At 40.3% G+C, this 144,179-nt stretch overlaps 2 long non-coding RNA genes across 2 annotated transcripts; one reads left to right on the top strand and one right to left on the bottom strand.

The window, feature by feature from the left end:
• Positions 1–47,573: 47,573 nt before the first annotated feature.
• On the bottom strand, positions 47,574–75,384 carry LOC122864213. Its single transcript, XR_006375168.1, has 3 exons — positions 75,246–75,384; positions 67,763–67,851; positions 47,574–47,792 (listed from the first exon to the last, which is right to left on the bottom strand). It is a non-coding gene; the product is annotated as an uncharacterized LOC122864213 (long non-coding RNA).
• LOC122864214 lies at positions 51,081–75,356 on the top strand. The gene is made up of 3 exons (XR_006375169.1): positions 51,081–52,391; positions 74,923–75,048; positions 75,141–75,356. It is a non-coding gene; the product is annotated as an uncharacterized LOC122864214 (long non-coding RNA).
• Positions 75,385–144,179: the final 68,795 nt, after the last annotated feature.

Raw genomic sequence — 144,179 nt, 5'->3', positions numbered from 1 at the left:
CAACATATGCACTTATATTTTTACAGTGCCTTCTATCATTGCTTCTGTTAGCATCTGACAAACAGATAAAAGCTCATAAAACGAGCCACACAAATGAGGCACATGTTTGGAATAGGGTTGCATGTTTTTGTGAATGTGTTTTTGTGTCCATAATGTGTGTGTGTGTGCGGTATAATGGTTAAAGGGATGTAAGAGGAGCAGGGAGGGACAGCAGGAGCTGCGTGAACTGGGACGCAGCTCCCAGACAGAGCAACAGCCGGCATCACAGACAGGAGCCTTGCCACTCATCAGGCAGCCAAGCATGTACGCAGCAGGTTTTCTGTTACTAATCATTTTAAATAGTCACATTTGAGAGCCAAACTTGGGCAGAGCTGTACTACTTGAGTGCAGCATGGTTCTTACCTTTAATGAAATCATCTTGATTGGTTAAGAGTGGACTTGACTTGCTAGAGGAAAGCTCTGTCTGCTCTAAAATGCAATATCTTAAACATGGAACAGGTTATATGTACTCATGTATAAACTTGATACCTAAAGCGTTTTTAATTTTAGTAATTTATGGGTCTATCTTTCTCTTTGCTCTGCTAACACATAAGTATATTATGTAGCTATAAAGATGGTGTTGTCTAGTCACAGGAATGAATGGGCACATTGGGCAAGTGGGCCCAGCTGTGTACCTGAATGGAAGGTCATGAAGGCAGCTCCATGAATCACCTCAGCAGGCTTAGCCTGCCACAGATCCCCATGATTTATCCCCAGCAGGAGAGACCAGCCATGAGAGGAGGTCAGATGCATATAGTATGCAGCCGAGTACACACATGCAGAGTAGTCACCTGTACCTGCCTGTGCAGCAAGCACACACAAACACAGAGTCATGTGCCCTCAAGCATGCCTAACCACACACGCGCACAAACATACAAATAAATACACACAAGTATCGTTCCTACCTCCAAGGTTATTAGTGGCACAGCTATCCCCTTGTTTGCTTATAACCAAGACAAACTGCCAACAAAAGGCTGATAAGCAAAGCTATCGATCTTTAGGGGCATTTGGCAGTGTTGGTTGATTTAAATGGGTGCTAAGCAGTAACAGAGGACAAGGTGGGGGTGAGGTGACTGTAAGCCAAGAACCGGTGTAAAAAAGGTAATAATGTGATTCCATGGGAATTCCCTTGCGTTGAAACAATTGAATTCGATGCCAAACTGGAGAGAGGGAAGCATACCATTTTTCCAATTTACTCAATGAATTAGAAACACTTATTTTGTACTCTATTGACTTCCACAAGCTCCAACCCCATATTTGACTATATGGGCACAAATCAAGTATACAAGTTTAGGCATATTATACAGTATATTTATCTGTTTATCTATTTATTTTTTCCCCTTTAATCTACATTTCCAATTTCTATCACAGTTCCTTTTTCCACAGGCTATTTACCAGGGGCACTGCATTTACTCAGTTTTTACAGTATGCTTTTGTACTTTTAAAGACAATTAAGACTTAAATAAATCCAAAAAGCACTGGGAAGAGTCCAAAGTACACTGGGAGAAGAACACTAGGAAAAACGCTGAAACGGAAAGGCTTGAAAACTCTTACCAAAATAAAACAGGAAATGACAGAACACAAACCCAAAACCATGACAGAAGCAATATTAGCATTTATTTGGAGTCGTGTTTCATAAGTAACATAAGTCCAATATTCACTCTCCACTCAGCTCTGTTTTGGAGGGTTTTCGAGCATGAACTGCCTTTTTAAGGTCATGCCACAGCATCTCAATAGGATTTAGGTCAGGACTTTGACTAGGCCAATCCAAAGGCTTCATTTTGTTCTTCTTCAGCCATTTAGAGGTGGACTTGCTGGTGTGTTTTGGATCATTGTCCTGCTGCAGAACCCAAGTTCGCTTCAGCTTGAGGTTACGAACAGATGGCCGGACATTCTCCTTCAGGAGTTTTTTTGGTAGACAGCAGAATTCATGGTTCCATTTATCACAGCAAGTCTTCCAGGTCCTGAAGCAGCAAAACAGCCCCAGACCATCACACTACCACCATCATATTTTACTGTTGGTCTGATGTTCTTTTTCTGAAATGTGGTGTTACTTTTATGCCAGATGTAATGGGACTCACACCTTCCAAAAAGTTCAACTTTTGTCTCGTCAGTCCACAGAGTATTTTTCCAAAAGTCTTGGGGATCATCAAGATGTTTTCTGGCAAAAATGAGACGAGCCTTAATGTTCTTTTTGCTCAGCAGTGGTTTTCGTCTTTGAACTCTGCCATGCAGGCCATTTGTGCCCAGTCTCTTTCTTATGGTGGAGTCATGAACACTGACCTTAACTGAGGCAAGTGAGGCCTGCAGTTCTTTGGATGTTGTTGTGGGGTCTTTTGTGACCTTTTGGATGAGTCGTTGCTGCACTCTTGGGGTAATTTTGGTCGGCTGGCCACTCCTGGGAAGGTTCACCACTGTTCCATGTTTTCACCATTTGTGGATAATGGCTCTCACTGTGGTTCGCTGGAGTCCCAAAGCTTTAGAAATGGCTATATAACCTTTTCCAGACTGATAGATCTCAATTACTTTCTTTCTCATTTGTTCCTGAATTTCTTTGGATCTCACCATGATGTCTAGCTTTTGAAGATCTTTTGGTTTACTTCACTTTGTCAGGCAGGTCCTATTTAAGTGATTTCTTGATTGAGAACAGGTGTGACAGTAATCAGGCCTGGGTGTGGCTAAAGAAATTGAACTCAGGTGTGATAAACCACAGTTAAGTTATGTTTTAACAGGTGGGGCAATCACTTTTTCACAAGAGCCATGTAGGTTTGGATTTTGTTTTCCCTTAAAAATAACAACCTTCTTTTAAAAACTGCATTTTGTCTTGACTTGTGTTATCTTTGACTAATATTTAAATTTGTTTGATAATCTGAAACATTTAAGTATGACAAACATGCAAAAAATAAGAAATCAGGAAGGGGACAAACACTTTTTCACACCACTGTATGTGAAAAATGATATGCTTCAAACTGTGGTGTAGGTATACAGCCTATTTTTAAATCCCTTCTGATGCGCATCATTCAGTACTGCAAGACAATTTTTTTTCCTATGGCGAAGGCATGACCCACCCTACTCTGCCTCTGACTGGCAAGTACTTGTTGCCTTCGTTGGTTGGGTTGGTTAGGTTTAATCATGAGGAGGCAGAGCTGGGCGGCCCTGTTCATTCACTACGCAAGTTGCGTATGGCTCCGCAAATTACGCAAGGGCCCCGCCTCCCACTTGTGTCAAAGCGGACCAATATTTACAACTATCCTTCTGGTCACGAAAAGAATAAAAAAAACAATGAGAGTGAATTGGGGGAACAGCAATCAGGTAAACTTGTGTTCCCTCCTGTCTGTCTGTCTGTCTGTCTTGGTCTGTGTCTCGCTTGCTTGTCAGCCACTTCCAGGGCTGTGTTCTGTGACTTTGTGCCTGAAGTGAGAGTGAAATACTAAACTATTTATTATATTAGATAAACGCCAATGGGCAACGGTGTTTATAAAGTGCAGCTTGGAAAAGATAAAGATAACTGGACATACTCTGCAATATGGATGCACATATGTCAGTAAATAATAACCATCAAGTATTCAGCCAAGCCATAGTATAAAAAGTATTTTATATTTGAAAATTTGAAAAGGAAATCCGGGGTCGAGACAGATGGCCACCCAACCTGAGCCGAGGTTCTGCTTGAGATTTCTGCCTGTTAAAGGGAAGTTTTTCCTCGTCACTGTCACCAAGTGCTTGCTTATGGTGGGAATTGTTGGGTCTCTGTAAATAATATTATAGAGTACAGTCTAAACCTGCTCTATGTGAAAAGTGCCCTGATATAACTTCTGTTATGATTTGGTGTTATATAAATAAAATTTAATTAAATTAAATTGAAGTTAAGTAACAATGTGCAAATACTATTGGCCCATTTTTGGGTGAAGTAAATATGCAAGAGTAGTCTTACATGTCCTTCATAATGCAAGGCATTTATCCTTTGCTGAACGGGCCGCTTTAAAAAAAAAGTTGGGGGCATAAATTAAGAGTATACCCACTTCTCCAGGCACCACTACACCACTGGCTTCAAGGTTAACAGCATGGGAATATACAGTATGCTAAGTTTATGACAACCTAGGAACATGGGGGCAGTGAAGATAGATAAGAGTTTATTGATACATAGAATTTGCACAATATATTCCTGGTTACTTGACGTAAATCACAACTGAAAAAATAATGGAAGAAATTATATATCTTAAAAAAACTCAAATCAAGTCCTGAAAAAAAGCTAGTGAGTGGGCCTTTCATCAAACTGCTCTTTCCAAGGTCAAGAATGAACCTTCATGCTCAACATTATCAGTTCCTTTATGCAAATATTTGAATGCAGACATAAACAGGTGGTGAACCATGTCACTCAAAAGAATTAGCATTGTGTTGTGATGACACTATTTACAGAAAGCACATTTGCGACAACACTCTGAAATAGAAGAGGATTTAAAGGATAGGACAGCTCAGCACAGCATGTAATGAGCTTTACATATTAATTGGTTAAATCCAGTCACAGTTCGCCTGTGCAGTTACCTTCTCCATCGTGTCTCTTCTTGTGGTTTTCACAGTAACCGTTAACATTTCTCCAGCGTATTATGAAGTTTGTCAGTCCTTTTGACACCATGTGGGCATGTAACTAAACAAAATGTAACTAGGGAAAAATATTAAACATGTCATTACGTGTCTGTCACTGTACTGCTTACGTGCTATAAAACCTACGGCTGAATTTCTGTGCGTTTTATGTAAACCACCGGCTGAATCTTAATCTCCTATATTGTTTGCTTTGTCACCGCTTTGAAATGACTCATATACACACCAAAATAAAAACACTGGTATTTTACATGCTAATGGAATGTTACAATGTTTGTGTGTCAGACTGAACATTTGAAACGGAAGAACAGTATTCTTTCACAGCTTCCATCTCCCCATTTCTCTGAGACAGTGGAGAACCTTCCACAGTAGTGTCTTGACAAGTGGGCTAGCCAGTGTCTCAGTTAGTGAATGTGGAGGTGCTGTTGTTAGAGCAGATGGCCCTGGGCTCTCTGTAGAGGCCGATCCATGCCAGCGTGACCCCTGATGCCTACAAAGGGAGCTGGATGTTGTTATTAGGTGTGCATGTGCTTCCACAGAAATATGAGCCCAATCGGCCACATGGTGGTGCTGTAATTAAGGCCCAAATAGCCACGCCCCTCACACTGTGAGTTTGAATGATTTGTAATTTGTCACACAAGTCCATCTCAATGTGTTCTACAAAAAAGGATTTTGGATCACTAAAGTCCACCTAACTAGATTTTCCGCCATTCTGAATTTTTTGCAAAACACATTTTTGACATCTCCTCCTTAATAATAATAATAATAAAACTTTATTTATAGAGCACTTATCAAAACAAAGTACAAAGTGCTTCACAACAAGAGAAATAAAATACCACAGTGAATGACGAAATATAAAGAAATAAAATACATAAAATACACAAAAGCAATAAAATAAACAGTAAAATAAACAGCCAGTTCAGGTAAAATCAGGATATGTTTTCAGATAAAAATGTGTTTTGAGACGAGACTTAAACGATGACACTGACTCTAATGACCTAATTTTCACTGACCTAATTTTTTTGGGCAAGTTGTTCCAGAGCCTCTGGGCCCTGATAGCAAAAGCTCTGTCCCCCTTAGTTTTCATCAAATGAACTTCAAAACAGGCGTGGCTCAGCACATAAATAGACCAAAGTCAGCAACCGTTGAGCCAATCATCACAAAACTTCCAGGATATGTCCACATAAGAACCTGAAACGTACCCTGAAAGTTTCCTTCGACTCGACCGCTAGGGGGCGCTACAAGGGCAAAAAAATGTGCATTGCATAACACAAATCAGACTATGAATGAGAAATTCTTTGTTTTCTTCATTCTATTTGTGAAAATCCAAAAAAGGGAGATTTCACTGCTTTTGTCACGTCTAGGCCACATTTGAGCAGGTCCAGATCAAAAGCTTTAAACTTCTAGCAGTCTGTGTTGGCTTGAACACTCGGAATTGCTGCTTGCAGCTATGTTTCTCCTCTTGGATTCTTATGCTGGCCAGGTCTCTGCGGTGCTCCCTGCAGTGTTGGCTTTGAAAGGTTTAAGAGAGGAGTGAGTGTCAAAACAGGTGCATAATGATGAATTAAAATCTCTTTAAAAAATGTAGGGATAACTAAGAAAAGTAATTTATTCATAACATACGAAAGGATAACGTTCACAGGGTAGATCATTCAATTGTGTTTTGTTATCGTACACTACACAGTTTTGATTTGCTTCAAAACTGTTTGGTTGGCCTTTTAAGCAGGTGGTAAAGTCAGTGTCCGTGTCAACATATATGTTCTTGTTCTCCATGGGCCCCTTCCAACTGTTGTTAACCTAAAGATCTGTCCATGTCCATTCGTCATCACTCTCATGACTGTTTGGTGCAGTAACTGAGCTTCAGTCCAGTTCATTCTCAGCTTCAGTTAGTGGTATTCTGACCAAAAAACTTTGACTAGATGATTGTGCTAGACAAAAGGTTAGGAGATCAAAGTTAAAGCTACATTTCATCCTCTGGGGACCATGAATCTGTGTACCAAATTTCACAGCAATCCATGCAATAGTTGTTGAGATATTTTAATAAAAAACAATAATGTCAGGCTTGTGGTGGCACTAGAGGAAAAGTCAGGGGATCAACAAAGTCAAAAGGATTCATTCACTGGTGACCATGAATGTCAATCCATCCAACAGTTGTCGAGATCTCAAGTGATCACATGTTTAATCATGTATGCTCTGAGCAGATATAACCAATCAGAGGCAACTATTTACCTCACATCTGCCTTATTGTCCATTCTTATATTATCACAATGACATGCTATTCTGCAAAAGCCTATTAAAATTATTTGAATTTTTAGTTAATTTTACTTGCGTAAAATCTTCAATATCTCCAGCAGTAATTGACACATAAAATACGAACAATCTACATATTTATGATGGATACATACATTATATTAATAGGGATGAAATATTAGGTAAATTGGCTGAAATTAAAACAAAAGAAAGCCAAACTGGAACAAGAAGGAAATTTGGCTGCGATGAACAAGGTACTGTAGAGAAAACCTAGAATAAGCTGAATATACACCACAATGTAAAGTGCCAACCATGACGATGCATGCAAACAAAGTCAATGCCAGCTTTATTCTTGTTGTTTGCACCCCTCAGGAATGCATGAAAGTTTCAATAAGGCAAATGAAGTGAATGATGTAAAACTTACCTGACTTTGTTAATTCACTGCATTTAATGTTTGTAAGGTTTTTTATCCACATATTTTTATTGTGTTGGGATATCATGGGATATTCCAACTTGCTCTTTAATAAATGCAGCCCAATGTGAAAAGTGGAATTAGAGTCTTGTTCAAATCTGAAACTGAATACAATAGACACAGGACTTTTTCATGAACAGTGAAAGTGACACAGTGTACAGAAAGAGGGAAAATGGTTTAATAATAAGGAATAAATTCACAAATTAAAGCATTCCATAACATTACATTATAGTCGTAACAAATAGAGAGACAGAACCAACAAATGGGATCAATTCAGCTGGAAAGAAAGACAATATGTGAATAATCTTTCATGTTCGTTGGCTCTTCTTTACAGCTAGCTTTTCCTATACCTATTGTCTTCCTCTTGTTTTTCCATTTGGTTATATCCACATGTTTGAAGTACTCCTGCATGCAGTTGTCTTTCATTTTCATCTTGAGTAATCTCCCTTTTCTAGCTCTTTTTCCCCACATCATATCTGTCATCACCGTGGTTGAAAAGCATTTTGAATTCCAGAAAATTAAGGCCATTTTGGAGTTGACATCTGTTTAGAGTGGCCACCCAAACACAGAGCTACAGGTGGCAGTGGGGAAATTCTTCCAAAAGGCTGTGACATCATAACACTACATCCAACAGAGGAATGCTGTATAATAATGCATCACATTTTAGAAGTGATCATCATCATTTGTTAGTAAAAATTTTTTTTAATGTACATTTTTAAAGCTCCTACACGCAGTCCACCCACACAGGTGTTTTCACTTGTGTTGCCTAATCAGACCTCTTCTCAGGATTGTGTCGGCGTGTACAAACTACACTTGACTGATGTAATCCTTCTGTTGGTTTTGTTGCACCTATTAGTGTGGGACAACGTACCTGGTTATCATTCTCATTAGTATATAGAGTTTAGTGACATTATGTAATGCCCAGCATTGCTCCAGCCAACTTACACCTGACTAGATGTATAATCATCAGAGTCAGTCAGAGGGATTGAAAACACCTGTGTGGGTGTGCTCTAAATTGTAGTAAATTGTAGTATTAAGTTGCATAACATGGAAATACTTAGGTACAATTTTGAGGTACTTGTACTGATCAGGAGCAAGCTGTTTTAAGCTGTTTAGCTTAAAAGACAGGTTTTAATAAAAATCCCCTTTAATGTTTAACATTTCTAATATTCTGTGCATATTTGAGCAAACCAACAGGAGTGCTTTCACCTGTAAGGTCATTCCCTGCATCATGGGATCATTTAGATCCCCAGAACCTCCAAGAATCACCTGCAACACTTTTCAACGGACTCAGAGGGTTGGTATTAACTTGCTGTTATTCTGTTCAGACACTGCTATATCAGCTGTGTCCATAGTGTACTGTACTCATCTCCTTGCTGCGTAGTGCTGATGAAGATGTGAGATATGTCTGTGAAGCATCACCCTGATGAAAGCAATATTGGAAAGTAAACATCTTTATGATTTTGATGTTTGTTTAGCATATTACAGTTGGATAAAATATAGATATATTGCCAGATAAGGAGTTGTGAGCCAATCTATGCTGGTATTGTGTGTTTAATAAGGACGCTGCAGACTTCCTTGGTTCCTAATGATGTTGTGTATACATCTCAACATTTCTGTCAAACATACCAGCTAATATGACTCCTCCGGTTTATGTCTTTCTCATTAGTGTCTAGCAGAACAGAAATCAAACACACTGATAAAAGCAGAGTTTGATATATACTTTTTAAAGCATGCAGGTGTAAGGCAGAGAATATGGTTATATTAGGGTAAACAGTGGAGTGAGCTTCAGTGCATAACAACAATTAAATTAATTGTTCCTTGAGGCCTGTGTTTCAGGTACTGAGGTCACTCTAGTGTAATACTAAGTGAATTACACAAAAAAGATGAGAATCCAGGGGAAAAGGGCCCAGTGGCAAATTCCAGCAGTTTAAAGAATAAATCAGTTTTAAAGAGCATTTAAATAAAGGGATTTACTATGAAACAACTACCACCCAATACTGTACTGACAGAAATTTGTCAAATCAAATTAACACCAAGTAATTAATTGCCTACTTCAGTTCAGATTCCATTTCAGATGCAAACAAATAAGCAAGTGCACTCATGCATGATCGAGCTAGTAAAAAAAAACATAAACATCATTTTGGGAGAGATTAATTTGATTTTGTTCTTATTAACACTTGGCTTGGATGAAGCCAAGACGGAGAGAAATCAAATAAAGCACACACATGCACACACTGCAAAACAAAGACAAACCCCCCGCTGACACTGAGAGCAAGCGTGCAGGCAGGAATAAATCAGAGCTCCAGCCAGGCAGATGAGGTGTATTTCACACTCAAGGAGTGGCCTACTCTACACAGCACCAGGGATCATTAATCTCTAGGAGACAAGCCCTCTGGCCTGAAGCTGGCACAGGTAGACCTGAGCTGGCTGGGCCCAGGCTACGAATCTACAACACTAATGGTCTCATTGTGTTATCAGTTGTCAGATAGTACAGAGCTGGTGCTGTTGACCTAAATGGAAGTGTACCCCTGCCAAGAGCCACAGGCCCTCGTGGAGCAACATCAGCGGTGTTTGAGCTGGATCTGGAGCTACACTGACGCTGGCTGGATCTGGACAGCGAGATAAGACTGCTAGGGCAAAAGTTTGGGCTGTAGCATGGAACTGCTACCCAAGGCAGCAGTGTTGGGCTCATTATTCAAAAGAAGTCACATTTATTATTTATTAGTCATTACTCATTTAAAAAGTAATTTCTGGATTTCACTTATTATTCCACAGGAGCAGTAACTGTTCTGATTCCTCTCCAAAGCTGTCAACTTCATTCTCTCCTCTCTATAACATAGCTGTGTGCTCAATCTAATGATCAACAGAGAATCAATGGCATTGATTTGTAATGCTCTGGATTAGTAAAATCTACTTAATGGAAACAGTTCCACCCACAGAGAATAAACTTCACTGTCTTTTAACTCTTAGCTCATTGAGGTTGAGCTATCCAATGGCAAGCCTTTGTCCAATGAAAGCTAATTATGATGAAACTGAATTAAGCGCGCAGAGTAAAGGCAATGCTTCAGCTGAATGACATGATGTTTAAAGATACCAGCAAGAAGAACAAGGTAAGTAAGGCTTAGGAGAAGCATTGGCCTCAGCAAAGCCATCATTTCTAAAATCGAAACAGTTATACGTAAAACTAGTTTTGATCAGTCTAAATTAGAACCTAAACCAGCAATGCCTGAAGTTAAAAGCAGTTTAAAATCAAATGCAATTAAATGTTCACACTTAACTAATCTTACTGAAGGTGACACCATAAAGAAGAAAGTTTGAGATATTGGATGTTTGTGCTGCAGAGTGGTCAGCCCTGCATTTTCAACCTCAGCGGTGAGATCCTCCACTATAGTTCAGTTAGAGAACCAGTGTTAGCAGGTGTACGACAAGTACACAATTATCAGTTTGTACGATCATTTGCCTCTTTGAACGAAAGACAATCAATAAGTCTAAAAAACCCTAAATGTACGTAAATTTAGACATGTCTTTTTCCATGTTTTTTTCCGTAACAATTAAATGGTATGGAACTGCTTTGGAACCTGCTTGATTCATCATACAATAACTATGTCAATGATATATTATGGACAACTGACTCTAAATTTACTATAAATGATCCAATCATATTTCTGCTAAGATCTTGTAAGAAAGCCACTGTTGCCACTAAAATGTCAATGTAAACATGACAACTGGATCTCAGCAAGCCAACAATACCAAAGCATCAGTCACATAAAGAGGAGTTCGGGGAGGTGGAGGAAGTTGTAGCAGCAAACATTGTTGGTATGAGTGTATTAGTGAGAACTGACATTTTATCAAAGCCAACTAATACACCAGTATGAATGTGGTTGGATGATAAATGTAGCCAAACAGATGATGCGGTGATGAGCAAATGAGGTGTAAATGTAAATGCGCAGGTTCTGTGCTTGATTTGATTGACGAATGATGGGCAAATATACAGTAGATTGCCTTCAGCATCAATAAACTTTGAGCAGCACAGTGCCTGTGTTAAACTGTGTTCTACATGAGATGAAGTGGCAAGGCAAATTATGATGGCAGGTTAACAAAATCACACTGGCATGTTTTCAGATGCTGTTGAATTCAGCACTGCAGGCAAATACCGTTATACTCACTCCAGCTCCAGGTGTGTTTGTTCAGTGGTGTCTACGCCAGATGCCAGAGGAGCTCACCAGTAACAGCTGGAGCAGACATGACTCAAGAGTTCCTCAAAGTGAGAAATAAACACTAAATTTACTATTGAAAGTGAAAACAACTAGCCTGAATTCAGTCAGATGACAGTGTTGACCAATTGCAGCTTGTTCACCTAGCCAGCTTGCACTCAATTGTCAACATTTATTTTTGACACTGCCAATCAGGTTGGTGCTCAGTGATGGGTGACCTCACAATTCAACCCTTTCATTTTGCTGGCTGATTACTTCCTGACAAAACCATCAGTTTAAATGAACCAAGTCAGCATTTGTCCAAACAATAGTACAACTCTCCTATTTGCTTTCTTTCTGAGAGTTCGACGACGCTCATGTCTCTCCTGTGCTTTAAGTATTTGGCAAGAGTTGAGGCGATTAGCCTAGCTTAGCATAAAGACTGGAAATAGGGGGAAACAGCTAACTTGGCTCTCCCCAAGGTTCAAAAATATGCATACCCACACTTCCAGTGGTTACTGATGAACATTTTTATACCATGGCCACTGAGAATTCTAAATTCTGATTGGCTGGAAGGTGTGGATTATCTTTTAGTAACTGGACAGTATAACTGGACACCTATACACATGCAGTATATGTTTGTCAATTCTAAATGAATGTGCCGGTATTAAACTGTTGGTAAAGACAGTAATGCTGGTGCTTAGCTATAGAGCTTGGTGCTAGGGTTTTGTTGTCTAGTCACCAATAACAACCAAAATAATAAATAGCTTCTCAGTAACAACCACACAAATTTGATTTCAAATGCGCTTGATCCTCCAAGTTTGCCTGGGTTGTGGCAAACCACCTTCCACTTCGCGTTGGGTGGTTCTTACCCCACTGTCATCCATTACAATCATGGAACGTACAACTTGTCAGGTATTATCCCTTTTATATCTTGTTTAATCTGTCCACAAACAGAAATGTAAAAATGACCATTTGTGGTTTTACATGGAGTCACATGCTGGAACAATTTTTTGCCGACCAACAGCTGGGCTTAAGATAGAGGGGTGTATTTGAGGTTGGGCCCAGTGTGTGCACACCAGCCTGGTGCCTGTTGTGACCGAATTACACACACAAACGTGAATGTGAAATTATCTAGACTATCTATTTATCTAACAGGTTGAATTGTTGGGCACAACAGTAAATTAAGACTGGAGAGGGGTTTAGTACAAACTGGGAGAGTGGCACTAAGCAGTAATGAGGATGGGGATTATTCTTTGGGGTGACAATGTTGTACCTGTGTTCTCTACAGGCAGAAATACAGGAAAAACACATTGTACAAAGACCTCAAGATGCTTAAATCTCTGGGATATCTTTAGTGTCTTCATCATCAAAGGTAACTGGAACTTTGTCCTTGCATCCTGGTGTTATTTATGACCCAGCTTAATAATCTACCAAAACAACAACTGACAGTGCCTATATCAGGTGCACTTCCAAAAGCCAGCTCATTGTAAATCCTTTCGCTAAACTTTTGAGTCAATGTGCAGTGTGCATTAGAAAGTGTGTGCTGTGTATACAGTAAGTGTGAGTGATGAATGGTGACTCACAGTCAGAGTCCAGCCAGTGGAATACAGTTACCCCTTAACAGCTCTCAGACAGGTTGGAAAATTATCTCTAAATGAAAATGTTCCCTGCTTGCATTAATAAAAACCAGAGCACACATGATTTTCATCGAGGTGTAATTCACACGGCACACACCACCCCTGAGAAAATATGTATGACACTGTCACACCAATTTGCCCATTCTCTCCTCCCCTCCCTCTCTCTCTTCTTCTGCTTCATCCACACACTCCCTCCTTCCTCCCTCTCACTAAACAGATGGAGGTGTCAGTGGATTTCCACCTAAACACAAGCCAGGGTGGAGCTACTGAGCTCATTTGCATGTTCTGGAGAGAGGAGTTGTCTGTTTGGGTCACAGAGGTTTCTCGGCTGACCCAGCTGCGTGGTCTGTCGGCACGGAGAGGTCAAGGGTAGGTGAGCGGTGACAGGGGAAGAAGCTCTGTGCAGCTTTTCTATGACTGCAACCTCTGGACGCACATTTTCTCCTTGGTCTTCTCTTCTGAAGCTGATAAAAATAAAACACTGTTTGCAGCTTAAAGGAACAGTTCACTCCAAAAATAAAATCCTGCCCTTATTTACTCAGCCTGCAGTGCTGCTACAGAACTGTATCTGTAAACAGTGCTGGTTGTTTACAGTTGTGAATGGTCAGGATTTTTCTCAGCGGATACTGACTAATCAGCACAATTCGCAGAAGTTGCCACGGTCACTCCCCCACTGAGTGGTAAATGCGCAACAGTTAGCATCTGCCATTGTGCATTCACATGGAAAAATAACATGGTAAATGCTGCTAAAATGGTAAAGAGCTATTGTACAAAATACTCAAAGGGATTTAGAAAGAATTCAGGCAAAGGTTTATACAGACTACAGAAAACTAGAGAGAAACAATGTGACAAGAGAGTGGGGTGATTTGAGCCAGGGGGGACGTAGTTCCATCCATTGTTTCTGGAAAACCACAGAAGAAATGAGTTATGTGACCACATAATTTTGAAAAGCCATCCATTTTACTCATCCTCCAAAGAACATGGCATGAGAGGTAAACACATTTTTCCCTTTCAAAGTAAAATTTCTATGATCAAGGTTTTTTGATTGTAGTGTCTAAACAATTATAGACAAGTTTGAAAACATTTCACACATGTTTTAGTGCTTTAGCAGGCTACAAAATGAGTCTATAGAGTTAGCATGATGTTAGCTCTTAACTGCTGGATCATGCTAGTTTTTCAAACTTGTGGGTCTGGGGTGATTTGTGCCAAAGGGCCTGGGTTAAGTTGTGCCAGTGGCACAACTCACCCCCACTTATGATTATTTTAAACATATTATGTGTAATTGTACATTGTACTCTTACATTTTAGCACTTAAACTATGTGACATTCTTAATTTTAGACCAAAGCCCATCATGCCACGCACTTATAAAAGGAAGACAGACAGGGCTTCAACTGCTCTTGTGGAGTTGGACAGAGCAGTGAAAGAGGTGCAACATGGAAAGACCATACGTCAGGTGGCAAGGGAGATGAAGATCTGCAGGATGACCTTGAAAAGATTCATGGAGAAGAAAAAGATAGGAGAAGTAACAAAGACAGGGTATAAGAGAACAGGACTTGCCAACCAAGTCTTCAAAGAAAACTTTGAGACAGAGCTGGCAGACCATATAAAGGCACTAACAGCAATGTTTCATGGCATAAGGTAGGACCTGATTGGTTCACAGCCTTTAAAGCGCGCCACCACTTATCATGCCGCACTCCTGAAGCAACCTCTCTTGGAAGAGCTACTGCCTTTAATAGACACAATGTGGGGGAGTTCTTTGATAACCTCTCTAAAGTGATGGACAAGTAATCATCAATCATGAATCATAGGATCACATATCTCTCTCTCTCTCTCTCTCTCTCTCTCTCTCTCTCACACACACACACACACACACACACACACTAATATACACACACACACACACACACACACAGAAGGCAGCCAGGGAAAGAAAAAGGGCACATCTCTATAAGGTCTTCTGCCCTGAGCAGCAGAATTGACATTTACACACATAACCACCTCCATAATCTCATTGCAGGTATAATTTCCCTCCACACATAATGCACAACATGGACGAAACTGGTGTGACTACAGTGCAGACACCCAAGCAGATTGTCACAGAGAAAGGGAAGAAACAAGTGGCTTCAGTTACATCAGCTGAAAGAGGAGAGCTCGTCACTGTGGCCTGTGCAGTAAACGCCACTGGAAATACAATCCCACCCAGGTTTATTTTCCCTCGTGTTCGTTTCAAAGAATGCTTCATGAATGGATCACCTGCAGGGTCCATAGGTCATTCTACAAAGTCTGGATGGATGAATGAAGAAGTCTTCACCATCTTCCTGGAGCACTTCATCCGCCACACCAACTGCTCCATCGATCACCCAGTCCTGCTCATTCTGGACAACCATGAATCTCACATCTCACTGAAGACAGTGACAACTGCTAAAGAAAATGGTGTTGTTATGCTCACCCAGCCACCTCACACCGATTGCAACCATTGGACAAAACAGTCTATGGACCACTGAAAACCTACTTCTTCAGAGTAATGGACGGTTGGATGCGCACACATCTTGGTCGAACCGTATCGATTTACGAGGTTGCAGAACTTGTGAAGCAAGCATTTATGTCTGCAATGACCCCCACAAACATCACATCAGGTTTCAGAGCTACGGGCATATACCCATACAACAGGGATATCTGCCCAGAAGAAAGCACCATGGGCCTTCCACTTGACGACACCACTGACGATGAAGCAGAAGATGACCTGGAAAAAACACACAACAGAGAAAATAAAAGGGCTGAAAAACAGAAAATGAATGAAAATAAGAAGAGAGGGGCTCTAAAAGTGTCCAAACCAACCAAACCCAAAAAGAAAGTGACTGTCTACAGTAGCTCAGAAGAGAGTGACATCTCCATTCCACTTAACAACACCACTGATTATGAGAGTTCAGATGTCTAGAATGATGAAGGATCTGTCTGCTGGTGACTTTGTCACTGTGAGATTTGCTGGTAAAACCAAATCCTATAACTACGTTGGATTGGTGGAGAAGGTTGAGGGTGAAGACATCAGCGCAAAGTTTCTAAGGCAACGTTGTAAGAAGTCTGTGGATGGAAAGCCCATCTTTACATTTAAAGAAAATGTCGAAGGAGTCATCCCTAGAGGTGATGTGCTCAAGAAACTACCCAGACCCCAAAAACTTAGCAGTAGTACAGCCAGAAGGGAGCAGAAGTTTATATTCCCCTGCAGCATTGACAAGTGGGATGTTAAGTAGTAGGCCAGATCCAGACCACCTAGACCTACATACCCGCAGGGGATAGTCTGGAGAAGTGAGGAGATGGGCATGCCTCATCAGTGTTTGACTTACCTGCCATTTGTTTAATTTAGCTAACACTGATTTCAGTTTTGAGTTTGCACTATGTTATTAAAGAGAAGTTTTATTAATTTTTTTAAGTGGCCTAAGTCACAATAGGATGTTTAGAAATTAGCCTAGTCACTTTATTCTTATATGTTACATCATTGACAGACAGCGTTCTATGTAAGTCAACAGGCATCGATCGCCTGAAATGATTCACAAATATCATATACTGTGTATTTAAGTTTTTTGTGTTTTCCCAAAAACTACAAAATATGACTTATTCCAACAGTTTAATAGGGTGACAATATCCAAATAAACCTTAAATGAGTCATTTTGTATTGAATTTGTCTTGCTTTCATATAGCATTACAGTTCATAACATTAAAATGTTCTGTTTTACTTCAGAAATCACTGGCACAATTTACCCAAATGTATTCTCCCCAAAGGCACCCCCTGGTTTGGAGCAATACCACTTTTTTCCCAAAAGCTATATTTCTGAAACAATTTATTTCAGATCCAAAGTTATTGTTCTCAGGGATGCACCACATCCTGAAATATATGTACATTCTTAAGTTGAAGGCATTACTGTCATGGTCTCACTTTAAAGTCACTTTGAGTAAAAACTGACACAACTCGCCCCACTTTCCCTACTTGCTAAGCTGCCATGTAAAATTTAACTAACCAAACACTGTTTCTTGGGTAAAATATGAACACCTATCCAAAGACAACCAGAATATTCTGTGAAATCCTTATTTTGATCAGGCTGACAAATGCTGCTTTGAAACAATAGTTCAACATTTTGGGAAAAGATGATGATGATGATTGATATACAATTAGTGAGCTGTAGTGGTGTTGGTAGGCGCGTTTTGTAGCTTTGCAGAGTGCCATGCTAGCAGCTTTATAAGCTATTGCCTCCTACAGTAGTTTTAGCTCTGTTCTTACTCTCTACTGAACACACCAACATGACAGTGGTATCAATCTTCTCGTCTAACTCTCGGACATTGACTAATTGTAATTGTAGCATTACATTCCTAATACACATGTCAGGAAAACCTCAGATTCTTGCAGCATTTAAATGTTCACAGATCCCTGACTGTCTGATATGTCATCTGGATTGTTGATGATTTTAGCGCCTTAACTTTTTTGAAGATTTATTGAAATGAATTCATTTTCATATGTACAGTATGTGTGTATTTATTTATTGTTTTGTTTTCTTCTTGGTATCACGGCTCCTCCCGTGCACTGCAGCCATAGTGGTTCGGTTTCATCATTCAATGTTGATGAGGGTGGTGTTTTTTTATTATTATATCAAAGCATTCCTTCTATAGTGATAACTGACTAATTACAACTAAAAGCAATAGCCAACCTTATAACCTTATAAGAAAAAAGTTACATAAATGTTCTCTGTCAAAATGTTAAAAAAAAAAAAAATCAGAACCACCCACCTACATAATGTAAGACTCTCAGAGGAGATTCTCTGCATGCTCCAGTGAGACACTCTTCTGTTTCTTAGCTGCCCCTACCGGACTGAAAACACTCCAGAGATGGAGTGGAGGCAAAGACATTTTCTTGCAAAAGGGTCAATTAAGTTGGCATGTGCCTCCCTTTGCCTTCAGCACTCAAGTGGGACTGCTGTTCCATCTGTGCTTAAAGTTACTACAGTGCAGTGGTTGAAGTCCTCATAACTGCAGTGATGTAGACATGTAATCAGGGTGTGTTCTGGTGATATTTGAAATATGAAATGATAACTGGAAGAGCTTAGTAAAATAATTATTTTCAGTTTAGTTACTCATTAATAACATCCCCATTCCCTTAATGCTTCTGGTAGCTTTCACAAACACAAATACATCTACGTCTATAGGTCACATTTGACATTTATTGGAAAAGTCTACAACTTTCCTGGGCAGTATTAATATGACACAGTTTTAAAAATGTTGTTTAAAGCCACAATGTATACATTTTTTTAAGTGATTATACCATTGATCAAATTGTTCGTTTTTGTAAAAAAACCCTCAATGGAAAAATCTGCTGAAAAACTGGGCGGTTTACACGATTCATCTCAGTGTCCCTGTGTCAAATCTGTGAGGTTTTGTATACTACATCTGGGTGTGCCAAAGTCAGAAAGGTTCAAATTCTATACCCAGAGGTTTTAAGAAACTAGCTCAAATGTGTGCTGCAGATTTTATAGAAATTGAAACCTGCATGTATCGGGTGCCTGAATTACTAAGGCAGCAGCTCATTATGCAGTCCGCTCCTGGACTGAGCCTGGCACTGAACTTCAAATGCGTTCTGAGAGTGAAGCAGAGTGTTGGAATTTATCTGAGTTTAGAAAAGTTTAGAAAATTAAAACATAAAACGAAACATTTGCTTCAGCGACATTCCCACCTAAAAGTAGTACTCGTTAGATGATAATATTACAATCTTATTTGTTAAAGTTATATATAGGGATAATGTATTGTTATTTTGTTTATTTTCAGATAACTGATACAGTGCAGCTCTTTGGGTATTTTTAGGGTGCATCTATGTTTGCTGCCTTTTCGATTTCTGTAGTAATTAGTATTTAATAAATCCAGTGGAATACGCAATCATCCTCCGTTAACAAGTCTCCACCATTATTTGCACAAATAATAGTTGGAGATGCACCTAAAAACAGGTGCGAAAGCCTTAGTAAATCTGGCTCTTGGTATAATTTTGGCATGAGTTGTCTCTCTTGCACCCTTGGAAGCAACACCATATTTCTCTCTTTTGTAATGCACAGTGCACATATTTGCATCAGAAGTCTTTATCCAGATCATTTTAATTGTTTAGAACTTCCAACTTCCAAGCAAGCGCACGTCCCTGTTCTGCTTCTTCCCCTCATTGTCTCACTTGTTCTGCCTATACAGGAAAATAAAACCATACATATATTCCACACTTTTTGTCACTCTCACTGACACCCAAAAGAAAAAATAAACCTGTGTTAACATAAGGAGATTTTCAGTTTTGTCAGTGTCAAGTTTTTAAAAAACAACAACAACTCTGGGATGTTCAGCCGATGAGACAGATGGTTCATTAGAGAATCACAAGTATCCCGCTAAGTCTTCCACTCACTTCAGGAACAGACCTCAGAGGCTGAACCCAAAGCTGTGACTTTGGATCGGTGTGCGTGCTGCTACCATAACAGCAGCTTGATGTGAGATATTAATAGCAGATTACAGTGAGCAGATATTTGAGTAAAGGTCAGTTTTGGGCTTTGTCTTGCAAAGTCTTGGGCCTTTATGTGATCTTTATTGCTTAATAATATCTGAATGAAATGCTTTGTCTGGCCATGTTTACTCCATTTCCCATCTTAACTCTGCCTCTTCTTTCTCTTTTCTTATCTTTTTTCAGTGACTTTATCCACATCTTCTGTTTTCCCCCTCCATCTGGACAACTGCCAAGTTTTAGTTTCCATGGCAACATACTGCATTCTTTCTTCAGTTAAACTGGTGAAGAGTTTGGATTGCAGCTACTTTGCAGAGCATTTGATCTGGTCAGAGTGCATATTCTTATCTTTCCTCCCACCTTTGATAAATTCATTTCTTAGCTAATAGAGACAGTCATGTTACCAGAGAACATACATGCTAAAGATGCATGTGCACAATGTAAAGATAATCAGGTAATACTGTTTGGAAAAACCCTCCTAAAATCAGGTTACCTATGTTTGTGAAGTTGATTAAAATCAACTTCACAAATTTTTTTCAACCTATTTTTGAAATCATTTTTTCAACCTTTTCTAATTAAAATAAAATAAATAAATAAAATGCATTTATTAATGGGAGACTCAGCTACACCTTCTCCCTCTGTGTGAATGGTACCTTAATACACCTTTTTTTTTAAAGCAGACATGTTGGCAAGTCACAGCAGGAAAGCACAGGTGCAATTGCTGACATTAAAAACAACTGCATTCCATTTAAGTGATCAGGCAATAAGTACAGGCAATCAGAAAGCTGAATAATGCTAGAAACCTATTTAAAGGGGCACTCCACCGAATTTATACATGAACATTACTTCTCATGCAGAGTACTACTAAGTAAGTGAAAACAATTGTATAATGTCCCCTGTGGCCCAGCATGGCGCTTTCTACTGTCTGAGAGTCTGAGATGATGTCATTAGGCTTTGGTTTGAGAAATAAAAAGAAAGCCTGCGTTACAAACTGGGTGCTTGAAGTTTGAAATGTGTGGCCATGTATCAGTCAAGGAGGGACTATTGAAAGACACAATGGAGTTGCATTATTTTGGAATCTCCTGCATCAGTTTTGAACATTCCATTTTTAAATCTGTTTATGGAAGTGCAATACTAAATCCAGCTTAGAGTACCCCATTAATTGTTGGTTAGTTGTTTAACCTGTCCAACTTCATATCAGTGTACTTAAAAAAGTCATGCTGCTCGAAATCATTCAGCCACCTGGAACAGGGGTACTGCAGCACCCTCAGCCATCATTATTCTTTAGCATAACCATACCCCTACTTCTTGCCGGTATAATAAAGAGGTTACATGGAAAAGCTGGTGGCCGCCATTATTAGCTGCTTTTCCACCAAAAGTACCTGGAACTTTTATTCCCAGGAACTACTTTTCAAGGAACTAAAAATTTGCTTCAGCCCATTGTTGTGTGCATTTCCACCGCAGTCTAAAGACCCGGGAAGATTAGGCAAATTACACCCACTCCGTCATCAGAAATGTTCAGCGCAGCAAGCCCCACCCCCGGTCCTGGTACTTCTGAAAAGTACTACCCCCTGAGCAGGGACCTTTTGTGTTCCTCCAAAGGTTCCTAGTCCCTTAGTTTCCTAAGTTTCTGCAGTCGAAACACAGCTATTGTGATCATTAGAGATTTTGCACCTCTATTAAAAATGACCTACTGGTTAGTCTAAAAGAAAGTGGTAACTGGTACCAGAACCTTTTTACACCTTCTTCCTGGTCGGCTGTTCCTTCCTGGTGTAGCTTTGAGTAACATTCTGTTAACTGGTTCATTCATGGCAACATGGAGACTCAATCACAGGTTATCAAAGGTTCGTGTAAACAGATTAACCTCACCAGTGTAAGGCCAACAGCCATGTATTTCTGTAGCGTAAAACGCAGCCAATGAATACATCATGCCATGTCAAACAGGCAGTGAGGGAATGAAAGGTTGTGCAGTGATGACTGTGTGTGACTACTGCATGAAAAGCTGCCTTTTCATACTCACTGTGCCCTTCCCACCAAACTCTGATGGAGCCAACATGTGTGATCGCTTACACATGACAGTTCAAGCCAAGCCATTCATCAAGGAGTCATGGTGAAATATAGATAGCAGAGTCTCCAAAAGTGAATATATAGCTCAGGACCATTTACTCTTTCTAATAAGCATCTTTAATACATGCTTTCCCAAAATGATTGCATGTGTTTGCCAACACTAATTATTAGTAAATCAAACAAGCTATTGCTTTAGTCAGTGTTCATACTGCTTTTAAAAGCCCTGATACTAATTTCCATTTTAAGGAAATAAGCTTACTTCAGTCCATTAATATGATAATATCAGCCACCCTACTGCTGTTACAATGGATCTCATGCATGGAAAGTAATTGTCCATTTATTCAGAATCCTTTCCCTAAGTAATACATTCAAATTGATTGCATTCTGCTGTAGGCAGGCTGGAAACTAATGCTCCTCGGGATTTTGGGGCATTCACTGTCAGTTATTTAATAAAGAAAACTAATCAAAGGGTGTCACAAAATTTAGCCATTAACCCCAAAATAATATAGAGATATTTCATGCCGAGTTGAAAATCTGTGAATATTCCCTCAAGTCGTTACTAAAATCATAATTTAATCAAGCAGCCGGTTATTTCAGCTGCAGGAGAATGAAGGAGGAGAGAGCTGAAAATTATGCTGTGTTGTGGATATGGGAAGGAACAAATTCAACAAAATGATTATGACAAACAGCAATCACTTTTTGTCTGCCAACTGAAACTGTTTGCTCTTGACCTTGGAAACAGCAGTTGACAAAACAATCTCAACTCAAGGTTCACTTACTCTCACTGAACTGTAGGTGCCTTGAGCTGAGATTGTTTTGTCTCCTTAAAATAATCCCTTATCTTAAACACTGTATTCAGAGGTAAAACCAAAAGTGAGTGCACTCGTAAAGTCAATAATAATCCCTCATTGCACAGGAAAACTGTGAGCACACAACTACACCAATTACGGTAGGTCAAAGATGAACCAGGAAGTCGATCTGTAAACTTTGATAGATGTTTCCAATGAACAGTTGGTCATAATTGTACTGTTTCTCTTAGTTTTCTCTTCCAATAACCTTGTTGTTTGTTTAAACCCCATTTGATTGTTGTTGGACTTACCAGATTTCTGGAAATAACTTGGTTAGTACAGTCTTAATATATATTGGTCTAAATTGTAAAAATAAGACCCACGTAGTAATAAAATGACCTTTGGCCTCACTTTATCTCAAACATGCCAAAGCAGAGTATCATAAGCAGAGAAGAAATGAAGCTCAGTTTAGATATCAGCTTCACTCCATCATTAAAAACTGGTTTCTAATAATGAAAAGAGGAATCATTATCATCATAAAGTAGGAGTCACCTTTCCTTCCAACACTTTGATGTTGAAGTCTCTTGAGAGACTGACAAATAACCTCTTTCAAACAGCACATGCCATCTGCTCTTTTTCTATATCTGCCACCTAGTGTGAAGTGACTCGAAGGCTTCAGGCGATGGTGAGGGAAATGAGGAGGGTGGGACTGCGCCGTAGCATCAGTGTTCATCTGTACTGTACCAATAAAGGGGTGGTGAGACTTAACCCCAGACGCTGTGGATCTTGGCAGGTCACCACCCATGAGGCCACAGAGGCTGGCTGCCACGCTGACCTCCTGAACCCTGGATATAAGAGCCGGCAGCAATATTAGCCTCCAGAATGCACTGTGAGCTGCACTGGAGATATCAGCTTTCTGTTTCGGTGGATGGGGGGGAGAGTGATAGATGGCACACTGGCATGTCTCTTGAGGGTTGAGAGAAAGTGAGAAAAAGAGAGAGAGGGAGAGCAAAAGGAGAGGAAGAGAGCTTCATTGTCAGCTGCCGGATCAAAGGAGAGAAAAGGGAGACGGACTTTGGCAATGAAGGCACCTGAAATCCATTCAGATTAAAACACGCTGACACAAAAGTCGGCACATGAATACAAAGAGCGACTTAACGGTGCTTGTTTGTTTGTTGAGCCTGGAGAGAAAGGAAGAAAAAAAAATCCCTTTGTAAGGCACGTTGAATACATGTGAGTGTTTGTCTGGCTGTTTGCCTGCCTGCCCGCGTGGAAGTCCCACCGCTCAACTGCATATGTGTGTGGACATTTACTTGGGTTTGTGTGAGTGTGTGTGTGTGTATGTGTGTGTGTGGCTGGAGGTAGGCGAGCATCAGGGAGCAGGGAGCTGGGGAGTTTTGGGAAAGGTCGCGAGGCACAGTGGCTTGGCATGGTGGCATATTTCATTTATAAGCTCACTGGGGCATGGCTTTGCTACAGGGAAGATTAAGTTGTAACTCTTTAGTTTGTACTAAAATAGCAGGGCATATTCCATTTTGAGAAAAAATAAACCCTCCTTAGACCTACAAGTAAATTACTGATGTTGCTGTGGTTGATTTCACCAGCACAATACATTTTTTGCTGAATATTTATTTATTAATTTATTATATTTATTTATTTCATGTTGTATTGGGTTGATTCAAAGAGAAAAAGAGGCAGGAAAGATATAACAAAAGGGCATTTATGTAGTGTTTAAACCCGTATTTTTGATATTCGTTGCATACAATGGCTTGGCCTAATGGGAACTGGTCACTGGTGGTGAGGAAACCCCTGAGAATCAACCGACTCTGCAGCTTTACGCAGCTTTTAGTTGCTTTTAGCTGTTCCAGTCTTCTGTCTCATAGGGAGTCGTTTCCAGCACACAAGCTCCAACAAGCCGAGTGTACACTACCCATTACCCAAACAGCAGAGAGCCCCACTAAACGACCAGAGCAGGTCTGCCGAAGGAAGATGAGCAACTAGCAAGCTAAAGAGCCAGATATTTTTCTTAAGAGTTGGTAGAAACCTAAGTAGAGCTAAAAGGCCAGTGAATAATATGCTTACAGTAGTCCAGAGTCAAGAAACATGATTTCAGTGGGATGCTTCATGTTGCTCTGTCTCCTGCGTGATATGTCTATTTACGTTACCTTTCTCCCCTCGCTCTTCTTCTTTCTCTTCTCTGCCTGTGCTGTCACTAACTCCCCCTTGTGGATGGATCATAGTGCTGCTATTCCTGTTCTGTCCATATTAGGAGTCCGGATCCCAGAAATCTTGGTGTCCTGTTTGATAGCAATTTATGTTTTGAGCAACATATCACTAAGCTTGTCCAATCATCTTTTTATCACCTCAGAAATACTTCAAAAATACGATCTATTTTAAATTTTAGAGATGCAGAAACTGTTGTACATGCTTTTATCTCCTCACGCCTTGATTATTGCAACAGCTTCTTCTCTTGTCTCAGGCTTTTAACCAGGAACAAGAGGTACGATCACCTCACACCTGATTTAGCCTCTTTACATTGGCTCCCCATTTGTTTTAGGATTGATTTTAAGATCTTACTGACTACTTTTAAGGCTCTTGACCTCATGACCTGGCTCCAGATTATATTTTAGACCTTTATCCCTTATGAACCTTTGTGTAGTTTGAGATCCTCAGGCAGGGGTCTTGTGTCTGTTCCTGAGTCCAGGCTGAAAACTAAAGAGGACAGAGCTTTTGCCATCAGGGCCCCGAGGCTCTGGAATATCTGCCCGAGGAAATAAGGCTGTCTGAGTCAGTGTCTTCTAAAAACGCACTTTTATCGGAAAGCATATCCTGATTTAATTTGAGCTGCCTGTTTTTAATTTCCTGTTTATTATTTTTAATTTTTTATCATTCATCTTGGTATTTTATTTTTCTCTCTGTGAAGCACTATGTACTTTGTTTTGATAAGTGCTATATATAAAGTATATATTATTATTATATAAGGTATTGTTTGCTAACAGGTTAGCCATACCAATAAGCCAGGAGTATATACTGTACCTGTATTCAGTGAGTTTCTTTTTCAAGTCTTTTTGCCCCCTAGTAATCTAACTAATCACTTAATGAAGCTTGAAATAACAAATATATAATTTGTGATCAACTGTGAACTATTAAACCGTGGATTAAGAGCTTTAAGATTTAGATTTAGATTAAGATTTGCTAGCAAACGAGCCAATGTGCCAAAATATGTCCCTGCCCCATGCCTTAAAAAGCAAAGCTAACAGAATTCATACATCAGTATAATCTGCAGTAAATAATATCTTTATCCATACCACTGCACATATGATCCAGCCTGCAAACCTACACTGTATTTACAAGTATGGGTGTTATAATATTTTGAAATGATTAGTGTTGGTTTCCTCTTGTGGTGATTAAAAACTCAGCCAAGCTAAAGGTACGCTACCTGCCCATTGCCAAGTGTGTCACTGTGGATGTGCTGTATTTCTCTGTAATGTGGCTCAGAGTGCACAGCGCAGGAAAATCATCTTTACACCCAGATTTGGACATGTGAGATACTAATTTATAAGGTATACACAAACATTCTAATGCAATTCATTGTATATGAGCTTTGCAGTAAATGCTATCTTTGTGAAGCTTATAATATTCATTGTTTGTTGACAGTGAGTCAGGGAGTTGATTTTTATTTATGTCACTGGTGATGAACAAATCATTTGAAGTACTCAAAAAAAAAAGGAGAAAAAAGCAGTCCAATACAACACCACCACTAATGAAAGGATTTGTGTTGGTTGATTTCTTGCTGAGATGATGAAATACGAGCCATTCACACACACGTGAGAATGTAAACATAAGAGGCAATGTGCAAGAAGGGGCAACAAAGTCTGCATTTTCCTGTGGAGGATATATGTTTTTAATGTTGACAGTAAGCTGATGGTGTTATTGTAAAGCTCCGCCATAGAACCAGTCCTCACCTTCTTGCTGATTTGTTGATGAGTGAATTTAAATGTGTAAAACAGGAATCAGCTGGGAAGGTAGTAAGTAAAATCACTGGTGAGCAGCAGCCTTCTCTGCATGTCATTTTTGGCAGACAAATCACACGGAAAGCTAAATCCAACACAGCAAATCCAGAGCATCCTCTCTTCGAGGAGTTTAACATCCTCCCATCTGGTCAGAGACACAGGTTTCTGAAAATCAAGTTTTCATTTATTCCATGTGCAACTGGCACTCTTAATTCTAATACATCATAAACTGCCTCTTGGTTCCTTAGAGAGCTTAGTACTTTTATCTTATCTGATCCCTATTCTTATTGTTGCTGTGTTTTTATCAAATGGGCCTTTTATTGTAGTCTTTCTTCTATATTGTGTGTATTGTGCCGGCACGTTTAATGTCTTCAATTGTCTTTTTGTCTTTTTATTGTAGCTATGTTTATAGGCTGCCTTGCTGCAAAAATCATTTCTTAATAATACAATACAGATTGGAACTGAACAGAATAAACACACAAAATGTACTTCAGTGCTTGTTAACTTGCTATGAGCTGAACTAATGTCTCAACAGTAGTTAATTTGAGTGTATTCCATTGGTTCCCATACATCACCAGAAAGATCTCATCCCACCCAAACTCCGCTGGGCGGCAGGAGAACAGGATTGTGCTGCTCCATAGTTTATCATTTAACATATTTCACATTTCTTTCACCTTTAGCGCTGCTCAATACCGTCTGACGGCTGACCTTTAGTGGGAGAATGAGAAAGGCCTGTAACTGTAAGCACCCAGTCACACACAAGCGAGGAGAAATAGGCAAGTGCATGCACCCTTCTAAGGTCATAGCCCGAGGCAGTCAATAAGAGTGGTGAGCTTTTGTGTTTGCCAATACTTTCCAGCAAACAGTTGGACATGGCTATAAGCTAGAGATAAATGCGAGGAAGAGCTTCTCTAATACACTGATGGGAATACATACATGTAATACACACACATTCAAATCGGTTGGATCAGTTTTGGTGTTAAAATGAAAATATGACACTTCCTAACCTCTTCTCTATATGTTTATGCAAACCTGATTTAATGGGGCCTGTGACACCCAACCATTGTTGCAGCAGTTAAACATCCAGACACACAGGCAGGAAAGTAAACAAAGGGAGAAACCTTCACATCAGCTGCGCACACACACAAGCACAAAAAACACACTCAGAGCTGTGTGCTCGCTGCTCCAAAATCCTGCAGAGAGGAACATTAAGTCATACAAACACCTTGAGTGTCAGCCTTGGCTGTGAAAGGGGGGAAGATGGATGGTCTTTAGCCTCGGCTGCTCAGGCAGTGATGAATGACCAGATAATTTCCAGGCCACACACACAAACAAGCACATCAGCGCACACACTCGCACACCAACACACACATCTGTATGAACACCAGCACACTTGCAAAAACACACTAAAAAGCACATACATTTCAACATACACAATGTGTCCTAACAAAATAACACACTTGCACAGACACACACAACTGCCTGCATACCCTACCCATCATGGGCCCGGCCGTGATGTATCTATATATCCATCTCCCGCTCTGACAGCACAGATAGGTCCTCTCTCTGGCCGGACTCACCTTCTGTCCTCCCTGCTATGTGTTTCCATACTCTGCCCACTGATGACTGACTGACTGCTCGCAGTAAGGAGATCCCACAAGAATCCATCATTGTTCCACTGACTCAAAACAGACAGATGGAGGCAGAGGATATTGGTTCGATATTAAAAAAAAGATGGACAATTACATAGAGCTGTTTTATGGTCTCTCTGGAGATGTGTGTGTGTGTGTGTGTGTGTGTGTGTGTGTGTGTGTGGTGGTGGTGGTGGTGGTGGTGGTGGGGGGAGTGCACCCTACACTAAGGAAGCATTTTCACTTTATTGTATTAGACTGCAGCAACAATAGTAGCATGACATGCAAGGATAAACAGAAATGACCACGATGATTGTCTTAGCCATCACTATTTTATGTTTTTTCGGCTCCTTTTTTACTACATGTGGCATTTTAACGTAAAAAATCCGTTACCATGTTTGAGAAAATAGTATAGCTATTCAGAACCATCAAGGCCAATTATGTGCTGTGTTTGATTAAATGGGAAATTTGATGTATTGCTTTATGGCACAAAAGAGGAAGACAGTGCTGTTCCTCCACAGTGGTAGAGAAAGTATTCAGATCCTTTACTTAAGTAAAGTAACAATACCACACTTAAAATTGGTTCAATCTAAAAATTGGTTCAATTCTGGGACCAATATTGTTCTCCTTATACATGCTTCCCTTGGGTGATGTAATCCGCAGACATGGTATTTCTTTTCATTGTTATGCAGATGACATTCAGTTGTACCTCCCTGTCAAGCCCACTGACCTTAGTATGCTGAGTTCTCTGCAGGACTGCCTGTCTGACATAAAAAATTGGATGTCGATAAATTTTCTTCAGCTCAACTCAAATAAAACTGAAATCCTTGTTATTGGGCCCCAACACATCACTAAACAAATACTGCCATCCACTGGTAACCTGTCACAACATATCAAGCCTGTTGCACGAAATCTTGGTGTCCTGTTTGATAGCAATTTATGTTTTGAGCAACATATCACTAAGCTTGTCCAATCATGTTTCTATCACCTCAGAAATATTGCAAAAATACGATCTATTTTAAATCTTAGTGATGCAGAAACTGTTGTGCATGCTTTTATCTCCTCACGCCTTGATTATTGTAACAGCTTGTTCACTTGTCTTAATCAAAAAACTCTGACACGAATGCAGACTGTACAAAACTCAGCTGCTAGGCTGTTAACCAGGACCAAGAAGTATGACCACATAGCACCTGTTTTAGCCTCTTTACATCGGCTCCATGTTGGTTTTAGGATTGATTTTAAGATCTTGTTGATTACTTTTAAGACTCTTCATGGCCTGGCCCCAGATTATATTTTAGACCTTGTAATCCCTTATGAACCTTCACGTAGTTTGAGATCTTCGGGCAGGGGTCTCCTGTCTGTTCCTGAGTCCAGGATGAAAACTAAGGGGGACAGAGCTTTTGCTATCAGGGCCCCGAGGCTCTGGAACAACTTGCCCAAAGAAATTAGGTTGTCTGAGTCAGTGTCTTCGTTTAAATCTCGTCTCAAAACACATTTTTATCTGAAAGCATATCCTGATTTTACCTGAACTGGCTGTTTATTTTACTGTTTATTTTATTGCTTTTCTGTATTTCATGTGTTATATTTCTTTATATTTCGTCATTCACTGTGTTAATTTATTTTTCTTGTTGTGAAGCACTTTGTACTTTGTTTTGATAAGTGCTCTATAAATAAAGTTTTATTATTATTATTATTATAAAAATACTCCATTACGAGTTAGACTACTGCATTAAAATTGGCCCCTGTGAGTATTAAATATCATATTATTAGATTATTATAATTGATGAACTAATGTGTAAGTAGCATTTTACTGTTGTAGCTAGTTGAGGTGGAGCTCATTTTAACTATTTTATATACTGTTAGATAGTTTAATCTGTATAAATGTATCATATTTTATATGTATCATGTTTATATGTATTGTGTATTTTCTATGTAAAATCTTAATCTGCAAAGTCACTGGTAATTATAGCTGTGAAATAGATTTTGTAGAGTCAAATTGTACAATATTTCCCTTTGTACTGTAGTGGGGTAGAAGTATAGTAAGTAAGAATGAAATGGAATTACTCAAGTAAAGTACTTTAGTAATTTTACTTAGTCACATTCCACCACACTTCTTCCAGCACAAATAGAGCTAAAGCTTTATATTTCTCGCACAGCCCAGTATCTGTAGGAATTCCATTCATATTCTGCATCTCAACATTCACATCCAGTGCCAATGTCCAGTTCCAATGCAGGAAGTAGTGTGCCCTTTATGAAGTGAAGTGGAATGTAAGGGTGTGGAGGCCTGGGTTGTTGATGTGCATGTAGTGCTTCCAACTTTCATTCAGGAGACTGGAGTTTGCATTCTATCACTGTCACACTCTAACTGTTTATTTGCCATAACTATGATCTTTCCCTAACCTTAGAAAGAAATAAAACATTGTCATTGAATGTAATCTGGTTTTGCAGAATCGTCCATTATCAACATTCTTTTCTGGCAATATGGTTGTTTTGCAATGGCAGATGGTGAACAAAGTGAGAGATGAGGACAAATGCTTTATGGTGGTCTGTGGTCTGGTGGTCTGGTGGTCTGATAAGAAACAATAAGACAGCAGTTGACTGCAGCCACTGGTTTGGTTTGATTTGGTTTCCCACGACGTTGTAGACAGCAGGTCTGTCATCAAGTCTGGACTACCAGTTATAAAGTCACAATGGAGGAAGCTCATTCACTAGCTACTCTTTTCTAACATGTGCTTGGGATGTACACTGTAAAGTATCAGCGACTGTACATTTACAATAGATTACTCACTACAAGCTGCTTTTATTTTTACAGTAAATTACTATATTTTTATTTGTTAATTACATTAAATTGACAGCTGTATACTGGGACTCTACAGTCAAGTACCTCATCAGATTCCTGCAGATGCATCAGTAGGTTGCTGTAGAATAGTGAACTAGTGCATCTATTAAATTACTTTGTTACCACTGCACTGTTGTACAATTACAGTAATCCACTGTTTTGAAAGTACAGGAATCCCCTTGATTTCCAAATATTAACTTGATGGAACTCAGTAGACAGTCATTTGCTGTATTAATAAATACATTAAATACATTAAATACTTAAATACTGTAAATCTTTCAAATCTGACTTTTAAACATTAAAATAAATAATAAATTAATTTGGTTAATTCATTTTAAATGATTTCCACTGTTATTTTTTATTATTAAATGTATTCTTGCATTAAATGCATGAGTACCATAAGTGCATATACTGTATTGCGGAGAAATACATAAAGTGAACCTGCAAAGACTTTACATAGTTTTCATCAATATTTTAAAAATTTTTCGTGATGTTGTTTATCACCTGTCATGGGTGGGAGTTCTGTTCTCTTTGAAAAATGTGAATACACACTTTTTCTTCTGGAATTCCTGGCAATGGAGGGTGAGTATTTGACACATAAAAATACAATTTAAGGGTGAAAAATTCCTTTCACCCAACCTCTTGGCTCAGAACTTAGATTGAGGACAGATCGGCTGAACCTTTGAAGCTGGGTGCACTGCTGAAGGGTTCAGTTATTGCTTTACATTTGCTCTGAATGTAGACTGAAAAAAGAATAAGGTGAGAAGAAAGAATGATTTGGTGCATTGTGACTCACCTGAGGGGGAGGTATTGATTATCACTGCAATACTTTTAATGAAATAATAGTTATTTCTTCTTTCTTCTTGATATGACTTCATGAAAACTGTCACTTTTCGAACTGTTCTTAAGCTGACGTGTGGTTTATCTTTCTTGGGAGAAATCCGACACGTTGTGTTTCAGGTTTGTTTGGAATAAGTAGACAAAGCACTTTTGTGGGTATTTAACACGAGCAGTGACAGCCACGCTGACTGAGGAGACAAAGAAAAGAGCACCGCCTACAGAAACCCAAACGTCATCAACAGAAAGTGAGCACACTGTGTGATTGACAGCTGATCTTTGGGAAGTGCAGCGCAGAAACACCCCAGTAATGAGCACTTAGCACCTCAGATAAAGCCCAAAGAAAAAAAATAGATTTCATGGATTACCACTTTAAAGACAGCCCGTGCTCGCTAAGGCTCCAGTCAGAAAATGTAAAGAAGACAGAATCGATGAAGTGAGAGGAGTGCTAAGATGGCGGTGTGTGGTTAAGAGTATTCACATGGTTGGTCTTGTCACTTTACTGTCTGGCCTCCTAGCCTCTCTCACCCTCCCCTCTGTGTTTTCTCCTCTGCCGGGGGATGATGGAGATGAGGGACTAAAAGTGTGATCGTTCACTCTGTGTGTGTGTGTTTGATTATGTGTATGTATGTTTTTCAGTGAGTCTGTGTGTGTGTATATGGGTGTCTGTCTGTGTATATGTGTGTGCCTCTGAGTGTGCAGTTGTGTGTCACAATGTACTGTATGTGCATTGGTTGCATCTGCATGTGTATAAGTGTGTGTTTGTTTGTATATTCCCCTTTTGTGTGTGTGTGTGTGTGTGTGTGGTTGTTTATCACTAGCCTGTCACCGGTCTCAGGGTGCTGGAGACACGCGATCTGTAACAGGTGGATACACTCCGGCACACACACACCCTGCAGAATGTAAAACAGTTTGGCTTGCAGCCATCACTCTATAGCGCTGATCCCAACACCATTGTCTGTGTGTGTGCGTGCATGATTGCATGTGCATCTGACATGTGCATGCTTTGATCCTAATGAGTAACCATGTACGATTTGTCTGTCATTGCATATATGCAATGTGTGTGTGTGTGTGTTGTGATTTAGCATGCAAATAAATAATAACTGCGCTGTTTCTGAATTCTGCAGTGGTTTTGTCTCAGTGCTGTCAATGTGCAAAGATCTGCACACTCTCATACAGATCTCTCTCACACACACTGTCACACACACACACACACACACACACACACACACACACACACACACACTATACCTAGTTAGTGTAATGACACATTGGAGGGCCATCAACTGTCCAGGAAGATAAACAGTAGTGACTGGAGGGCCCATTACTCCCAGTCATGCCTGAAGGAACACATTTTAGATGCTCCATCATTACCGACCATATTAAGCCACAGTAAAAACCAGGAACAGTGAAGCAATAGGCTGTTTCTGTCCCTACGGAATACTGTAAAGTTTTTTTTAGGATAAACTGCCTAATTTGCTTGTACTTTGGATATTTTCTCCAGTCCTGTGTAGTGTTTTGCTTACTGTTGATTGATGGTGAGTGGTACTGGATGTCAAGATTAGAGATGCAGAAACTACAGTGTCTCATGGTTTGAGGTAAACATTAGGCAGTGCTAAAGTTAGTAGCAAGAGTCCTAGTTGTTTTAAGATTAAAATAATAGTCTGACACTTTGGGAGATACACTTATTTGCAGGAAGCCTGGCTCTGTCCAAAGGTAACTAAGTCCACCTACCAGCACTAAAGCTCACTAATTAATGTAGTATACTGTATCGCATTTGTTTGTTGTTGTTTTTTTTAACCTTTGGACAGAGCCAGGCTAGCTGTTTGCTCCTATTTCCAGTCTTTATGCTACGGTAAGCTAACCAGCTGCTGGCTGTAACTTCATATTTATAGTACAGACATGAGAGTAGTATTGATTTTCTCATCTCTCAGCAGGAAAGCGCTTAATTCAGTGGACATTAAATGCTATTTACCCACCTCTCAAATTCTGAAACAGTGTTTACGTTAGCATTTCCCCCCATGAGCTTGTACACATACTTTACACCTGCTAATGTACTAAAACTGGCCTCCCCCTAGCAGTTTCTGTTGTAAATTCTAGCATCACTAGTTTTGTTCTCTGTTACAATGTTGTATCTTCATGTTAACACCAAACTACCAGCAACCCACAACCCATTTGTGCTACGTGGGATTTAAAACAACAGACCCTGGCGCTAAAGCTAGCAGGCAGAAAGCTGCTGTTGTTTGTTTTAGTTTATCTAGATGCCGCTTTAATGTAGCTTGATAGTTCAAGTTAGCTTGAATGTAAACCCCATAACTCATCAACCTGTAATTAACACCAAGCAAGTTAAAGTAGTGCTTCATGCACTGCCAGATTTTTAAGACTGAGGCTTTTTATATTTCCAGAGAGAGGGGGAGGAAAAAGAGAGAAAGTGATTCAGGAACAGTCCTGGAGTCAGGTGATGGAGAGCCATTAACAGATTCTGAGAAGGTACGTTCCCACCCTTTATATTACCACTACAGTGTTTTTCCAAAAATGTCAAACTATGCTTTTAACAACTTTTCCTCTTACATCTTGCTCTCTGTCTTTGAGACATGATAGAGTAAGTGAATAAATAAATCTGCATTTTTCTGTCGTTTTGGTAGTTTTAGTGTTTTAAAAACACCAGTGTCGAAACATTTTTTGTTATCAAAAGAAGACTATAAAACCGTGTGTTTGTTTCGATATACAGTCGTCTTAACTAAAGTAATACATTATGTTCAATAGCACAAGTTTTCATCCAAAATAAATCATTTTATAATATAATTAATGTCTTACCCTCTCTAGACCCATCCTAGTCTTGTTATGTGCGTGTGTGCTTGCCTTTGTATGTGTTTATATACAGGTGTGAGTTTTTGATGGTGTTGTCTGTAATGTGCAGAAGGGTTGCTTTTATTGATGGAACAGCAGCTGCAGTCTCAGCAGTTCTTCTGGCTCTAAAACCTGGCAGGACAGCTTTTATCCGGGCTGGACACTGGTGCCACTCAGCTACTTTGTCTGCACAGATCCTTGTCCCGATAGCTCGAATGTTTTTTCAGCACAGGAACCAGTGTTTGGGGAATTTATTGGAAAATTAAGTAAGGGTGGTGTATTGTTTGTTTTTGGCAAGAACAGAAGACATAGTATACTAGCATGCCGCAGAGTACACTGAATGTGAGTCTACAGCTACAGTAAAACGTGTGAGAGTTTGAACGCTGTCTACAGTTGTGTCTTTCAGAAGAGGGCATTTAGGAACATCTTTCAACATACCTCTGTCAGAAGCTGCTAAAACAAACAGATTGAGGCTCAACTTTCTAAGAGGATTTGAGGAAGAGTCACGGAGCATTTTCAATTGTCACCAAACTTTTCTCCTTTGTTCAGCTAAACCTCTCTGCCATCTTACTCTCATGGAAATTAATAGTTGGGTTTAAGCAGTGACAGAAGGCAATTATGAATGAGAGTTTGAATTTGTTTTAATGTTGTTTGAGAAGACAGAGGAATTAACTGAATTTTTTTGTGTTATAATGATAATGTGTATAGGTAAAATACTGCAATAGAGAGGGAATAACAAAAAAAAACACACTGCAGCAATATTACTTTAAAGCAGCATTAATTCATTGTTGTGGCCAGAGCGGAACAAGATGGAATCACAGCACTGACACATTTTCACATCATGAAGTTGCATTAGCAACAAACACGCAAACATATCCAGAAGGCAGCAACATTGACCTTTATTTGGGATTTTGTTTGTGTCCACCTACCAAATCACTCTCCTTTTAGCTCTGTTTTGGTCTCCACCAATTTCTGTGATTAATATCTGAATCTTTAGCGGCAAAATGCTCCAATATGTTCACCAGCTTGCTAACTTTATCTGTCTCCCATCTGGTACTGTGCAAGTAGCATACAGAGGGTTTATCAGAAACAGGGTTGATGACAACGGTGAGACTAAACCAAAACAGTAAAGTTGCGGGCCGCAAACTGCATAGTCTTATGATAATTCCCTGTGGATTTGCCACTACAAGCGATCCGTTTCACATTGCACATAATCATTTGATCCATTGTTAATATAAACATTTTGATTAGTGCAGCTTTAAACTAGGAGGATAATGCTGTATTCCAGTATATCCAATGACATCAGCCACACACTCTGGTTTTCTTTAACTTACATTTCAGCTGCTCTGACTCTGATCCATCAAATCAAAAATGTAAAAGCTGAAGTTCATAACTTTCTGCACGCTGTCACCCTCCAGCAGCAAGAGGTAACAGAATTACAACAAAGACGGCGGACATGTTGTAAATGACAGTGCAGCCTACTGTTTATTTCAATCAACTATAGCAAACTGGGAAAACATGCCAGCTAAAGAAATGTGATGCTATTGGCTCTACATGTATGCTAATGCTTTTGAGTCATGATGTGAAATGTGACCCTTTCAGTGCTCTCAGTCTGTTTTGAACAGACTTTATTGGCACCCAAACAAGCTGCAAACATTTCTCAAATGTTTAAAACAACTGGTAGCTCAATTGGTAAAGCATGTAGCATTAAGTCCTTACTGCAGTGGCCCGGGTTCCTTTGCTGCATGTCATCCCCTCTCTCTCTCCTGCCTTTCCTGTCTCTATCTACAGCTGCCACTGTCCACCATTAAAGGCAAAATGCCCCAAAAAATCTTAAACCCCCCCACACACACACACACACACAACTGTTGGAACAGTATCTTTCTGAATACATCTTGTTGATTGATATTCTCATTAGTCAATTTTCTTTATGGGCATCTGACTAAAAAAGACATGCCATGTAGTCATTTCTAGCAAAGCGCCAATGGAGTTTGATTGCACCCAAATTTTCAGCAATCTGAAACATCAACACAATTACAGGGTTTCAGTCTACACTAATTAAAACAGTAAACATGGCAGGTATTGAAAAAAGTGATTACAACAAAACTGGATTCCTCTGAACATCACAGACTGATGATACAGTGTAAGAGTGAGGGCTGTGTTTTCCTTTAAAAGGCAGAGTTAGGCATCTCATCAAAGGAGCCTTCAGCCTCATAATTTTTATTTATTCACCTGATTTTCTCTCTGTCTTGCCTTGTTTGGTTTTCAGCGCATATTTGGATATTGAAATCACATCTGTGCTGTCTGAGGCGCTAAATGATGATCAAGCTGTGAAAAAGAACAAGAGCTGAAGGCACATTGGACAGTTTAATTATATCAACTTAATTATAAGGAATTTTCAGAGTATAATTACTTTGAAATATTACGTTAGCCCTCGCCTTCAGACCTTTATCATCTTGAATCTCAGGATATTAATGCGTTCGTCTGTGAAAACTGGGTCAGTTTGGCTATATTTCCACGGTAACAGAGGTCATAGTTACTTACTTCATCAATATCCATTTTGGCAGGTCTCCCAGAATATATCAGCTTGTGTATGTCAGGTTTGATGTACCAAAATGTTTTCGTCTTTCACCAAAGACATCATTTTAGCCATCAAGTGTACGAGGCACAGAGGAGCAATTAAAAGCTGGAAGCTTCATTTAAAGTGTGCCACACGTACAGATTTTCCTCCCATTAAGTCTACTTCCTGATAAAATGGACTGATAGACTATAATATAAGGCAGGTTTCAATCATGAGGTATTTGAGCAGCATAGCTCTGGATAAGAATAGATGAATTTGTTTACCATCTTCTAAACAATTTATAGCTATGCAGCATAGGCAAAGTGGATGTTGAACAGCACAAATAAGGATATATCTCAGCTCTGACTGTTTATCTCCTTGCAAAGAGGTTGTAATAAACTTTAAACTACATAAACATTGTCAACTCACGTTAGGTTAATTTATCTACAGAGCACATTTGAAAAACAAAGTGCTTTTACAGAGAAACGTTTTTGAAGAGAATTAAAAAATATAATCAGCCAAATAAAATAAAATAAAGTCAAACTCAAGGAGAATCATTGATTAATAAAAAAAAAAAGTCCAATCAAGTAGTCATAACATTATTCATAAATGTGAAGACAAAAAGGATAAGGCTGCATTATTTTTTTTCTCATTATTAACAAATTGTCATAGTTAGCCACATCTCTCTCCCTATCCTTGTGTACTCTAGTGTGCTCTCCTCTCCTGGTGTTCCTTGTCAGTCCTCTGTGTGTGTGTGTGTGTGTGTGTGTGTGTGTGTGTGTGTATGTACCGGCCTGGGCGGGGTTCCCTGGTTTTCCCTCCTGCTGCGGATCACCGGCACACCTGAAGTTCATCATCCAATCGGTCCCCATAGTATATCTACCTGGCTCTACCTCACAACCAGCGCCTGATCGACTCCGCACTACACCTTCGCAGCGGCGCTTTTCGCTACTCAGTTAAGTTTATTGTTCTATCTCGTGCAGCCCTGCCTGTCTCTGCCACAGAGTCACTCCCTGCCGGTGATCGCAGCTACCGTGTGTTCCCTGATCTCTGCGACGCCAGCCAGCCGCGCTACACATGCCATATCCAGAAGCCCCGCTCAGCGCCTACACCCCTGGAACCCAGCCGGTGTCCTCGGACTGTGTCGGTAGACTGCACGCCTGTCCCCAGCTAACTACACCTCTTCCGCCCGCTCAGCGACCAATACTGGTGTACAAATAAAAACCGTTAAAGCCAACTATCCGGCTCTCCACCTCGCTGTGTTCCGCTTTTGGGTCCTTTAGATCGTAACCCATAACACAAATACCATATAACATTTGTAGGGGACTATCTTCGATCGAGGACTAATACGTGATAGTGAGTATTTATGGCAGCAGGACAGTGTATGTTGGAGTCAAAATTAACTACAGTGAAGATGTCCATGGTAATGAAGGAACATCATGGTCCAATAAGGGAGCTCTATGCCAAAGACGAATAAAGATATATATATATATATATATATATATATATATATATATATATATATATATATATATATAATCAGGATTTAGATACAAACGATACTTGTTAGTAGGATCGACTCATTGTTGGTTTTGACCTTTTTCATGGGATTTGTTGATAATAAGAAAAATATACAATACCACCAGCCTGCACCAGGTCTGGTACCTGCAGAATGTGTTTATAACAGGTAAAAGAATATCTATTTTAATTTGCTGGGTGACAATGACATGCAGACAGACCGATGGTGAAATAAACAGGAAAAAGAAATAGAAAAAAGAAATGAAATTCAGTGTTGCAGTATTTTTATTTTCATCTTTATCAACTAAAATGTATTAATCCTAAAAGTCACTGAGGAAAGCAATTTTCTGGACATTTACATCTCAAAAAGGAGGTTTGGGGATTTGCTTTAAAGCAGGGGTCTTCAATGTTTTTCAGGCCAAGGACCCCTTACAGTAGCTGATAGAGAGACGGAGCAGGGACCCCCTACTACATATATTGTATAAAATTGTGTTGCATATTGAACTGGGCCTACAATAATGTGTAGGGTGGCCTGTAGTGTCATGTATAAACATACTTTGTAATTGTGCATACGATACTAAGCTATTATAATAATAATTATTGACAGATTCATATACATGTAGAAGGGATAGTGAATCATTAAGCTTAACTGTATCTGTGCATGGCACATACTCCTACCTTAGTGAGACGTCTGACCCTGGTGAGTGGCACACAGCTTGTCTATGCTAGGGCAGATGGAGGTTGTCAGGCAGAGGGCCATATCAGCCTCAGGGTGCAGTCTTGACCTGTATTTGCTTTTCAGGTAGGTGAAGGAGTAAAATCTACTTTTGCAAAGATACGTTGTTGCAAAAGGCTCTTCACTGCTTTTGCTATCAATTGTGGGAAGTCTTTCTGGCAAGCGATCCAGAACTGGATGAGTGGTCTTGTTTCATAAATGTTTCTGTATGTACTTTAAAGTTTAAAGGAGCCCTGTGGGATTTTCTTATAAACAAAGTTTCTGTTTACATTCCGTATTTCTTACCCAAACTCATTTTGTATATCCTCGAGGCTTAACACACATGTTGATTGCATTTCCTTCCTCATGAAACATTTGCAAAGTCCATTTTTTGAATATTTTATCATGCATTGTTTACATCAGTGTTTGCTAGCTTGCAGTCTTTTGCTTCCTTGCGCATACTGCCGCCAACTGTTGATCAGCATAATAGCATGAACCCAGCAACAGGAGTGTGTATTGTGCTTGTGTCACCTGCGTGCTCGCGTGCGTGCATGTGCACCTCATGCGCGTTTGTGATACAAACAAAATGGGGACCCTCTCGTAAAAACATTACTCCATACACTACTGTTGCTGTTAAAATGAAATGTGTTAAACTGGTCATTCACTGCATTACTACAGCTGATTATCAAAGTCTCAGTTATTTCAGCTATACCGAGATTTCTTCACCTCCAAGAGTTAATTTCAGATAATGCAAACCAACAATTGCTTCCAATCAAGCTTTTTAAATTGACATTTAATATCTATCATATTGAAAAATATATATATTTTCCAAGCACAGTTTGCACTGATTGAGCTAATAAACACGCCAGCTCTATTTTGGATCCCATGTACACGACGAAGCAGCTTGATGAATCGATGAATTTGCAGCAGCTCCAAATAGGTTTAACCTTATTTCACCTGAGAAACTCCAATCTCACCTTTGTCTGACCTGCAATTTAACAAGTCATTCTGCTGCTGCTTTCTCTCCCTTTCTTTCCCAGTCTTTCACTCACACAAACACTCCTCTCTCTCTCTCTCTCTCTCTCTCTCTCTCTCTCTCTCTCTCTCTCTCTCTCTCTCTCTCTCTCTCTCTCTCTCTCTCTAAATGGCTGTCATGAGTCATGCAGAACATTTAAATGTTAAATACTAAGGTGGAGGTCATGAGCCATTTCCCACCACATTACCAGCTAATGGTTCATATCTTAATAACCTTACCAGTTTGGTCATATTCTCTTGGGTGGATATTAAGACCACAGAGTTTGAATGGGAAGCAGTGGAGCTGTATGACTCTAAGTTTTCACTGCGGAGATTGATCGTCAAAGCGCAAGTTGTTTATTGGGGAAGACAGATTAGCGCTGCTGAGATGAGGAAAAGCTTTTCTTTGGAAAAAAATATTCTGACACTGTACAATAGAAGGAACAACATCGCGGAGAAGTTTTACTCGGCTGTGTGGTGGTACACACTCACACACACCACCTGGGGAGATGATGATCTGTGTCCCTGCATGAATTGTCTTGGGACTTTAGACAGCTTAGTTAAAAGAAGATCAGTGTCTATTAAGCTGTAACAGTAAATAACATGACAATCTGAACTCACGTGGAAACATAAAAAAAATAAACAGGTTTCACCAACATGAAAAATGTGCTTTTCTTACATTATAGTATATGTATGCGTGTATGTGTTTGGGCTTGTGTTTGTTTCTGAGTTTATTTGTGTGTATAAATCAGTGAGTGAATATATACTCTACACAGCTGTGCGTGTGTGTGTGCGTGTGTGTTCCAATGGAGACTGTGGAAAAAAAAGAGATTGGAAATGCAGCATTGCCTGTCTCAGACTCACCCACACTGCCTTTAGCAAGCCATCAATTTGCTGGCTTGCACTATGCAAGCTAGAGTGTGACAGCCTGGCTGTTACAGACTGCTCCAGTGCTTACTTAGGCTATTATAGATTAATCAATAGATACATAAAAACCTCACAAAGTGATTCATTCAATTCACAATTCACATTTATTCATTATCTCAATATAAGAAATGCTAATACCTAATTAGGCCGACATGTTGACTTGTCAAGCACAGGTGTAGCTAATAACATTAATGATGGCTGCATTCTCAGTGTTCCAGTGTCACAGGCCTTATTGTTTGTGTTGACTCACTGCCATGGCTTCCTGGCACACCTAAATGAAATTAAGCCATTGTTAATGTTATTAGGTACACCTGTGCTTTCTTGTCATGGCAAGTAAAAATGTCTACTGTGAGAACATCTGACTCATGGCTGCAATCATTTTTTAAAATATACATATATAACAAATATAAATATTTGTGTAAACTAAAGGAAAACATAGCATTATTCTTACAGACTGCTTTAGGGAATGACAGATTAATCAAATATACTATAAAAACTAGGAGTCTACAGCCATGCTAGCAGCTCTGTGAGGCTATAATTAGGGACTGTGGTGCTTTGAGATAAATGCTAACTTTAGCATGCTAACATGCTCACAATGGCAATGCTAACATGCTGAGGTTTAGCTGGTAATGTATACCATGTTCACCATCTTAGTTCAGCCTGTTAGCATGCTAACATTTGCTTATAGTACTGAACAGAAAATACAGCTGAGGCTAATGGGAATGTCATTAGTTTTGCAGGTATTTGGTCTAAAACAACAAATTACCCTTTGACCTGATGATGGCGCTAGATTAAAAAAGTGCTTTCCTTCTATGGCAAGTTAAAATGTCTGCTGTGAGGAAGCTGGTAAGTGTTTACTGTCCGTAACCAAACATGAATCATAATGTTTTTAGCGTAGCTCATAACAGCTAAATATATCAGAGGTTAACATTTATTGTATTTTCTGACTCTTTACAATCATACAAAAAGTATCTTCATTATATAGTATAAAGAGTACAGTGCCCTGAGATAACATCTTTTATGATTTGGTGCTAGATAAATAAGATTTAATTGAATAGCTGTTTTGTCTAACTGGGTCAGTTTTCGACCGTGGTTGCTTCTTACTGGTGGCGCATCATACAAGATAGGTTTATTGATCATTTTACAACACAGGGTTGAAAAATGAGATTTTGATTGTAGTCCCCTTTATGCTACTCAAAAACAAATGTTATGTACAAAAAATATATACAGTAGATTAGTGAATATATAATAAATCATAGAAATAAAAGCTATTTTACATGGTGGAGTGCTGAGGATGAATTATGTAATCTCACAGTCTGAGGGAAGAAGCTGCTCTGTAGTCTGGTGGTCCGGCAGCGGATACGTCTGTATCTCTTTCCAGACGGCAGCAGGGTGAACAGGCTGCGGCTGGGGTGGGTACTGTCCTTTAGAATTCCTTTGGGCTCTGCGCAGACACCTTACCTCACTGTTGCTCGGTAGGCTGGTACCAATGATCTTCTGAGCAGTTTTAATCACCTGATGCAGAGCCCTCCGGTCCTGGGCCGTGCACATCCCATGCCAGTTTGTGATGTTTCCAGTCAGGATGCTTTCTATTGCTCCTCTGTAAAAGTTCATAAAAACTTGGCACGGGAATTTAGCCTTTTCTGAGCTTTCTTAACCAGGATGGAGATGTGAGAGGACCATGTCAGGTTCTCTGTGTTGCAGATTCCCAGGAACCTAAAACTATTCACCTGCTCCACCTCAGCTCCACTGATGTAGACAGGGGTGTGTGTCTTTGCCTTCCTTTTTCCTAAAATCAACGATCAGCTCCTTGGTTTTGTTGATTTCCTCCCGATATGAATCCTCATCGTTGTTTGTAATGATGATGGTGGTGTCATCCACAAACTTCACAACAGAGTTGTCTCCATGTCGGGGGCTGCAATCATGGGTGTACAGCGTGAACAGAAGGGGACTGAGCACACAGCCCTGGGGGGCACCAGTGTTGAGCACTAGAGTGGAAGAGGTGTGACCATCAATCCGAACTGTCTTCTTGCTGCCGCCAGTGTTGATTGGTTGGTGTTCTCACTGTATTTTTGAATCTGTTCGGGTCGGCTGCATTTTGGATGGGATCTAATTATCTATTATTCCCTTTCGGACTTAAAAAAAAAATTCTTTACTTGTGTTTCAGATCGTACCTTTTAATTTGATTAAATTATCTATTAAAATTTAACATGTCTATAATCTATTTAGCCCTTCATACATAATGATAATTACACTGGTTAGCCTAGCTGTTAAAGGTGGCACCAACTGTAGAATTAGAAATGTTTACAGTTTCATTATCTTGTATGTTTGAAGCGATACTGGAGCATTGTGTTAGTTCAGGAAGAGCACTGAAGTTGCGCTTACATTAGTTGATTGGCATCAGCCATTTTATTTATGCTTCACTATCAGTGGCTCATTCATCAGCTGCTCGGCTCCCAGTTGACCAGTAATGTTCAATGATATTCATGCAGGTATGCGAGGCAGCCTTTAAAACCTAAAACCTTATTCCCATCCTCCTCTTTATGATAAGCTTTTGGTATTGTTGACTTTACTAAGATCTAATGTTGATATACAGTATGTTTGTCTTTGTTATGCTGGGGGATTAGTTCTCCCTGCAGAGTAGCAGAGTCTGTCTTATCAAATCTAACTGTATAACCATTTGCTATAAATGTTATAAATTCCATGAAATGTCTCTGGCTAAACTTCCAGGTACTGATGCAATCTTCTAAATATTTCTAAAAGTCTTTATATGGTCAGTGGACATAATTTAAAAAAGAAAAAGAAATTGTGTCCTCGTGGCACTGATATCTTCAGGCACAGGCTAAGTGACTAAATATAGCTGATGGCACATTATATCCTCATTCGTGATTGTTTATCTTTGCAATATAGTGCAACACATATCATACACAATGTGTAATGTGTTAGAAAGCTGTCTTTTAGTGTAATGTCCTCTGTTTACAAAGCTCCAAAAGCTGTCTTTGAACTAGTTTTAAGCTGCTGTCAGAAGGCAGCCTTACCAATGCTCACAGAACTCAAAGCAGGACAGCTTTTTATCTGTGTGTACGTGTGTGTGTGTGTGTGTAAGACTATTAAGATCATTGTGTGTGTGTGTGTATGTGTGTGAGTTTCCCAGCATGCCTTGACAGCCCTGCTCTAATGGATGGTGAACTGAAGTCCTGCTGGAGTTTCACTCAGCAGTTTGTCACTACAAACTGGTGTGGTCTGTGTCCTTGTGTGTGTGAACGTCTGTGTGTATGAATATACAGTTAAGTGTGCTTGTGTGTGTGTGTGCTCAACACAGCTCAGCTTTGCTCAGCTTTACAGGCTGCTGTGTTATTGTATGTGCACGTGCATATACTTTTTGTTTTCTGCATCTGTGCTGAAATCAGAACAGCCAGCTTCATTTCAGCCTCCAGTTGGGTTTGTGGCCTTTGAAGAAATGAAGTGTCTACTTGCTTCAACTCACGCTGCGCCTTTAATCTGTTTTCCCTAAAAATACACATTCACACATACAAACATAAATGCCACACAGCTCCTAAAATCCTTTTAAAGGGGTGTTCAAAATAGCCAAGTGCCCAGATAATCTTTGTGTCCTTATCAACTCATATTTTCAGGGAATAAACTTTTTAAATTAATAACTTACTGAAACTCTCAAAGGTGCCAGTGCCGAATGTCTCAACTTCATAAAGAAAACTTTTTGTGCAACTCCCTTTGGGTGTGCTTGAAAAATGTCAGGGAGCTGAATCTTCTCACTGTAGGCAAAAGGCAAATGTCATAGTAATGAAGATACTGTAAAATATTTTTACACTTTAAAAAAACCAAGTACAAAAAAAAAACGGAATGAAAAAAGCAGAGTGGTTTAAACTGATTTTCACCTGAATTGTACGTCCCTCTGCTTCCAGAAGTTGTGCTGCGTGATGCAGTAAGACAATGTTGACCATAAACAGCCCAGAAAAGTTTCTCAATAATAGAAAATTAAAAACAAAATGAAGAAAAATATATCAATAAACACATTACAGTACAGACTACATAGTGTTTGTACTGCTAAACAGTGCTTTAATGATTCAACGTTCTCCTGGAATTTTGTTTCTCCTGGAGTTTTACAATTTTTTATTCTAAATAGTTACAAACACAATTCATTTCCAAAATAATTTTTTTGCCCTACGCTTTTTTTGAGGGGCCAAATCTATTAGTAAATGTCTAATAATATCAATGTACTGTTCACCCTCTCACTTGCAAAAAAAAACCCCAATCACAGCCTTGATGTTTATACATTCCACTCAAAACATACCAGACATGCCCAAATGATAAAATTTGATAGTGTCAGTAGCCATTCTTTTCTCGTGCAGTACAAAACAAAACAAAATGTTTTTTTGTGGATTAATGTTAGAAATAATTAAATTGGTTACAGCATTACTGTTGTTAATGTGTTCCACTCCGATGCATTAAGTTATATTTATGTTAATAGGTCTACCACAGGAAGACGTGCAAATGCAGATGTTTTGTATTTTTTCTATTTAAAATGCAACACACTTTGGATGCACTAAATAACTTTACTGAAAGACGGTCCTGGACTCAAATCCAGTGTCCAGCTGAGGTCTTTCTTTCTGGAGTTTGCATGTTCTCTCTGTGTATGGGTTTTCTCCCACAGTCCAAAGATAATGCAGGTCGGGTGAAGTGGAAAATTCTTAATTGTGCAGAAGTTAAAATGAAAGAAAATGATCACATTAATTAAAAAAGGACATCCGACCATCCCACATTGAGGACGTTTCTCAGGGCCATCACATTTGCTTCTACAGTAATCAGTGAAACCTATAACACTGCCCTTTATTTCCTTTTCCTCAACCCACCTGCCATCTCATTTGCTTGGTCACAAATAATGATAATGTCATTATCAAGTAGGTAAGACTGGAATTGATGAGTCAGTCCTCTAACAAAATGAAGCCAACTGTATTATCAAATAAATTGCATCCTTAAGTTGAGGCAATTCATGTTATGTACTTTTCACCTGAAATCATCATAAATCAATGAAAACACAATGTTTTGTGTAATGTTTAGGATTATTTAAAGTTGCAGTAATCAACATTTTTATTTTAATAATAGGTCAAATGACTGTATAAAGTGAAAGGGGTCGCTTGTACTGACAAACACACCGTCAATTATCACCTGACTCTTAAGTTCCCTTCAGCTCTACTGAGTGTTTTAGCATCTTTCAGCTAATTGTTTTGGTTTTACAGGCCGCATCTTTAATGTTTTAGTTCAGTCTCGCTAATCAACCTTGTTTTCAGCCAAAGCAGGCAGCACTTTTCAGCAAAAAAAAACTCCAATAAACTCACTGTACACTACCTGCCCAGCACAAAACAGACAAAGTCAGCAACTAGCTTGTGAGCATAGTGGATATTTAGCAAGCTTAAGGTGCAGTTATATTTCTCAGGAATTTCTGAACACCAAAAGAAAAGCAAAGGGAGACTGCATGTTGGACTTGGGTTTACAGTATCAGGTGGTCAGAAACACGATTTGAAATGAATGCTAATGTTGCTCTGTGTCTGCCAGATGTGTAAATTGGCAGCTGTTTGTTAACACGCTAGCCATTATTCTGCTTTAAAAAAACAAGTTTAAGAGTTGGCAAGTGAACCTTTTTTATTGAACATTTGCCATTTATTCCTGAAGATATTAAAATTGGGGTGCACGGTGGCAGAGCGGCTAAAGCTCCTGCCTCCCAATAAGGAGATCGTGGGTTCGATTCCCGGACCAGACCAACATCACACAATCTCTCTGGGTGGAGTCTGCATGTCCTCCCCGTGTTACCGTGGGTTCTCTCCGGGTTCTCCGGCTTCCTCCCACCGTCCAAAGACATGCATGTGTAGGTTAATTGATAACTCTAAATTGCCCGTATTGAATGAATGTGAGAGTGAATGGTTGTCTGTCCTTGTCTGTGTCTGTGTTAGCCCTGCGACGAGTTGGCCACTGTCCAGGGTGTACCCTGCCTAAGGCCCAAAGTCACTGGGATAGGCTCCAGTCACCCGCGACCCCTAACGGGACCAAGCGGTAGAAAATGGATGGATGGATGGATATTAAAATTGATAACCAAGCCCTACATTTCAGTTTAATCTGGTTCTTAGTCTACTCTCAGGCCAAAGGAACCTCCATTACATGAAATTAACCGGAACTATACTTTAATCCCCCTAACAAACCCTAGTAACTGGGACTCGTCACATCCATCTTCAGGCCACATGATGAACGTACTTGATCTTTCTCACTGGTGATGGTGTCGTATGTGCGTCTGGCCTCCACTCCTCTGCATTCAAAAGAAACAGATGGATAGAGTCAGTACACAGTCATGGCTTCAGGTGTGAGCTGCCAACAAATTAGCAGTATTTGACCCATTTAGCAGGAGCACTTTAGACACCTTTTCTCAAGTCTCTCTCTCCATCTTCTAACAGGGCTTAACTTCTTTAGCAGCTGTTGTGCTCACTTTAGAGGTGTTTTGTTGACAGAAATTGCAATTTAAACAGACAATATGCAGGTAACTTTTAATCTGATTTAAATAATGCTGACCCTGTCATTTTACTGATTTATTTCACTGATTAGCATTAATAGGAGTAAACCAACAGAGTAAGACAGAAGAGATGGTTTGTTTTTTCACTATCCTTTATATTTGAGGGAAAAATTATCAATATAATAATTATTTTATAGCATCAGAGCATAAAATGGCCATATTATACTTTATTATGCAGGACTTTTCTAGGCTTGTTGATAAGTAGTACTCCAAATTTTGTTCACTTACCAGGCTGCGGAAATTTCTTTTAAAATACACTTTTGAGTCGTTTTTATTTTATAAATCATTTAGTTGAAAACCATAAATTATGATTTGAGAACAAACCTGTCATAAGTGTTTGTAATCACAATATACATTTTATTTATAATATTCAACCAAATTCTACATACTTAAATCTACACAGGAGGCATTTCAGCCGTGTTTTTCAGTTGTCTGTCTCATGTGTTTAATCAATCCAGCTGTCTACACAGGTCGCACTCTAGTCTCGTACATGATTGCTTTATTGGAACAAAGACTCCCCACCCACCACCACCTCCAACTACTGTCTTCATCAGCCACTCAACGCCATTACGGTGGGGGGACACAGGACGCGGAAGCGCTGCGATGCGCCGCGAAGTGCCCATGTCAACCAAATGGTGTGCCTGTTTGTGTGTGTGTGTGTGCCCCTCCCCGAAGATCATCACAAAAGACCATCCTTTTAACTTGTTGCAGAAGAAGCAACGCCCCGCAGAAACACATACAAAGCTTTAAGTTATAAATTCATGAGGTTATTATAAAGATCAGCTCTTTATTGTGATTAGAAAAGAGCAGAGGAGCAGAATCGCTTGTTGTCCGACGCAGAGAAATGCGCTTATGGTCTGAACACCAGGAGAAATGACCTAGCGTGGCGCTTCGCAGCGCTTCCGCCTCCCGTGTGTCCCCCGCCTTAGAATGACTGACACCACTATACATTTTTGCTATAAAGGGTTGTATGCCTCACTTTCAAGCCCAAAGGACTGATATTAGTGAGTGCTATTCTTAATACATTTAGAATGGTAATATCCAGTATTAACTCAACCTATAAAAACAACCTTGAATAAAAGAACATTGAATAATTACTTAGCCCTTAAATGCAGGGGTGTTTTGCCAATTTGTACATCGCTCATATCTTAAGAGACTTTGCTTTAGTAATGGGTTATAATGCGTGACCCCATTCCTTGAAATGGCAAAGCAAACCACACTTTGGCATGTTTCTTCAATCACTTTCTGGTAGTCTAGTTTTCACCGTGACAGGTGGAGACTCCAGGAAGTCACTGTTCCTGACCAAAAAGTAGTCTACAGTGCATCACCCCCTGTAAAACCACAACTTGTCATTTTTATACTTCATTGTTTTGTACAAATTAAATAAATGAGATATAACATGTTAATTGGTGATCCCAATCTGTCTTTACTACTTTCTACAATACACTCACACAAAGATGGCACACACGACACATCAAATGGTAAACAGTATATACAGAATCAAAATCAGAACTACTTTATTGATCCTCTTTCGTTACAGCTGCTCACTATCATGAGATGCACACTTGAGAATAGAAGGAATAGAAGTACTAAGCAATTCAAAATATAATACACTATAATACAGGTAAGATAAATTAAGTACAAAGTTGATATAAGTATAAAAGCTAAAAAAAGTACCAAGTGGATTTAGAAGTTGATAAGTATGTACGGTATAATACAATGTTATAATATAAATAATAAGTTATGTAATAATAAGTAATAGTGCAATAATGAGTACTGTCAAGTTAAGTGTAGTTTATTAAGATGATTATGAGATGGTGGACATTGCACAGCAGTAATAGAAGTATGAATAAATATCAATAAATTAAACTGAAAACAGAGAATATTGCACAGCAGTATCAAACAGAGAATATTGCACAATATTGCAGTCATGTTAATGATCAATGTCCAGTTTAGTGACTTAGGGTCATATAGACTGACACGTAGAGGGAGGAGTTAAAGAGTTTGATGGCCACAGGCAGGAATGACTTCCTGTGGCGCTCTGTGGTGCATTTTGGGGGCATGAGTCTTTCGCTGAAGGTACTCCTTAGTTTGACCAGCACGTCATGGAGTAGGTGGGAGACACTGTCCAAGATGGCAAGTAGTTTGGCCAGCATTCTCCTCTCTGACACCACTGCCAGAGAGTCCAGCTCCACCCCCACAATGTCACTGGCCTTACGGATCAGTTTGTTGGGCCTGTTAGCGTCCGCTAACAGGCCTGCTGCCCCAGCATGCAGCAGCAACCTGCTGCCCCAGCATGCAACAGCATACAGGATAGCACTGGCCACCACAGACTCATAAAATATCCTCAGCATTGTCCGGCAGATGTTGTAGGACCTCCTCAGAAAATAGAGCTGGCTCTGGCCCGTCCTGTAAAGAGCTTGAGTGTTCTTAGCCCAGTCCAATTTATTGTCCATGTGTACACCCAGGTACTTGTAATCCTGTACAATGTCCACACTGACCCCCTGGATGGAAACCGGGGTCACTGGTGCCTTGGCCCTTCGTAGATCTACAACCAGCTCCTTAGACTTTGTTGCATTGAGCTGCAGATGGTTCTGCTCACACCATGAGACAAAGTTCCCCACCACAGCCCTGTACTCAGTCTCATCACCACAGCAGAGTCATCAGAAAACTTCTGAAGGTGAAGGACCGTGTGTGGTAGCTGAAATCCGTGGTGTAGATGTTGAAGAGGAATTGAGAGAGGACAGTCCCCTAAGGGGCCCCAGTGTTGCTGACCACGCTGTCCGACACACAGTGCTGCAGACGCACATGCTGTGGTCTGCCAGTCAGGTAGTCAACAATCCAGGACATGAGGGGGGCATCCACCTGCATCGCTGCCAGCTTCTCACCCAGCAGGCCGGATGCTGTTGAAAGCACTGGAGCCGCAGCTGTTCCAGCACCAGTCTCTCCAGGATCTTCATTATGTGGGAGGTCAGTGCCACCGGTCTGTAGTCCTTGGAGCCACTGGGATGTGACGTCTTCGGCACAGGAACGAGGCAAGATGTCTTCCACAGAACAGGGACCCTTTGAAGACTCTGGCTCAGGTTGAAGACATGTTGAAGGACTCCACACTTATACAGTAGTTAATTGCACAGCATCACCTGTAAAGCAAATACTACTGGAGCTGGTGGGGGTTAATTGTTTTTTCAAGGTCACACAGCAGTATTATAGCACCCACAGCAGTGACATCAGGTTGTAGGTCCAATTCATGGACTTAACACAATTTTTAATTTGCTGCTTTCGTCAGCCATCCAAATGCCAGTACATACCTACACTCCCTGAGCTGCCACTCCAAGACATCAAACCTGTGACCTTTGTGTAACTGGTCTGTAAGTTTGAGGGTGTGTCCGTGTGCTCATGAACAATGGCTATTCAAACTTAGCAGACAGCATAACGTCAGCAGTATGTCGCTGAATGAAACATTTGGAGCGTGAATGTCTAAGAATAGGCATATCCTGGTAAGATCTTGTGTCTGGTATTTGGGATTCAGCATGTGCACTTTAATATCCCCATGTCATTCAGGTTTAGCTATATCTGCTATTTGAGGATTAACACCTCCTGACAACAGCAAACATTGTGTTTCCTCATCTTTAGCAGATCACACACGGAATACTAATATGCTTTGTTCCAGTAGGAACTAGAGAATCTAGAGAATGGATTCTGTGAGGAGAAGATGTGATGTCCCACTGGCTTAGCCATATCTCTTTACACTTGTTCCTGTCACCTCCCAGAATTTCTGACTGCAAAAGAAAACTAATTTTCATCCTTTTCAGGGGAGGGCCTTGGATCACATGACTTAAGCAGTTAAAAATACTATTTAGTATGCTTTTCCACCAAATAAATAATGGAAAAATAATTAAATAATAATATTGTATATCACTAGTTGAAGGCTTTGTGTGCTGAGAGTGATATCTGCCATGAGTCAGTAGCTTGAGGGAGTTGAGAGATCTTTTTCTTTTTAAAAGCAGTGAATGTTACCTTTGTGCTGCTTCTGTGACTCAAAAGGACAGATAGCTTTGTTGGCCTCTGGATGGGTTTGTTAGATATAGCCAGAATAAAATCGTGTTTTCTCTCTGTCTCTCCAGCACTTAATATTGGCGTTTGTCAGGGAATATTAGAGTGGCTGAACACACAGGGTCATAGCTGACAGAGAATGTGCCTCTGTCTTCTTGTCTCTGTACTGGTTGCCAAAAGAGGCTCTGGACAATGTGTCTGAACAAACTGTCTGCTCTATTCTGTTCACAGGCGAGAGCCCAGCAAAAATAAATGAAAGAGGTCAGAAAAATAACCTTCAAAATCGTAAGTACTCTGTTTGTGTGTGGTGTTTTTCTTCCATCCTAAGAAAGAAAACCAGGTTGTCTGGATCAAAATAAGTTGTTGGTCCTTATTTAAAATGTTCTGACAATTAGCACTTAGTTTGGATTAGAAGAAGCCCAGTCTCAACAGAAAGTCCTCGCGAAATAGGCAGTGCTAAACTCTTGGTGACATAGGGCCTTGGCAAATTGGTGAACTACTATAGCTGGTGAGCTATTAGCTAATGCACTAGCAAGCCTGGAACATACTACTACTACCTTTCCTTTTTGTCTGTACTGGGATGTGAGGTCTCCCTTTGTCCTGACACTTTGTTGTCAGGAATGTACATTCATTCTGTTGATGAAGAGGGAAAAACAGCTATCCAAGCTCGCAAGCTTGTTTGCGCGGTTCAAATGGGACAATAACTTCAGACAGTTTATTCAAAAGATGTTTTGCATTATCGACTCCTGACTCAGGACTAAAAAAACATTCCCCTTTGCGTGTCAGAGTTCACTAAGATTGAACTTGACTTGAAAATCAGTGTGAATTTACTAGGTGGTCTCCAATTTCCTAGCCTCCACCAATTGTGTGCAGGGCCTTTAAAACTACCAAACTACCATACTTCATGTGCTATATTATTTCCTTAACTTGTAACACTGACCTTAACCCTTATACTCAAATCTAAGAATAGAAACTTTGTGGAGGATTGGACTGATGGTCAGATTTTTCATTAAGTACTGAGTGCAGATTTTTTATTTTAATTGACCCCTTTGACGACCCCCCGCACAGAACTTTGAGAGTTCTCTTTGCAGTGGCCTGGAGGGTGGAGACAGGAGGGAGACTCAGCCCTCCTGGACTTGACTGCTAAATTAAACTTTATAAGCTGGCAGTCAGCCAGTGTCGCTCTCTCATTATAAATTCCTGTGGAGACTTAAATTAATTCAGGTGACATTGCTCCACCAGCAAACAAATATCGCTTTATGTTTCATAAGCCAAACGACTTAACATCAGAAAAAAAAAGTAGTCCGTTTTTTGTTTTTTTTTTACACTAATTACTTCTTTGGCTTTGCAGCTGCTGCAGGCTCCTGTTTTGTTCAACATAATGAATGAAGTACCAGTGCCAATGATCTGCTGGGGACACATGGAGGATTTTAGTGTCTCACAGTTATAAGGACCACACAATTGTGGTTGGATGGATGGCTAGGTGGTCTTCTGTTTCTCGTTTAACAAAACTTACCAATGCAGGGCAAAGTGATAAGTTGTTTGTCCTTGAGTCAGAGTTGTATCTTTAATTCTTATTCAACTGTTCAAGTCAGCATATGATTCTGGCTCACTGGGTGAAACTTTGCTGGAAAGGTCAGGACCAGTTTGAAATTGCAGTCCATGACTATGAACTGCATCCAGTATGCAGTTTGACACATAACAAACAACTCCAGTGGTACCCTTGATGGTTCACAACCCAAGGAATCAATGAATAGACCTCGGCTCCATTCATTTTACCGTGGCTTTTGGCATGAAGCCAGCAGTATCTGGTTACTCTCCAACTCCCAGTGCCTGAATGTTTCTCTATTAACCGGACTTTATCTGAGTTGCATGTCTTAGACTTCACTTTTTTTTTATCAGCCTCCATGTGACTCAAAGGCAGTGTTCAAAAGCATCCAAATGTTAAACGCTGGTGTTTTCTCAGCTTCTCTCTTTAGAATAGTGCAAGACTGGAAAAGGAATGCAAAAGATGAAACACTTGACATCTATTCGCTCTCCGCCTGAATAGAGGAGTTCATCAAAAGGCACAAACAAGATTGTGAAAAGTTCTTTCTAGTTTCTCTGTGTGGGTGAGGGATAGAGAATTCTCTGTGTGAGAAGGCGTTAGGGTTTTGTTTTGTGAGGAGGAAAAAGACTCACTGGTCAATTCTGTGGGCTACAATAGTGAGGAGAGCTCTCCAAATTAACCATAGGGCTTCCTAATGCTGTGAGATTACCCCGTATTATCCCCTCTTGCAGGAAAAAAAAAACCACTGGTACAACACTGAGTAGACCACAAAATGAGAATGTACACACACGCACACACAGTCGCACACACACACACTGCAATTGCTAAAGCTATAATTCTTCATATGGGAGACAATAATAAAACATGGCTCTGTAATGCATCAAAGGAAATGATCACTGATGCACATCAATGTGACGTGACATGCATTACAATCAAACACACGTGCTACATGTCCGCGCACATGCAGTAGGAATGCTCGAGCGTGCACACACACACACATAAGTCGTCCACAGCTGCTAATGAGGAGCCAAAGGGGGCTCTCGCTCAGCAGCCAATTATTCTTTCCCTTCGGAGGAATAGTCTACGCATGTGTGTGTGTGTGGTTGCGTGTGTGTGCAGATGTTTAGAGCCACAGCCACTGTTTTTCTCTATGCCAATACGACAACAGTCTTATTTACATAATCTTTCAGCTCTAATTATGTCTATATATACTGCTTATGAAATGTTTCCCACTCTAATGCGAAAAACATGGAGCGTTGAACCTCACTTACCAGAGCTGTGTTGTGAGCAAAGTAAAAAAAAAAAATCTAAAAATGCCTGTTAGCTATGAAGACAGCTCTTTATTTCAGGCCCGGCCCCTTATTTTGCATCAGCGCTGTCATTGTTGTGTTATTCTCACAGTAGATCTGTCTATTTGATGACCACACAACTAGGTTGATCATAAATTATGAACAGTTTGGGGCGTAAATACGCAAACTAATTCAAAAGAGAGCCTGTTATTGCTACAAAAGGCTCAGCATTTCAGTCATGAATGTACGGTTTGCATCAGCTATTTGTCACTATTGTATCATACTGTAGTAATGTGTTGACTTGATACAGTAGCAGTAGATATTGTCCTATTCAGACAGGTGTGTGTTTGTGTGTGTGCTGTTTCCCCACCAATTCTCCAAACCTCTTAAAGGATAATCACACTACAAAAGGATTCCTTCTTTCTCCCCCTCTGTTGCATTTCTCATCCACTTAAGCTCATTTAGCCAAAGTGTTCCATGGTGAGAGCCGTCAATTTGACAGGTCTGAATGGGAATCTGTGTGAATGCAGCTGTCAGTGTATTAGTATGTGTGTGTAAGTTGTGGTGTAAAGGCTGTGTGATAAGTGTAATTGTGTCACTCTCTGCATGGCTGCCTGGTTAGAGGATGAGGTACTTGACATTAATGCTACCCACATATCTGAATTGCTTCCAGCTGAATCATTAGCATATTCAAAGGCCAATTTAGGCCTGACATAGAAACTCCACTTCAACAATGTCAGGGTACAGTAATGTTTCCACTGTGTGTGAGAGTTTAAACATGTACTTCTGATGTAAATGTATGTATATGTCTTTTGTGCGTGTGTGTGTGTGCATGTGTGTATTTTCTGGTGCATGTGTTTGTGTGAGCCCTCTAGGCTCCATGAGCTTGTCAATAAGAGTTAAAGGACTCCAGAAGAATAGATGATTCTCCAGGGTCGACAATGACCCTTTGAGCTGAAATGCAAATTGTGTTGCAGAGAGACTTCACAAGCTATTAGTCAACATGTGTGTGTTCGTGTTTGTGTGTACATCACAAACACGCACTTTGCCCAAATATGCGTGCGTGTGGTTGTGTTATTTTAAATGTGAGAGGCTCCGAGTGCACGCATGTGTGTAAAAGTGTGTGTTAAGACACTGATATTGCATCACCCTGAGCTATCCATGGCCAAACAGATCCCATCATGATGGAATTAGGAGACCAGATAAGCTTCATTCCCTTCAGGCTCACTGCATGCTGATGCTCCTTTCAGCCGGTCTGGATGGACTACAGCATCCACTTCATGCTTTGGACCTGCGTTTGTGGCTCCTGGTGTTTTTGGAGGTTTGTTTGGATGCAGCACCCCAGAATTGCTTCACTGTGAGCTATGTGCATGCCTCAGTGGTTTCAGGGACAACTGGCTTCATTGGATGATGGTGATACAGCATGTCAGCCAGGACTGAAATTGTTTGCTTATTCAGGAAAGATATAATGACTGTTAAATTCTGATGCTAAAAATAGTAGTTTAATAAGTAAATAACAAGTACACAAACAAAGAGAAGCTGCCTCTGCTTCAGCAAACAGGAAAACTGCAAGTGTGCATAACTACAGCAGGGTAGGTCAAAGCTGAACCAGGAAGTCAGTATATGAACTGTGATGGATGTTTACGGCGGACAGTTTGGTTTGTATTCTACCACTCGCCTTCGTTTTCGCTTCCAAATAAGTGTGACTAACCTGGGGGTTATTTTTAACCTGTATGATCATCAGACTGTTGTGCTTGTTGAACTATATGATCTATTTTTTGTGATGTGGCTTGTGGGTTTTTGACCATCAGTAGAGCTATGGAGCAATGTTGCTGTGAGTGGATCCTCATTTTGTTTAAATTGTGCACGTACATCTTTTTGATTCTGGTGATCAAAGGCTGATTTGTGGTAATGTACCAAGAAATGTAGCAAAGAAAAAGGTAGCGAAGTAGAAAACTGCTAGCAATGAAAACAATGCAAGATTTAAAAATATGCTAAAATCAGCTCAGCCTGGCAAATGTTTCGTGAAGAAGAAAATACATTCAATTCTTAGGAGACAAACGTAGATGCTACCAGTCATAAACTATGCTATAGTCTTAATTCTAACAAAATTAAGTTGGCAATGACAAATTGACAAAAGCTACATAGTCCAACAGTCAAGTTGAAGTACACTGACTTTTTAGCGTGACTAAAATGTATTTTTCTATTCTTAGGGTTGGCAAATTGGCACTGCACTGTTAAGAAATGCAGAAGCCAAGTGCTCACTTGCACTAAATTCAGGGAACCTTAGGGTACTCTTGAAGATGAAAAGACTGTTAACCAAGAGGTAAAGTTCTTCCTGCACTCTTGGACAGACTTAAGTTAAAATGTACTTAGTCTGGCATATTAATAGTTAAACTTTTTGCCTTAGAACTAATTCTAAAGTAGTGCAGCTTATTGTGTTATTTCAGAAATAAAGTCATCAATAAATAATATAACAGCATAGTGTATTTTTTTGGTTGAGCAGTAAGAAAATGTGTTCACTTGTGAATTTCCCTTCTGGTGTTTTGGATTTCTCCATACTGTCTTACTGATGAGACAGCTTTCACTTTCTGCAGACACTGGCAGAACCTAGAAGGAGATTATGACCTTTAGACTGTACTTTCTGGGGAAAAGCTATGGGGAAAAAATTACCCTGATATCCCTGTTGTCACTGAGATGTATAACCTGAATATAGGGACCAATTGTGTGGGACGTCAAGTATGTGACTGAGCTTTTCACCAAAATGAGGTTTATTTTATTGGGTTGCTATAAAGTACTAGAGTAGTGCGGTGTCTGCAACAAGAAAAGCAGGTCATATTCCTGGTAAAATATTCAAGCTTTTAGTGATGTATTTACACTATCTTGTGTCAGTATGGAGAGAAGAAGCTGTCACACTGATCGCCTTAAACAATCTTCCTTTGGCCACTGTCATGTCTCATTGCATACTGAAATGTTGCAGTCTGTGTGTTGCTGTGTGTGTGTCAGTGTGTGGTTTGCAGTTTTGCAAAAATAGATGAGCGGTCGAGCATCCCTCAAATGCGTTGTTGACCTTGTTAAGCTCTCTCCTCTGCTCTCTCTTTGACTCTGTCTCTGTCCTTTTGTCTCTCTCTGTTCCACCATGCTGATGCAAAGTGGAAATGACAGTTTCCACTGAGTGTTTTCCTCTAATGGACGTTGTTCTAAGAGTGTCCCTCGCCCAGAAGGTCTACAGATTTACACTGGTCAGCGCCGTCTGCCCTGCAATCCACGTTATATTTTTGGCTCCACCTTTAATCTGAGTCTGAATCTTTTATCTGGCCCTTGACTCCTGCTCAGTAGTTTCTTACAAAGTGCAGCTGTTAGCTCCTTTGTTTGGTTTGCTGTGCACACAGCTAGGGAGGTTGGGATTTCTGTTTAACAAGTGTTTATTTGTGCTCACTGAGGAGTCCAGCTAGGAAAACAGAAGGCAGTGCGCGGGTCTCCTGGGAGAAGCCGAGCTTGCCAGATACAAGAATCACAAATCAGTGATGGAAGGGGGAAATGTTGATGCTATAGATCTTTTCAGACCGTTGCTCCTGGCCAATGGACATCTGGAGTTTGCTTTGTCCTAGAGGATAAAGAATGTGTTTTTAAACTTTCCCTGTGAAAATAAGGTAATGTGTTGGCTGCCCATCTAAGAGATGCTGATTGTCTGTAAATGTATCTACCTTGTAAAGGAATCAAACATCACTTTGGGTGGTAACCACAGAGACCCTGCTGTGTTATTCCGCATATAGTGCTGTGATGCACCATTTCAGTGCTGTTTATTCAATCTATACAGCATCACAGATATGAGATAAGATTCAACTTAAAGGAATAATTTCACATTTAAATTTGGGAAACATGCTTACTCGCTGTCTTGCCAAGAGTTAGACAAGAAGATTGATACCGCTCTCATGTGTCTACATCAAGTATGAAGCTAGAGCCATTAGCTTAGCTTAGCATAAATGTAAAAACGACGGAAAGTTGTGGTTTTTTGGGGAGTTACGTACAGTAACTATTTCCTGGCTAACAGCAGCCCGGCGCTGTACTTCCTGAAGTCTTGTGTTCAACATGAGACTGCAAGATTCCCACTCAGACCTGTCGACAAGATAATAGAGCTTTGACAGAGCCAGGCTAGCAGTTTCCCCCTGCTTCCAGTTTTTATGCTAAGCTAAGCTAATAGGCTTCTGGCTCCAGCTTTATACTGAAGGTACAAGCAAGAGTGTGGTATCGATCTTCTCATCTAACTCTTGCCAAGAAAATGAATAAGCTCAATTCCCAAAATGTAGCTGGATATGTTTGATTTTTTTCTCTCAGCTCATCAAACTAGTAAAGCAGTGTAAATGTAGAACCACGTCCCTGAGCGTATTGAATAAGGTCACATTTGCCTTACAAGGAGCTTTTTTTCCAGAGACTGAAAGAGCTTAAAGTGTCCTTTTATTTTTTAAGAGATATTGCCTGATAAATCAGGTCATTGAAAGGATACTACTGTACATGCTTTTATCTCTAACAGGCTTGTTTACTGCAATGCTCTTCTGAAAGCTATTGATCAGTTACAGCTCATACAGAGCACTGCTGCACATGTTCTGCCAAAGACCAGAGAGCCTACATTACCCTACAATCTTTGCATTGGTTTCTTGTCTGTCACAAGTTCATTTTAAGATTCTTTCATTGTTTTTTAAATCATTGAATGCCTTAGCCCCATCTTACCTATTGGATCTAGCTAGGAGATATGTGCCTGCTAGGTTCCTTATGTCCTCTGGCTCGAGCCTTTTTATTATTTCTGAGGCTAGAACTAAAAGATATGGAGCAGGAGCTACGGAACAGTCTGCCTGAGGTTTGACAGGTCTGGAGACAACAAAATCTAAAGACATATCGTTTCAACATGGCTTCCTCATAAAGTGATTTTACCTCCCAATTATTTTTTCTTGTCTTTTCTTTAGTTTAAATGTATCCTACTTTATTGTATTTATCCTTGTGTTATTTTAAGTGTCAGGATTATTTAGGACTTTCTGTTGCATAAATTGTGCTATAGATTATATAAACAAGTTTATTATGTTGGGACCACTGGCACTCCACAGATAAATTCATTCATTTGTGTAATTTTAACTGAACATTCATTAGGAGACTGCATGCTCTTTTGTATTGTTCACAAGGAAAAGCATTTGAACTCAGCATTCCAAAATCCTGAAAGCATTGAACGCAGCCTTCCAGCAACTTCAAAGCAACTTCTTCCTTTATGGACTGGTAACGTAACCACCGAACATGTAACTGGGGATAACATAGCATGACAGATTACATGGCTAAGCACAGGACTGTGCTACTTTTGTGAATGTATATGTAGTAATTCGGGTCATTGAGTTTTATTGTTGTGATGTGTTAACACGTACACTTCAATTTGGCCTCTTTAACAAAGCCACACTCTTTTCAAACATAGCCTAACCTCCATTTTGACTTTCCTTTCTTTGTTCAACCATGCAGCCACTGCTCAGCCACCATTTTGAGTTAGATTATTTTGTTTGATATCTTTTAATAAATACTTGTGCATAATTATGCTGGTTTCTTTAATGTTGCACAAGAGTGAATAATTTGCCAACCTCTTCTATTTTGAACTCCAAATCCTTCAACCTACTAGCTGCTAGCTATTAATGGTAATTTTGGTTATAGTTATTAATTAAATTATTTATTGGAGTTCCAAAATGATAGTTTTAGTGTATTTTATGAGACTGAATCAATTGATTGGCTATCATGTATCTTCTTTAAGAAGAGTGGTGCCCCTGAGGACTTTATTAATTAAAGTTATTATTTATGATTATCTTTGATCATTTTGATATCCAAAATCTAACTGCACCAGTTAGATTGCACCTACACAGTGTGATGCCCCTTTAACCATTGTAAATCCCAAACATTATTATATTTTTTTTTAAAAATAAAAACATAAAATAACACCAGTCATATCATTAAAATGTCCTGCATACAAAAATATCCTAAACCTATAAAAAACATGCCTGCAGATTATGTCAGGAGAGAGATTCATTCCAAAATGTATGGATATTTAAACTCTTGAAAAGTGGCAATGAAAAAAAGGACGAGTAGTCACACACAATTATAGAAATATATAAAATCAGAATATGTGCGAAGTGTCACTCCCATAGAGGTGGCATGTCTATAACAGACACATTTACTATATTACTATAAGTAGCTATAGCAGCTTAGTCTACAGTACCTTCACTATGCACTGACATATTCTGACATTATTGGATGGTGGAGAAACAACAAGCAGAGTTTGGCTAGGATAAATTTCACTCTGTCATTGGGAAGCCTATGGGAATGTCACTTTTGCTCCATCAGTGGACAGCCAAAGTGAATTCCTTATATACACAGTGGACATTATGGATTACTTAATATGACATGTTGTCAGTGTCACAGAGGATTAGTGTTAGCTATGAATCCACCGATGAAGAAATGCAACAAAAGTTAGGCAGATTCTCAGACTATCACTTTGCTTCCAGGAGCAGCACTGCTAGACTGACCCACCAGGAGCCAACTGGTAGTATCTGTGCTCCAGTTTCCCAACAGTTTGCCAACAGAAAGTGAGTCATTGTGCTGCAGTGAGTTTCACTGTGGACTGTGTTACTGACGCCAACATGGAAGGAGTGCAGATGTGTGTGACTATGGGGCTCCAAACTTTTCTCAAAGATACACTAAAGAAAAACATTCCCAACTGAGAAAAGGCAGCACTATGTTTCAATATATACATACATTATGTAACAATACAATTTGCTGTGGGTTAACATGCTAAACATGGCTAGCATAGCTGGTAATGACAACTGCATAAAAAAGAGCCATTGTGTAGCTGTTTGACGTGATACGCTAATAACCAGGAAACCATGTCTGTCCAATTCATACTGGTACATGTAGATACTGCAGGACAGGCTCTCTGAGCCAGTTTCTCTCTCAATATAGATGGGACTGAGGTTTCTTATTTAGTTTAGTGGACTACATAGACCATCAGAAAAGCTGAACGTCCTCATAACAAGTGGGAAAAGGTTTCCATGGATGTAGTAAAGTAGCTCCAAAGATACTACAGTTGCTGGATCACAGACACTACGCTAAATTATTTAATGTGGTAATGAGGGCTGGAAATCATGAGGACACACTAGGCCAACCGAACACAGATAAACAGCATGAGCAAAGAGAAATGTTGATGCTCTCCAACGGGGATAGACAACCACATTAAACAGGACGGCTGCTAAACACTGCAGCCTCCAAAATTACCCCTGAACACACTGTCAACTGTCTTGAGCTTCACAATGCTGGCTTCAGGAAGTATCTATGGCAACTTCACTAAGTTGTATATGCTGGGCTGTGGAGCACACATCCTGGACACCTGAGCAACAGAAAAACTGGGGTAAGCATATTTTATGGGTCCCATAATTTCAACACAGCTAGATAAAGTAACTGTCTCAGAACCAAATTACATTGTTCTTTCCAGAAAGCTTACTAGGGAATAACTGTCACCTAAACTATATAATTCATTCTTTAAAGAAAGCAAGAAGGTTGCCTTCAACTCATCCTATCAGTATAACTACAGTACTTAACATAGGGCTGTATCTGTAATGTGGCAGACATCTACTGGTCTGGTCATTAGGTCTGATAATTGCCCTATATGGTCGTATAATAAAACAGCAATATGAGGCCATTGTGCAGGCCAAAGGATGCATATCCAATTCCCTCATATATTTCCCCATTTTCCAAGATGATAACTCAATATATATTGTGAAACAAATTCAGCAGTGGTTTCATGAACAGCAGGGGAAGTAAAACACCTTTCTATAGCCTCAATTACCTTAATTGGAAGACGATTTCCACAGCCTTCTACAGAGAAGTGAGGATGTTCCCTTTTCTCATAGTTTCAACTACATGCTGTTCAGTACAAGGAAATGATGATCTTGACTTTCAAGATATGAAAAGACCACCAATGCGGCACCATAACTAATGAGTCTATGAATCACAGAAACATCTAATTTGGTTCAGTGTACATTAGAACAATGGGCTGTTGCATTAAAAACATATTTGTTATGAATAGGGGTGTACGTGCATTACACCCAAACCGCTCAGTGCAGGACGTTCAGTTCGGTACACAAGGTTCTCTGGTTTTGGATGCCCTATGAAGCGTTCTGCTAGTGCTATGTTCTTATGTGAGTGCTCTGCTTAATGATGTATTCTTTGATATTGAAACAGTAGCCTTATGTTGTTGTTATATAGCCTTTCTGAGGCTATTACATGGTTAAATCAATTAATTTCATTTTCTGAAAAAAATTGAGAATCAGTCACTTAATCAGGCCTGTTATTGCATAATGCTCATTTTGTCCAAAACGACGGGTCTTATACCTGCATTACCCTTCAGTATTAGACTTATCTAAAGATACAACATAAAAATGCCCACATACTTGTTTGTGAGAAGAAGTCCTATCCATACTGTTGTCAGGCGTACCATAGCAGCTCTGTCACTCACTCTTAGAATGGGCTTTTGGGGGGTGACTACACACGTCACTAAGCATAATCGGTCCACGTACAGTTAGGGCTGGGCGGTATGGCTTATAAATACAATATCGATATTTTTAGGCTAATATGCCGCGATATACGATATATATCTCGATATACACATTTTCTCCGAATAACATACCGTAAATTCTCAAATACTACATATGATGATCTTGTAGAATATGATGAATTGCTATAGATTAAACTACCCAGCAGTATATAAAGCAGTTAAAATTAGCACAACCTTAAACATCTACAGCAGTAAATGCAACATACACATTAATGCAGCAGTAATATGAATCCAAAAACATCATATATAATAGTAAAACAATGACTGGGACCATTTTACTGCACACTGAGTAGGCTACGTAAATATTGCTATAATACTTACACACTTTTACCTTAGTAAGGTTTAGAATGCAGAACGTTTACATGTTGTGGAGTATTTTCAAAGTTGATATTAGTACTTTTGCTTAAGTAATGGACCTGAATACTTATTCCACCTCTGGTTAGCACACCCACAGTCTAACTGCACCTGTGTGTTACCGGCCGAGCCTTCTCCTTTAAGGAAGGTGGTCTTGTGGGTAACCTGAGTGTAGCTGGTTTGTTGTGGGAAGTGAGTCTTTCAGTGTGTGAGGGGGTAGTTATGTAACTTTAGTCTGCCATAAAGTGTGCAGATAAGCTCAGGTTGCAGTATAATAGTTACTGAAAGGCTGTGTGTTGTGTTTGCTGCCACAGAAAATAAATAAAAAGTCCCTGTTTTTTACTACAGCATCTTCTTGTACTCTTCACAACAGACTTGAAGCTAAGTAGTTACCAGCTATGAGTAAGGCTAATGTCAATTAAAGTAGCCTAAAACCAGTCAATCAGATGACTGGTCGCATTTTCTCTTTTTTTCGCTGTTAGCTTTTCACCATCTGTACAGCTGTGCTGTAAAGGGAAGAAGACCGTAACATTACATAACGCAAAACAGGGAGTTTTTATTTTCATTTTTCGGTCTCAGAGGCGCTCTCACTTTACCCGAAATACTCCGTCTGGTTTAAGCGAGGGGTGCAGTAAAACAGCTTTTATTTTATGCAAAATCACAGGAAGTCCTCTCTCCCACTAGCTTCACAGCAGAGCGTTCAGGCCCAGTCAAATCAATGCAGCTTAGCTGGCTTCCAGCGCCAGCCGCATGTGTAAATGTAGCGGCTCTGTGGATGAGAGGGGAGTTGACAGCTGGAAGTCTTGTCGTGTTTAATGTAGTTAATGTTCTGCTTGTTCAACAGTTGTTTGATAAATTGCTGATTAAATACATTCAGAAAGGATTTGAATTGCTGTTTTTATTCTCAAATCTTATCATTTTGGCGCTGATGATTTTCCTTTGCCGCTGGCTAAAACCTCTTGGGGTGGGCGCCAAAAAATTGCCCTATGCAGGAAAAACCCTGGCTTTCCTGCATGGAAAGGCTGAGGGAGAGCAGGGGAAGAGGGAGAGGACAGAGCAGAAGGGTTTCCTTCTATCTCATACAAATGACTATGTGTTAATACTCTACCCTGTAATAATTCTCTATCATAGACTTGAACTGAATTGATTTTCAAAAATATTCTTGTAAGTTACAGCAACAATGGACAAAGAGTGAAATGGAGGGAAACTGCATGCCAAGCTGTTGAACTGAACTTGGATCTCTTCTCTGTTATAGGGTTTGAGCCCTACTATAATGTTTACTACCGATGGATGGACCAGGGCTACAGAGAGCTACATAACTGTGTAAAACTAATAGAGTGCGTCTTGACCAGTGTTGGGCAACTTCCTTGTTATCATAAACAATTCCTGATAACATGTTACTTATTGAAAAAGTTACATTACTTTACTAATTACTCAACAGCAAAAGTTATTAGCTAAATTACTCACTATTACTTACGTTACAAGCGACTTCAAATCCTCCACACCCACATGTCACATCTTTTGTTTTTAACACATGTAATAATAGAAAATGGCACAGTATGGTTTAACAAGCAGCTAACCATCTGACCATCAACAGCTAGTTCGACATTAGCCCCGGTGACTGAACACAACTCCCCAGACGTCCCGTCATCACAGTAAAGCTGTGGGGTTCACACCCCCTCCAACTTTGAACTAAATCAGGTCATTCCTGAATGTAGGTTTACAAGTGGCCAGTGTTGGGCAGTAGTGGCGCTACTAGTTTAACTACATTTCTCACTAGTGTGTTAGCGTTGCTGTTTTCTGACTAACGTTACATCTCCCCAAGCATTTCGAGTAAACTTGAGCATTTCTGAAGCTCAGACGGTCTGAAATAAAATTGCTAAGGATCAGTAACTGACACCACCGTCATACACAGACGTGTATTTGTATTGCCGACAGAAGCACTACTGTATCACGGTGACATCACGTACCAATCCTTGGGGCTGATGCCTACGACGTCTCTGCTGCCGGGGAATGCAGACATGTGAGATTGAGTTTACACACACAACCATCACCAACCAAGCTAACCATCACTATTCAGTCAGTGCAGTCTTCAAACACCAGCCAGCAACTTGTCAACAGATAACCGCTAGCTAGCTACAATTTGTTCACTTTCTGCAACACAACACAAAAAACTGATATCAGCCCTACATCAAACTCCTGATAAGACAGAAAATCAAGGAGCGTTAATGGGGTAACTGTAATGTAAAACTGAATTTCAAATTGTGATTCCTTACAATACTTAGCCTTGAATGACAATATTGTAAAGCAAAAGTGTTAAATTGCATGTTCCATCCATCCATCCATTTTCTACCGCTTGGTCCCCGTTAGGGGTCGCGGTGACTGGAGCCTATCCCAGTGACTTCGGGCCTTAGGCAGGGCACACCCTGGACAGTGGCCAACCTCGTCGCAGGGCGAACACAGACACAGACAAGGACAGACAACCATTCACTCACACATTCATTCAATACGGGCAATTTAGAGTTATCAATTAACCTACACATGCATGTCTCTGGACGGTGGGAGGAAGCCGGAGAACCCGGAGAGAACCCACGGTAACACGGGGAGGACATGCAGACTCCACCCAGAGAGATTGTGTGATGTTGGTCCGGTCCGGGAATCGAACCCACGAACCCACGATCTCCTTATTGGGAGGCAGGAGCTGTAGCCGCTCTGCCACCGTGCACCCCTAAATTGCATGTTAAAAACCTTAAACTGTACTGCTGGCTTAAACAGTTGATTTAAGTTCATTGTACTGTAAACACACTGCACGTGTCTTAATAGCCGTTTTGCTTTTCATTTACTTTTTATTTGAGAGTATGCAGGTTGGAGTATTTCATTATAATGATGGAGCATTACTGACATAGTGACATTTGTTTACTTTTTTCTAATTGATCACATTCCAACGTCTCAGTGGCTTTCGTTTTACAGTGAAACACACCTCTAGTTATGACAGTACAAGTTGAACACAAAGGTAATGCTTTAATGTAGCACTCGTTAGCCCGCGACTATACTGGTGGTCACAACTACAACAGTGAGATGGATGCAATTTTTTGATGTTGTTTTCTTGTTGTTACAATGAAACGATGAAACTAATGGCTTCCTTACTGCAATGTTCTGTTGTGCTATAGACATTGTATTACTCAATCTCTTCTGTGTTTGATGTCGTTTCCTCGACAAAACCCCACTCACACCCTCCATCCCACACACTTCTGTCTGTCTCTCTTGCAAACTTTGTCGCTAGATGAACATGGACGCCACTACTAATATAACTTTTTGTATTGTACTTTTTCTCTACTCTGTAGCAGTCAGACTTCAGGTACGTCGATCTGTTCTTTGTTCCCCCACACTTACTGTCACATATTATATCTACCTGCTTCTCTGACTTTCTCATTTTTTGATGGAAACAGTTTTCTACCTCTTTTCTTCATTCGTTCCACCAATGAACACACACGTGCTTGTATTTACACACCTCTGGTAGCGGGCACACACACATACACAGCTCTTTTCCTGGCACTCAGTTGATGCAAGGTGTAAAACAAAAGATAATGGCGGCATTTCATAAATAATGCAAAAGAAGGGTCGGGTGCCTTTGTGTTTGTGTGTGTGGTATGTGTTGAGTGTGTGTGTGTCCATACCATGCAAGAGTGAGAGTGCCCTGTCAGCAGTAACGCTCCTCCTCCCCTGACATCAAAATGAGACCCCAAGATACAGGTTTAATCCCCTTTCCCCTCTCTCCTCCTTTCTTTCTTTCTTCCACACAAACATATGCACAACACATACTCACCTCAACACACATGCATTGCTCAGACACCCTCCATCAGGTTTTAATCTCAGCAGCAGTGCTCTTGCAGTGTGTTCCTCCTTCCCCACTGGCTGAGAGAGAGAAAAAATATAGGGGAGACAAATGACTCATTTTATGGTGCAGGAAAATGACTGCCTAAGAGATATTACAAGGTGTATGTATACATTTATTGTAGGAAGAGATGAGATTTAGAGCGCATTTGTCTGAGAGAATAACTAATAATAGGAGGGGAAGAGAAAGTGTGTATGCATGGCTGTTTTGCAAATGAGAGACTCTTGGCTACAAAACAGTTGTTCCGTGTCCGCGTGTACAGATGGCTTGACATACAGTGTACTGTATACGGTCTCACATGCCTCCAGGACACATTCTTGCTCGAATCGATCGAGAACAAGAGGAGGATGATGAAGAAGCAACACTGAAAATCTCTTGCAGCGTGCAGGATATTTGCTCCCTCTATGAGAAAAATGCACTTTAGCATCTTCTTGGTTCATTGGCTTGGCCCAGGAGGGAAGACATTACAGGTGTGATGCAGGACCTTTTTTCGATCACGTCTGTTCAAAGTCCAAAATTGTCCATACAAACCCCAAATGTTGGCCAAATGTGTTTTAGCAGGTGAAACCATAATGCCTGCAAGTCACACTGGCCAAAAACTTTTGAGAGTATTTCTAATTTTTTTTTAAATCCACGTTATGTGCCGGACTATTTCTAAGCTAAGCTAACCGGGTGCTTGCTGTAGCTTAACAGACAGATATGAGAGTGGTATTGATTTTCGTGTCTGGCTGCAAGAAAGCAAACAAGCGTATTTCCCAAAATGTCAAACTATTACTAAGTGTGTACACTAAGTGTTTTAGTGCTCCAACCATACTTTAATCTTAGATCCTAGCTTATTTACCATGGCCGTGATTTTTCCCTAACCTTGTAGAAAGTTAAGAGTTTTGCAGACTTGTCCAATATCAGCGTTCTTGTCTGGCAATAGAGTTGGGATGCAAACCATGTTCTCCAGTGCCGAAATCAGATGCTTTGTACACTCCACCATCCACACCAAACTCCTCCCTGCACAGTTTCACCGCGCTATAACCTTGTCCTGCTATTTCTGCTTTTGCTTCAGAGAGGAAGGACGGCCATTATTATTCGCATCGCAAATGCTGTTGTTTTTGTGGTGAGGGAAGTCTCACTATTTGAATGCAATCTTTATATTTTATCACATTTGTGGGAGTCTCACTCCATATTTGGAATTCAAGAATGTGTTTCCTGTGTCAGCGTAATCCCGGCTTTCTCCAGCAGATTAGTGGGTCAGAGTTAACCTTTGTTCCATTTTGACCACATTATTTGAGGATTTTACATAATACCAAGCTGCTAACCACATCATCACTCTCGTAGACAGTTTACAGTCTGTCAACAATCAGTTCAATAATTATTTATTACCTGCGTTAGACCTGTGACATTACATCCTTTTTCATTGCAGAGTTTGGGCCAAATTCATTGAACTAAGGGCCAATGTGACGATGCCTTTGATTTGTTGTCAAATTTACATTCTCACTCATGGAAGCATTTTGATGAGTTGTAGATAGGCTCCCAATTTTCTCTCTGTTTCATTGATTTTACACAGCAGTTATAACTCCTGCAAACTGAAAAAAAAAGATTAGTAAACAAACAAAAAAGTACCAATCTTTAGCCGTTTCCATTAAATTTGTTTAAGACACTGTGATCATATTGATTTCCTCAAAGGACAATATGATCATATCTGACATTCATGCATAAAGGCTTAATGTTACTGCAGCAGTGGTGGCTGTCACTGGATATCATGTTGCTTCCTCAATATTTTGATGTACTTCTCCATAATACACATCAGTTCCTGTTGTGTGAGCATACAAAACCGCTTTAAATGCCACATTTTGCTCTGCGGTTACCTGATGATTAATTTGACTCAGAAACCACATTATCCTGCCTCAGCAGAAACAGAAAGCAGCTCAAATGAACAGGTCCTGACCTCCTAATCTTCCAGTCGTGGAAAAAGAATTCGCTACAAGGTTCCTTTTGAATTCATTTATCTCCATGACTCTTTCTTTTGCAGAACTAAATGAGAAAAAAAAGGCTGTGAAGAAATATATCTCTGAGCAAAGAATAGCCTTTTGAAAAGTTTATTTCCATCAGCAGGCGAGTTGGTGGTGGTTTCATGTTTGTCTGTTCTTAGTACATACTGGACTCTGCTTGTACAAACAACAGTGTGGTTTGAACTGCTCGTTAGATGGATGTCATGGTTTGTACATCTGAATGACAGGAAGGCTGCTTATCATGTTCCTCATCGTCAGGTTACTGACATCTGTCACCTTCAATCTTTCATCTTCCCTCTCCCCGCCTCTGCCCCCCTAACACACATCTATACACACTCACACACATACACACACTGTTCTGCTAGCGCAGAGTCCCCAGTTCGAAAGCATCTCTGCCACTTATCTCTCTCATCACTCAAACTGTTCGCAGTAGCACTCCTCCTTCCTCTGCAGCGCGGGGGAATGAAAAGAACAAGACGGGCAAAAAGGGAAAGGGAAGACAGAGGGGACAATTAATTCATTTGGGGGGGCTCATATGTTCTGAAAGGTGCTGCTTTGGCAGCAAAAACTTTCCCCTGACACGTGTCCAATTGATACTTTGAAATGGCTGCCCACTCAGCAGAAGTGATGGGACAATTCCCCTCGTCTGCAGATTGGGAGATGAGAGTGTGATGTTAAGAGAGAGAAGAGAGAGCGGCGGAAATGCTGCAGCCGGCTGAAAACTCAAGTTATCACCTGCAGCCGTTGTCTGGGTTGTTTTATCGATTTTCATCTACTTCCCCCTCATCATCGTCAATGTCGCCCACGCTGCCAGCCCCACCACCATCACCATCATCATTATTTACACAAGTGCCACTCATCATCATCATCATTATCTTCTCCATCATCTTCACTTGTAGTGATTTAATGTTCTGTGATTACTATCATAATCGAGGTCAGTTGACAACATTGAGTGATTGCTAGAAATTGGAAACTGAGGTTACTGCATGTTTCAGATCCTGATGTTAAACATTCTTGAAACCAGGGCTGTGTAAGGCCCTGAATGATGGACATATGTGTGCACGAACCACAGTAGAATACACATAAAGAAGAAAAAATTAAATAAATATGGTAGAGAATCATATGCTAGCGTGTTAGACATTCCTCTGCACCACCGTGTTCTATGCATCAAAGAACAACTACAGTACTAAAATGCTAAAAATGCTAAAATGTGTTTCCATTATTTATTATCTGCCTTATTGTGTTATTACTCTAGCAGAGAGGATACGTTCAGTTAGTTATTTGGATATGCTTTCATAACAATAAAGCCTGTGAATATTTTGAGATGTAATTTTAGGGGCAAAATGGAAAATTTGCAGTAATAATCCTCTTGACAAATATTTTGCACCTCCAAATGATTTCACTGTTGAACTGTTAATTTGTCACCCATCTGTAGCCACTCTAGTTCAAGTTGTTTGGCACAGTTTCTTTACAGTGGTTTGAAGTCTTAGAAATAGTGATAAACATTACAGCAAAAGGAATGTTTGTTTCCAGCTTGCAAACACACACTGTGTGCACTGTATGCCCTCAAAAACAGCGTTAAGCACACCCAAAACAGCACTATGAACTTGTTAATCAAGATTATGCATGTCTTATGTGGACTACATGGTCTCAACTCATCACTTGCTGTCTTAGCTGTCTTAACCCTAACTTAGCGCTACTACCTGACCTGTAATATTTTAGTATGGCAGCACTATAGGAAAAGGCTGAAATATTGTAACTCAAACAAATGAGATGAACCACCACACACAGACTAAATTGCATAAAAGTCACGTTGCTTGCTTTTTTTTCATCTGCAAACTCAGCAATAGAAGCAGTGTAATCAAGCATAAATGTAGCATACTTTTCAATGGATATGGTAAACCCACATATTCTGTCCTGAGGCACTAATGTGTGCAAAGATTTTATTATTTTAAACTTCAGTTTTCCTCTTTTCAGTCCCCAACTCATTTCTGTGCAACAGGTCATACTATTGCTGCTGACATTTTTAACAGGGTGACCCTAGCCAGGAAGTAATAGCAAGATGTATATATTTAAATGAATAATTGGATAGACGTTTTCATATGAGCTTATTAAGGTTACAGACTAGAATATAATTTTTTAACCCTGCTGAGTAAAACAAGATGAAGAGTCTACAGCTGCGGTAACTGTATTTAGGCACAGCAGTGCTTTGAGCTAAACATCAGCATGCTAACATGCTCACAATGATAATGATAAAATGCTGATGTTTAGCAGGTATGTTTAGCATGTTCACCTTCTTAGTTGTTAGCACACTAACATCTGCTATTTAGCACTAAACACAAAGTACAGCTGAGGCTGATGGGAATGTCGTCAGTTTCGTAAGTATTAATTCCCAAATACAAAGTATTGGACAAACTGAAATTTTGACCCAATACTGGCACTAGAGACATTTCACCCAACACAAATGTCAACCTCATGGTGGCGCTAGAGGAAAAATTAAGAGATCATTATGTTCATAATTCATTATGATACATCCTTGAATGTCTGTACAAAATGTTTTAGTCTGGACCAAAGTGGAGGACTGATTGACAAACCGTCCGACCGACGTGGTGATCCATAGAGCCATAGTTAGTTATTAGAACAGCTCTGGCTGAAGCCACCAAACAACTAGCAACTAGAAGCACAACTACAGCAAAGTGGCAGCCTGCCATCTTCTGTGACAGTGAGTTTGCAACTCACCAAGCATTTAATAAAAACAATAAGAACACCTAGACAGGTACAAGGAGAGGATCATCGGGGTGTTTTAAACCATGATTGTCCACGTGTGAAATACTGTGTGGCAATATGCTCACCTCCTCTTTAGATAAAATTGAATCACACTTTCATGCCCCAGACTGTAGCCTCACTTCTCACGGGAGAGGGAAATGTGCTGACTTTCATTTACTCACACACACCCACCCAGACAAACACACACACACACAAATAAATACAGTGAACTCAATAAGAAGATTACGATGGCTCATTTTCCGCCTCAACTCAAGGGGAAGATTACTAGATTCCCATAGCAAATTAGCTCAAATGAATGGTTCATCATCAGTGTGAAACATGGTGGTAGAGGGATGTGATCATTATGGCCGCTCTTGGTTGGCTTGATTAATCATGTAATCACTCAGACAAGCGCGAATTGCACTACATACCAAAGTGGCGTGGAGAACAATCTGTGATCTGAATGTAGTTTTCTAACCTGCTTCCAGCCCGGAGATACATTTTTAATGATTTGTTTGTTTCTAACTGTAAATAGCAAACGAGATGCTTTAGCTAAAAAAACCCCTGCAGACATGTTTTTCCATCCCTGCATGGCTGTCAACTGTCTTCATCCGCGTCTTCCTGTCTCCCTTTCTCTCTGTCTCATCTCTCCCAGGTGTTTATTTACAACACAAAGACGGTGCTTTAATGATGCCTCAGGGTTGTCAATATAATCAGAGAGCAATCCTCTTCATCTACACGAGCTGTCAGAAAACAAAGGCCTACAAGTTACAGTTACAGCGCCAGCAACATGAACTGGCACCCACGCCAAAGCTTTCTTTCCACCGCATTATCGGGACAAAGATACGAACAAAAGCTCTGTCAACACAGTCTGACATTGTCTTTGGATAGATCCCTCTGTGTGCAGTGTGTTTACGTCTGCTAACAGCCTTCTCTTTTTCTAAAAGCCTCTCCGAAGCAGCCCTAATGATGGCTGCTGATGACAGATTTCGGTGCATTGTGCGAAGCGGCTCGGAAAGATCAGCCGACTTTGGAGTAAAAATAGATACTTGATCCTTGATGCTATTTTGGGTTTTTTGTTGTGAATAATTAAAGCTTGACGCTCTGACAGTGTGTGCGCACATGCATGGTGTACATCTGTGTGTGTGTGTGTGTGTGTGTAATTACTGGCATTTGTATAGTGGAGCATCTCTCATTACAGTGAAGAGGCTTGCGGAGAGGGCAAGGTCAAGGCTCAGTTTATCATCGTTTGCTAGTCAGGGCACAGTGTGCTAGCAGGCGCTGTAGCGGAAGTGTAGCCACTCGGAATATAAAAATCTCTATGCCTCCTATGAGAGATAAAAACAAGATTTCACACTCCATCATGAGAGACTAACAGATACTTTGAGATTTATTTATTCACTTTTAATTACTGCAATTTGAATTCTCCTCACTTTTTGTGTAAGGAAATAGAAATTAAAATGATATTCCAGCTGTTGTCCATTATTTTCCATTTTTCAAAAGGAGGATAAAACCTTTTTTTGGACATATTGGTGAACATAGCATCTAAGGTTCAGGCCTCTAGGGGGTGGGTGTCTCCCATGATAGTGTTTGACATTTGAGGGCTGGTGTTGCTAGGAGACACGCTATCACAATTTCCATGGTGCGCTACCTAATGGAGCATGTCATAGCCCTAGGCAGATTTTGGACCAATCAACAGTACAGTACCAAAATTTCACATCCCCTGGAAAACACTAACATAGGGGGTGCTATCATGGTAGAAAAACTTAAAGTACCCTTCCACTCAAAATATTTTTATACTTATGTTTATGTCCCCTAAAATGTCAGACCTTGACTTTGAAAGTTTGTCACTGGAGAGGTGTTTTCACATTCCTCTACTAAAGGGGGCAAAGAAACCTGAAACCTCCAGCACAGAGCGGACTTGTCAGTACAGAGCGAGAGTTTGCACTAAGTTAGCGTAGTGAAAGTTTTGACAGCAAACATGGTAGAGTGTGCAATTTCTGGATGTAAACCAGACCCTGGAGATTCCTTCCACTGTCTACTAACTTTATGTAATAACAACGTGAACACACTGTAACATCATAGCAGATATTATTATATGCTTTCACAACCACTAACCTGCCAGCCACTGCCAGTTACAAACTAACAAGCTAACAAACAACATAAACAAATAAAAGTTGCTAACTACACTTACCTGTCATGGTCCAACTGTGCCCCTCTCCTTCTCTGTTTGTTTGTCTGTCTGTCCCCTGTTTGTTCCCCTCCTGTGTGTGTATTCGTGTGTCTGTCCGGGCGTGGTTCTCTGCGACTGCTCTGCTGAAGACCCTACACACCTGTTCTGCTGCACTTCTCCAGCTCACCTGTTTTCCATCCACCAGTCAAGACCCTGCAGTGTATCTACTCGGCTCTTTACTCCAGTCTTTACCCGATCATCCGTTTGCCTCCGTGGTATAGCATCCCGGCCTCAGATCCTCTGTAATAGAGTTTTTCCTGTGTGTGTTTTTGATGTCTCGTCTAATTTTGGGATTTCTTGTGCTCAGGTTCACTGCTCGATTCAGCTCCTGGATCCTCATTACCTCGCCTGTTTCTACAAAAGATTTTCCACTCCGGGACCTGCTCTAGCCAGCTGTCTCTGCTCTACCTACCTGCTCCGCCGGACTCACAGCCAGTCCAGCTTCTTCGTTCTTCGGATAGGTCCATCTCGCCCGGTTAATCCATTCCTCCTGGTTGTTAAATAAACTGAGGTCTTTCCACTACATTAACTTCTGTTGAGTCTTGCTTTTCGGTCCAGATTCCTCCGCGTCTTATAACATTACTATTCTGATATGTCTGCTAGTCGCCGATTGTGGTGCACAATAGACTCCTCATCTGGGTCTGACTGAGGCTCAAACATGTATGGCTGAATCTCTCCGATGTTTCCTCTCTAGCCATCTTGACATGTCACGCACCGCTCTCTCATCATGGATGTATGTCTCTCACCCACATCCGTGCTCTCACCGGCACCGGTCAACCTAACATGCAGAGGTGGTGGGCGGGCCTTCATACCAGAACCAGAATTTCTCAGTGAGGGAGAAAGACTAGATGTGCTTGCTTTTTAAAAACTTTTAATGTGGGATAAATATGTTAAACAAAATATTAATCATATCAGAGAATTTTTACAATACTTAATTACTTTAAAATGTGTCTGGAGGGGAACTTTAAATTTCTTCTTTTTGGTAAATGCAATTTTCAAGGATATAATAAAGGATATATATATATATATATATGCAGGTTTCTTAGCAAAAATACATTTTAATTTCAGTTCGACACCAAAAGCAAGTTTGTGTTAGTAATCAGGTTTGAGGAATAATCAAAAATAACACATCTTTAAAAAGTACACATGAATCAACTGTCATCTCTTTTTTTCAAAAAAATTTAATTAAATAAAAAATGACAAGCTCACCCCACCCCCCTGAAAGTTTTCTCCCCTCCAGTGCCCATATCTTCATTAATGACTAGATGCCTGCTGATGAATCCAGCAGTGCTCTTCTGGGCAATCTCAAGTCTCCAACACATTTCACTCCGTCTTAGTGTCACACGGCTTCTATCAAATCAAAACCTGCAAGTTAAGACAAATATGTGACAGTATGCGATAATTGGAACTAATTGGATAACATTATACATTCAGATTTGCTGTTTACTTTCCACGTCTCGACACATCAACAACTTGTCATCGGCGCGCTTGGCGCTGTCTGATATTGGTGCAAATGAGCAACAAAAGTGAGAGAACAGGAGAGAAGTCAGAATTGTTCCATTTTGCAACTATTCCAGAAAGTTCCCTAATTAGGCCTATCTAGGTGGTTAATAAATCAAAAGAGAGCAAAAGCAAGGAGGCCCCATGTTGGAATTCTCAGATCCTATGAATAAATTATGAAATATGAGACAGACAGAGCAATTATTAGCTTTCTTAAACATCGTTTACACACCCAACAGACTATACATAATGCAATGGGCTGTTTTTAAAGCCGCAGATGAAAGAGAATCAAAGCCCCAGTGGTGCCACTGTTAAACTGACTGCAATTAAATAAATCATAAACAAAGAACAGTCATGTAGCAGTGCAGGGGCCCTCAGAGTGTGTCTCCAATGAAAGACACTGATAGTAACGGTGTGATTGGATCTCGGGGGGCCCACTGGACGGCAACTTGAGAGTTGTAAACATTATGAAAACTCATTTGTAATAAAGAATATCATTTGGTGAATCGATCATGTCTGCATTATTATGCTTACTGCATCCGCACATTATCTGGCCTCAAGACAGGCCTGAATTCAATCACAGCCTGGCAGCCATTTTGTGTCAGTCAATCAAACAAGTAAATTGCTTGTATGGCAATCAGCTCGTTCGCCTGCCCGTAAGCGCTGACAGTGCTGTCATTACTCTCTCTGCTCATTCGTTTCTAATGCCTCGCCGTTTTACTGTCACTGCTCTAACACCAATCACGAGAGATGCCAAAGATCAAGTGCGTGTGAGTGCGTGTGCATGTGTGTGTCGGCTCATGATGAATCCAAGCTTTCTAAATTCAACACCTTTGACCTGTCATTCCGCAACAGAGGTGATGCTGATAACGAAACCAAACACCATCACTAAGCTGTCTTTTTCTGCACTGTGTGTGTGTGTGAGATGACAGTTCAGGGATTTCGGGAACAGTGGGTGAGAGAAAGGAGCCAAGTTGCACGCTTTCAGCTGTGCATGTGTGTGTCGGCATGTGTGTACTGGGCTTCCGATATCAGGACAAGGATTGAGAGTTGATAGGACTCGAGATTACAACAGAGCTTTCAATTTTCTATTTTCTAAAGTGTCCCTCTCCCCCCCACACACACACACACACACACACACACACACACACACACACACACACACACCCAGCCCTCCACCACCACAACACAGCCCTGATTAATTTTTGAACAATGAGAGCCCAGACTGAAACATACAGTAGCACACAGGTCACACCCATAGCCTCCATATCTGAGGCAAAACGTCTCAGATACAACAGCAAGACGTCCTGGAGTAGCAGGATTCCTCCTTTCTGATTCAAAGTTGGCTTATTGTTTTATTTTTTGACATAATTCAAAAAAGAAAAAAAAACAATGTGCATGATGAGCCTCAGCAACATTCTGCCTCTAAACATCATTATATTTTACACTGACTGTGACTGACAAACAAATCACACTGGGCTTCATGGAACAACATGTTGAACAAATGTGGAAACTCGTATGTGTGGTGTACTGGGAGAAAAAACAGCAGTGGAAATACAGTATGACCACATGCAGAACATAGTAAAATACTTACTGTAGACTATTATTATTATACTTTATATAGTATTGATAACTGAAGCTAGAAGTACAAACTGTATATAAGATGATACATACATTAAACATACATACAGTATATCCTGGCTACTTGGGGATCATAGAAAATAGACTGTTCCCATATGGAGCTCCTTGTCTGCATATATATTATATATATCTATATATATAAATTTTAAAAAATCCCCCCTCTCACCCCGTGGGGTGGTATGTGTCATCCTCAAGCTCGGGTCCTCTACCAGATGCCTGGGAGTTTGAGGGTTCTGCGCAGTATCTTGTTGCTGTTCCTAGGACTTCAGATGTTGTAACTGGAATCTGCTAGAGCCACTCTCCCAGTTTGGGGGTCACAGTCCCCAGTGCTCCGATTACCACTGGCACCACTATTGTTTTTACTCTCCGCATCTTTTCTAGCTCCTCTTTCAGCCCTTGTTATTTTTTGAGCTTCTCGTGTTCCTTCTTCTTGATGTTGCTGTTGCTTGGGATTGCTACATCTATCCCCACTGCCTTCTTCTGCTGTTTGCAGATCAACGCGATGTCTGGTTGGTTAGACATCACTAGTTTGTCAGTCTAGATCTGGAAGTCCCACAGGATCTTAGCTCAGTCATTCTCAACTACCTTAGGAGGTGTCTTCCATTTTGACCTTGGGACTTCCAGCCCATACTCATGGCAGATGTTGCTGTGCACTATGCCAGCCACTTGGTTATGGCGTTCCATGTACGCTGTTCCTGCCTGCATCTTACACCCTGCTGTTATGTGCTGAACTGTCTCAGGGGCATCTTTGCACAGTCTGCACCTGGGGTCCTGTCTGGTGTGGTAGACCCCAGCCTCTATTGATCTTGTACTGAGTACCTTGTTTTGTGCTGCCATGATTAGTGTTTTTGTGCTCTCCTTTAGTCCAGCCTTTTCCAGCCACTGGTAGGTTGCTGTAGATCCTGGTAGTTTGGATCAGTGAGTCTTTACTCATTCTCGGAGTGTGGGGATGATGATGATATCTCCCCGCGGAACTGTCGTCCTGGCTCCACCTTGCCGTAGCATGTTTGTTGTACCTCATCAGTCTCCAGTTGCCGCTTGCAGATGTTAGAACACTGAGCTGGGAGTTAATTCTTTGTGTAGATGTTGGGTTTCAAAGCATCCATATATCCCATAGCCTCTGCATATAACCCCTTCTCACTGAAGTTGCTTGTATAGTAGCATTGCAACAGTTCCATATTGTCTGCTCTAGTCCATGAATGTCTTGTTCAAGTACCCCATTTTTCATCATGTTGCCCTGGTTCCCCGGCACCTGACGTGTACCTTGTTGACCCAGGTGACCCAAGCCGGTATGACTCTTATTTCCCCTGATCACCTGTACCAAAGTCAGTGGCATTAACCGCCCCAACTTTTTCCCTGCTGCGTGAACACATGGATTGTACTCCTCCGATCAACACTTTACACCAGGCCTATTCAATTGGGCCTATCCCACGGGCCACATCAGAAGCAACCTCCGAGTGGCCCAGCATACATAAATCTATATGTCATCTATATGACAAAATAAGTAGACTACATATAAAGTGTATGGAAGTTGCATATGCGTAGTACTGATGGGGCAAGATGTTTACGGATGTAACGACACCGCCAATCATAGTGCGGTCTTCGTTTGACGAACAAAGTTAGCAGACAGTGAGCAATGGCCTTCATATGACAATATTCACAACTTTGATTAACTTTTATGAAAAACCGCTTTGATTCATTTGTTTTTTTTTCCGTAAAATGAATTGAACGATTGACTTACGGCCAGTCTCCGGAGCAGTCCGGCTTCTTCGTTCTTCGGATCGGTCCAGCTCGCCCGGTTAATCCATTCCTTCTGGTTGTTAAATAAACTGAGGTCTTTCCACTACATTAACTTCTGTTGAGTCTTGCTTTTGGGTCCAGGTTCCTCCGTATCCTATAACATTACCATTCTGATACGAACTTCTTTTTGGTAAATGCAATTTTCAAGGATATAATAAAGGATATATATATGCAGATTTAAATACATTTTAATTTCAGTTCAACACAAAAAGCAAGTTTGTGTTAGTATTTAGGTTTGAGGAATAATCAGAAATAACACATATTTTAAAAATACACATGGATCAACTGTCATCTCTTTTTAAAAAAAAATAAATAAATAAATAAAAAATAACAAGCTCACCCCACCCCCCTGAAAGTTTTCTCCCCTCCAGTGCCCATATCTTCATTAATGACTAGATGCCTGCTGATGAATCCAGCAGTGCTCTTCTGGGCAATCTCAAGTCTCCAACACATTTCACTCCGTCTTAGTGTCACACGGCTTCTATCAAATCAAAACCTGCAAGTTAAGACAAATATGTGACAGTATGCGATAATTGGAACTAATTGGATAACATTATACATTCAGATTTGCTGTTTACTTTCCACGTCTCGACACATCAACAACTTGTCATCGGCGCGCTTGGCGCTGTCTGATATTGGTGCAAATGAGCAACAAAAGCGAGAGAACAGGAGAGAAGTCAGAATTGTTCCATTTTGCAACTATTCCAGAAAGTTCACTTATAGAACTACGGAAGTTGCACATGCGCAGTACTGATGGGGCAAGATGTTTACAGATGTAATGACACCGCCAAACATAGTGCGGCCTTCGTTAGCAGACAGTGAGCAATGGACTTCACATGACAATATTCGCAAGTTTGCTTAATTTTTATGAAAAACCGTTTTGATTCATTTGATTTTTTTCGTAAAATGAATTGAATGATTGAATTGTGGAGAATCTAACTGATCTAACGTGTAGCATGTCGACGAAAGTTTAAACATTTATATTTGTATGCGCAATCTAAACAGCTTAGAGCTCAAGTGGGCGACCAGGTGGGCTTTAAGAGGTTTTATACGTCCATAGGACTTTTATAAAAACCAGAACCGGCATCTAATTGAGACCTGCATTTATTTGTCAAAACGTGTAGCCTCACCCGGCCAGTAAAAGGGACTCAGCGTTTAATTGGGGATCTGCTTTTAATTGAAATTTTACAGTATGTCTCCATCAACCCTGAAAAGTAAAATTGACAATGAAAGCCATCAGTTTAACCCTGCCTGAACTAGCAAGTACTTATTTTACCGCCATATCCAAATGCCAAACCAATGTGTTAATTTGTGCATTGCGGTAGTTACAGAATATAATATTCTGAGGCACCAGACAGATAAAAAAAGGTTTTAAATAAGCTGCTGAAAATGTCTGGCCCATCTACATTTCCTGGTTTTAATATCTGGCCTAATTGAATTTGTAATTGAATAGCGCTGCCTTACACATACTGTGTCTTTTTCTAAAAGTTTTCTTGTAAAAGTTAGTTACATTACATTCATTTGGCAGACAATTGTCCAAAGTGACTTACAATAAGTGTGATCACCCTCTGTAGGAACAAGAGCTAGATGTCATCAAATATTAGAAGTTACAAATTTGTCAGCATTTTTAAAGAACAAAACATTTGCATGACTTATTAGCTTTTGTAAATTGTACAATTAGTGTCTAAGAGATCCTGCTAAGACTAACAAACAATAAAACATGGTTTCTATTGATGTTTTGTCCACTGTGCAAATTTGTTCATTGGATCCACTGTCAGTAACATAAATTCAAGCTTCAAGCTACCAACTTTTAACAGCTACATTTCAAATTTATTTTCAAAGATTTTGATACGGAACACTGATACACTGTAGTTTCACTTAAAGTGTAACTGCAACACCAAATTTTGCAAGCTCCCTCCCTCCCAGCATATTTAAATAGAGCCTATCTAGAGCATAGAGCCGACTTGTTCACAACTGACATATCACTAGCAGATGGCGTGTTGAGCCATTTTCAACCCATGAAATGCAGATTTTCATGAATTTGGTAAGAATGTCAATATTAACACCAGCACTGATGTGTTTCATCACAGTACAGTCACATAATTTAGTTTACAGCTCAAAAAACACATTTAAGTGTGCAGTACCTCTTTAACAGTTCTGTGTGTTGCACTTAATGACTCGTGTTTTGTGCCTTGATTTACAGAAATTCCACTTTAATTCTAATGTTAGGGAATGCATAACATTTTGGGCCGTATTGCTACTAACCCCCATGGTAGTATCAAAACAACCCACTCCCACCCAGTCCATCTGAGATACAAAAGCAACATAAGGACTGAGCTAATTTTCACCCAGATTGTCACATATTTCTACAAACAAAAACTCCTGCCATTAAAATAATTTGGAAGATGCTGTACTCACCTAAACTTTAAACCCTCTTGGCTTTACATAATAGATCATTAACTAAAAGGCTCCATAATAACACTTAACCATGATAACACTGTCTTAGTGGGCAAAGCATTATTTTAAAGCTGCAATAGTCAATATTTTTAGATTAACTATGGGTCAAATGACTATGTGCAATGTAAAAAGGATAGCTCCTAGTGATGAGCTCACAGAGAATTATCACCCGACTCTGCCTCTCCCCTCAGCTCTATGGAGCATTTTAGCATCTTTTAGCTCATTGTTTTGGTTTTTACTCTAACAGCTCTCAACCTTGTTTCCAGCTGCAGCAGGCAACTGTTTTCAGCAAAAAAGCTCAGATAAATCCACTGTACACTGCCTGACCAGAACCAAATGGCACACTGACGAAGCAAGCGACTATAGGTGGTGAACATAGTGGAGCATTTAGCAGCTGAAGAGCCACATTTTTCTCTCAGGAGTTGATGGAACCCAAAACAAAACTGAAAGGAAAGTGAATATTGGGCTTAAATTTGTAGAGTGACCTGAAACACGACTCCAAATCAGTGCTAATGTTGCTCTGTGTCTGCTGGATGTGTAAATAAGCAACTGTTTTCCATAACAACTTTATGAGGTAATAATATGACCGTGTTACAGCTTGTTCTGCTGCCCCCATGTGGCCAAAAATCATTTAATACTAGTTCAATATGGCCAGATAGATTTATTCAATAGATTTTTTTAAATAAAACTATACTAGCTTGATATTGTTCAGGTGGATTCAGGTGAGAAACTGGGGAAACAGTTCCTGGTAATTCAGAAAAGTATATTTGATATTCATTCATGCCTATTTTATTTCTTACAAATGCTGACAGATTTAAAGACACTTTTTAAAATGACTCACCATTTAGCTTTAGAGCTGCTGCCATTAGGCCATAATTTTCTCTGTACTGAGATAATGCTATTACTCAACATAGTGTTAAGCAAACGGATGATTTTAATGTGTACAGACTGTCCTCCAGAAACTATTTATTGCGTCAACCTTTAACCCTGTGCTAAACCATGTGCAGTTGGAGACAAACTGTTCTTACTTTGGTCATTTTTCCATTCTTATGAGGACACTGGAAAGCTAATAAGGAAAAAAGAAAATGTACACACACCTACTGTAGCCTGCAGCTCTAAAAGAAAGAGCAGTCAGTGGTGATACATTGGCAAATGTCAAACAAGGATTAATGGATTAATAACATTGTTAAGTATCCTCCGAATACCGTCTCTGTTGAAGTTTCCTGTTTTTTCCAGCCTTCCCTCCGTCCTCGCTCTTCTTCACTGCACTAATAGGGAGTGTGAAGGGAGCTGGGGACGTTAAGAACCAATCTCACAGACAAAAAACTCTCGGCAGAATTTAATCTCTCCGTCCTCTTTCTGTCTCTATCTGACAGCACCGCTCTCCAGCTTCTCACTGTGTGTGTGTGTGTTTCTCTGCATGTGTGTATGATTGTGGTGTGTTCTCCAGCCTGGGTTATTGGGGCTTCCATTAAACCACACTGAGTGTAATCAGCAGAGAATTATGGACGCCAGGGGCAAAAATACTCTGTAAGCCTTTTCTAGGTCTGTATATTAATGTGGGTGTGTGTGTGTTCATATGGTATGTGTGTGGATATGTTGTGTTTGCATGCGTGCAGGTTTACAGAGATTCATGCATCTGTGCGGTTGTGTATTGAGGTTAAAAAAGAAAGGTTTCTCTAAATTAAGAATTCGTTTTTACACGTAGTGGACCTAGAGTGGAAGCCACTCTCGAACATACTTTGCCCTGGCCAATTAAAAAATGTAAGGGCTAATAGGGCTGCTGCAGCTGGTCAAGTCATTATCTAGAAAGTGCCTCACTAAGACACTTCCGATGAAATTCATGGGTGGCAATTCAGCCAATGCCAGAGTGTCAGTCGCTTGTTAAAATCTCTCCAGCATCAGATATTGTTTCTAGTGTTTTTTTAATGCACTTCTTCAGTTTCACATTTTATAGCTATTCCCCACACCTCTAGATGCCACTTTACTCACTTACAGTGAAGAAATTTTATCAACTCAGAAAAAACTCTGAGAAGACCTTTCCCAACCTCACGTCTTGCCTTAAATCAGCTGTAATATTGCTGACGGGACATTCTGTGAGTGAATATGTGAGTGAGTTATTCCTCCCCTGAATTCTATTAGCAGCTCCCTACTTAGAAAGGTCAGCCTTAATTTCCACAGGGAGTGATAATTACATGGGATTTCAGCTTCTCCCGTGGCCTCCTCATCGCAAACATCCGGCTCTACAGAGGTTAGCTTCACTATATGCTTTTGACTTCACGCTAATCAGCTCAGTTTTAAGTTTGACTCGATTTTGATCTCTCTTTCACTGGCTGCATTTACTGTTGCCTTGTTTTGATTGTATCCATTGCTATTTGCTCATTAACTTTAAGAGAGAAACCTGACAATGATGATTGGAACTCTGACTGCATGATGATTGCCTGATGATTACAAATATGCTATTTGCATTCAGCAGCTCGCTGCTCAATGGAAAGACGGCTCCACACCTCAATCACTGGAGCCGAATGCCCATAACAAATACACGACAGGCCGTTAAGACAGAAAACCCAAGTCATGTCTTTTGCATACCAAACATGTTGAGGAGATGAAGAACTGTGAGGGAATGATACACTGTAGTTTGGGGAGCTGGTGCTGGTGTATAACTCAACTCTCGCCACTCATCCATGGGGAAATTAACTGTGGCGAAGCAGCATTACATGAATTACCAGGGTAATCCTGTACTGACACTGCCCTAATCTGCACAGGGATATACGGCATCAAATCACAGCCTGCATATTTCACTGTGTACATAACAATACTGGCAGATGGTTCAAGGAAATAGCAAAGTAATATACCCCAGTGTGACAGGGAGGTGAAGAAGTCACAGTTTGGTGAAACAAGACTAGAGTAGACAAGAGTCTACAGCCATGCTAGCAACTGTACTCGCTGTACTTAGGCTAAGCGGTACTTTGAGCTAAATGCTAACATCAGTATGCTAACATGCGCACAATTACAATGCTAACATGCTGATTCTAAGCAGGTGTAATGTTTATCATGATCACAATCCCAAGTGATTTTCTGACTTTTTTTTCTCCACTCAGGCTACATAGAGGCTCTACCCTCTGATTGGTGAAGGTTATATCAGCAGCCTGAAAGGAAGACCTGCAGACCCTACTCAGGGCTGTAATAACAATTCAAATTCCACTGCACGCTTATCTGGTAAAAAAAAAAAATGTAATGTATGTTATTAATTACAGTGAGTATTCTCCTAAAAAGACACTATTCAACATAAGTCAAAGATAAGCCAGTAAAGGACTTAATTATCAGGTAAGGACAACTTTTAAGTGATGCTAGTGTATTGATAATACCACAATTTACATGCGTTTTGTTATTAGACTACTATTCATTTTGAAAGCCCAATAAGTAAGTTCATAATATGTTACTTCTAGATTGATATAAATATATAAACACAGGAAATAGCATTCACATATTTAGTGTTTTTTAAGGACCTCTGACTGACCTCTGAAACCAAACCTAGACCCGCAAAGTATGATCTTTAGCATATATAATGCTTACCATGTTCACCATCTTAGTTTAGCATATTAGCATGCTAATTAGCACAAAACACAAAGTACAAAGTATTTGGTTACAAACCACAGTATGAAAAGTCAGGGGATCACCAAAGTCATTAGGATTCATCCTCTGAGCATCACCAACATTTTTGACGTTGAGATATTTCACAGAATAAGTGAAAACTTTGACCTGCTAGTGTCACTAAAAGAAAGGTCAGGGGATCACCAGTCAATAGAATTCATACTCCTGGCACCCTGAATATCTGTACCAAATTTCAAATTTCATTGCAATCCATGCAATAGTTTTCTAGACATTTCACTAAAAAACAGAAATGTCAACCTCATTGTGATAATAGATGAAAAGTCAGAGGATCACAAAAATGGGTAGGATTCATCCTCTGGGGACCATAAATGTCATGGCAATCCATCCAATATTTGTTGAGATATTACAATCTGGACCAAAGTGCCGGACAGACCAACAGACCGACATTGCCATTCCTAGACTCATGCATGCATGTCTAAAAATCCAAAGAGACTTTGCATTGACAGGCACAGATACATATATAGTATAGAAGCAGCCTCGCCATCACTTTCATGCAGGTAGCGGGGTGATTAGTGGCATGTTGCAAGATGAGGTAATCCAGTGTAACCGTTGCTTTGGGCCTAGAACACAGATGGATGTGTTAACGATCACCCAATCCCATCTCCCTTGCTGCTGAGTCAATAACAAAAAATACTTCTTTCGGAAAGAGGCATTCCTCGGCCTTCTGCCTCTCAGCTGATTGACGTCTAGTACCAACGCTAATAACAAAGTTGGCCTGCGGCAGTGGCAGAAAAAAGAGCAAATGTCGTTGAATGGAATCAAACAAATGCAAAAGTTTAGTCTGCCCCTGCCTACTGCAAAACAAGGAGCTAAAGAGTATGTTTCCATTTTGAAGTAAAAACGCTGATAGAATGGAATCGAGCAAAGACACATGTGGGAGATTATCTCATCTTACCACTGTTGGACTGATGCTGATTCAGACCCAGAGATGGCGAGGAGAGGATTACTGCAGGCTTTTAGAATATCTCTTGAGAAAGCTCTTCAAAGAAGGTATTATACAAAACATCCAGCAATATCTAAGTGTTCTTTGTAAAAGTCTTACCAGTGCCCTCCTCTTTGCAGCAGTTTGTGTCTCACCTCGCTGTCTCCCTCGCTCTCTGTCTGTTCACTGGGGAGGCTCTGAACAAGGATTTGTGAAGGACATTGGCCAATTAGCATTCCCAAACACAAAAGCAAAGCAGAGGTGAGGAAGCCAAAGAGCTTGTGTGAAACAGGTGCCGAGCGGTGCGGAGGGGCGCCGGCGAGCCCTTATCGCTGGCACAGATGTGTTTGTCTCCTCCATGGCTGCGTGGTTAATGATGAATGATTTCCTCTCTGTCTAAAGGCTTGTTGTCACATCCCTGTCAATGAGGCCGCGAGTTACAGTCTTGTAGGAGTAATGGGGTTGGCATGGCTCCAGCCACACAGCAAATAGCAGAGAGCCGCAGAGAGAGATAGGAGAGCCATGGAAATGAAAACTGGCTTAAAATGACATTCCCAAACATGTCAACAACAACCAGCCTCCCTCCATTCTGCAATTTTTTTTTTATCAGCGATGCACAAATTTCAAATGATTTTCTCAACTTGAGCAGCTCCTTTTAATAACCCCTCACTGCTATATGTAAGTGCTCAAGATAATCTTTTAAGAATGCTGATTTAAAGATTATATTTCTATGGGCAGTTACGCATTCTGCTACTTTATATTACACTACATTTCAGAGGGAAATACTGTGCTTTTTAATCCACTACATTTATCTGATATCTATAGTTTTATTTTCTTAAGATTATTTTTTTGGGCCTTTTGCCTTCATATGACAGGAACAGCTGAAAAGAGACAGGAAATGTGGGAGGAGAGAGAGAGAGAGACATGCAGGGCCAGGGCAAACGCTCTACCAGGTGAGCTATTGGGGCACCCCATGACAGCTATAGTTACTAGCTACTTTGCAGATTAAAACTTTACAAACAAAATATATGTTTACATTATAAAATAGAATGCATTGTTATAGATCAAACTGCCTAGACCATCAGCACCGGTTCTCCTCTGCTCTTCTCCCTGTACACCAACAACTGCACCTCCAGTCACCAGTCTTTCAAGCTCCTGAAGTTTGCAGATGACACCACCCTCATTTGACACCACTTATCTTTGATGGGGATGAGTCCGCCTACAGGTGGGAGATTGATCACCTGGTGACCTGGTGCAGTCAGAACAACGTGGAGCTCAACGCTCTTAAAACAGTGGAGATATTTGTGGATTACAGGAGCTGAACATCAACTCCCTCACCAAGAAATCCCAGCAGAAGATGTACTTCCTGCGGCAGCTGAAGAAGTTCAACCTGCTAAATGATGGTGCACTTCTACACCACCATCATTGAGTCCATCCTCACCTCCTCCATCACTATCTGGTACGCTGCTGCCACTGCCAAGGACAAGAGCAGACTGCAGCATATCATTCGCTCTGCTGAGAAGGTGGTGGGCTGCAATCTACCTTCCCTCCAGCACCTGCATGCATCCAGGACCCTGAGGCGAGCAGGAAAGATTGTGGCTGACCCCTCCCACCCTGGACACAAACTGTTTCAGTCACTCCCCTCCGGCAGGAGGCTGCAGTCCATCAGGACCAAAACCTCACGCCACAGAAACAGTTTCTTTCCGTCTGCAGTCGGCCTCATCAACAAGCCCTGGCCCCCCACAGACACTGACTGTCATACAGTAATACTATACACTTTTGCACATTCCCATGTATAGATTTTACACATCGCACAAACTGTAATTTAACGGTCATATTGTACATATTCTTCATTATTTTCATACATCTTCTATCTATTATTTTATTGTAAATTTTATATTTTATATTTTTGTTTCTTGACCTGCAGTACTTATCTTTCTTTATATTTCTACCATGTTTACAGTTTTTGCACCATAATACCAAAGCAAATTCCTTGTATGTATAAACCTACTTGATAAACCTACTAAAGCTGATTCTGATTCTGATGCCGGGGATGTAAGAATGTTTTCTGTTAAACTTTAACTTTGCTTGTCACTTATTAAGTTACGAATATTTCATGTTATGGAGACTTTGAAACCAAATTTTCAGGGGCTTTACAATGCCTCTTACACACTGCATTGGTAATAAAAATTCAATAATATAATATATAATATTATAATTTTGACAGGGGTAATTCTGCCGCATAATGAATACTTTTACTTTTGAAACTTTATGTACATTTTTCTCATGGTACTTTTACTTGAACACGATTTTGAATGCAGGACTTTTATTTATAATGGAATACTTTTTAAATTATTATATTGCTACTTTTATTTAAATACAGGATCTGAATACTTCTTCCACCCAATCTGGAAGCAATTAAAACTGCAATATGTTATTATTTTACCACTGCATTTACTGTAAATAACTATTATATACTTTACTATAGAGTACATTATTAATACGTGTCAGTGCACAGTGCTGTGTACATGTGTAAATCCTAGTAGTTGCTTTAAATATAAGGTCAGGGTGCATAATTGTGAAAGTAATAACAACAAAGGAGAGGAGAAGCAAGAAAAGAAAATGCAATAAAGCTACAAATGAGGCAGACAAGCTTTGTTAGGCCAGTTAGGTGGGAAGGCAAAAATGAAAGGCATCATTGCAGTTTTAATATTGCATGGAAATTGGTGTTTTAATTTGTTTCAAATGCCTTTTCTGTCTTTGCTTCTTTGTCTGTCGTATAATGTCTTTTGCACTTTCCCTCTTTTCCTTCCTCATTTTCTTACGGTCTCTTTCAGTGAGTGTTGGCTCTTGTGACGGTTTGTTAAATATAATTGTGCTGCCGTCTTGGCCAGAACTCTCCCAAAAACGACATTTAGCTCTCAGCAGAGTAGACCATCCTAGTTAAATATATTTTTGGATTCAAACTCACAATGATGCAGGTGAGCAATGAAAACTCTTTTCCCTGTATTTGCTTACCTGTCCAATATGGCACAATATCCAGACAACTTTCAATCTCTGAATAATGCCCTTGAACTACTCTGAGATAATGAATAATACACAGCAGAGAAGACAAAATACAAATTGAATGCTCACTCTAGCCTCTATCTGTCTCCATGCAATTACAGTAACTGGCACAGTATAAACTTCAACATGAATGGTAAACAGAACATTCATTTGAGAGGTTATATTTCAACGTCATTCACTATGGCATCTCAGGTTGAACATTATTATGAAAAATAATAATGAAAAAGGAGTTGGAGTGTCATTGAAAAGTAATAAGGCAGGATTTAACATAACATACAAACACTCTCTCTCACACACACACACACAAAGCATGATCCTCTAAGGAAATATAACCATCTCCCTCTCCAATTGAAAAAAATTTATGAATTTCAGGGTTCTGGGTGGAAGTCACCTTGAGCTGTGTGTGTGTGTTAATGTGTTTCTGTGTGTACGGACACTTGAGACAAATAAGATCAGGTGGAACCCTGACTGGAGCCCTGTTGAACACCTTTCAAAAATATATATTCAGCTACCTCCCCGCAAGCTCTCTGCGTCTTTAACGAGGACCATAAAACATAACGAGCCATCTTAACCTTGAGGCCAACCTAGGAAGTGAACGCTCAGAGTACACTGAGGTGATCAAAGTGATCTTTTATTTCTTACCCCCCTCCTCCGCCTCCGCCTCCGCCTCTGCTGCTTCTTCCTCTTATTGCTGGAAAATGTGTCTGTCAGTAACAAAGAAACTGTAGCTCTTTTAAAAGAGAACACGGGTCACCTTTTTCTCTCTGGGTGTCATTCTCTGAGCTATGAATACGAACCTACAGTTTGTCTCTGCCCCTGGTTTCGATGGTGATGGATGGTAGCAGGAATGCAAGAATGTTACAATTAGCATGCTTCATGTAAAGCTTAGCGCTGACCCCATGTCTGCTGCCTGTAGCAATCATTAAGCCCGGCAGCTTGTGCTGCATTGTTCTCTGTCTTTTTTCCCCCAACCCTCTGTCTCTCATCTCTCCTTTTTACTCTCCTGGCCATGTCTCTGCGTCCTTGTTTTCATTCTTCATAAGCTAATGATCAGTATCCCAGCACACGCTGAGTCCGTCTGTCTCAGCGTGCATTTTGTGCCTCCTCAACACGACCCGCCCGCTCTGGCATCCTTTTAAGACAAACGATGAGCAGCGTAAACAAAAATATATAGTTCACTTTCCTTGATTTGCTCAGAAATCTACTTTTAACATCTGCACTTGATACAGAATATTTTATCACACAGAGTGGATTAATTATTAATAACAAAGAATTGATTATGGCTGCTGGCTCCCTCGAGTTAATCTCAGCGCTGATGTGATTAGAAATAAAAGTGGTCACTGGGAGCTGACAAATTGACAGATCGACAGTGAGCAATAAAATTATGTTTTAAGTCATGGGAGTGAATAAATCTAGCTGGGCACCTTCAAATCTTTATAAAACAACTTCAAAACAAAAGTGACCACATACATATACAGACTTCTGTAAATCAGCATTCTGAGCAGATTCTTAATAATTGATGTTTGTCAAGGCGAGTGCACAGATATATCCCCCAAGCATGGAGCAAAAACCCCAAATAAAAGCCAAAGCCCTCCATCTCCCAGACACTGGGCAAACACATGCATAGTCATTCAGCAGAGCACACACACACACAACATCTGCTCTCTTACACACATACATGCAGAAACACACAAACATGTAAATAAACACACACGCATACAAATGCGGCAACGTCTGCTCAGTCTCTGAAGTTTACACAGTTACAGTTGGGTTTAACATGTCCATTACCATCTCTCTCGACCATCTTATGAGTCACACTGGTATATTTATAATACAGCTTGGAATCTTTCATTTGGATTTCAACTTGTTGGACTGCAGACGCACAATAACACAAGCTTGAGAGGGTGATTGCACAGATCGTTCCCTCTAAAGCTCTCTTATTGAACATGTTTCAAGGATTTCTTGGATTTCAAGTAGGTGTCAAACAGTTTTTAAATTAGATCCAACAAAAAAAGCCTTCTGAAATCATGTGAAATGAGCGCAGCATCTTCAAATGCTGAATGCTCTGTGTTGTCCACACATGAAATTGAGAGAAATAAATGTAGCTGAATGGAGAGATTATTTGAATTTGTTAGATACAAACAGGACATGGTCAGAACCCCCCCGATGCCCACCGGATGCGGCTGTGTTGCGTTGACTCGACTGAAAATACGACTTGGCTTTGGGGCTCGCCAGATTTGTTCATGTACCAGAGTCATGAGACTCAGTGCTCGTTCACCTGTGGATACTATTCCTGGCCGCCTGTCAAGTTGGGCCTGACTCGCTGCTGCAGTTTGGTTGATAGTTAGACTACTTGCAGTGCATGTTAGTGTTTATAATTGTTTTTTGCATATTAATTTAAATACTTTTTAAGACAGTTTTTTTGGGGGGCACTTTTGCCGTTATTGGGTAACAGACAGTACAGAGGCACACAGGAAATGAGGGGTGAGAGAGCTATGACAAAAAAGGAAGTTGTGCTTATGTGGTAGGCGCCTATGAGGATGCTCCTTAATTTAGACACTTTTATTGTTTCCATTCATATCTTTGTTCTGCTACTGTCATGATACAACATACATACAGGTTTGCAGATGTTTGTTTATTTGCTGTAAAAATAACTAGAATCAACACAATTATCCAATAAGTAAAGCACTTAATGAGTTATTAACTTCATGTAGCCTTCCACTTGATATTTTGGAAAGATAATGAAGCATAAATTGCTTTACTTCCACTTAGAACCAGCACATCCAGGGTGTCCTGTGCTCTTGTAGTCTGAGCAACACCTCGAAAAATATATTTATAGGTCCAACCAGGTATAAACCAAAGCAACATAACACTGGAGCTTCCCAGTACAAGTCTTAGAGCCAAATTAGTTTCTTATCTTTGTTTGTGTCACATCTCCAACGAATCTGTGAATCCAGGGGACTGCTATGATTTTCTTACTGCTAATATACACAATATTCAAGAAATACAGACATAAAATAAAGATAAAATGGTGTGCTGCACCAAGTAAAATAAGTAAAGTACAGCCACAAAGTATCTGTTAACACATTTATTATAAATGAGCTACAAACATGCATTGAATATGCTTGTAAAACAAAAAAAATGTTGGCCAAACAACTCTATAGTTCATAGTAGCGGATGAGTAAAAACATTTGCAATGATCTCTGGTGGAGAACCATAATGTTCATGTACTTTGTGTTGCACAATCCATAATCTGCGTGTCAGTGTTCATACTTGTTTTTGTAAGACTGTGTTAGTAGATGACATTTATCTGTCCTCCTGTTCCCAAATATCTAAATTGCATTAGGTTGTCAGCAGTAATTTGGACTTTGCATTTGGACATAACAGAGGCTCACTGGGAGTCTTTGACATGATAGACATGATATGGAGAAACAGAAGGAAGACCTAGACAGAGACAGAAATAGAGATGCAGTGGAGCTCTGAAAGTGATACGCCAGCCATATTGGAACGAGTCCAAAGCTCTCAGCTTTCTCTTTCATATGCAGATAAAAATCTCAAAAGGCATCTGTCTCCTTTTTTTTTGTACAGGCAATAAAAACATAATCTCCCATCACCTCTGTTGAAACTCAGTCTAACCAGACACTGTCCATCACATCTATAGCTGCCATAATGTCAAACAAATGTTCTCAAAGGGTGTTAACGCCTGCGTGAGAGGATGCCAGAGGTTTTTCAAACTGCTCGGAGTCATCTCCTCCAAGGCTTTCTATTGTGCATGAGGCAAGAAGTGGGTTATGGTTGCAGATTTAGCATCTCTCATTTTCCAGAGCAAAGAAGCCATTCATGTTTGCTCGGCCAAAATCTTCCCTGCAATGGTGAGGGATAAGCTGCTGGTGAAGACTAGTAATAGGCTTTTCACACCACAATGTTAGCAGGGCTGAGGGTGACTAGGGGGAGGGGGGTGCTGTTTGCCTCCGCCTCTAACAAGCACCAAAGATATGCATTCATTTAGTGCACACAGAGGGTGCTGAATGAATAATCTCTGGGTAATTAACATGCATGCGCTTTGCAATTTTAGCCTTGACAAAGGGCATCAGGAGCGTTGGTGAATAGAGGGATATCTTATTTAAAAAATGCTTGTGATTTAGGATGAATGACGTGAGCACATTCCTTCCTCTCCCCGCTTCTAAATCTTTCATTCCCTAGCTTCCCCGTGACTTTTCTCATCACCTGATTCCCTTCCTGCTTGTGTAATCACATCTCTTCGACCCCCACCCAGCTGTCATTACTCGCGTCTGCTGCTTCCCATCCCTCCCTCCCGCCCGCTTGCCACCATCCCCAAGTGCACCCCCGTCAACCCTCATCCACCTCCTCCAGCACCCCCGACACCCGCCTCCACTCTCCCTCCCTGTGATTACATTGCAAAATCTAACTCAAAAACCTGCAATCTTACTCTCCCTAGCCTACCATCTTGTCCTCGCCTTAATTTTTTTTCCAACCAAACCCCACATACACACACCTCACCTTTTCAATCTCTCCCTTCAATTGCCACTACAGTGTCGTAACCCCCTTTTTTTTTTTTTTTTTTTTTAGTTTTGGGTGCACACAAAAAACTATCTAAAACTATCTCCTCTCCCCTCCCGCTGGACCTTAATGAAATTGCTCCTTCAGTGTTGTTCCACTCTGGCTTTACCCTGTTGACAACAACCTCATCCCCCTTCTCCCTTCATTTTTCCATCAACACACTCTGCACATGCCTCCGAACCAGGAAGCCTCCACAGACCCCATATTTGCCGTCTCCTTTCATTTCCCCTCCATCCCCTACTCTCCCCACCTTTTACCTCCTTCGTTCACACCCCAACCTTCATTTCCTTGGACTGCCCCCTGCACCCCGAATCCCACCGCCCATCACTTTAACTACTTCTCCATCCCAATTACCAGGTAGCCCCCCTGCTGCGACCAGGCCCTTACATGCCTGCCTTTTTCCCTCCCTGACCTGAAAATGCCTCAGCCCCTACCCCTTCCTTCTCCCTTCATCCTTGTTATTAAGCGGAGCCTCATGGCAGCTGAGGGTGCCTGATGTTTGATAGCTTGTTAACGCGCATCCAAAGGAGACTGATTAATTCTGGCATTTCAGAGGGAATTATTTTGTATTTGCCTCCATGTCCAGACCCCACAACCACCACTGGCTCCTTTTCCCTCGGGTGTCTTGCAAGGGAAAAAAGCCCTTGATGTTAATATGGGAAAGAGGAGGTTAGCGATGTTGGTATACCAATATGGGCAATTGAAGCGGACAGCTAGAACTTCGGCCTTGCAGGTTAGATAAAGATCAGTCAGACTCAAGGATCTCTCTTCTCCTGAGAGGCTGCGGCATTTGAATATGAGAGATAACAAGGCTGGTCAAAAGCAGGGAATTAGTGCTGTTTCTGTTGGTGCATGAAGATGGAGGAAAGGCAAAGTGTGCTGCTGGTTTCTTGGATGTATGTTCATTAAAAAGGCATAATTTTGGGGGAACCTTGGATGGCCTTTTGTTAAAAGAGACAAATATTGTCTCTCTTGCTCAAATATTTAATATTGTAACGGACAAAGAATCTCTTCTTTATCTGTGTGATGTTGAAAAACAGGTTTGTTACAGCTCTGCTAGCAGCGTGGTATGATTATGCACAAAAATGGAAATCAAGTTGGTGATAGTTAAATGGAAACAAGCAAAAAATCATATCCATCTAATCTTAATATTATTATGCATTATAATTCACATGGGTGCCCCTGTTTTCATTATTCTTCCGCTTCTATCTCTAACATCCACCAAGGTTTATTCATCATTGTTTCATCTTTGGTCGACATCCCAGTTGGTGGGGAGCAGAGGTTCACAAGCCTCGTGGGTAATATGTGTGCTAAACTAATTAGCACCAGCCATGCTGTGAGGAAACACAGGGACTTTCAACCACTGATAAAAAGACAAGACATCTCACAAAACTCTTTGGCAAAGCTGCCCTTCTTAAATGGGAGTGAGGGGAGGCAGACTGGACGCTCCTTTAAAATCTTGATCTGAGCGGTGCTTGAACTGCCGAAAGCTCCTCGCTGTTAACTCTCCTCTCCCAGGCATCAGACGTCACTTTTCAAACAAAATAAACCGTCATATTCTCTGTCATCCTAGTTGGACCCTGGGAACACGTGTGAGGAGGCTCCAAACTTTTAATGACTGTTCTACCCGTCGGGACTGTCTTTTTTGCTAGTTCTGCCTCTGATTATGTACTATGAATGAACTGTGGATATTATTAAACTATTATAGCTTGGATTTGAACCTGCATGTTCCTGAGAGTGCACCGACTGATAAATGATGTACATCCTTAGACAGGAATAAGTCATATTAGTGAATAGTATGGCTCAGCAGTTCTCTTGAACTCAGGGTGTGCATTATCACAACTGTACCCTATGCTGGGCAAGTACAATTGAAAGATTTAATCAATTGATCTTAATAGTTTACTAATCACTTAACAGCATATGGTTTTAAAGTTAAACTGAAAGCTTGAAACAGCAAATAGCTTTTTCGTGTTAAATGACCCAAAACATCAATTACACTGATGATGTCACAGGCCTAAACTGTTTAGAATTTAATTTTAGTTAAGCTTTCGCATAAACGCTGCTTAATTTCAAGATTAAGTGAGCACTCAAGAGGACCCAATAGTGCTGTGTATTAACATCTAACTTCATGTAACAATTACACCATCACAAACTGATATAATGAAACTTCCAGTTGAATTGGACCCAAAACCTGGAACAAAGCTCTGTTATCCTACTGCAGCCATGCCTCCACATGACTCTGTTCAAAGCAGCATAATGTCTGGAGCTACAGCAGGAGTATGGCTTTCAAATACCACTATAAAATAGGAGACAACAAGCAAAGAATTTAACAAAAAACCTTTACTTATTGGTGTACTTAACAGAGTATAATATGTACATGCCATTAACTATTTTATCAAACTGTTCTATACAGATGAGACTTTGTCTTTCATAGAATTGTATTTATTTATGTTTGTGATTTTATACTGAATGTGAAATTGCTGGAAATCTCTGTAGAGTTTTGAAATGGAAGAGAGAATATCCCCACCCCCACATCTCATTCAGGTGTGATATGCTGCTGTTTGGGGTGGACAGGACAGGTAACACATATCATAAATTAGAATAGATACAGAGAAGATTAGCTGACAGCACAGAAGAGAAACAGTCAAAGCCTCACACCTCCTCCACATTCCTCTTAGGTGTGAATTAATGTGTTGGGGGGATCTGGAGGAAGAAAAGAGAAGGGGGTGAGAAGTTTCTTTCAATGAACTTAGTAGTAGTGAACGTCCTAAATAGTTATTTTTTCCAGAGAGGATTCACTGCTGCCAGGGCCCAGTGAACCACAGGCAGCATCACCTCTGCCTGCCACCAGGTCACCACCCGTCTCTCCACCACAGCCATCATCACCAGCCCAGCCAGCCAAAAGGTCCCGTGCCCCCCCCCCGAGCTCAAGCACCTCCCCCACAGCCAGCTCCACTGTCTTGGAAGACAGACAAAGACCTGGACACCGCTCCCCCTGTCTCCAGGTTTCAACCTGCTTGGACACCAGGGCCACAGCTCAGCTCCACCTCCACATATACACCCCTCGACCTGTTCAAACTTTTCTTTCCTGTACAAACTTTATTAAGTTACTCGCTACTCAAGTAATTTTTTTCAGTGAATACTTTTACACTCTAACTCAAGCAGTTGTTTTTCAGTTACTTCTATTTTTGTACTTTTGTAGTAACAGTGCTTTGACTTTAGTATAGTTTTTGGCTACTCTACTCACCTCTGATCACATTCAAATCTTCTGACGTTGAACTGGAAGATTCATTAAGCTTATCCTCTCAGCAATCCTGGATCCACTCTGATATGAGCAGTCATAGAGTATTTACCTCCATTATACAGCAGCAGGTACATTACCTAGCTCCATCTCAAGCCCATTGCGTTGCCCTCATTAGTGGCATTAATAAGTAATTCAGCTCTCTAACTTCTATCTCCCCTTTTTCCTTGCTCCATAACTGTACACGCCCTGCCTTTGAATCTTCATCCTTTTCCGGCCCGCTAATTGCTTTCCTTCATGCATAATTCCCCACAGCTCCCAATATTGCCGGACACATTGTCACTGGTGGATATGTTTGACACACGGCTGGTGAGAAGTTAAATGGGGAGGCTAAATGATGCTTCGTGGCCTGGGTGATGATTCGGATGATAATGACCGCAATGATAAAGGACTCTTCTCCGGTCTAATAGTGTTTGATTTCCCCGTTGGCCAGCGAGAAAAGAGATAGGAGGTATCAGGGTTGTTCATCCAGTGAGAATGACCTTTAATTTCACAACAAGGCCCTGCAGCTAGCAGGCGCATCTCTCTCTACAAACCCTCATTAGATCGCAGAGCTGGGAGCCGAAGTGAAACTTTACTTAGCTGCAAGATGGAAAAGTTTACAAGGTCAACTGCTATCACTGGGTAGTGTATGAATTTTGGAGGATCTCTGTCTCTCTTGAAAACATTATCTCCCTGGAATAAAGATGTATATACCAAATGAGGACATGGTCTGAAATCAATATACAGCCTATATGTCAGACTAAGGAGAACAAAATCTGTACTAAAATTATCTATAAAATTCTAAACCAAAAACACCCGCTCGGTTTGCCTTTGCCTTGTCCGTCTTGTGAAATAACCCAACTTGGATACTTCATCAAGGTTTGCACACAGTTCCCTGCCTTAGAGAGGTGGTGTAAATTTAATATTTTCACTCTGAAATCGTTTCCTATGACTTTAGCTGGCAACGACAAGGTATGCCAGTAAACACTAGGAAAATATAATTTCTCCACAGTTTATTCAATTACAGAGCACCTTGGCACAAAAATAAATCTTCTTCCCCAATGTTTTACCCAAAGAAAATGTCTTATCATTTCGGGGAGCTGCTCTGAGAATCTGAATTCTGTGAGGTGCCAGCTGAGGCTATATGTAGGTTTGCTTTGCTCCAATGGCACTGGAGCATAGAATGAGGGCATAAAGCTTGTCCCCATCCTCCCTTCGTTCCTCTTCTCTCTTGACAAAACCCAATAACCACCCAGTGTTCCAACAATAGGCTTCAGATAAGAGAAAAAGAAGAGAGAATAATAACGCTCAAGTGCAATGGAGGGAATCTGTTTTTATCAACCCAGCACTCCAGAGGTCGGCCTCAAAAACATTCCCCGGCATGTGCATTTGTCGATGTGTGTGTGCGCCAACTCAATGGCAATGAAAAACACAATTTTTTATCTGCTTCCCACAGCTGCCCCTAGTGACCCTCACCGCAGCTGAGAAACACCAAAAATACTCACCGATAACAGAGGCATACAAGAGGAGAGTGAATTTTAATCACTTAAGAACATGTGTTGTGGCGATACTGTCATGTTCCCTCGACAGAGGTAGTTAGTATAACAGCACAATAGTGGAAGGACTCCACGGGGATGCCTATATAAATATGACAGTGTTGTTTATGCATGAGCTCCTCTTGGCAGGAAAGTGAATATCCGACACTCCTGTTTCAACAACACAGGGAGCTTTGCCAGATATATTTGGACACATGCTTTCTGTCTTGGATATGCTGTCAATTACCTAGTTGTATTAGTTTCCTGGTTGTCTCCACTGTTTCTTTTACAATAGATGTCTGTACTTCTGAGAGGATTGAACTGTCTTATGCAAAGTCACACCATGTTTGAGTGTAGATAGCACAAATGGTTTTGGAAATGCTGTCAAACTGCAATGTCATTCTAGTTCTCCACTGTTTTCTTCTTTTTCTTTGTTAACAAACATAAGGCTATTTTTTAATTTTATTCTCTCTCTTTATATCTGGAATATGCAAATGAAACCATTCAGCAGCATAGAGCGTCTCAATTAAATTAGTGTTCTCAAGAAGTCATCTGCTACTGTTCATTTAAGGCGGTGGGAACTGGGCCTGAACAGGCAACCTTGACAGAAGAATCAGCGCCCGGCAACTCTGACATGCTACTCAGCTCCTCCAAAGGCCCCATCAGTCACCAAGAGACAGGAAGCAGATAGAAACAGGAAGCAAGACCACAGTGGAGACAAATGACAGACAAGCTTGTTGGGTAATATGACACTGTGTGATTGGACTGTTCTCTCTTCCCCTTGCTCATGTAGGTACAGCCACATCAGCCGAGATTCACCCTGTCCTCCTTTGCTATCTGATGGATGCGCTCATTGCTTAAAAATGCTGTAATTACAATCTCATATGAATCTATTTGTCCCTCCATTAGGGGGAACTCTCAGAAGGCACAGCGAGAAAACAGAGACTGGATAATGAGAGCAGAGACCATTAAAAAGCTTGAGGCTCCTAACATGATAAATTATACAGCGCATGCAAGACATGCTTAAATTCTGCTTGCTGCCCGCTCATCCCAGCCAATACACTTAGGCCTGTAATGCATGGTTAATGGGAGGACTGGGAATATCTTGAGAGACAAGAAGTTATTTGAAAGTAGGCCCTTCAAAACACATGTGGTTGGAAATATATGCTTTTAGCACAGAGAGGTCAGTGGCTCAGGGTTCATTTATCATGTGAAATACATGGTGGAATGTCAATTATGCAGCTTTTCTCATGTGCGGAGGAATCAGTAGATGGTTCAGTCAATGTGAAGCTCACATTGTTCTTAGACTAAGAAACAAATGAAGAAAAATGAGGCTCTGATGTGAAATATTAGCAGGTACTTTATTGCTGGACCAGGGTTTTGTGAGAAATGCACCAATTGTGGATGGTACAGTATTGGCCGCACCTTAGTGTTTCTGAGTCCAATTCAATATTTCATTACTTTTGGTGTGAATAGGTTGAACGGAGATGATGGTTGGTGTGTCTTGACGATACGCCAGAGTACATACAGCAAAAGGCCAGTGCTTCTATCTGATATTAAGTATTGATTTGGAAAGATTGATCTAAACAGCGGGCGTATTAAAAGAGCACTGAGAGAGAACCAGTCAAGCAGATAGTGTAAAAAACACACCAGCTGAGATAAAAAAGAAAGGAAAAAATTAGGAAAAGCAGCAGATACCTGTGTATGTGTGAGAGAGCCTGAACTAAAAAGATGGGAATTACAGGGTGAGAACAGAGAGAAATGGAAGGAGAAAGTGAGCCATGTAGAAAAATGCTCCAGACTCGAGGAGCTGACACTAATTGGGGTGTTGGTAGCATAACCTCATCTTTTTGTTGAGCTGGATTGAGGAAATGTTCACACGGTTGTGGCAGATGTCAGGAATGTTTGTGTTAGTGTCAAATCTTCACTGTTCTCATGTAGGAGAGATGCTCTCGATGTTAACAAGAAAGACAGAATGGAAGAAACAGTTGGGGGTTTGTCAATACTACTGTTATGTTTTGAAATATGACTTATCTCTATGCTCCTTTTCTATTTAGTTCCCAGCATTCACTCTGGGATTCACACATTCCCCTACAGTGGCGGACCCAGGCTGTTTAAGGGTCAGGGGTGAAAAAAATTAAAAGAGCACCAGCTGTATGCAGTGCGGTATATGGCACTGCATTGCATTTTGTTACTGGAAGGGCAACCAAGAGGGCACTTTTGCTGCATTTTTCAAACCAAGTGTTCCTCAACTTACTGTTGGACAAGGAATAGCTCCATTGGAGCAGTTGGATAAAAGGTGCCTTGCTTATGGGAAACTTGGTGTTTTTATTTATACATCTATTAGTTTCCTTTTCCCTGTCCTCAACAGAAAAACAACATTGGTGATTTTATTCAAGCACCTTAAAGCTGCATTAATCAATATTTTTATAAGAGTAATGGATCAAATAAATATCTGTAATCTGAAAGGGGTCGCTTGTAGTGGCTGCAGTTCACCTCCGCTCTATGGTGCTTTTTAGCCTCTTTTAGGTCATTGTTTTGGTCTTATGCCACGCAATTTTGCTGTTTTGGTTCACTCTCACCGCTCTTATCAACCTCATTTCCAGACATAGCAGGCAGATGTTTTCAGCAAAAGAAGCTCTGATTAACCCACTGTTTTCCACCTGCCGAGCACCAAATGGAGGACAGAGAAAGTTAGCGACTAGCTAGTGAACACAGTGGCGCATTTAGCAGCTAAAGAGCCAGATGTTGCTCATAGGAGTTGGTGGAGAGCAAAACAGAGCTATGAGGAGAGTGAGTATTAAACTTACTTTCATCAGGAAGCCAGAAACATGACTTAATGCTTGTTGCTCTGTTGCTCTGTTCTGGACCTGATCCTTGACCAGCTTCCAACCCACAAACACTCCCAGAGCTGGTTATTAAGTTGTGATTCTTGCTGCAGTGTGTACAAGTGTTTTGTCCTCTGGACCACCCAGATGCAGCTTGAAGGTAACTGTATAGGAGGAAAAGAACGTTACTTATTCATTTTAGCCATGTTCCTCACCAGTTGGCAAACCAAAACCAGCAGCTGCCCTGTCACCAGCCCTTTTTCCTCTTTTGCAGCCAACACAAGAAAAAGAAATGAGAAAGAAACGGAACTGCAGAAGTTTCTCATAGTTCAGCTACAATATTTACCTAAAAAAGGATATGTATGTGTATGTACCTGTGCATGTGTTTGTGTATATTAAAGAGCAAACTTTTTCTGTAATATGTGTGTTTGGAGTTCATATGCGTGCACATACCTCAGGGACTGTATGATATATAGCAGGGCTTTTTAGCAGTTCTGTATTGTCTATCTATGCCTATAGATGATCCATGGAAGTGCTTTGTATGTGTGTGTGAGCAGGGGAGGGTGCGCAAATGCCGTCCTTGGGGAGTAGACCTAGCTATGCGGGTCAGGGTGGCTGTGATCTGAATAGAGAGTATTAATATTTAAACACAGGCTCCTGAGGGAAAGAGACTGTAAATGATTCATGATTTATACTGTGGGCTCTCAGCAGCAAAGGCTGGAGCTCCGTAAAGATTCACTGATTCCTCCCTGCTTATGTGCCCTGCTCTGTCCTCCTGTTCCTGTATGGGATGCCTTTCATCTTGCATTCAGTCTCCAAGGGTAATGTCTTCTTCACTTGCTTTTCTTGATTATTTTATTATTTCTTTCTCTCTAACTTTCCATCATAATTTCTCTTTGTCAACTTCATGAGCACTTTTGCCCTACACAGAAAAGTGTTTTTCAATGCACCATGGCCACCAAAGCTGCAGGAAAAGAACTTGTAGGATACTGACTTTAAACTGTAGGCACTGAAGTATCTTCTACAGGGCGAGGTACAATCATTTAGGCAGCAATATTGTCCACTGTTGCATTATGGATGTCATTGATGGCCTCACGGTAGAGAAAATCTCCTTATTTAATGCAGTTTCTCACACCTCATTAAAGTTGAACTGAAATATGAATTCTCCTTTTTGTGTTAGGGAATATAAACTATATGACACTGCAGCTATTGTGTATATGCAGCTTCAAAGCTTCAAGCCCCTGGGTGGGCATTTCCATGGAAGTGGTTGACTGACATTTGAGGGCCAGCATTGCTAGACTAGACTAGTGCTGTCAGCTTCCATGGTCCGCTACTGCCTGAAGAATGCCATAGCCCCGTATATCCTACCAATGTTGATACAAGGAATGTTTCTTATGTACAGTTACTGTTATAAGTCAGCTGCTCCTTTATAACATTCAGAAAATGGGGGGACCCATTGTGCTGTGTCTGTTAAGTTTGTATTCAGTGTTGGAAGTAACACATTGCTGTAATTCCACTATTTTTGGCAGTAACTAGACATGTAACTAATTGCTTTTTCAAATTAAATAACACAATTACTGAAATTTATGACATAACGTCACCCAACTTTACGGTAGCGCAAGACAGTTCAGGCAATGTGAGCTTGCTTTTCATCATAGTGATTGTGATCTTTCTAATATAAACTGAAGAAACTTGGGTTCAATCATACTGTCGCAACGCTCGGTTAACATACATCCATCTTCGTGTGAGTCTTCGTCTACTAAATCCTACTGCCTAAACAAGTGTAGCTTAGAGGTATTAATAACTCCTTTCAGTGACAATGGGTAAAATGACACAAAAATAATATAGCTATGTGTGCATTAATAAAAGAATTGAAGCAGATAAAGTAACCCAAAAGTTACTTTCCCTAGGAATTAATTACTTTTATATGCAGTAATTAGTAAAGTCATTCAATTGTTTAAGTAACTAGTAACTGTAACTAATTACTAAATTTTAGTAACTTGCCCAACACTGTTTGTATTCCACTCACTGTCAAGTCCTCCTCTTGTTCAATTTCCCAAAATACACCCGGACAACTCAAATTTTCAACTTAATCACTTTTAATTTTCTTTTTGGCTTTGTCAGTTGATCAGTAAATTAGGTTGTAAACCTTTAAAGACAGAGAAACAAAAGTTACCATTTTGACTAAACATTTTCAAATGTTTTAGTAAAGTTTTAACATAATTTTAACATTTTTAACTTATACTATCCTTTTATCTTATGCATTTACATTTTTTCAAACTCAAAATAAAATTTAGCACAAACTCATTTAAACACAAAATCAATGAAGTCAATGCTGCAGTGTGTTTCTTAGCCAATCTACACAGCAGTTAAACATACTTGTCCAATTAAACAGCATTTCAAACATCATATAATTAAATAAAACATTTCACCGACCATTGGCGTCTTGGGATTGAACCTTAGAGTGAACTTGGAGTGTCTTCTCTCTGAAGTTTCTTTGTTTAAATGAATGATAACCTCCATGTTTTTACAGGTGCTTTCAATCAGTGACAATGACTGATCTGGTCATAAGCAGCCAGTTTGCTGCTGCTGGTGCACTTTGGGAAGTGTAGTTCTTTTAGACCTACTCCTGAGATTCAGCTCAACACCTCCCACTTGAGCTCCTGGTTTTTCCAAATCCAGAGAGGTCACACAAGCTCTTGGTCCTTTGCTTGTTCTTCAATGGGAAGTAGAATGACAAGGCGTCTGACATCTCTATGAAGAATTGTGGCTGGGATTTTGGTTTGAAGCCTCTTGGTTCTTTCACTATTTGCTCTTGTGGTCCCTTCTTTGCCATTTGCCTTTGTGATGTGAACAGGATAGCTGGGAAAAGTCTTCACAAGCACATCTCTTACGATGCCTTTGTTGTCAGCATTGACACTGACCACTCTAGCCAGCTTGTACTGTCCTCTCAGGGCATTTTGGTCAGCCAACCAGACCACATCTCCAACCGCAACATTTCGCTCTTTGGTGTGCCATTTGTTTCTTATGAACAGATTAGGTCCAGCCAATTGGCTCCACTTCTTCCAGAAATTGCTTACCTCTGCTTGAATATGTTTAAGTCTTTTGTAAGGGTAGCCATCAAACTGGAAATCTCCAGGGTCTCCCTTTGGATTGGCACGTCCTAAAAGCAGAGAATTCGGGGTGATGTACTCTACACAGTCTTCTCTGCTTTGAGTTCTTGCATCGATGGGTCTCTCATTTGCAAGGTTGGCTACCATGAAGAGAAAAGTTTGGAATTCTCCCCATGTGAAAACACCATCTCCACAAAGGTTGCTCAATGCCCGCTTCACTACTTTGACAGCTGCCTCTGCTGCTCCATTCCTATGGGGAGAGTCTGCAGGGTGGATCTTCCACGACCATTCTGTACCATGCTTGGCAGCTGTGACTTCAAGTTCAGATTTGTTTAGTCGGTCAAGGAATTTGTTAAGCTTCTCTAGAGCAGGTTTTGCTCCCACAAAGTTAGTGCCAGGGTCTGACCAGAGTTTCCTGGGCGCCCTCTCAGTGAAGTAAACCTTTGATAGGCTAGTAGGAATCCTTCAGATGACATGTCACTCACCACTTCAGTGTGTATGGCTCGGGAAGCCATGCAGCAGAAGACTATTCCCCATACTCTGAGTCTAGTTCTCCTCTTGACCTCATCTTTCACTTCATAAGGGCCGAACAGGTCCATGGTGGTAAATTCAAAAGGTGCAGCTGGGGCTGTTCGCTCTAGAGGCAGGTCAGCCATGATTTGTTGACACCGTTTTGCTCTGTTTTTTCTGCAAATCACACAGCTATCAACCATTTTCTTGGCAAGTCTACGGCCTTTTATTACCCAGGCTTTCTTCCTCATCCGGAGAAGAGTTCCTGCTACTCCTCGTGGTTTACTTTGTGGGATTCTTGTGCCAGCAATGTAGACACCCATGCCTCAAATGGTAAAACTGGCACTGCTGTTTTATCTTCATTGAACGTCTGAATTCTGCCTCCACAAACTAGCAGTCCAGACTTCACATCTTTGTATACTACCAGTCTGCTTAGAGTTGTGTCTGAAAAGGTTGTACCTTCTTGAGCTGCGAGGAAGAGGTCTTTGAGTGCATCTTCTTGTTCTTTGACAGTCAGCACAGCTTGCTTGGGTGATGTTACCTCCCACTTTGACTGTTTAGGGGCCCGGCACTTCTTCTTCTTCAGCCACTGCTTGGCAGCTTGACAAACCCATGCAATGACTCTCACCAGTTTTGACAGGCTACTGAATCTTCTTACTTCCACAAGATCTTTAACCCAGCCAGTGGGCTTCCTTTTAGAGAAAGAGTTGGGTTTACCACAGGTCTTTCCTCTTGAGTTCGACTTTTGGACTTTCCTTAGTAGCTTGTAGTTCTTCTTTCTGCTGACCCCTTCTTGCTTGAGCTCGTGTTAATGCACCTGAGAATGCCTTCCTCTGGAGCTTGTTTACACTCTCCTGGCATGAGCTGCAACCTCTTCAGCTGATTTTATAGGCCACTCCTCCACTGGCCACTTCAGGAACTCTGGTCCATTTTGCCATGTGGAATTCTCCTTCAAATCTTCAGGAGCGCCCCCTCTTGTTATAATATCAGCTATATTTAGATCTCCACTAATCCACCACCAGTCTTGCACTGGTCCAGCCTTCTGGATTTCACCCACTCTATTTGCAAAGAAGGTTTTGTACCCATAACTGACTCTTTGAATGGCTCCCAAGACCGTTTGACTGTCAAGTAGATGGAACCATCTCTCGATCTTCATCCGAGCATGCTTTTCCACATACTTTCTGATCCTGGCTGCAAAGACAGCACCACAGATCTCAGCTTTTACAGCTTCTCCCTTCTGATCCAGGGGTGTCAGCTTGGCTTTTGATTCAACGAATCGAACTTCAGTGCCTTGATTTGTCTCCCATCTTAAGTACATCACAGCTCCAAAGGTTTTGTCACTTCCATCAGAGAATGTGATGCCCCACGGTTTCCCTACCCAGCCAGCTGGTGTGAGACTCCTGTGGAATTTCACCTGTCCAAGCTGCACATATTCTTCAAAAAGCTGTATGGCTTCTTCTCTGAGCCTTTCTGAGAGAGGTTGGTCCCAGGTTTCTTGGGTTAGTTTCCCCCCCTCCCTCTTGGAATGCTTTTCTAACAAGAATGGCTCCCTTCTGTTTGGCAGGTGTAACTAATCCAATTGGGTCATACAGTCCAGCTACTTGGCTTAAGAGAGCTCTCCTAGTCAGTGGATTAGGTGTCTCAGTTCTCACCTCCTCCTTGAGAAGATCTTTTCCAACTCTCATCTTCTTCTTTCTTTTGGAAAAGTTAACTGAGGTTAACATGTAGAGCTTGTCTTCATCCACTTGGTAGCCGATGCCCAAGGCTTTGTTTTCTTCGTCCCTCATTTGATTTGGAAGAATTAAGGTGGTTTTACCTTGTTTCTTTGTTAGAACCTCTGCCTCTATTCCTTGCCTCCCACTTTGCCCTGACCGGACCCATGGCTTGAGAAAGAAACCTCCAGCTTTTAAGATCTCTTCAACATTTGCTGTGATTTTTTCCAGTCTATCTAGGTCATTTTGGGAGGTTAAGAGGTCATCCACATAACTGTCCTCTTCAATGACTTTGCGCTCATCCTCCAAGTGAATAAAGTTGGGCAGCCGTGCTGTTTCCCTCATAGCCAACTGAGCAATGCAACCAGCAGGTCTGTCCCCAATGTTGACTCTGGTAATTGCATATTCACTTATCTCTTCATCTGGGCTGTCCCTCCAGAGGAACCTGTGAAGATGCATCTCACGCTCCTCCAGCCATACAGAGTTGTACATCTTTTTGATGTCTCCTAGAGAGGCATGCATCCCTTCTCTGAACCTCAGCAGGACAGCTCTGATAGGGTTGAGAACGTCTGGTCCCTTGAGAAGAAGATCATTCATACTCACGCCTTTGTATTTCTGGCTACTATTCCATACAATACGAACTGGTGTTGTCACCGAATGAGGGTTTGGCGCCACCAGGTGGCTTACGTACCACACTGGTCCATTCCATCGGTCCATGATTTTGTTGGTGAGTTTTATGGCTGCGCCTCGTTCCACCATTTCATGGATCTGGGTAGCATATGCGACTTTCCATTCTGGCTCTTTGCTTAGTTGCTTTTCCATCCTAAAGAAACAAGCCTGGACTGCACCTTTGTTGTTTGGGAGAGAGGCTGGATCTACCGTCCAAGGATACTTTGCATCCCAATGTGGAGCTGGTGTGTGATCATCCCCCTTCTTGTAGGTGAGGCCTCCCTTGATGACCTCAAGCTCCCTCTCCTCTGCCAGGGTCATTTCTTTTCCTCCTGGTGGACAGTTTCCACATCGGCATCCTCCACATCTTGGCTCACATGCAGCTCCGATGCTGTCCCAGTGCCACCACTCAAGGAACTTACGGTTACTAGCAGCTGTAAATTTGGCCTGAGCCACATCCTCCTGCTGTAGCTGGGTTGTGACAGTTGTTGGACTTGTGATTTCTTGATATTTGACAGCTGCTGTCCTCATGGAGCGAGCAAAGTGTGTTTTGGACTTATATGCTGCAACCTCCACTTCTTCAAACAAGTCGGGATGTGCTCCACCCACTGTCTTCCCCAATGGACCCTCCCACAAGACGAGGTCTCCGATGATTCTTACTCTCTGTGGAGCGAGTCTTCCCTCTCTGTGGCTAATGAGAAGTTCAACCTCTTCTGGTCTTTCCAATTCTTTAAGTTTGACTTCTGGGAAGAATTTTTTCAACTTTTCAGGTTCAATTACTTGATGCACTCTGGCGATTTCATCCAAGCCGTAGCAGACCATTTCATGAGCTCTCTCTGTTCCTTTAGGAGTCTTAACTCTGACCTTGAGGAGATACCTTTGTGTGTTCACCTCCATGGTCATTCCACCAACCCCATGCACAACTAAAGTTATTTTCTCATTTCTTAGCTTCAGTCTTTCTGCAGCCTTATGGGTAATGTAGTTTGTGTCTGAAGCCAGGTCAATTAAAGTCCCAATCTTCTGCCCTGCGTTTGCAGTGACTTGCATCAACATCATGATGACAGGAAGTTCAGAGAGCCCATTTCTCTGCAGTAGCTCAGACTGACCTGAATCAAGTGTCACTGCAGTTTTGTTGGTGTTGGTGAAAGCCTTTCTGCATCGATCTGCCATTTCTGGGGAAAGTTCAGACAAGATCTCCTCTTGTTCCTCAGTTAGTTTGCTTTCACATTTGCCATCCTTTCCACTCTCTTTCCCTCTTTTCACTTCTCCTTTTGGGCAGAGGAAAAAATGGTGGTCTGGGGCACCACCTTCCCTTCTACAGTCTTTATTTCTGCATAGGAAAGTGTCTCTGCAGTATCCATCTCCATCATGGCATACAAGACATTTTCTGCATGTTCCCAGCTTTCTCAATACAGCTTTTTTTTTCAGGTAGCTTAAGTCTTTTGAACTTTCTACAGAAGAAGATTTTGTTGTTGTGCCCACTATCACCACATACAGCACATCCCTCATCAAGCTCTTCTTTCTTTGTAGTTTTTGTTGAGGCAATCTTTCTGTCATACCTCTTGTCTAAACGATCTGGTTTCTCCATCTTCTCCACAGTTCTGAGCTGTTCGAGTCTCTCCTGTATTTCTTCTTGACTTTTAAGGAACTTCCAGAGCATGTCAAAGTGGTTATCTGATGTGACATTGTTTCTGGGTTCAACCATGAACATCAACCAGTCTCTTTTAATAAAGTCAGGCAACTTGCTTTCAATGGATCTAATTACCAGTGGGTTCTTTATGGCTCCAGAGTTTCCTAACTCTGTGAGATCTGCTAGGGCCTTCTCCACTGACTGTATGAGGTCAATGACCTTTCTTGGCTGGTTCACATGGCCCTTCACATGTGGCATCTTCTCCAGCTCTTCAAGGATTTCCACAGTGATGGTTGACTTGTTGCCATATCTGTTCTCCAGGACTCTGAACATGTCATTGGCAGTGTTGTATGTTGAAAGTCTGAGGTCTTTTGAGATTTTGTCATCCACACTCTCCAAGAGTTGAATTTTCTTAACTTCAGGTGATCCGGATGGTTCTCCCTGCCTTTGCAGGCTTTCCCAGTCTTTCCTCCATCTGTGATATTCTCTCTTGCTTCCATTGAAGATAGGTAGAGTGGTTGGCTTGATTCTCACTAATGGTGCGGATGCTGCCAGTTGGGGTGGTAGATTCACTCCTGTGCCTTGCTCATTGATCGTCCGTGCAGTGGCAAATTCAGCTCTCCTTAATTCTAGCCTGTAGTAGGATGCTCTTACATCCTTGACTCTTCCATCTAATTCATCCTTTAATTCCACAGGGATCCATCTCTCCCATGTTGACACTGCTGAGATGGCCTCTTTTATTCTCTTCTCCAAGAGAGCAAGGTGCACTTCATAGCCCTCCAAATTAGCACTTTCCACAGGTACATCAGCCGCTCTATCATTGGCTTTTTCTGCTTCTACGATTGCCACAAGAAGTTCACTTCTTCCATACCTCGACCACAGGTTTGTTTGAACAATGTGCCTTATCTCTGCCAACTTTGTTTCGCCTTCTTTTACAGATCTATTAATGTCAGCCTCTTGCTGTTCGTCAAGACCTGCTTCCTTATCCTCAGTCTTGATGTCAGCCTCTAGTCCAATCCTGTAGTCATCATTGGCATCGAGCATCTTTCTGAAACAGTTCGAAAGCTTAGTGAATTCCTCCCTTAACTCCACTTGAAGCATGCTGCTTGCTTCTCTTGAAATTAAGTTGGCTTGTCTGGTGAAGTTGCTTTTGCAGTGGTCCTCTCCTTTTGAGCTGCTGGACCGACTTTCCCAAGACATCTTCTGCCATCTTGATTTACTCTGCGTCAACAGCTTATTTCTGGATCTGAAGCCGTTTATCCTCAGGGCCAGGCCGCTCCGCGTGGTTTACAACTGTCAAGTCCTCCTCTTGTTCAATTTCCCAAAATACACCGGACAACTCAAATTTTCAACTTAATCACTTTTAATTTTCTTTTTGGCTTTGTCAGTTGATCAGTAAATTAGGTTGTAAACCTTTAAAGACAGAGAAACAAAAGTTACCATTTTGACTAAACATTTTCAAATGTTTTAGTAAAGTTTTAACATAATTTTAACATTTTTAACTTATACTATCCTTTTATCTTATGCATTTACATTTTTTCAAACTCAAAATAAAATTTAGCACAAACTCATTTAAACACAAAATCAATGAAGTCAATGCTGCAGTGTGTTTCTTAGCCAATCTACACAGCAGTTAAACATACTTGTCCAATTAAACAGCATTTCAAACATCATATAATTAAATAAAACATTTCACCGACCATTGGCGTCTTGGGATTGAACCTTAGAGTGAACTTGGAGTGTCTTCTCTCTGAAGTTTCTTTGTTTAAATGAATGATAACCTCCATGTTTTTACAGGTGCTTTCAATCAGTGACAATGACTGATCTGGTCATAAGCAGCCAGTTTGCTGCTGCTGGTGCACTTTGGGAAGTGTAGTTCTTTTAGACCTACTCCTGAGATTCAGCTCAACACTCACAAACTGGAAGCCAGCAAGTTAGGCTAGCTAGCTTCCACTCGGAAAGTGGACACTATTTAGCTGAGCTTGCTAACATTAGTACTGATTCATACCAGATGTTATTTTTATTTCATGTTATTTCAACACTGGCTGAGTCCTTAGCTAAGTTTCCATAGTAATGTGGCGCAAAGATTAACCGAATTTTGAGAAAATCAGCAAAAGAAAATGCAAATTAGTCATCCGTCATGCAATTATTAGGAGTTGGTTTGTTGAGATAAACAGCTGGTGGCATTTATTTTCCAGTTAGGTGCCATTAAACCATTGCAGAAGCTACTTTAATGTTAAATAATGTTAACTAATTATGGGGCACCACTCTGGAAACAGGGAAAACAAATAAACCGAATTAATTAATAACTTGATTATTAAATTGATCAGTCTCTTAAGAAGGAATTTATATTCTTAGTTATAGATTGACCTTGTTTTCTGCCTTAAAGAAAACACAGACAAGTTCTTACTGATTAAATGAAGACATTTATTTATAGCTAAATGCCTATTAACTGAATAAATGAAGGCTTAATAAGGTGTAACGTTATCTGATAAAGAAAATAAACAAACAAAACAGATGAATAGCACATATTAAGTGATGAAATAAACCTGATCTTATTGACATAATGAAGTTAAGTATGTGATCTGATTATTAAAACAAAAGTGGTGAGACGCTAACCTAACGCTAGGGCAAAACTTCTCTAAATGGGAATTAATATATTCTATTCCACACCAACTCTTGATCACAGTAGAAACCGTGGTTTAGCCTACTGTTTGAAGCCCTGGCAAAGACGAGAGGGTTCCGCTGGCTTTCTTCTGATGTTTTGTGCAGGGTTGAGTCCATCGTGCAGCGGGAGGTGCTGCCTGTCAGTAAGTAGATCATCCATCCATTTACATGACATTCCCAGCTAATTAGCTGTTGAGATGATTCCTAACACAACATAATTTTCAACACTATTAATAGGTGGCACAAGGTTAAGCAACACTTAGTTTGATCACACAGTACAATATAATAGCTACAATATTACCCAGATTTACCATGACGGTGTTTTTAACTATTCTGTCCTGTTGTCACTAGATGGTAATGTTGTTACATGGTAAACAAGAGGTCAATTCTGTGAATCAGTAACTTGCTCATTCTATGTCATACAAATATAAAAGTTGGGTTAAACATCAAGAAAATGTGCAGAGAAATGTTACCTGGATAAGTGATTGGTTAGATGGCTAATTCAATTTAATTCAGACTTGGCGGGAAAGGATGAACATAACACTTCCTTAACTAAGGAATGTCCCTTCAGCTTTATTATAGGCATGTGGCAAACCTTATCTCAGACCGCATCGGGGGATGAGAAGAAAGTGTTTGTGTGTGTAAGTGTGTAAGTGTGTGTTTTCAGTTATTTCTCTTGCTAAAATAATCAAGAGTCATTTATGGTTCTTCACATCTTGCTGTGACTTCTTTATCTTGACAAGACATATATTTTCTCAGGGGTGAGAAGTTCCTGTCTTGTCTGGTAAATCTCAAAATTGATACCTTTAACTATTAGGGATGGGAGATCAGAAGTCAGATCCAGAGGAGTCTCAAGAAAAGGTTTATTCAAAACTCCCAACCTCCATGGAATTCCACAGGGTCTTAAACGATGCTGCTGTGTGTTTGTGAAAGTTTGGGAGACATCTATTGTGATCACTACAAGAAGAAGCACAACAAGATGACGTAATTAAATGAGCGCCATACAAACCTCAAACGGTGAAACACAATGTGAAAAACATGATGGAAATATAGCATTTATGTTTGTTTCATGTATTCATTTGAGGAACTTTACAGTCTCCTCATCGCTCCACACAAATTATGTTTTCGTCTGCCGACATTTTTTGTCTCTTCAGTGGAGCGGACGATTCAGTGAATGTTTAAGTCACATGCTTCATGTATGTCATGATTTATTTGGTAAGTCTGTTTCGATTGCATTTTGTTGCATTTTGCTTTTATTGATACAGCAACTTTTCCATATCAGCCAAGCATAAACATTTTTTTGCAATATTTCGAGGTTTTTACGAATTTTCAGAATTTATTTTGTGCAACTTGAAAATGCGCATAAAAACACATGGATGGAAACCCACCTATTGGCAGCATTATACAAAGGAGAGGGAAGTAGCTCTAGCTCTTTTTCATCCAGTTGTGGCAAATGACAAGACTGTCAAAACTCACAGCAACGAGTAGTCCTCAGCAGTCCATATGTTATCCTGTGATTCGAATCACGACACGAGTACAGAGGAGTGCTCAAGTCACAGGTGGGACTAAGCAATAGCTAACAACATTGGTTAACTGCATGTGTGGCTATTGGATTTGAAGTAATATCATTAACCAGTTTAGTGCACCAATCAAATTACGATACCTATGTGAGTCGGAAACAAAAATTCACACTTCTTGGAAAACACCAATGTAGAGGCCGGTAGAAAAAAAACAAACTTGAATTATTCCTTGGTAATTACAATTATAACTAAATAAGAACACAATTCAACACCAAGGATACAACAATAATATACTGATTTCTTGCAAAATTCATTTTAATTTCAGTTTAATTTGACATAATAGGACACATGTAAAAATTGCTTTGGAAACATTTTCTCTCACACACAAACTAATGAAAAAATACAAACAACAATGGTAATGGTAATCTAAACTGCGACAACAACCATTCTTCCAAGGGCCTGATGCGCTAAGGCATCCAAAAGAGGTAAGTCAGCCATGACGCACCTGGTTACACTTCCTGTTGACCTTATCAAATTAACCTCAAATTAACACCAAAACGACTTAAATTAACATAATTTAAGTCGTTTTGGTGTTTGAGATGTTCATTTTGATATTATAGTGTTATACAATAGCATCAGTAGCCAATTTAAATTAATGATGATATCGTTAGGCTATATGAATAAGTTTACAATTATAATTTGAATTGCAGAGTCAAACAGGATAATTTCAACATAATTATTAAGTGTAATGTATTTAGGATTTTCAAACTAAAATTTGCTTCAAAATAATGGAATATACAATCCATCAACTCGAAAATTGGTGAACGCGTAAAGTTCCCCTAAATCACCCGTAGAAGCCACTCGTATGAATGAATCTGTTCATACGAGTGGTTCTTGCATGAGGCCCATTGTGTCTTTTTGATAAAAATTATGTCAGAGGGAGGGTTAGTTTATGTTCCCGTTGGGTATTTTTAATCGTCCGCTCAACAATACTGTCTGCAGCCTCTTTTACTAATAGTGGGCAAGCAAAATGCTTTAGAGGTGTAAACCCCCAAATCAACACCACTGCTCCAAACCCTGCTGGTGTCAGTGTATGGTGAGAGAGATGGATTGAAAAAGACAGAGGGAACTGTGTGCTGGAAAGAGAGCGAGAGAATAAGAAAGAGATGCATGGACAGACAGGTCTGAAGTGGCAGCAGTCAGCCCTGATGGAGACTGATGGGAGAATGAGGAGATAAGAGCGGAGAAGGTGGAGAAGAGGCTGCATTCGTGAGACGCAGCGCTTGCTGAAAAGCTGGCAAGACAGATGGAGAGAGGGGCTACAGGAAAGTGAATCAGGGCTCGACAGAAATGATGAGCACCGAGCATGCCTCAGTTACAAAATGGAGGGGAGAAAAAAGAAGAGTAGGGGGAGAGAATGTGGCAAGGAGAGATTTATGGAAAGAGGAAATTAGGGGGGAATATGTAATGAAGGAGAGGAGGGCGTTCTGTGACTGTGCTGCATTAGTGGAGCAGGAAGAAAGAAACAGGAGATGGGTTAGGTTCCCCTGTGCTTCCACAAGCACTTTACTGATCCACCACAGTCACTCAGTGCTTCACCGTCCATTTCATCGTGTCCACAACAATTATCATCCAACCCTCACTCACTGCTGCAATATCATAGACAGTGTGCAGAATAAAAGAATGAATGGGAGACTTGAAGAAAATAAACACCACTGCTGCACAATTAATAGAAACATCACAGTTTATCATGACAGCAATCTTAGCTGAGTTGTATTCCAATTGTGTTGCATTAATCAGGATGTTGTGAGTGAGAATGTCAGAATGACAATGTGCATGACAACCTAAGATATGTCATGGTGCTGTCACTCCCACACCAAAGGCACAGGGTTTCATTTTCAGTTAGTGGATTAGCATTGTGACTCACTGAATATATTTATATTTGTCTTCAGACAACATTATATACTTTCATCCCTCACTTTAGCATCTTCTCCAAAGTTAGTCAACTCCTGGAAGATATATGATGATTTCTCATTGATGTGGGGGTTTTTCTGACACGGTTTTATGTCAAGACAGCCCATTTATTTGCTTTGAGTCACCTAATTCTCATCAAGTGAATCCTTGATGACAAAGCTAGCACTACGTTTTTTGATATAATGAATACTTCCTCCATCCAACACTGGCTCAGTTGATGATCTAGTGCATGGTTTTAATAATAAAACACTGACACTGTTGCTCTTCCAAGAAGCAACAGTGTCAAAAGAAAAAAAAAGACAAGTAGCCCACAAATTTCCTTGGAAAACTGCTGCTATTTGTCAGCTAAAAAGGGCAGAGAGACAGTGGAGGAAAAGTAGATTAAATGTCCACTTTGACATCTTAAAGTTTTACATGAGAATTTACATGACATTACTGACAGAAAAGGAAGACAAGCCCATCTCTCAAAGATAATTTCTGGAAACAAACACAACCCCAAAGTCCTCTTCTCCACGATCAACACTCTTTTGTTTTGTTCTGGCTTTCGGTTTAAATGATAAAGCCTCTGCTCTTAGATGTCAGGAATTTGAATCAAATTGACACCATTAGATCCAGTATTAGAAATACACATTCATCAACTCCTTGTGATCTACCAGTGGGTGAGCCTCCACCTACCATGACATCCTTTTGTATGACATATGATTAAATTGGTGTCACTATCAACAAAAATGAAGTCATGAATAATCAAAACATCTCTGCCATTAGGTACTTTCCCTTCTGCTTTTAAAACAGCTTTGGTAAAACCTCTGCTTAAGAAGCCTAATCTGGACATTAGTGGCCATGCAAATTACAGGCCTATTTCAAATCTTCCTTTTCTCAGTAAACTTCTTGGGAAGATTGTATTTGACCAACTACATGACCATCTGAATACTAATAATATATTAGATAAATTCTAGACCGGCTATCGGACCAACCATGGCACTGAAACTGCTTTATTAAAGGTAGTAAATGACCTGAGAATTTTGACTGATTCGAACAATGTGGCTGTCCTCTTTTTGTTAGATATGAGTGTTGCGTTTGATGCGATTGATCATAGTCAGTCGACTTGAGAAATGGGTGAGTCTCTCCGGCACAGTGCTTGACTGGTTTCGGTTGTACTTGTCAGAAATAATATTATTTGTTAGTTTAGGTGACTTTGTGTCACAGGCATTTGACATCCTCAAGGAAGCATGGTGATACCTGCTTTTATTACAAGCCCCTGCTTAGATTCTTGTAACCCTAAAAAGTCTTTAAGAAGATTACAGATAATTCAGAACGCTGCAGACAGGATTTTGACCAATACAGAAGGAAGAGATCACATTAAATCTCTGCTCGCATCTTTGCACTGGCTACCTGTATCTTAGAATTGATTTTAAAGTCCGTTTACTTATCTACAAAGCCTTACATAATCTATCACCCTTATATATCAGCGACTGCCTCTCATTTTATGTTTTACTCTCACTTATTGCTATGCTACTATTGCTATTTTTTACATATTGTTATTTATTATTTTCATCTGTTCTTGTTTTGTTAAGCACTTTGGGCTGCATCTTTCCATGAAAGGTGCTATACAAATAAAGATATTATTATTATTAATTTGCATTTAGGTTTGCTCACTCACTGCTCATTATTTTCTATGGAGGAGCTCACTCAGGGGATCAGCTCTCTCCTCTGCCAAAGCAAGACGCCCCACGTTTTTATGAATGTCATAAGTGAGTGCTTCTCTCCGTCTACACAGGGAGGAAAAGATCATCCTCAAGGAATATGAGTATCCAGAATTGTATGCAGTTTACCGTCAGGCTCATCACCACCTAAAGGGGGTACTACTGTGAGTATTAATGATTAATTCAATTATTTTAATGATATGGTAATGATAATGATGGTTTCAATGATGAGCTATCTACTCAGTGTAAACACTGGTGTGTGTAGTCTCCACCCACCCCAAAAAGTCTGCCACTGTAGGCTTGTTGCAATTCAGCCAAATACAATCCTACAGTGTACTGTGTACTGTGATTCAACAACTGATTAGCCACATATTTAGCTTCCTTTTATTGTTGCTTTAAAATGATTCCTATCAAGTGGACTTAATGCCTCCTACAGGTTGAAACAAAGTTCATGTAATTGCTATAATTAATTGCAGGTTGTAGTTGGGTTATCAGGTTGTAGTTGGTTTCCAACATTTTTGGCTTGTGACCTTTTAAAGCAAAGAAAAGTCTATGCCCCACCATTTGTCACAGGTCGCTTATTTTTGTGATCTGTGAGCAGTTCAGCAAAATAGTTATAAACCAGTGTGTCACAATCATGTAAACATTACAGACAACAGAACTTTATTCCCCAGAAATAATGATTTTGCCCTATTTCTTAGTTTGTTAATCATTTTGGCACCTGAACTATGTTTGAGGTGTCCTTACATGTATTATTTTAAGGAATTGGCCAGCCAATCAGAAACAACTATTTTGTTTTACCACAGTATAGGGTAACTAGCTGAGGCAATAACTTCAATATTAATGAGTCCAACTTCCATTGGAATGCTTGCTTCTTGATGTGCAGGATTCAGATTTACCTCTGGGTGGGTGGGCGTCTACAACCAAAACAAAATTTCTCTTTTATATACACTATTTATTTACAATATACATTTATAGAAACCCAGCTAATCACACATCATGATGAAATTGGTAAATGGTTTGTTGCGTTATTGAAGTGAGACTGCATAAGTTTTGAAAGAAGAAATAACAGTCTTTCTCTTACAAGTGAAACGCTGAATTCATAAGAAATAAAATGCACCCTTGCTCAGTTCAGTGTTCTCAAGGTTTTGCCGCTACAGCCTTGCTAGGTCTAGTATGACCAGGTGGTTTTGGTGGTCAATGTCAGCTAGCACACTTTAGCTGTTAATTGACATAACTGAGTCAGTCAGTGGTTTAATCGCAAAAGTGAAACAAGAACTAAACATACTATAGATCTCTGGCAACAGCAAAATTTTTGTAGTCTTACTTTAAGGCACTAACCTACTTAAAAATCACATTTTGTTTGGTTGATATAAATCTGATATTTAATGAGATAATGTTGTATTTAAAAAGCGCTGTCTTATTACCTTATCTTTGAATGATGTTCAGTTCTCACGTCTTGTTAAGAGAAAATTATAATAACATACTGTTACCTGTATGTAGCCTGAAAGGTGAAACTACACATCTCAACGCCTTTGCAATGCATCATTATAGTTCATTACATAAATCTTAATGCAGCTTTAATTTAGTGCAATCTTAGCTGTTGAGTTTGCACCAAAAGTGAGAATGCTTGAATTTCCTGTTGTCCTCTAGTCTTGTTCTTAGTAACTTTTATGAATTAATATTGAGTAAAACTGTTGAGAGACTTTGAAAATGTTAATTTCAGGAAATCCATCTGGACAGGCATTAAAGCCCCACAGGCACCAGAGTGATGCAGAATTCACAATGGTGCTATTTTCTGTCTGTCTAATGGTGTGAATAACACTGTGAGGAATGCTATCATAATGTAACAAGAGGTTGATCGATATACTGTCAGCAGTAAAAACATGCACAGCTGCAGTGTGTGTGTGTGTGTGTGTGTGTGTGTGTGTACTTCTCCCATCTCCACAAAAACACTACTGATGTGAAAAGCAGAGAGCATTTTAGCGGGGACGTGTACGTATGATATTCATGAACTTATTCCAAGAAACACACACACACACACATACTTGGAGACACACTGTTGTGTTGAAGGTTAACGCCTACATTTTGTTCAGATCCATACTCCACAGATAAGGAGCTCAGTTTCAAGTTTCAGAGAGAAAAAAGTTTTACGCCTCCATCGTCGCTACAGGCTCTTTTGTGGCTGCGGCTAGACACCCTGCTCTGTGATTAATGACTCTCTATGAATAGAACACATGGCATTAAAACATTTGATTGATGCTTTGACGATTGCCAAGCGTCCCTGCATACATCATTCCAGCTTTTCATTCTCCTTTTCAGACAGGTCAAACTGAGGAAGAGAGCAGCCAGTGAGCAAAAATTAATTCTGATGAAGACAAAGGCTGCCTAAGTGACAGTCACATGGTGTTTTCAAACTACCACAATTGACCCTTGGCTAAACCACTCCCCTAAACAGGAATTGTCGAATCACAGTGTAGCAGCCTCAAGTTTGGAGGGTGGTGTCTTTTTTTTAGCCTTTACAAAACCAAAAACACAAGAAAAGTGTAAGGAATGGATTAAAAAGTGTGTTTATCTGCTCTAACATAAGCTGCAATCGTTAGAATGCCTTGGCTTACTACCTACAATACAGTATTAACCGAGCATTACATCCAATTCCAATGATGCTCTTATCTGTTCTTTTTCATTAATTTTTTTTAAACATATTATTTAAAAAAATAATAAATTCAGAACATAAATATAACTAAAAGTTATTTCTAGAGCAGCAACAGTGTTTACAACAGCAAAACAACAAAAGTCACTATATAAACTCAATAATATCTCACTGGAAACAAATCTAAAATGTCGGTAAAATAAATCATATTCCTGACATCAGAATACTGAGTAATGTCTGTGTTCTTCGTTCTAAACTTCAGTCAGTATCCATGTCACTTCGAGTAATCTCCACCACGGCCTGTCTGATCTGCTGACCACTGATTGCGCTCTGTGTGTGTGTGTGTGTGTGGAGGAGCTCAGCTAAGCAGGAGTGGCTGCAGCGGGCGTGATAATACTACGGTCTTTAATGATTTAGCCCTGGGGCCCGTTTAATACCGGGTTTCAGTACCCATCCCTGCTCGCGAGTGCCCGATTGGTATGTGCAACTCTCAATAGAGATAGCTACTTCCATCATCAGCTCCGGAAAAATACATGTGTTTAGTTCTTTTTTACCACTTGCCCGATCGGGAAATGAGTTGCTAGATTTACTTGCCCGACATGGCATTTTACTTGTTGAGCCCTGCTGCTGAGATCACGTGATTTCCTGTCAACTGAAGCATGCGTGGAATGAATTGGGCAGTGTCGTAAAAGAGGTTGCATGTGCAGAACAGATCGGGCAGCCAGCACAGATCGGGCACTGACAGTTCTACCTACCGACCTGGCCCTGTCAGACCTGAAAACCTCCTCCTCCTGGTGGTCCTGGTGGTTTTTTGTATTAATTTGAATGGCCGGGATATCTAATAGTTATTAACAACAATTCACAATAATTTGAGATTTTACACTACACTGCACTATATCAGACAGCAAACTTGAACACCAACAGACTGCTTGTCAAAGCAGCCACAGCAGCTACACAGTCAACAACAGGAACTAATGAATGAGAACGGCAAGGAGATGAAGAGGGAGAGACAGCGCCTGCACGTGGGCGAGAGATGTGACCCACGACTAGTTCATCATAGTTTATAATAAGACGTTTCATAGAGGAGACAAGCGTCTATAACAATGATCTGTCGGTCTGTTTACTGTTAACAGAGACTCCAGTCTGCGGTGTAGTTAATACACTTCACTGATAAACCACAGAATTGTGGAGTAACATTAGGAAAGTTTTTATGTCACATCAACACTTCTGTCCATATTCGCACGCTCCCTCTCTCTCGCTCATCCACATGAGCAACGATAACTAAGGGGGGCAGGGCTTAGTGAATGATCAATTGGTTTTATCTGTTGTCATCCTAAACTTCTTAAATTTCTCCCCAAATAAGCTAACACTTTTCCTCTATGGTTTCATTTTGTTTATTCAGGCATACTTGTTTTTGCCGTGATTGTCACCAGACCCAGCCCTAACTGTGTGTGTGTGTGATATTGTGCTGTGTTTGGCGTATGTGCTCTCTGGCACCTGGTTCCATCTATAATTGATGGGCAGGGCCAGAGGACATGTCGTAGCCACTCCACACAGCTAGAGTGTGACAAGGCCACACAGAGTGACAGGGCAACACGCCGCTTCCTCACTCCATTTACATTCAACAGACACTTCACACATGTCCGTACTTTTGGGACAGCCGGGAAAATGGAGCTAAAAATGAAGGAGGAGAGAGAGCAGCAGGGCTGAAATGGAAAAAGTTGGGGGAAATATATTGTCTTTCATTTCCAGGTTCCTAAAATATCATGGATTATCATATTATTGTCTCTGTGTGTGTGTAAGGGGTGCTTTGCAATAAAAAAAAAAATGGAGCATTGAAATTGCTTCCATGCCAGATGCACACACATACTCAGCCATACAGATATACAGACATAAAAGATAAGTCCGTGCATTCACATGCACATTCACATGAAGGTACATACCTACGTAAACACGCTATGCACACATTCAGTAACTGCACACACACACACAAATTTACAAAATCACGATCCACAGAGTAATCCTGATGATGAGGCTGTTTTCCAGTATTTCCCAGCTGTTATGGGTGTGATAATGAGAACATGGCACCTGTTAGGCATTAAGAAGCACATCATTCTGTCTGGCCTGTCTCCTGTTTACCTTCTCACAGCGATTTGGATGATTATCCATGATGGAGCAAAAGAAAGCCTGTTTTTTAAACTCTGTTACTGACTGTTGCCTCCTACCCAGAACATACTGGAGAACACTTAAGCATTTAAGACCCTAATGATTTCTAAGGCATAGTAAGTATGTCCTAGAAATCATTACGGTAAAAAGTATTGTAAACTTCACAAAAATGGTTCTTAATGGCTCTGCTGGGTTTCATTCATATATGCAAGGTGATCTGTAAATACCTGTAACTGGTGCGATGCATAACCAGTGGGTCCCTCTCCATAACTCATATGTTCTGTGTTTAACACTGCTATGCAACATACTCTTTTCAGTTTAAAATTCCCTATTTATTGATATTTATTCAGACTTCTATTACTGCTGTGCAATATCCACTGTCTCATAATCATCTTAATAAGCTACACTTAACTTGACAGTTCATGCGCTATTACTTACTACTTATATTATTACATTGTATTATTATACCGTACATACTTATCATCAACCGGTAAATCCACTTTGTACTTTACACTTATTTTAATTTTATACTTACTATACTATCCGCTTGGTACTTAATTTATCTTACCTGTATAATAGTGTATTATATTCTGATTTGCTTAGAACTTCTATCCCTGTGTGCACTGATGTGATAGTGAGCTGCTGTAACAAAAGAGTTTCCCCTCGATGATCAATAAAGTATTTCTGATTCTGATTACAGTTCCATCTCTACCGCTCCCAGTCGCACTGTATTCGCTAAGCCATGCCCACATTTGAGCTATCCAATCAAATTTTAAGGGTTGAATGAGTGCCAGTAAAAGTTAAACGGGAACTCCACCATTTTTCACATTCAAGTCTGTTTTGGGGAGTACTACTGCATGTGAAAAAAAGTTGTATAAAGCCTTTTGAGGCTCCAGAAGGAGGTGCGTGAAATCTGATAAATTGCCTCAAGTGTCACCAGACCTCTGTAGTGCGCTCCTCTTCTCTGCTTGAGGCTCACACCCAGTTATCCAGTTATGTTGATGATGATGATGTTGAAGTCCTCAGGCACACCTGAATGTCTGACTGGACTGTCAGTGGTTGGATACTCGGCTGCCAATGCTAGGTGTTAATGCTTTGTTACACAAAGGAGGCATAACTACAGAGCAGATGGGAGCACGTTAAACACAGAATGTGAGGAAGGGCAGACTCAGAGATGATTGCATTTGCATTGTTCATCATCTGTTTGTTATATAGGCCCAAATCACACAACCTACAGAACTGAGAACTAAAAGCTGTTAGAGTGGATATAAATATAAATTTTCTGATTCCATCATGTTTGAAAATGGAAGAAATTACAAGAAATGAAAACACAAGGTAGCATTATATCTTGTATCTGGATTTGAAGTGGAAGATCCTTCTATTTTCACTGACCTAGACGTTGGTCCAGAGCTGTACTTGTTTAAAACACTAGCTAACATCAGCAGAGGCAATTGAGAGTGACAGGACAGGATGTATGTATATAAATATATATAAAATAGTAGTATAATGCTACACACCATGTGTGTATTACAATGTCTGTGCAAGTATTCTGTGCAATTATCCATCACATATATCTGTATAAATGACAGGTGTATATAGTGTTTATTGCTCCTATTTTCAATTCTCTATTTCTATTTTATTTTTATTTTATGTGTATTTTTTATCTATCAACCTTTTTCCTGTACATGTTGAATCTTGAGCTGCTGTCACAAGTGAATTTCCCCGGTGTGGGATCAATGAAATGTATCGGCCCCCCCAGTTGTTGACTATGCTCACATGATATTTGAAGTCAAGAGCTCAACAAAAGGGAATCTTGGAAAGTGTTGGTCGGATTGGAGTGAATGTACTATACTTCAGGAGCCTGGAGTATTGTATTGTCCCAAAGTTTGAAAAAGTGGAGATTGTACTATATTTGAGGACTAGATATTTATGTATTCACAGCAGCAGATTTCTTCTATGAATGGAGCAAGCACCAGTCCCTTCATTACCACCAGTAATGGCGTACCAGTACAGAAGTGTTCTTTGGAGAGATGAGGGGACTTGAGTCACATGACTTGACCCGACTTGACATTGACTTGGTATTCACGACTTGAGACTTGACTTAGACTTGAGACAGTTAAATCGAAAGGACTTAACAGTTTTTATTAAGCTGAATAGCCTTTTTGCATTTTTCTAGATATTGAGCATGAACAGTTACCGTTTTGGAACATGATTGGGTGACTTTTAGTGCGGTGTGCACAACCCACTCTTAAAGGACAGAACCTTGAAAATAATGCAAGACAAGATCCAGCTGAAAGCATGTTGAAAGGATCCTCCCATACCTGCGCTGGTTTTGTCTCAGGCTTATATTACCAGACTGTTTCTGATTCAGACAAGACAGCTTATGAATTACCAGGACAGAGCTTCATCATTCTGTTTGCGGTCCCTCACTAGTTCAAAGTCAATGTAACTCAACCACTCTCCCTCTCGCTAATCAACTGTGTGACAAATGCAATCCAGCTAGATCAGGCAAACAAGATGGTATTTTTCCTTGAGGGTTAAAATTCCAATGTTCTAAATTTATGGATGTAGGCTATTAGTCTACACAATCCACAGCAGAAAATAATAATCATAGTAATAGTTATCCGCAGCTGGCAACCGTAGCAAAGCGCTTGCTTCGCATTAGGGCTGCACAGTTGATCGAAATATTATCGACATCGCAACATGGCCAACTGCAATGCTCAAATCGCAGAAGCTGCAATTTTTTTGATAAAGGTCAAATGTGTGACAAAACAGCATTATAATGAAGTACTGTAGTGCTGCAGAGACGCCCTGGCCTACAAATCTTGTTCTCCAGAAGTAAGAAAACATGTTTGTTTGGTACAGACCCCAACAAATGTCACATCATCATGATGTTAACAGTTTTTTCAGTGAAAATGAAAATTGAGATGCAAAAATATTATCTTTCCCACTAATTGTGAATCATGTCACAATCGTAATATCTGTCAAAATAATCGCAATATGATTTTTTTTTTTTACCATATCGTGCAGCCCTACTTTGCATCCTCCTTCTTTTCCTTTCGGCTGTTCCCTTTCAGGGGTCGCCACAGCGAATCATGTGTCTCCATCTAACCCTGTCCTCTGCATCCTTTGCATCCCTGCCTCATCAATCCCTTCAGAGCACAGAGTGTATATTTGTGTATATTTTTCTCATATGAACTTCAGACAATGGAAATACTTAGTTTGGTTTAGGCGAGGGGTTGTGCCTGGAGCGTGCACTGCCGTGCATGACGAGGAGGACTCATTCATAATGATGACTGATTTTGCACTGATTTCAATACCGAGTCTCCAAATGACCACAAACCACAAAACTGTGATGGAAGTGGAGAAGGGTGGTAGAAACGGAGGGCAGCCTGACGGTCGGCAGGGCAGCAGTCGGTTGGCTAGGTGTGAGCAATATTTCCCTAAAGTAATATCACAATATTTCAGGGTATTTCCGCGATAATGAATGATATTCACGATATGACAAAATACTGAAAAATATTTTTGGTTTAGAACTCACAATAACTGTTGAGCTGTCCTTGCAAGATTTGTGTCTCTCCTCGTACTCGACCAGGTTCTTTTGCTTGAGGTGGTGAAATACGTTTTTTGTATTGCCCCCTTATGTTGTCACAGTCTTCTTGCACTTCTTACATATTACCGTGGTTTGTTGTACGTCTGATCTTTTGTAACCAAACTACTTCCACACTACTGAAGTTGTTCTCCTTTTTGGAAATAACTCCTAGGAGCAGGACACACAATTTTACTTTCTCTGACTGTGTTGATATCAATACTAGGCCTACATCTGTTTGGACGTATCCACAATATCAACAAAAGAGTGGAAAGCAATATCAATAAAACAATTTTGTTAAATAAACCAATATGAAAGTAGTACTCGTAATTTTTTAATAACATGTATTTTGCACACAAGTATTGTTATCAATAAGCACTATCAATAGAGGTATTAGTATTAGTAAAATCCTAACCATACCCATCCCTAGTTGTAGAGACTAACTAACTAACAGGTGCAGTTTTTTGATGACATGGCTTGCTACTGTTATTGCTATTACTCTCATTTTAATTGCTTCTTTCATGTTGATTTGACTAGTGACTTGGAGGTTAAGACTTGAGACTTGCTTGCGACTTGCACACGTGTGACTTACTCTCACCTCTGGTTCTTTGTAGCCTTTGTTGCTAGGCTGTTGTGTTTTTTCGGGAGCATTCCTATGCTCCCAGGGTCTTATGTTCCCCAGCTCAGTGTCCTCTTATTATGACACATTAAGGAGACCTTTCAAAGGGTTTAATGTTCTCAGCAATGTTTTCCCTAGATCAAATGTTCAATGTATGTTTACCTGGGTCAGTATTTTACCATAGAAACTGCATTTGAAACATCCATCTCCCTTCATCTTTTACAAAACTGCAAAGATGGCCATTACAATCTCTTACAATGTTAGTTAATATCAAGATACAAACATGCTCAAAACTCTAAACAACATGACCAACTCAGAACAGAAGACGTAGCTCTGGAATGGTACAACGTACTTTCACGAGGTTCAACTTCAGTCATGATCGTGTGAGTCTCCTCTTTCAAACCATAATTTGAAACTCTGAGAAAGTCATGGTTATTAGGGTTAAAGGTCCAGTGTGTAGGATTTAGTGGCATCTAGCAGTGAAACTGTAGATTGCAACCATTTGAATACCGCTCACCTCACCCTCCCCTTTCAAGCATGTAGGAGAAACTATGGTGGCCGTAAAACTTGTGAAAAATGCAAACGGCCCTATCCGTTCTGGGCTACTGTGGAAACATGTCGGTGTAACATCACAACCTAGGGCACCTGCTCCCTATGTAGATAAAAACGGCTTATTTTAAGGTAATGAAAACACAACGGTTCTTATTTTCCAGACTGTCCTCACCAGAAAATCGTCTATATAGGTTGTTTGCGCAAGCAGCTTATTACGAGCCATGTTTACATTTATTGTAGGATGCGACCTTTAGTGGTCATGGTAATTACGACAGGAGCAAACTAGGAAGTCAGGTGATGTAGTATAAAGAGCAAAAATCCCGCTTACGGAGGTGGTAGAGAAGATGGGTGGTACAAACAAATAAAGGACTTTCACTCAGAAGACCAGGGTTTGTGTCCCGTGTGAAACCAAAAGTCAATGTTGACCTATTTAAAGTTACATAATGTTACGTACGTGACATACGTAACGTTACGTTAGTTACGTGACTTACGAAATGTACTTTACTTTAACCCAAACCATGATCTTTTTCTAAACCTAACCAAGTAGTTTTTTTGCCTAAACCTAACCAAACTGTGCCAGTTTCACAACGTTAACCACGTATTTAACGTGTATGCTTACAGCCCGTCCTGACAGGCTGTAAGGTGAGGACCTGACAGCCCACAGGAGACACTCCTGTGGGTCGTATTAGAGGGTAGGAACAAACGATCTATGTGGTCGTATGGGTTGGAGGACTTATTTTCACTAATTTTTAATCAATACAATCACTTTTTTTAAAAAATATTTGTAAATCTTTTAAATCACTAGGAAGACAAATGTAAAGCATGTCTTATGTTTTATATTAAGGAAATATAGAGCTGAGGAAGATAGGACCCCGGGAACATAGGGTTGACCCTGTTTTTTCAAGCCTTTTTAAAAAGTGTCTTTTACAGTTAGTCAGCCCTAAAAGTCTGACATTTGAGATGAAGTTGAAAGACAGTCTGACATAATATTTCAGACCGCTTCAACAGCATGACAGGAGAGAGTGTGTATGTGACTGATAGACAGAACAATTAGCAGCACTTAAAAATATAGTTGGACAAGCTAAATTAGTGTGGGATTTATTACTATTTCATGTTTCTCTTTTTTTAGACTAATAGTGTTTCAGGGAAACCGTCTCAACAGATTGTTTGATTAAGTTTTTTTTTTCTTTTAGATGTCATAATTACTTGATATCACTGGGAAAAGAAAATGAACACTATTGACTGGGACCTGAAATCACAGTATAAGAAAGTGACTACATACAGTATAATTTACTGACCCTGAACAGTGGATTACGTTACTCTGTTAAACTGGCTGTCACTACCATCAGCTCAAGAGCACAGTTTAAAATTAGACGAATTCAAATTCTCAAGCAGCAAATGCTTAATTAATGATTTCATGGAGAACTTTGGAAGTGCAATTTTTGAAATACAATAATCATACTTGTATTTAGCTAGATATGTATTTTTAGTATAAAACAAAAACAATACACAAAAACACCTTGGAGATTTTGCCCAGATTTTAATCGATGTCATCAAAGGTAAAACAGATGGAGCACCTTCATCTCAATAAAGGAATGTGGCAAATGAGTGAAAATTGTCAGCTAAGGTGTGAAAAGTTGATGCCAAAGTGAAATTGACACAATCCATTATTATAACTTTTACTTCTTTTTTTATGTAGATAACAAATAAATGTATGTTTCCTCAAGTGTTGTAAGTCTGATGCTACAGCAGTGTAAAGAGTGAAGCGTCTGGCAGACTGACATAAATTTCTCTTTATTCCTGTAGTCCCGCTGGACAAATGATTTCCAATGAAATAGAATGGAATAATTTTTGTTAGTGGGGCCATACTCCGCTTTTCTGATTGGGAATGGAAATCTATGAAAAAGTAAAGGCATGTTTAAAGTATCATCTCTGTGAAATCAGAAGCATCAGCAGACAGCACATTGTGCCTCGGCTTCAACCTACCGCCTCTGGATAAAGGAGGCAAATTAAATCAGCTGGGGAGAGAAAACAGGCTTACGCAGCAGAACAACTCCCCCCATTGGCTGACAAGAGATCTCCCACGACGCAATTAGGAAGTCACAGTGAAAAAAACAAAGAAGGTGGTTGTTTCCACGGTGAAAAGATGGAGAAGAAAATGAGAATTCGGGGAGTTTACTGTTGGGACGCCACATGTTGATGTGTGTCTGCAAAGACGGCATGAAGAAGGGAAAAGTAGTGACGGGTAGAGGAAGCAAGAGCTGTACCCCATATAGAGCAACCAGTATATGTGTTCAGCATAACAAGCTTAGAGATGTTGTATGAGCTTAAAGCAGCATGAAAGAGCAAATAGGGAGAACAGGAATAAGTAAGGAGACAGATTTTCAAGGAGGCCACCCATAAAGAAAGCCTTTACGCTTCACACAGTGTTTGCATACTCTTCTTTTTTGGCTCTGCACGACGTCAGATGAAAGAAAAAATGTGAGTCACATCACAAGATATGCATTTAAACCTCATTCTGAGTGTTACTTACGCAACAAGAGTGTAATGCTTTTTATCAAGTCAAGCACCATGTTAACCAATATTAGCCAGAGAGACGAGTGAGGGAGAGGTATGTGGATGGCCACAGGATCATGCTGTGCAGAAAACATTGAGAACACAATCACTCAGCGGGGTGCATTACAAGAGCGGTGTCACCCATATATCCTCTCTCACTTAGATACTTAGAGCAAGAGGAAAAATGTATCGCTTCATGCTTTGGCTCCATTTGCTAAATTCAATCATTTGGAAAGTCAAACATTTCAGCTTGTAATGCGGCTCAAGCTTGGTAGCATATGGTCTATCTATCTCTCTCTGGGTGATGATGTTGCTTCAAACAGGTTTGGGGGGCCTCGCATTGGCTTCACTCAACCCTTTGACTGTCCAGAGGGATAATCTTCACTTTTTCTCTCCTCGAAGGCAGATTCACCTTTCCTCTTTTGTATCTTTTCCCTCTCTGTCCCTCTTTCTCTGCTCTATATGTCATCTGTCTCGCTGTCCTCGGGTCCATCCTCCCATTGCTCCAGCATAATCTTCCCCCAGAAACCATTCCAGGGCTCTTTTAGAAAAGCAGCACAGATCATGAATTGTACATGGGTTGCACACAGTCTTCTGTCAATACTCCCACTGACCACGGCGGGTTTACTCTTCCCATACACACGCATACACATTCATCCACACGGGTGAAAATACACACAACCCAGCATGACCCCATAAGTCCATGAGAGCACAAATACAGACTCTCACAAAAATCCACAATTCTCCTCTTAGACGAATATTGAAGCATGCAGCATATTCAGAACACAGATGAAATGCCTCAGATCAAAGCTGTTCTGATGGCTGCCTGATGTTTTATTGATCATAAACCATGTTAAGTATTTTCGAGGGGTGAAAATTAGTTGCAAATATTATTTATTTCTGGTGGAGTTTGGAATGCTTTTGCACTCAGCAGCAGTGGGTCTGACAGAGGAGACGAGGCTCCTAATGTGACACATTAAAAGGAAAATCTAACCCTGAAGCAGAAGTCCTACATGTCACTCTTGTGATTTTGGATAGTTCGGTCTACGGTTTTTGGGGCGTAAACAGGCCCCCATCAAAGGCAGGAACAAGAAAGGCGAGACACTGAAAGGCTTGTCTTTGAGAAACAAATCTTAGAGCACTTCTCTGTGAATAGGAGAGTGATAACTGTGAGCACACACAGTGAAAGTACCCCAGCTGATTTAGGATACGAGCACATTTTCTGCTTCACACCTGCTAACACTATTACATATAAAGCTGAATTAGATGTAAAAGCTTGGATAAATATTGTATTCCGCACAGTCAGGCTTCATTCTAGGTAATTTTTATGTTTGACATCGTAGGCTGCAGCCTTGGGTTTCTGGTTTCCAGCTATTTTAGAGAGTTGTTCACAAACATTGACTGAACTGTAGATCAGCAGTGACTTACACATGTATGATTTGTGCTTTGGTTTGGTATTTGCCCTAAAGCAGCAAACAAAAAAGTTTTGTCTGATGAGAAGGCCTGTTTGATTGTGATGATGATGAATCAGCAGGACATGAAAAAGACAAGGACTACGAGGAGAGAATGAGAACACACGTGGATATGCTGTATTTGAGTGCAGCCTGAGTTTCCAGTCTGGTCTCCGCCCTGCTGTTCTGACATCAGCACTATAAAATGTAATTGACCTCGAACATTTACCCAAACCCCTGCAGACAGTCTGTCTTTTCTGGAAGCCTTCTCTCTGTTGCCATCTATGTTGTGTTAGCTTGCTGATTACATTACTGAAAAAAATGGGGAAAAGAAAGTTAGAAAGTTGCTCATCTTGTTCTTTTAGAGGAGGAAGAAGAGACAACTCAGAAATGGAGGATGTACTTAAGGTTAATGTTACTGACCTGGAAACTGTAACTGTCCTGCCCCTCTCCGGCCTGCTCCCCCCCCCCAACATTGACATATTCTGTGGTGTAGCTAAAATCGAGACAAGTTCTTGAAGAATTAGGGCCTCCGGCGGGGGGAAATGCACCGTGTCCAAAATGTGAGGCACGTAATTCAGATGGGGATTTAATAACTAAAAAGCCCAGACAGAAAAGTATTGGGGTATATCATTTTAAGGGAGAGTTTCACTGACTGGTTGAAACCACACACATTTATACATGAAGTGAAGAAATCATTATCATATAAAAAAACATACATTTTCCCATCAGATCAGCCTTATACTGTGCTCATGCATCAGGGTATGGACACAGTTTCATCTCGGTTTTTGAGCAGTTTCACAGAAATTCACCTCTAAGCTGTTTTCAGTAGTCACATTCTGTACCCCATAGTCAAGCCACTACATTCCACTGTCCATGAACCCTGGTGACACAAAACACAGCACTCCTACTCTATCCCTGTCTTCTAGGAAATAAATGTATACATCAATAATTTGCCTTGGCAAATACATTTTGGAGGAAATGTAATGTAATGTAATGCTGCTGGTTCACTGGCAACATTGACAGTGTGATATTCTCATAGTCATCATAGGGGGAAGGTCAGGATGGATGACTGGGTGTATAACACACAGGCAGTGTTGCCACATTAGCTGGTTTAATGATCATTGATCATTTGGGCTCCTTATTGTACCATTGGCATTTTTTTGTTTGTTTTTTTCCAATAGAAAGTCTGATGGACAAAAACTTCTCACCCAAATGATTATACAAAAATGTGGCTACTGATATGACTATTTGGTGATTTCAAGGCTCTGATTCAGTATTTGGTGTCAGTCAGTTCTGGTAACACTGCACACAGGACTTGACACTGGAGCATGGGGTTCATTGTTGGGGTTCACCTCCTAAAACATTGGTTAAGGTTAGAGAAAGATTGTAGTTTTGGTTAAATATTGAAAAAACCAATCTAGTGCTCGTTGACTTTGAAGATGCCTCTATATTTCTGTAACCACAAAAAATGTTAATCATCTCGAAGTGCCCCAGTAGCCCAATGGTTAGGGCACGTGTCACATAACTGCACCGTACATGGTTCTGGGGATCTGCATATCATAACCCTTCTCTCTCCCTTTGGTTCTTGTCTCCCTCTTCACTATAGACTGTCCAATAAAAAAATATAATGAAATAAAAGTTCATGTCTTAGTTGGCAGGAACAGACTTTGTAAGGAAAACAACTGAAATACGTCAACATGTTTTGCAGATACGTTCTTTATGACCATTTGGTGTTGGCAGTAAACAGTTTCCAGCCAGGCTGTAGTTGGAATTTCAGATATCCCTCCCCAACGTCTTATAAAAGTTTGACCAGACACCAAAAATAAAGTCTCATCATTCAGTTAAAGCAGCTATAATCAATATTTTTAGTATAACAATGTATCAAATAACAATGTGACAGTGTGAAAGTGATCCCTCCCTGTAGTGTTGAACCTACAGAGAATTATCAGCCAAATCTGCAGCTCTCCTCGGCTTTATGGAGCTTTATAGCAAGTTTCAGCTCATTGTTTAGCTGTCCGGCCCACAACTTTACTGTTTGCTTCACTCTCACTGCTCTCAGCACCAAACAGCAGACAGCCACAGTTATTGACTAGCTGGTGAACATAGTGGAGCATTTAGCTGCTAAAGAGATAGATATTTCCTTCAGGAGTTTGTAGAGACCAAAAACAGAGCTAAAAGAGAGTTAATATTGGACTTAAATTTGCCAGGTTGTCAGAAACACGACTCCAAATGAATACTAATGTTGCTCCATAACTGCTGGATGAGTAAATAAGCAACTAGTTTGCACATTAACTTAAAAGGTAATAATATGTTAATGTCGTGTTAACAACTTGTTTCCACTGACCCCAAGTGGCCAAAAAAATTAGTGTATTGCAGGTTTAAGCAATGATATTTCCCAACATGGTCTACATGCTAGTGCAAATTCTGGTAGGGAAATACAGTTGTTGTTGTTGTTCAATTCAATTCAATTCAGTGTTGTTTTGTTTCGTAGCATTTAACACCCCCAGTTTCTAGGACAGAGGGCATGACATCAGGTTTCTTAACTGTGTTTGCAGATACATTTAATATAGATGTCTTAAAAAATGTAATCCAGTTGGCATTGCATTTCTTCCAAAAGCATTTGCTACTTCAAATTTGATGCATGTGAATGTCATTTTGAAGAGACAGGATTGCTTATTCATGGGAACTGAAAAATGGTCTAAGAAATAAAATCATTCCTCTCTCCAACACGCTGTAGGTAACGTAATTCTGTTTTCACAATATGGAAACTACATCTCGGGGGCAAAAAGTCTCTGTCTCACCGTGATAGCATACAGGGCAACTTTTCATAATGTTTTCACATCAATTTTAGTTCTTTGTTATATTTAAGAAACAAATGTTTTTCATCACATTCTTGAACCAAACTAAATTTGCACTACATCTCAGTTGGTGTGAATCACCTTGATAGCTGGGCTTGAATTTGACTACAGCAATGAGAGTTGAAGTCTAACCATGGGGTTCCATCCCAACGTATACCTCATTCGACACTGTGGGAGCCTGTGATGTTGCCAGAAAATAAACATGAGCAGAATGCAATGATTTCATAAAAGCCAATAGCTCTCTCTGTTCATTGCTCATTACCTGTTCCTCTCTTTGTCTGTCTCTGTCTCCGTCTTTCTCTCGGTTGTCCCTCCTTTATTGCTGCTCGTCTCCCTGATTCTCCTTTTTAGAGAATTCCACGGCCTTGCCAGAAGATTGCGGTGATATTTATGAGAATAAATAGCTGTCCAGCACCGTATCTCTGCCTTTCGTTCTCTGTCATTTTGTTAGATCTTCCTCCTTCATTTCTAACATTCCCCCCTGTGTTGCTAACTCCCACCCTGTAGTCTCTTTTTCTTCCTCTATATTGCACCTGTCTCTCAAATGCTTTAGTTATCTCCGGAGTCCTCTTTATCCTCCACCCCTATCACTGTGGGTCTATCACTATCTTGCCTCAGTCCCTCTTTTTTTATGCCTGTCTTCTCTTGACAGAGGTGTATCACAGCAGAGGTGGCTCTCAATCTCGGAGAAGTCACTTTATCATGTAGCAGTCTGCTGCGGGTGGTGTAGCTGGTTTGGGTGGCCGACGTGGCACGGGATTGCTGTTACATTGTCAAATGCATACACACTCAACCACGCACACACACACGTGATAAGACATACATGCAGATGGCACCTCACAGTCCTCATCCTCCTCCAATTCCAAAGCCACCCCATGTGTAGAAACCCCCCTCTGTCTCATCAGTACCGTCTCCCCCCTCCTTCCTCCTTAAGACGTAGTGAGATTGCTGTACACACACAGCCCAGCACTACATCCCAAAGCTATTAGTTCCTGACAGCGTCCTCCATTCAGCCCTGTCTGCCCCCCTCGCCTCTCCCCGTGCGCACACATACACACAACTCTCGAGGCTCGCCTCTCTGCACGCCACGCCGCACCCCTTTAATAGCTTTCCATTCTGCAATGTAGCCGCCCGCCCGCCGAGTCAATTGAGTGCATTATATTCGTAATTGGAGGCTATTGATTGACAGACTCCGAATGCGTCGCAGGACAAAAGTGTGGGAGCTTCAAACTATGTGCACAAAAAGGCAAAGCACAAAGGATTTCTTTTTTTTTCTTCCTTCAGGAATCCCGACAGGCGAGCACACGTGGGCATTTCTACGCTCACACACACACCTACACACACATGCTGACAGTTGCCAAAATGAAGCTTAAAGTCCTCGGCCCAAGGTCATTCCATCAAGAGAGGCTCAGAAATTGACTGTGAGACGGGAGGGAGATCTGTTCCAGCAGACACAACTGTACAGGAAATGATGGCTTAGAGGCTATCAGTATGCTTGATTTGTAGCCTGTTATGTGCTGTGTAAAGGAATTTGGTGTTGAGCCAGACATACATGCCTTTGTTTGTGTGTGTGTGTTTGTGTGTGTGTGTATGTGAGTGTGTTTGTGTACTGTATTTGCCAATTTTCAAAGCAGGCCTCATAAAAGTGTCATAACTTTACGTTAAACGACTCTGACGTGTCGTCTTCCGCTTCCCCTGCTCCCTCCTTCCCTACACTTAATCAAGATCCATCGTTCCCAGGAGTCTCACTGTGTGTATGTGTGTGTGACAGTGTCTGTGTGTGTGCATATTTGTGAGAATTTCAGTTTGAATTAGTGCCTGTCACATCATTAATACGCTGTCTACAAATATATGCTCTCTTTTCATCAACACTCAGTGGTGCTTTTCTGTAATTTCTTTCACAAAGTCAGGCCTGCCTGGAGGTCACACAGATAGATGACTGGGTCTGAGAAAGAGTAGGAAATATGGCTGGCTGATGTGAAATTGCTAGGAAAATGACCTTGGATTCATAGAGTCTGGACTGACATCCAAGCAAATTTTAGAGGTGGCTTAATTGCATACAAAGTCAATGGAAAGAGTGAATGTAAACAGACCTAAATTCAATCTAGATGGCGTAAACTGAGGCAAACATTTGTCCATGGGAGTTTAAAATGTTAAAACATGTGCTTATCCTAAAGCTTTGACTCCACAGACAACAGGATAAAGGCAAAAACTGAAAGAAAATAAGGGAAAGAAACTGAGGTCTTAGCAAGTTTCAAATCTGAAACACATACATGGGTTCACCCTGGGCACAGTGTGCCAGGTGAGTGTGTGCATTACTAGCTAGCTTCTAGTGGGTACAGTAGCTGTTTTGCTTGCCTCTGTCCAGGCAGTACAATAGGTACATTGTAGCTAGCTAGCTACAGCTTGGTACAGTTGGTACAATAAGCTGTTTGTGGCGAATAAATATGGACTGCTCAAACATCAATCAAGGTAAAAAATATGCTTCACATTCAATCTGGACCCTATTTAGACATTACCAGAGACAGAATAGGAAAGTGGGCATTTCAAAGGTTTTGTCCAGGCTACTCAATAGTTGATGGTATAGACATGGTTCCCAGGTGTATTCCAGGTGGAGAAAGTCAGGAAAATGTAAACATTTTCTGAAGAGGTCAGGAAATATCTGGCAATTATATTGCACCAATGTAGTATAAACCAGACAGTTCACACAAACCATGAAGGAATAAAATTTTGAGATTAGACCTAGCAGGTCATGGAGAAGTCATGGAATTTTACATCTGGGCCACAATGTGAACCTTGATGTCAGACATGCAAAAAAAATTTTATCAATATAGAAAATTTTACTGCACATTAAATATTTTGCACTGTACTTGTGTGTGCATGTTCTGCACTTGGCTCCTATGTACCAGAACCATCTTTTCATTTCATGAGAATACCACCACTTCTACAGCAAAATCCCCCAGTCTTTTCTGCCATCTCAGTTTTCTTTTGCAACTATATTCAGAATGGCATCCTGAGGTCACAATCCAACTGGCTACAGACTGAACCAAGAAAAATGGAAGAGAAGAAAATGTAATCGAGGTAGGTAAGGTGAAAAAAATTGCTGCTAACCACAGTAACGGGGTCAGGGAGAGTACAAGGGTGAGGAGCAGGGGCCGTTGGGTGTCTTTAGTGGTGGGGCCAAATTAGCCGGGGGCCTCACAGAGGTGGCCTGGGTCGCTCTGGCCCCAATTGATCCCACCCCCACTTGGGCTGACACCTTGCCAGAAACTGCTTGTGTTAGGAATTCAGCCTCGGGGAAAGGGTTGCTAGTTAGCTGCTCCAGGTGAAAAAACAGCAAAAACAGAGACACAAGCGAGTGGATCAATATTATGAACAAAAAGAAAAAAATGAAGAAAAAAACATTGAAAAGTTGGGAACACATTATTCAATATCACAGAAATATGATTTCAAAAATAGCATATACTTATGATTTCCAAGGAAGTGAACATGTGATTCACAAGACACTATGATACAGTACATTTTTATTTCTTTATTTTATCTATATATATATATATATATATATATATATATATATATATATATATATATATATATATATATAATTGTTTCAAACCTAACACAGATAAGTTTTCTTAAAGGAATAGTTCAACATTTTGGGAAATAAGCTTATTAGCTTTCTTAGTTAGATGAAAAGATTGATACCACTGAAATGTTTGTACGGTAAATATGAAGATACCGCCAGCAGCTGGTTAGCTTAGCTTAGCCCTCAGACTGGAAATAGCTGTCATGGCTCTGACCAAAGGTAACAATATCCACCTACAGCATCTCTAATGCTCACTAATTAACATTTCATATCTTGTTTGTTTAACCCATACAAAAACCAAAATGTAAAAATGACACGTTGTGGTTTTACGTGGGGTTATGTGGCCATTCCGACTATTTCTTGGCTTGAGACGCCATGAAGTCACTGTTACTACTAGTAGCTAAAATCAGAAACTCTATATATTTACTTGAGCATAGTAATATTTTAGACTGGATCTTGACAATTTGGTGAATGATCGGATTATTTCTATAATATAGCAGCTTTAACTGTAGCTTGTATTTGTTTCTGGCTGAGCATTCACATTTAAAAGTGAATCCCTCGCTTTGAATGTCAAGACTTTTTCTAATAATCATAGAAAAACCAATATCAATGTTCATGTGCACATTGAAAATGTAATTATGTAGTTTAAACACTCATGTAAACACTTTTACACATTGGTGACATTTCTTGAACAGCTGTCAACTGGTGCTTGTGTCTATTTCTTTCTGTTGCAGTATGTGAAGTATGAAGGCAAGACTAGTGACTATACACACTCAGATTAGGAGCAGGCAAGACATCTTTTTATTTTCCAACATTTTTATTGAAAAATATGGCACATTGGAAAGACAATTTCGGTGAGAATATAGTAATTGTTTTAAATATTGTTTTGTACATCTCAATATATCAACGGAAAAGAGAGCCACACATATAAACACACATACAGAGATAAAACAAACAAAATTCAAACACAAAATCATACATACACGAAACTTAAAAAGAAAAAAGGCAGGGGGGCTCCATCAATCAGGATACAAAAATAGAAGAGATTTGAAGAAGGTTAAGAAAGGCTGCCATGTACAGTAAAACTTATCAGAATCAGCTCTCAGAGGGTATTTAATATTTTCTAGTTTTAGAAAAGACATGACATCCCTGAGCAATTAAGAGCTAGAAGGAGCTTTTGTGGATTTCCAATGTAAGACGTCGTCTTGCCAATAAGGAAGTGAAAGCAAGGATACCTAATTGGTTCGAGTTTTATCTATTATAATCTTCTGGACACCCAAATATGGCAACATGGGGAGAGACTTTAACAGTTATCGAGAGCATTTTTGAGATCGACTCAAAATACTTGCCAAAAGGAAAATGATAATGGGCAAGAATAGAACATATGGGTTAGGTTGCAGGACGAGGCATGACATTTGTCACAACTGTTCAGTGACAGTGGAATACATTTGTGACAGACGTGCTTTGGAGAAATGAATCCTGTAGAGTACCTTGAACTGTATCAAAGTGAGACGAGCACTGGTTGAGCTTGTGTGAATTTTGTTAAGAGCAACGTCCCACCAGGTTTCATGTAAGGTCAACCCTAGTTCACCCCCCCAGGCAACCTTGACTTTAGTGGTAGGTGAGCTGTCATAGGACAGGAGTTTATTATAAAAATACATTTTTGAAATAAGAGACTTCTGAAGAGGGTCAGGACAGAGGAACTCATCCCACACTTGACTTGGGGGTGAAGAGGGAAAAGTTGGGAACAAGGATTTGGTGCAGTGTCTAATTTGGAAATACTAAAAAAGATGAGATGGCGGGAGTTGGAATTCACTTGACAGATCTGTAAAGCTGCAAAAAATACCATCCCTATAGAATTTTTTAAAGGCCTTTGTCATGCCAGATAGAAAATGTGGGATCAGATAATGCAGGTTGAAATCAGTGGTTTTTAAGTATAGGAGCTGAGGTGGATGCAGGGGATGAATTGATTTTGACCAAAATGAAATTTTGTGAATGTATGACACCCAGTAATACAGTTGGAAATTTAGAAGAGACAGTCTGGCATTGAATTTATGTCCCTGAAAAATCGACTGACGTATTCTGGGTGCCTTTCCCTACCATCAAAAGCTAGAAATGTCCTGATCAATAATCTTAAAAATAAAAAACATTTTGATAGGTATAGAGGGAAACACTGGAATAAAAACAGGAACTTGGACAGGATGTTCATGTTTACTGTATTAATTCTTCCTATGAGCAATAGAGACAAACTGAAGGTCAGACTTGATTTTAGACATTAAAGGGGAGACGTTGGCAGAGAAAAGGTTAGTGTTCTGGTTACACTGATTCCTAGATACTTAAATACTAGATATTAGCCAGAGGGGCTCAATTTGAAGGGGATATCAGACTGATTTAATTGTGATGCCAAAGCATTAAAAGGATAACACTCACTTTTGGAAATATTAACTTTATAATCTGATAATGAACTAAATTTCCGAAGAAAGGATAGAATTACTGGTATAGAGTGACTGGGATCGGAAACATACATCAATAAATCATCTGCATAAAGGAATAGTTTAAATTCCATTCCCAGTCGTTATTTCCCAGTGAAAATGGGGGAGGATCTCAGATAGATTGACAAAGGCTCTATAGCCAATGCAAAAAGTAAAGGAGATACGGGACATCCCTGTCAGTTGCCACAGGATAAAGTAAAATAAGTGTATTGAATACTATTGGTGGAGATACTAGCTTGTGGGGATGTATACCCAGCCCAAATGTATTTAGTACAGTGAGCAGGTAGTCCCATTCAACCCTGTCGAACGCTTTTCAACGCCCTTCAGGGGTTGTAGTGGAATTTTTGGAGTAGATAATGTTCAAAAGGGTGCGGAGAATGTAAAATAGGAGACATCCCTTTATAAATCAAGTTTGTTCTTCTGAAACTATGGTTGGGAGAATTCTTTCCAAGCAACAAGCCAAAGCCGTCGCAATTTTTCACATTTCCACATTTATCAAGGAAAAGGGTCTATAAGAGCTGCAGAGATTCGGCTCTTTTTTTTAAAAGCAGACTTATAGAGGCTTGTATTAGAGCCAGCTCACCTTATTGCCATGCTAATAATATGTGGAACGCGAACATAAAAGAAGGCACTGCATCAGTGGTTGTAATGAGGTCCGATTCAGTCTGTAATTCAACACAATCTTTGAGTAAATCAGGAGAGGGTCAAGTGCCTAGTTGTTAATCTAGTTTGTCAATTTTAATCGAAAGCTCTTGAAGTTTGGCTGTACAAGTTTTATTTAAGTTATTATTTGACCCTGTAGGTATGCTTTTAGTGTTTTCCACAGCAGTGACCATGGGATACGTTCTGCTTCATTCTGATTGATTTCGATAAAATTTTCAATTGACGCTGCAATAAATGTATTTAATTTGTTGTCTGACAAAAGCAGAGTATTAAACCTCCATAATGTTGAGTACCAGGGTTGTGGGGAAAACTGAATATCCAAAGAGAGTGGCGCGTGGTCAGAAATTACAATAGGATGATATTTAACTGTTGACCCTTTGGAAATAAGTTTGGCATCAATGAAAAAAATAATCAATTCGAGACAAAGATTTATGTATCTGCGAAAATAAAGAATATTCCTTGCTGCTGGGGTTATAGAATCTCCAGGGATCAATGCAACCATTCTTGAACATGAAATCAGAAAAGTAGCAAATGTTAACATGCTAAGACACCTGTTTAACAGCTTGCTGGCGTTTTCATTTAGCTCAAAGCACCGCTGTACAGCCTCACAAAGCCACTAGCATGGCTGTAGACTCTGAATTATGAATTATTACGGTTATGTACAGTGGTGTGAAAAAGTGTTTGCCCCCCATGTTAAAACATAACTGTGGTTTATCACACCTGAGTTAAATTTTTCTAGCCACACCCAGGCCTGATTACTGCCATACCTGTTCTCAATCAAGAAATCACTTAAATAGGACCTGCCTGACAAAGTGAAATAGACCAAAAGATCTTCAAAAGCTAGACATCATGCCGAGATCCAAAGAAATTCAGGAACAAATGCGAAAGAAAGTAATTGAAATCTATCAGTCTGGAAAAGGTTATAAAGCCATTTCCAAAGCTTTGGGACTCCACAGTGAGAGCCATTATCCACAAATGGCGAAAACATGGAACAGTGGTGAACCTTCCCAGGAGTGGCCGGCCGACCAAAATTACCCCAAGAGCGCAGCGACGACTCATCCAAGAGGTCACAAAAGACCCCACAACAACATCCAAAGAACTGCAGGCCTCACTTGCCTCAGTTAAGGTCAGTGTTCATGACTCCACCATAAGAAAGAGACTGGGCAAAAATGTTCCAAGATGAAAACCACTGCTGAGCAAAAAGAACATTAAGGATTGTCTCATTTTTGCCAAAAAAGATCTTGATTATCCCCAAGACTTTTGGGAAAATACTTGGTGGACTGACGAGACAAAAGTTGAACTTTTTGGAAGGTGTGTGTCCCATTACATCTGGCGTAGAAGTAACACTGGATTTCAGAAAAAGAACATCATACCAGCAGTAAAATATGGTGGTGGTAGTGTGATGGTCTGGGGCTGTTTTGCTGCTTCAGGACCTGGAAGACTTGCTGTGATAAATGGAACCATGAATTCTGCTGTCTACCAAAAACTCCTGAAGGAGAATGTCTGGCCATCTGTTCATGACCTCAAGCTGAAGCGAACTTGGGTTCTGCAGCAGGACAATGATCCAAAACTCACCAGCAAGTCCACCTCTGAATGGCTGAAGAAGAACAAAATGAAGACTTTGGAGTGGTCTAGTCAAAGTCCTGACCTGAATCCTATTGAGATTCTGTGGCATGACCTTAAAAAAGCAGTTCATGCTCAAAAACCCTCCAATGTGGCTGAATTACAACAATTCTGCAAAGATGAGTGGGCCAAAATTCCTCCACAGTGCTGTAAAAGACTCATTGCAAGATATCGCAAACGCTTGATTGCAGTTGTTGCTGCTAAGGATGGCCCAACCAGTTATTAGGTTTAGGGGGCAATCACTATTTCACACAGGGCCATGTAGGTTTGGATTTTGTTTTCCCTTAATAATAACAACACTCATTTAAAAACTGTATTTTGTGTTTACTTGTGTTATTTTTGACTAATTTTTATATTTGTTTGATCTGAAACATTTAAGTGTGACAAACATGCAAAAAAATAAGAAATCAGGAAGGGGGCAAACACTTTTTCACACCACTGTACATGACAATGTGACTTGCCTTTTTCACTGCTACCTGTACCCTCATCCTCAGGGTAAAGGAATCTTCAGAGTGAAATACTGCGGTAGTTATGGTTGAAATATGGAAACTTGAAAGTTATTTTATGCAGGTATGTTAAATATTTTTCCTGTTTAACTGTACATTTAGGAGTTGCTATAGAATACTAAAGAATTTAGAAGAAAGCTAATTACTAATTGTTTAACTGTTGTGGTGGTATATTTCCTATGTAATGATTCAGTATTGATATTTAAAAGTGGAATCATACAGAGAAGCAATGCAAATGTCAGTGTTTAGTGATAAAAACTGATATTGGACTGTTGTTTTGATATGTATTATTTAGTTTCATTGATGTTTTGCTATTTGACAGTACAGAGGTTTTGGTGAAAGAGCTGAATACATTGAGATTGGAACTTGCATTTGTATTGATTTGTATATACTTATTTTGATATTCCAGTTATTACAGACATGATCTGAGGAAAGAGTGTGTCATGATTCAGTTAATCCCTATTTTACTCATGTAATTAGGATTATTATGGAAGTTTGTCAAATGATTGCGTCAGTAACTAAACCAGAGTGTTGTTGTAGCCAGTGCTTGGTCCTAGTATTGCCACTTGTGACAGCAAGAACGTTTTTTGAATACCTAAAATGTAGTTCACAGGCTAAATTAATGTAATTGTCATGTATTCAGTGAATGATGGATAGACAGTGGTAAGACAGTCTGTTTCATCAACATTTCACATGAAAGCTGTGGATGTAATGAGATGACGGCTGGTCTTTGAAACCTCCCAGCAGCCGTCTCGCTTTGATCTGCGCCGGGCCGTCTGCAGGAGTGATGTATTTCATCTGTGATCGCTCACCCCGCACTTCAACCCTTCCTCTGAGCTCATCTAAAGAGGAAAGAGCCTGAAGAGTCTCACCTTTCCTCCTCTACCTATTCACCACTCAAGAGCTTAAGGACAGCATTACTCAAACCACTCAAGTACACTTGTGAATGAGCAGTTTAGCCAACTAATGCACACTGTACAAGCCTATTGCTATTTCCCTTAACTCGCTTTTCAACTTGAGTAATATGCTAACATGTGTTTGTTTTTTTTTTAATGAAAGTTCACGTGGGTGGCACAGGAGGTGAGGAAACACTCAGCTGTATCATTCAGCCAGTAAATGAGCACTCCTGGGGAAATCAAATCCCCCTGTGTTATACATTAAACAGGAAACAATGTCTCCACAAATCCACTTTGAGCCAAAGGAATATAAAGTAGCCAAGGGGTTAAGTTAGAAAAAGGTTTTA

The sequence above is a fragment of the Siniperca chuatsi genome, linkage group LG17 (assembly GCF_020085105.1).
Source record: "Siniperca chuatsi isolate FFG_IHB_CAS linkage group LG17, ASM2008510v1, whole genome shotgun sequence".
Taxonomy (NCBI): Eukaryota; Metazoa; Chordata; class Actinopteri; order Centrarchiformes; family Sinipercidae; genus Siniperca; species Siniperca chuatsi.
The sequence above is the reverse complement of the archived record's forward strand: the minus strand, read 5'-3'. Positions and strand labels throughout refer to the sequence as shown.